The sequence below is a fragment of the Melospiza georgiana genome, chromosome Z (genome assembly GCF_028018845.1).
Source record: "Melospiza georgiana isolate bMelGeo1 chromosome Z, bMelGeo1.pri, whole genome shotgun sequence".
NCBI lineage: Eukaryota > Metazoa > Chordata > Aves > Passeriformes > Passerellidae > Melospiza > Melospiza georgiana.
The window spans coordinates 82,373,726-82,517,904 of NC_080465.1; the positions used below are offsets into that span (position 1 = coordinate 82,373,726).

Genomic DNA, 144,179 nt, shown 5'->3' on the forward strand with positions numbered 1-144,179 from the left:
CCCCCAATTTTCTCCAATTTTTCTCCATTATTTCCCCATTTTTCCCCCATTTTATTTTCATTTTGTCCCCATTTTTCCCCCCATTTCTTCCCCATTTTATTTCCATTTTTTCCCCAATTTTCCCCATTTTATTTCCATTTTTCCCCAATTTTTTCTCCATTATTTCCCCAATTTTTCCGCTATTTTATTTTCATTTTTTCCCCATTTTATTCCATTGTTTATTTCCATTTTTCATCACCATTTTATTCCAATTTTTCCCCAATTTTTTCCCCATTTATTCCAATTTTATTCCCATTTTCCCCCATTTTATTCCCATTTTATTCCATTTTTTCCCCAATTTTTATTCCAATTTTCCCCCATTTTTCCCCCATTTTTCTCCATTTTTTCCCCATTTTATTTTCATTTATTCCCAATTTTCCCATTTTATTCCCATTTTATTTCTATTTTTCCCCAATTTTTACTCCAATTTTCCCCTCATTTTTCCTCCATTTTTTCCCAATTTTTCCCCAATTTTCTCCAATTTTTCCCCCATTTTATTTCCATTTTATTCCAATTTTCCCCCCATTTTATTCCCAATTTTCCCCCAATTTTCCCCCAATTTTCCCCCCAATTTTTCCCCATTTTTTTCCCCATTTTATTCCCATGTATTTCCCCAATTTTCCCCCATTTTTCCCCATTTTATTGTTAATTTTTTTCCCCATTTTATTTTCAATATTTTCCCCCATTTTATTTTCATTTTTCCCATTTTATTTCATTTTTTTCCCCCATTTTTCCCCATTTTATTTCATTTTTCCCCATTTTATTTCATTTTCCCCTGTTTACCCTGCAGTCCCTTGGGCAGCTCCATGCATTTGATGATTTCCTCGCTCACGTCCGACGCGCTCAGGCCCTGCAGCCGCTTCTCCCAAAAAAGCTGCAAAAAATTCAAAATTTTTCATCAAAAATTCAAAAATTTTTCATCCAAAAAATTCCAATTTTCATCAAAAATACAAAAAAAAGTCAATTTTTTCTTCTCCTTTCCCTCCCCCTTTTTCCCCGTTTTATTCCTATTTTTTTGCAATTTTTTTCCTAATTTTTCCCCATTTTATCCCCAATTTTTCCCAAATTTTCCACCCATTTTTTCCAATTTTTTCCCCATTTTTTCCCCATTTTATTCCCATTTTTTCCCTATTTTTCCCCAATTCAATCCAAATTTTCCCCCAATTTTCCCCCATTTTATTCCCATTTTTTCCCCATTTTTCTCCTCCCATTTTTTCCCCATTTTATTCCAATTTTTATTCCAATTTTTCCCCATTTATCCCCATTTTATTCACAATTTTTTCCCCCATTTTTTCCCTTTTTTTTCCATTTTATTCCAATTTTCCCCATTTATTCCCAACTTTTCTCCATTTTATTCCATTTTTATTCCCATTTTTATTCCAATTTTTCCCCATTTTATTCCCATTTATTCCAATTTTTCTCCATTTTATTCCAATTATTTCCCCATTTATATTCCAATTTTTTCCCCATTTTATCTCCATTTTATTCTAATTTTTTTCCCATTTTTTCACCAAATTTTCCCCAATTTTTCCCCATTTTATTCCCATTTTTCCCAAATTTTATTCCAATTTTTCTCTCCAATTTTCCTCCAATTTTTCCCCATTTTTTTCCCCATTTTTTTCCCATTTTATTCCCATTTTATACCAATTTTTTCCCCAATTTTTCCCCAATTTTCTCCATTTTTATTCCAATTTTTCCCATTTTATTCCCATTTTTCCCCATTTTATTCCATTTTATTCCATTTTTATTCCATTTTTTCCCCATTTTTTCCCCATTTTTTCCCCATTTTATTCCATTTTTTTCCTCATTTTATTCCAATATTTTTCCGATTTTCTTCCCAATTTATTCAATTTTATTCCCATTTTTCCCCCAATTTTCCCCATTTTATTCCCATTTTATTCCAATTTTCCCCATTTTTATTCCAATTTTTTTTCCCCATTTTTCCCCATTTTATTCCAATTTTTTCTGCTTTTATTCCAATTTTTATTCCAATTTATTCCAATTTTTCCCCATTTTATTCCAATTATTTCCCATTTTTCCCCATTTTATTCCCATTTCATTCCAAATTTTCCCCAATTTTCCCCCATTTTATTCCAATTTTTATTCCCATTTTTTCCCCATTTTATTCCATTTTTTTCCCCAAATTTTCCCCCATTTTATCCAATTTTCCCATTTTATTCCCATTTTTTCCTCATTTATTCCCATTTTATTCCATTTTATTCCCATTTTCCCCAATTTTTCCCCATTTTCCCCCATTTTATTCCCATTTTATTCCATTTTATTCCCAATTTTTCCCCAATTTTTATTCCAATTTTATTCCCATTTTTTCCCAATTTCCCCCATTTTCCCATTTTATTCCCAATTTTTCCTCATTTTATTCCAATTTTTCCCATTTTTTCCCCATTTTTTCCCCATTTTATTCCAATTTTTCCCCATTTTCTCCCAATTTATTCCCAATTTTCCCCCATTTTATTCTCATTTTTTCCCACATTTTTCCCCATTTTATTCCAATTTTTCCCCATTTTTTTCTTATTATTTTTAAAATTTTTTCCCTCATTTTTTTCCATTTTATTCCAAATTTTCCCATTTTATTCCAATGTTTTCCAATTTAATCCAATTTTTCCCCAATTTAACCCATTTCTTCCCCCATTTTTTCCCATTTATTCCCCATTTTTCCTCATTTTATCCCCATTTTATTCCCATTTTTCCCCATTTTATTCCATTTTTTCCCCCATTTTCCCCCATTTTATTCTCATTTTTTCCTCATTTTATTCCCATTTTATTCCAATTTTCCCCCATTTATTCCAAATTTTTCCCCATTTTATTCCCATTTTTTTCCCCATTTTATTCCATTTTTTTCCCCATTTTCCCCCATTTTATTCCAATTTTATTCCAATTATTTTCCATTTATTCCAATTTTTTCCCTATTTTCCTCCCTCATTTTTTCCCAATTTTCTCCATTATATTCCAATTTTTTCCCCATTTTCCCCCATTTTATTCTCATTTTTTCCCCATTTTATTCCAATTTTTTCCCCTTTTATTCCCAATTTTTATTCCAATTTAATTCCAAATTTTTCCCCATTTTTTCCCCATTTATCCCCATTTTTTCCAATTTTTATTCCCATTTTTCCCCATTTTATTCCATTTATTCCAATTATTTCCCCTATTCCAATTTTATCCCCATTTTATTCCATTTTTTTCCCCAATTTTTCCCCATTTTATTCCCATTTTATTCCCCAATTTATTCCCATTTTTATTCCAATTTTATTCCCATTTTCCCCATTTTATTCCCATTTTATTCCAATTATTTCCCCATTTTATTCCAATTTATTCCCATTTTATTCCATTTTTATTCCCATTTTTCCCCCATTTTATTCAAATTTTTTCCCCATTTTATTCCCATTTTTTTCCCCATTTTATTCCAATTTTCCCCCATTTTATTCCCATTTTATTCCATTTTTATTCCCATTTTTTCTCCCCCATTTATCCCCATTTTTAATTCCAATTTTTCCCCTTTATTCCAATTTTTATTCCCAATTTTATTCCAAATTTTTCCCCATTTTATTCCAATATTTCCCCATTTTTCCCCCAATTTATTCCATTTTATTCCAATATTTTTCCCATTTTATTCCCAATTTTCCCCCAATTCTCCCCAATTTTTTCCCCATTTTTTCTCCATTTTATTCCCATTTATTCCAATTTTTCCCCATTTTATTGCAATTTTTCCCCATTTTTTCCCCATTTTATTCCAAATTCTTCCGCATTTTCTCCCAATTTTTCCCCATTTTATTCCATTTTTTCCCCAATTTTCCCCAATTTTCCCCAATTTTATTCCCATTTTTCCCCAGTTTTCCCCATTTTTCCCTTTTTTTTCCAATTTCATTCCGATTTTTTCCCCATTTTTTCCACAATTTTCCCCCATTTTATTCCATTTTTTTCCCCATTTTTCCCCATTTATTCCAATTTTTTCCCATTTTATTCCCATTTTATTCCCATTTTTATTCCAAATTTTTCCCCCATTTTATTCCTTTTTTTTTCCATTTTTTTCCCCATTTTTTCCCCATTTTATTCCAATTTTTTCCATTTTTATTCCCATTTTTATTCCCATTTTATCAATTTATCCCCATTTTTATTCCAATTTTTTCCCCATTTTTTCCATTTTTATTCCAATTTTATTCCAATTTTTCCCCATTTTATTCCATTTTTATCCCCATTTTATTCCCATTTTTTCCCCATTTTATTCCCATTTTTATTCCAATTTTATTCCAATTTTATTCCAAATTTTTCCCCAATTTTTCCCCAATTTTATTCCATTTTTTCTCCAGTTTTCCCCATTTTATTCCCATTTTTTTCCCATTTTATTCCAATTTTTATTCCAATTTTTCCCCATTTTATTCCCATTTTATTTCCATTTTATTCCCATTTTATCCCATTTTATTCCAATTTTATTCCCATTTTATTCCCAATTTTTTCCCATTTTATTCCCCTTTTTTCCCCATTTTATTCCATTTTTATTCCCATTTTATTCTCATTTTTCCCCATTTTTTCCCAATTTTTCCCCAATTTTTCCCCATTTTATTCCAATTTTTTCCCATTTTATTCCAATTTTTTCCACATTTTTTCCCTTTTATTCCAATTTTTATTCCAATTTTATTCCAAATTTTTCCCCCATTTTTTCTCCATTTTATTCCAATTTTTTTCCCCATTTTATTCCAATTTTATTCCCATTTTATTCCAATTTTCCCCCATTTATTCCCATTTTATTCCCATTTTTATTCCAATTTTATTCCCATTTTATTTCCAATTTTCTCCCATTTTATTCCAATTTTTTCCCCATTTTATTCCATTTTTTTCCAATTTTTCCTCATTTTATTCCCATTTTTCCCCCCATTTTTCCCCATTTTATTCCCATTTTTATTCCAATTTTTCCCCATTTTATTCCCATTTTATTCCCATTTTATTCCCATTTTATTCCCATTTTTATTCCAATTTAATTCCAATTTTATTCCCATTTTTTCCCCAATTTTATTCCCATTTTATTCCCATTTTTTCCCCCATTTTTCCCCATTTCCCCCCATATCTTCCCCATCTTTCGCCCGATTTTCTTCATTTTTTTTTTCTTTTTCTCCCCAAAGTCTCCCCTAATTAACCAACCCATTAATTAACCTCATTAATTAACCTGTTTGGGCTGATCACTCATTCTTTGAGGGTCACTCCTGACTTTGTTGCCCGGGTGATTCGTCACCTTGGTCACCGGCTGCTTGAAAATGGAGGCGGTTTGGCGGATGGGGAGGGTGGTGTTCAGGTCGGGTTTGCCCTGAAATTAATTAATTTTTCATTAATTAATCAGTTAATTAATTAAGGAGGAGTGAAGGGGGAAAATTGAAAAAAAAAATGGAGAAAATCGGGGAAAAAACGGGGAAAAAATGGGGAAAAAATGAGGAAAATGGGGGGAAAAATGGGGGAAAATTGGAATAAAATTGGGGAAAAATGGAAAAAATTGGGGAAAAAATTGGAATAAAATGGAAAAAAATTGAGGAAAAAATTGGAATAAAATGGAAAAATATTGGAATAAAAATGGAGAAAATTGGGGGAAAAATGGGGAAAAATTGCGAATAAAATGGGGAAAAAATGGAATAAAATGGGGGAAAAATGGGGGAAAAATAGGAATTAAATGGGGGGAAATTGGGGAAAAAATTGGAATAAAATGGGGAAAAAATGGGAATAAAATGGGGAAACGTTGGAATAAAATAGGAAAAATATTGGGAAAAAAATGGAGAAAATTGGGGCAAAAATGGGAATAAATGGGAAAAAATTGGGGGAAAATTGGAATAAAATTGGAATAAAATGGGGAAAAAATTGGGGGAAAATTGGGGAAAAAATGGGGAAAAATTTGGAATAAAATGGGGAAAATTGGGGAAAAATTTGGAATAAAATGGGAAAAATTGGAATAAAAATGGGGAATAAAATGGGGAAAAATTGGAATAAAAATGGGGAATAAAATGGGGAAAATATTGGAATAAAATGGGAAAAATTGGGGGAAAAATGGGAATAAATGGGAAAAAATTGGGAAAAATTGAGAAAAATTGGAATAAAATGGGGAAAATATTGGAATAAAATGGGGAAATACTGGAATAAAAATGGGGAAAATTGGAGAAAAAATTGGAATAAAAATGGGGGAAAATTGGGGGGAAAATGGGGAAAAATTGGGAATAAAATGGGGGAAAAATTGGGAATAAATGGGGAAAATTGGGGAAAATTTGGAATAAAAATGGGCGAAAATTGGGGGAAAAATTGGGGAAAAATTGGAATAAAATGGAGAAAAATTGGGAATAAATGGGGAAAATTAAGGAAAAATTGGAATAAAAATGGGGAAAAATTGAGGGAAAAATTGGGGGAAAATTGGAATGAAATGGGAAAAATTGGAATATAAATGGAATAAAAATGGGGAAAAATTTGGAATAAAAATGGGGAAAAATTGGAGAGAAAATGGGGAAAATTGGGGAAAAATTTGGAATAAAATTGGGAAAAAGTTGGGAAAAATTGGGGAAAAATAGAAAGATTAGGAGCGATGCAGAATGAATAAAATCATGAATAAAATATTAAAAATTAAATTTTTTTACTCACTTTGTTGGGGTTGAGAGCATCGTTCCTGAGCTTCTGCTTGTTCTTCTGCAGCTTGCTGGGCATCATCTTCCCCGTGCGGAAATCGAAGGAGCTCAGGTCCACGGCGTTGCCCAGGTAGCGCGCCAGCTGCGGCTTGCTGCGAAATTTCTTCCCGCTGGGGCTGAAAAATTAATTAATTTCATTAATTAGGTTAATTAGGAGGAGATTGGGCAAAAAATTTGGGGAATTTTGGTGAAAAAATGGCGATTCTAGGTGAAAAAAATGGTGATTTTACGGCGGTTTTTGAGGGGAAAATTCTGATTTTTTTGGGGTTTTTGGAGGGGTTTTTAATTTTTTGGAGGGGTTTTTTAATGGGAATTTAGGGAAAAAAATTGGGGGATTTTTTGGGGATTTTTAGGGATTTTTGGGATTTTTTTGGGGATTTTATGGGATTTTTTGGGAATTTTTAGGGATTTTTTGGGAATTTTTAGGGATTTTTTTAGGGAATTTTTTGGGGATTTTTTGGAAATTTTTAGGGATTTTTGGGAATTTTTAGGGATTTTTTGAGAATTTTTTGGGGATTTTTTGAGGATTTTTTGGGATTTTTTTTGAAAATTTTTAGGGATTTTTCGAGGATTTTTTGAGAATTTTTTGGGGATTTTTGGGGGATTTTTTGGGATTTTATTTGAGGATTTGAAGGGAATTTCTTGGAATTTTTTGAGAATTTTTTGAGGATTTTTTGAGGATTTTTTGAGGATTTTTAGGGATTTTTTAAGAGAATTTTTAGGGATTTTTTAGGGAATTTTTTGAGAATTTTAGGGGATTTTTTAGGGATTTTTTTTGAGATTTTTGGGGATTTTTTGGAATTTTTAGAAAATTTTTAGGGATTTTTTGAGGATTTTTTGAGAATTTTTTGGGGATTTTTTGAGGATTTTTTGGGATTTTTTGAGAATTTTTTAGGGAATTTTTGGGAATTTTTAGAGAATTTTTAGGGATTTTTAGGGAATTTTTTGGGGATTTTTGAGGGATTTTTAGGGATTTTTTAGAGAATTTTTTAGGGATTTTTAGGGAATTTTGAGGATTTTTTGGGGATTTTAGGGAATTTTTTGAGAATTTTTAGGGATTTTTTGGGGATTTTTTTTGAGATTTTTGGGGATTTTTAGGGATTTTTAGGGAATTTTTAGGGAATTTTTTGAGAAGTTTTTGAGAATTTTTGAGGTTTTTTGGGGATTTTTTGAGGAATTTTTGGGGATTTTTTAGGGATTTTTTGAGGAATTTTTAGAGTTTTTTTGAGATTTTTTAGAGAGTTTTAGGGATTTTGTTAGGGATTTTTGGGATTGGGATTTTTTGAGGTGGAATTTTTTGGGGTGTGAGGATTTTTTGGATTGGTGAATTTTTTGGGTTTTTTGGGGAATTTTTGAGATTTTTGGGTTTGTTGAGATTTTGAGGGGGATTTTTTAGGGAATTTTTAGAGAATTTTTAGGGATTTTTTAGGGAATTTTTGAGGATTTTTAGGGATTTTTTAGGGATTTTTAGGGAATTTTTAGGGATTTTTAGTGAATTTTTTAGGGATTTTTTGAGGAGTTTTTGAGAATTTTTCGGGGATTTTTTGAGAATTTTTTGAGGATTTTTGAGGATTTTTGGGGATTTTTTTTGGAAATTTTTAGGGATTTTTTAGAGAATTTTTAGGGATTTTTTAGGGATTTTTTGAGGATTTTAGGGATTTTTTAGGGAATTTTTTGGGGATTTTTTGAGGATTTTTTGGGTATTTTTTGGGTATTTTTGGAGAATTTTTGGGGAACTTTTAGAGATTTTTGGGGCGGATTTTTTAGGGCATTTTTGGGAGAAATTTTTCAGAATATTTTGGAATTTTTGGAGATTTTTAGAGAATTTTTGGGGATTTTTTAGAGATTTTTTTAGAGCCCGGTTCGCCCTCATGGAACCGGAACCGCCCCGTGAGGGGAGCCCGGTTTCCCCTCATGGAACCGGAACCGCCCCGTGAGGGGAGCCCGGTTCGCCCTCATGGAACCGGAACCGGTTCGCCCTCATGGAACCGGAACCGCCCCGTGAGGGGAGCCCCGGTTCCCCCTCATGGAACCGGAACCGGTTCGCCCTCATGGAACCGGAACCGCCCCGTGAAGGGAGGCCCGGTTCGCCCTCATGGAACCGGAACCGGTTCGCCCTCATGGGAACCGGAACCGTCCCGGACAAACTCCAAGCTCCCCCCGTGACAAGAGCCCGGTTCTCCCTCAGAAAGTGAACCGGAATTCCCCCTGCCATGACAGCTCCCCCTCACACCGGCAACCGGAACCGCCCCGTGAGGGGAGGCCCGGTTCGCCCTCATGGAACCGGAACCGCCCCGTGAGGGGAGGCCCGGTTCCCCCTCATGGAACCGGAACCGTCCCGAGACAAAACTCCGAGCTCCCCCCGTGACAAGAGCCCGGTTCTCCCTCACAAAGTGAACCGGAATTCCCCCTGCCATGACAGCTCCCCCTCACACCGGCAACCGGAATCGCTCCGTGACAGGACAGCCCTGGCAGAGCCATGGCGGAAGCGAGCGAGCTCTGACAGCCGGCACCGACCCCAACCGCGCCACCGGGAGCTCCCCAAACCTCGGCAGCCCTACCGGGCCCGTACCTGAAGTAGTACACATCGCTTTTCCCGGCGCTCAGGCCCGACTTGCGGATCACCTCTTCCTTCTTCCAACCGGGAGGCAGCGCGGGACAGTCCATCCTGCCGGCTTCTCCATTGGCCGGCCCGGTGGGACGGGGCCGTTCGGGCCCGGGTTTGGCGGCCCGACTCGGCCGTTGCTTGTTACCGGAGCCGTTCGCTGTTGCCGGCCCGGTTGGGCCCGGGGCCGGGACCCCGCGGCGATGGCGGAACGGGCGCGCGGCGCCAGGAGCGCGGGCTGCGCGCGCAGCCGCCGGGGCGAGCCCGGCCCGGCCCGAGCGCGGCCTCCGAGCGGGGCAGAGCGGCCTCGCCGCACCATAGAGAGAGAAGCAGCGGGGGCGGGACCGGGCCACGGCCGGGCTCGGAGCGGGAACCGTGAGGGGAAAGCATGGCGGGAGAGCCGGGACGGGAACGGGAAGGGGGAAAAGGAGCGGGAGCTATGGCGGGACGTCAGTGTGAGAGGCCTGAGGCGGAACCATGGCGGGACCCCTGAGGGGAAATCATGGCGGCACCCCTGAGGGGAAACCACGGCGGGACCCCTGAGGGGAAACCGGAGAGGGGTCGGAATCATGGCGGCACCCCTGAGGGGAAACCACGGCGGGACCCCTGAGGGGAAACCGGAGAGGGATCCCTGAGGAGAAATCATGGCGGCACCCCTGAGGGGAAACCGGATCGGGATTTCTGAGGGGGAATCATGGCGAGACCCCTGAGGGGAAACCGGAGAGGGATCCCTGAGGAGGAAACCATGGCGGAACCCCCCTGAGGGGAAACCGGAGAGGGACCAATGGCGGCACCTGTGAGGGGAAACCATGGCGGCCTTCCTGAGGGGGGAATCATGGCGGGACCCCTGAGGGGAAACCGGAGAGGGATTCCTGAGGGGAAAACCATGGCGGAATTCCTGAGGGGAAACCGGAGAAGAAGCCCTGAGGGGGAATCATGGCGGGATCCCTGAAGGGGAACCGGAGCCAGCGGCCTGACCGGGATCCATGAGGGAGAATCATGGCGGGACCCCACAGGGACCCTAAAAAAGCCGAATTCGCCGTTTCCCTTCCCGCTTTTTTCCATCCCGGCGCTACGACCGAGCCCGAGGGCGGCCATACCACGTCCGGTGTCCTTCCCATTTCCGTTGCCGGTAAAATTACCGGGAGCGGCTGCCGGGATAACGGCGGGATCCGTGCGGGAGCCATTGCTGTGAGGGGCGAGCGCGGGAAAAGGGGAGGGGGAGCCAAGATGGCGGCGGTCGTGAGGGGAAGCGGCGGCTCGGAGGGGAAGCGGCTTTTTGGTTGAGAAATAAAATTGAAATAAGAAATCGAAATAAAAAGTTTTTGGGGGTGGGGTGTGAATTCTGGGAAAAAAAGCTTAAAAAAACCCCTAAAAATTCCCTTAAAAACAAAAAAAATTCCATGAAAAATCCCCTAAAAATTCCCTTTAAACCCCCCTAAAAATTCCATTAAAACCCCCAAAAATTCTATTAAGAATTCCATTGAAACCCCTAATAATCCCATTCAAAATTCAATTTAAAAGCCCCAAAATTCCATTTAAAATAAAAAAATTCCATTAAAAACCCCAAAAATCCCATTAAAATTCCATGAAAATCCCTCAAAATACCCCAGAATTTTAATTAAAAATCTTTTAAAAACTCCAAAATTTCATTAAAATCCCCCCAAAAATTCAATTTAAATATCCCCAAACTTTTTTGGGATTTTTTTGGTTTTTTTTTTCCTTCAATTCCCAATTTTTCTCCGAGCCTGAGGGGACCCGGAGCCTGAGGGGGGCGGAGCCTGACGGGACCGGGGAAAAAAAACCCGAGAAATTTTTGGAATTTCTGGGTTTTTTTAGGGATTTCTGGATTTGATTTGGGATTTCAGGACTTTTTTGTGGGTTTTTTTTAGGATTTTGGGGTTTTTTTCTGGCTTAAATTCCGATTTTTCCTTGAATCTGAGGGGACCCCGACCCTGAGGGAAAAGGCGGGAAAACCTGAGGGGGCTCCGATTCTGAGGGAAAACAGAAAAAAACCCCGATAAATTTTATAATTTATGTATTTTAACTTTAATTTCAGGTATTTTTATTTCTTTTTTTTCCTTTTTAGGAACTTTTTTTGCCACTTTTTCCCAATCTCGAGCCCCGTTGGAAGTTCCGGAGCTTCTCCCTCACGGATCCGCCGCCATCTTGGAGCTCGTGTGGAGATTAAATCATTTCCGCTTTTTTTTTTGTGTGTTTTTATTCCGGGTCTTGTTGATATTTATTGTAAATATTTGTGTTGATAAAATATTTATGTTTTTCTCCTTTTTATTCCTTTTTTCTGGGTTATTTTCTTCTTTTTTTTCTGAGTTTTCTTAAATTTTTTAGTCAATTTTTCCCCAATTCCCCCCCGTCCCCCCCCCCTCGATTTTATCCAATTTCCCCATTTTTTTTTCCTTATTTTTATCCCATTTTCCCCCTGATTTTTCCCGATTTTTCTGATATTTTATCCCACTTCCCCCCCACATTTTTCCTGATTTTTTCCTGATTTTCCCCCCTCATTTTCCCTCAAATTTTTCCTGATTTTATCCCTTTTTTCCTGATTTTCCCCCCATTTCCCCCTCAGAATTTCCTGATTTTTTCCACATTTTATCCCAATTTTTCTCCAATTTCCCCCCCAAATTTTCCCAATCTTCCCCCTTTTTTTTTCCCCATTATTTCCCCCAATTTTTTACCAATTTTTTCCTTTTTCTCCCCTAATTTCCCTCCGTTTTTTCCCATTTTATTCCCAATTTTCCCCAGCCCGGCCGGACAATTCCACAACTCAGGGAAACACCAAAAATCCATGGAAAAATCGAGGCACTGGTACATTTTTATTTCTTTTTTTTTTCTTTTTTTTTCGTTTTTTCCTCTTTTTTTCATCATTTTTATTTTTCCCATTTTTTCTGATTTTTCCCCCAATTTTTCCCATTTTCCCTCCCTTTTTTCCCCCAATTTTCCTGATTTTTTTCCCATTTTTTTCTTCATTTTTCCTCCCATTTTCCCCAATATTTTCCTCTATTATTTTCTCCATTTTTACCCCATTTTTTCCTTATTTTTCCCAATTTTTCCCCAATTTTTCTCCCATTTTTTCCCTTATTTTTTGCCATTTTTTCTCCATTTTTCCCTCATTTTCCCCCCTTTGTTTTCTCTTTTTTTCCCAATTTTTCCTCCATTTTCCCCCCATTTTTATTCCCATTTTCCCCCCAATTTTCCCCCATTTTATTCCAATTTTCCCCCCAAATTTCTCCCAATTTCCCATTTTTATTCTCAATTTTCCCCAATATTTTTCCTGTTTTTATTCCAATTTTTCCACAATTTTTCCCCATTTTTTCCCCAAATTTTTCCCCTTTTCTCCTTACTTTTATTCCCATTTTCCCCCAATTTTCCCCCCTTTTATCCCAATTTTTTTCCCTTTTTCCCCCTTTCCCCGCCCCAAAAAATTCTCATTTTCCCCCATTTTTTGTCCCATTTTTCACTTTATTTCTCCAAAAAAAAAAAAAAAAAAAAACCAAAAAGAAAAAACCAAAATTCAACATTTTTTTAGGCACAAAATCCACAGTGTGGAAGCGAAAAATTCCCAAATTTTCCAGGATTTTTGGGGGAATTTTTGGGAATTTTTTGGGGAATTTTGGGGGATTTTTTTAGGGATTTTTTAGGGATTTTTTTGGGGTTTTTTAGGGAATTTTCAGGCGTCTGTGCCCATGGAATGACTCAGACTTGTCGAGATTTTTGTACAAAATTTTCTCCATTTCTCGGCCCAAGGCTACAAAAGACAAAAAAAGAAAAAAAATTTACATTTTTATATAAAAAAATTGTGAACTTTTAGATGAAAAATTTGTAATTTTTTAGCATTTTTTACAGATTTTTCCCCATTTTTTATTCCTTTTTATTCCCATTTTTTCCCAATTTTTCACCATTTTTTCCCAATTTTTTTCCCATTTTTATCCCCAAATTTTCCCTTTTTTTTCCCCAAATTTCCTCCAATTTCATTCCAATTTTTCTCCAACTTTTCCCCAATATTTCCTAAATTTTCCCTCAATTTTCCCCAAAATTTCAGAAATTTCCTCCAAATTTTTTCCCACTTTTTCTCTATTTTTTCCCCAATTTTCTCCATTTTCCCCCATTTGTTCCCCATTTTCCGCCATTTTGTGCCAAATTTCCCCCCAAAATTTTCCCAAATTTTTTGAAAAATTTTCCCCAAATTTCCTCCAATTTTATTCCAATTTTTCTCCAATTTTTCTCACATTTTTTCCCATTTTTTCCCCACTGTTCCCCAAATTTTCAGAAATTTCCCCCAAATTTTTTCCCACTTTTTCCCCAATTTTCTCCCCATTTGCCCCCATTTGTTCCCCATTTTCCGCCATTTTGTGACAAATTTCCCCCCAAAATTTCCCAAATTTTTTGAAAAATTTTCCCCAAATTTTCTCCAATTTTTGTCCAATTTTTCTCCAACTTTTCCCCAATATTTCCTAAATTTTCCCTCAATTTTCCCCAAATTTTCCAAAATTTCCTCCAAATTTTTTTCCCACTTTTTCTCTATTTTTTCCTCATTTTCCCCCCATTTGTTCCCCATTTGTCGCCATTTTGTTCCCCATTTTCCGCCATTTTGTGCCAAATTTCCCCCCAAAATTTTCCCAAATTTTTTGAAAAATTTTCCCCAAATTTCCTCCAATTTTATTCCAATTTTTCTCCAATTTTTCTCACTTTTTTTCCCATTTTCCCCCCCACTTTTCCCCAAATTTTCAGAAATTTCCCCCAAATTTTTTCCCACTTTTTTCCATTTTTTCCCCATTTTTTCCCCATTTGTTCCCATTTGCTCCCCATTTTCCGCCATTTTGTGCCAAATTTTCCCCCAAAATTTTCCCAAATTTTTTGAAAAATTTCTACCAAATTTTCTCCAATTTTATTCCAATTTTTCTCCAATTTTTCTCACATTTTTTCCCATTTTTCCCCCGCTGTTCCCCAAATTTTCAGAAATTTCCCCCAAATTTTTTCCCACTTTTTCTCCAATTTTCTCCCCATTTTTCCCCCATTTATTCCCCCATTTGCCGCCATTTTGTGTCGCATTTTTCCGCCATTTTGTGCCAAATTTTCCCCAAAATTTTCCCCCAAAATTTCCCAAATTTCCCCCAAAATTTTCCCCAAATTTCCCCAAATTTCCCCCAAATTTCCCCCAAATTTCCCCAAAATTTTCAAATTTTCAAATTTTCATTTTCTCCGTCCCCACCTGTCACATCTGCCCCATGTGATTGGCTCCGTCGCCCATGGCCGGGTGAGCTCCGGCCAAGGCCAGCGGCGGCGGCTCCGACGTCACCTTCTCCTCCTCGCGCCGCTTCAGGCACGCCGCCTTCGGGTTCAGGTTGCGCTCTGCGGGACAGACGGACGGACGGACGGACAGACGGACGTCAGGTGCGTGGTGGACATCCCAAAAAAATTCCATGGAAAAATCCCCCAAAATTTCATTGAAAAATGGAGAAATTCCATGGAGAAATTCCATGGGGAACTTCCATGGAGAACATCCATGAAGTTCTACCTTGAAGGACCTCCAAGAACCTTCTAGAAGAAGGGCATGGAGACCTTCCATGGAGACCTCCATGGAGGAGCTGGTAGAGCTTCCACCGAGGACTCCATAGAGACCTTCCAGAAGTTTCTACGATGTTCCTCCATGGAGAAACACCATGAGGAACATGGTGAGAAGAACCATCCATAACTCCTCTTAGGAATGTGCTAGAAACTTGCTGAAGGTCATTATGGAGTCCTGGCGTGAAGCTCTTCCATGAGGAACCTTGAAGGACCTCCAAGAACCTTCTAGAAGAAGGGCATGGAGACCTTCCATGGAGACCTCCATGGAGGAGCTGGTAGAGCTTCCCTCGAGGACTCCATAGCGACCTTCCAGAAGTTTCTAGGAGGTTCCTCCATGGAGAAGCACCATGAGGAACATGGTGAGAAGAACCATCCATAACTCCTCTTAGGAACGTGCTAGAAACTTGCTGAAGGTCATTATGGAGTCCTGGCATGAAGCTCTTCCATGAGGAACCTTGAAGGACCTCCAAGAACCTTCTAGAAGAAGGGCATGGAGACCTTCCATGGAGACCTCCATGGAGGAGCTGGTAGAGCTTCCATCGAGGACTCCATAGAGACCTTCCAGAAGTTTCTAGGATGTTCCTCCATGGAGAAAATCCATGAGGAACCTTCTAGAAAAACCCACCCATAGCTTCTTTTAGGGACATACTAGGAAGTTGCTGAAGGTCATTATGGAGTCCTGGCATGAAGCTCTACCAGGAGGAACCTTGAAGGACCTCCAAGAACCTTCTAGAAGAAGGGCATGGAGACCTTCCATGGAGACCTCCATGGAGGAGCTGGTAGATCTTCCATCGAGGACTCCATAGAGACCTTCCAGAAGTTTCTATGATGTTCCACCATGGAGTAAATCCACGAGGAACATGGTGAGAAGAACCATCCATAACTCCTCTTAGGAACGTGCTAGAAACTTGCTGAAGGTCATTATGGAGTCCTGGCATCAAGCTCTTCCATCAGGAACCTTGAAGGACCTCCAAGAACCTTCTAGAAGAAGCGCATGGAGACCTTCCATGGAGACCTCCATGGAGGAGCTGCTAGAGCTTCCATCGAGGATTCCATAGAGACCTTCTAGAAGTTTCTACGAGGTTCCACCATGGAGAAACACCATGAGGAACCTTCTAGAAGAATCTGGCCATAACTTCTTTTAGGAACATGGTAGAAACTCGCTGAAGGTCATTATGGAGTCCTGGCATGAAGCTCTTCCACGAGGAACCTTGAAGGACCTCCAAGAACCTTCTAGAAGAAGCGCATGGAGACCTTCCATGGAGACCTCCATGGAGGAGCTGGTAGAGCTTCCCTCGAGGATTCCATAGAGACCTTCCAGAAGTTTCTACGATGTTCCTCCATGGAGAAACACCATGAGGAACCTTCTAGAAAAACCCACCCATAGCTTCTCTTAGGAATGTGCTAGAAACTTGCTGAAGGTCATTTGGCATGAAGCTCTTCCACGAGGAACCTTGAAGGACCTCCAAGAACCTTCTAGAAGAAGGGCATGGAGACCTTCCATGGAGACCTCCATAGAGGAGCTGGTAGAGCTTCCATCGAGGACTCCACAGAGACCTTCCAGAAGTTTCTACGAGGTTCCTCCATGGAGAAGCACCACGAGGAACATGGTGAGAAGAACCATCCATAACTTCTCTTAGGAAGGTGTTAGGGAGTTGCTGAAGGTCATTATGGAGTCCTGGCGTGAAGCTCTACCAGGAGAAACCTTGAAGGACCTCCAAGAACCTTCTAGAAGAAGCTCATGGAGACCTTCCATGGAGACCTCCATGGAGGAGCTGGTAGATCTTCCATCGAGGACTCCATAGAGACCTTCCAGAAGTTTCTACGAGGTTCCACCATGGAGAAACACCATGAAGAACATGGTGAGAAGAATCACCCATAACTTCTTTTAGGAAGGTGGTAGAAACTTGCTGAAGGTCATTATGGAGTCCTGGCGTGAAGCTCTACCAGGAGAACCCACTAAAAAACCAATCCATGAAGTCCCACCACGAAGAACCTTGAAGGAACCTTGAAGAACCTTCTCCAAACCTCCACCAAACCTCCTCCGTCCCCACATTGACCAACCTCGGACCTGCTGCTCCAAGCTGAGGATGACGGCCACGGCCTGGTGCAGGATCAGCAGCTTGGTCTGGGGTTTGTCGCTCTTCAGGTGCAGCTGCACCATCCTGCCCAGCTCCTTGAAGGCCTCGTTGATGTCGCGCACGCGCAGCCGCTCCCGGGCGTTGTTGGCCATGCGCCGCTCCTTCTCCCGCTCGGCTTTCTGCTCGGGGGTCAGGTCCTCGTCGTCGTTATTGCTGCCAGCAGAAGACAAGGCAAGTTTCAATTTTAGTCCCAAATTTTTGTCCATTTTATTCCATTTTATTCCCAATTTTTTTCCCATTTTTTCCCCATTTTATTCCCAATTTTCCCCCATTTATTCCCATTTTTTCCCCAAATTTTCCCCATTTTATTCCCAATTTGTTTCCAATTTTTCCCATTTTATTCCCATTTTTTCCCATTTTATTCCCATTTTATTCCCAATTTTTCCCCATTTATTCCCATTTTATTCCCAATTTTCCCCCCATTTATTCCCAATTTGTTTCCAAGTTTTCTCATTTTATTCTCAATTTTTTCCCAATTTTTCCCCATTTTTTTCCCATTTTTTCACCATTTTATTCCCATTTTATTCCCAATTTTTTCCCCATTTTTCTCCATTTTATTCCAATTTTTTCCCATTTTATTCCCATTTCTTTCCAATTTTTTCCCAATTTTTTCCCCAATTTTTCTCATTTTATTCCCATTTTTTCCCATTTATTCCAATTTTTCCCATTTTATTCCCAATTTTTCCCCCAATTTTTCCCCATTTATTCCCAATTTTTCCCATTTTTTCTCCCATTTTTTCCCCAATTTTTCCCCATTTTATTCCCATTTTTTGTCCATTTTTTCCTCAATTTATTCCCAATTTTCCCCAATTTTCCCCCATTTTATTCCAATATTTTTCCCAATTTTTCTCCATTTTTCCCCATTTTATTCCCATTTTTTCCCCATTTTATTCCCAATTTTTCCCATTTTTTCCCATATTATTCTTAATTTTCCCCCATTTATTCCCATTTTATTCCCAATTTTTCTCCATTTTATTCCATTTTATTCCCAATTTTTCCCCATTTGATTCCCAATTTTCCCCATTTTTTTCCCATTTTATTCCCATTTTTTTCCAATTTTTCCCAATTTTTCTCCATTTTTTCCCATTTTTTTCCAATTTTTCCCCATTTTTTCCCCATTTTATTCCCATTTTATTCCCATTTTATTCCCAATTTTTTTCCCATTTATTCCCAATTTTTTCCCATTTGATTCCCAATTTTTCCCCTTTTATTCCCAATTTTCCCCCAATTTTTCTCCATTTTTTCACAATTTTTCCCCAATTTTCCCCCCATTTTATTCCCATTTTATTCCCAATTTTTCTCCATTTTATTCCCATTCTTTCCCATTTTTCTCCATTTTATTCCCAATTTTTCTCCATTTTATTCCCATTTTTCCCCATTTTATTCCCAATTTCCCCCATTTTATTCCAAGTTTTTTCCCATTTTTTCTCCATTTTTTTCCCAATTTTTCCCCATTTTTTCCCCATTTTTTTCCCATTTATTCCCAATTTCCCCCCATTTTTCTCCATTTATTCCCCATTTTATTCCCATTTTTTTCTTGATTTTCCCCCCATTTTTTCCCATTTTATTCCCAATTTTTCCCCTCTTTTAATCCCAATTTTTCCCTATTTTATTCCCAATTGTCCCCCAATTTTTTCCCCATTTTATTCCCAATTATTTCCCAATTTTCCCCAATTTTTCCCCATTTTTTCCCCAATTTTTCCCCCATTTTTCTCCATTTTATTCCAAATTTTTCTCCATTTATTCCCAATTTTTCCCCCAATTTTTCCCCATTTTATTCCCATTTTTTTCCAATTTTTCCCCATTTTTTCTCCATTTTATTCCCATTTTTTGTCCATTTTTACCCCCATTTTATTCCCATTTTAATCCCAATTTTTGCCCAATTTTTCCCTTTTTATTCCCTTTTTTTTCCAATTTTTTCCCATTTTATTCCCCATTTTTCCCCATTTTATTCCCAATTTGTTTCCAATTTTTCTCATTTTATTCCCAATTTTTTCCCCATTTTTTCCCATTTTTCCCCAATTTTTTCCCCATTTTTTTCCCATTTATTCCCAATTATTCCCCAATTTTTCCCATTTTATTCCCATTTTCCCCCCAATTTCCCCCCTTTTATTCCAAATTTTTTTCCCATTTATTCCCAATTTATTCCCAATTTTTTCCTGATTTTTCCCATTTTATTCCCAATTTTTCTCCATTTTTCCCCCAATTTTTTCCCCATTTATTCCCAATTTTTCCCATTTTATTCCCACTTTTTTCCCATTTTTTCTCCTATTTTTCCCAATTTTTTCCCATTTTCCCCCCAATTTTTTCCCCATTTTATTCCCAATTATTTCCCAATTTTCCCCAATTTTTTCCCATTTTTTCCAATTTTATTCCCAATTTTCCCCATTTATTCCCATTTTATTCCAATTTTTTCCCATTTTATTCCCAATTTCTCCCCATTTTTTCCCCAATTTTTCCCCATTTTTTCCAATTTTTCCCAATTTATTCCCATTTTTTCCCCCATTTTTTCACCAATTTTTCTCCATTTATTCCCAATTTTTCCCCATTTTTTCCCATTTTATTCCCAATTTTCCCCAATTTTATTCCAATTTTTTCCCCAATTTTTCTCCAATTTTCCCCCATTTTATTCCCAATTTTCCCCATTTTCCCCCTCTTTTAATCCCAATTTTCCCCCATTTTAATCCCAATTTTCTCCATTTTATTCCCAATTTTTTCCCAATTTTTCCCCAATTTTTCCCCATTTTATTCCCATTTTTCCCCATTTTAATCCCAATTTTTTCCCTTTTTCCCCATATCTTCCCCATTTCTCCACCGATTTTCTTCATTTTTTTTTTAATTTTTCCCATTTTTTCTCCTCTTCCTTTCTCCCCCCCGTTCCCGTTACCTAGACCTTGACCTAGTAATGGATTTCAGCTCCTTCTTCTCCTCCTCCAGCTTCTTCTCCTCGGCCCCTTTGGCCTCCTGCAGGTTCTCGTCGGCCTCGTCGTCCGATTTGATCTCCGAGCTGCCCGACGACGCGCTCCTGGCCCTGCAGGGCCCCAGAAATTCCTAAAAAAAATCAAAATTAAAGGTAAAAAATCCATAATTTTTTAATTTCTAGTTTTTCCCATTTTTTTCCCATTTTTTTCCGCTTTTTTCCGCCGTTTTTTTCACATTTTTAGCCCATTTTTTGCCCATTTTATACCAATTTTTCCCCAATTTTTGCCCAATCTTTTCTCAATTTTTCCCCAATTTTTTCCCATTTTCCCCCCTATTTTTCTCCATTTTTTTCCTATTTTTTCCCCAATTTTCACCCTTTTTCTCCCATTTTTTCCCCATTTTTCTCCTTTTTTTTGGCAATTTTTTCTCCAATTTTTCCCCAATTTTTCTCAATTTTTCCCCAATTTTTCCCCAATTTTTCCCCAATTTTTCTCCATTTTTTCCAATTTCTTCACCCATTTTATATCAATTTTATTCCCAATTTTATTCCCAATTTTTCCCAATTTTTTCCAATTTTTCTCCAATTTTTCCCCAATTTTTCTCAATTTTTCCCCAATTTTTTCCCATTTTTCCCCCAATTTTTCTCCATTTTTTTCCTATTTTTTCCCCAATTTTCTCCCATTTTTTCCCCATTTTTCTCCTTTTTTTGCAATTTTTTCCCCATTTTTTCCCCTTTTTTTTGCCGTTGTTTTCACGTTTTTAGCCCATTTTTCACCCATTTTATACCAATTTTTCCCCAATTTTTCCCCAATTTTTTCCCATTTTCCCCCCTATTTTTCTCCATTTTTTTCCAATTTTTTCCCCAATTTTCACCCATTTTATTCCAATTTTTTCCCAAATTTTTCCCCATTTTTCTCCTTTTTATTTACAATTTTTTCTCAATTTTTTCTCTATTTCTTCCTTAATTTCCCCCCATTTCCCCCCTTTTTTTTCGCAATTTTTTCCTCTATTTTCCTCATTTTCCCCCACTTTTTTCCCCTTTTTTTTGCATTTTTTTCTCATTTTTTCCTCAGTTTTCCCCATTTTTTCCCTAATTTTTTCCCCATTTTTCTCCTTTTTTTTTGCATTTTTCCCCAATTTTCTCCCAATAATTTCCCCATTTTCCCCCAATTTTTTGCCAATTTTTTTCCAATTTTTCCCCATTTTTCATGGTTTTTTTGCAATTTTTTTGCTCTTTTTTCCTTAATTTTTTCCCCATTTTTCTCCTTTTTTTTTGCATTTTTTTTCTCAATTTTTTCTCAATTTTCCTCTTTTTTTTCCCCAATTTTTTCCCCATTTTTCTCCTTTTTATTGCATTTTTTCCTCTATTTTTTCCCAATTTTTCCCCCATTTTTCTCCTTTTTTTTGCTTTTTTTCTCAATTTTTTTTCCTCAATTTTCAGAATCTTTTTTCCATTCCTCACCCCTGTAGTGCTCCTGAGAATTTTTGGGGAATTTTTTAACCAATATTTTTTTTTCTTTTGGGAATTTTTTTGGCAATTTTTCTGAATTTTTTGTGGATTTTTGGGCTTTTTTTTGGAATTTTGGGGGGATTTTTTGTGGATTTTTTTCGAATTTTTGGGGAATTTTTTAACTAATATTTTTTTTCTTTTGGGAATTTTTTGGGCATTTTTTTGGAATTTTTTGTGGATTTTTGGGCGATTTTTTTGGAATTTTTTGGGGGATTTTTTTGTGATTTTTGGGGGATTTTTTTCGAAGTTTTGGTGGATTTTCTAACCAAAATTTTTTTTTTTTGGGAATTTTTTTGGGCATTTTTTCTGAATTTTTTGTGGATTTTTGGGTGATTTTTCTGGAATTTTTTGGGGATTTTTTTGTGATTTTTGGGGGATTTTTTGCGAAGTTTTGGTGGATTTTCTAACCAAATTTTTTTTTTTTTTGGGAATTTTTTTGGCATTTTTTCCAAATTTTTTGTGGATTTTTGGGTGATTTTTTTGGAATTTTTTGGGATTTTTTTTTGTGATTTTTGGGGGATTTTTCCTGAATTTTTGTGGGATTTTTTAACCAATTTTTTTTTCTTTTTTGGAATTTTTTTGGATTTTTTGGGATAATTTTTGGATTTTTTTTTCCGTTCCTCACCCCTGTAGTGCTCCTGGCTGGGGTTGATGTCGGGCGACGTCGCCGAGGGCACCGGCAGCGTTGGCACGGGCACCGCGTTGGGCACCAAGGAGTGGCTGCCGCGGATGCCCACGCCGTCCTCCCGGTGAGCTCCCACCTGAAACACCAAAAATTCCGAATTTTTTAACCCCAAAAATCCCAAAATTCCAACCCCCAAAATGCCAAAAAAACCCAAAATTCGAACCCCCCAAAATCCCAAAAATTCAAATCCCCAAAATTCCAAAAATCTGAAATTTTAAAGTCCCAAAAATCCCAATAATTCAAACTCCAAAACCCCAAAAAATCCCAAATTTTAAAATTCCAAAATATAAAAAATTGGAAATTTTAAACTCCCCAAAATCCCAAAAATCTGAATTTTTAAAGTCCCAAAAATCCCAAAAATTCAATCTCCAAAAATCCCCAAAATCTGAAATTTTGTGCCCCATTTTCCGCCATTTTGTGCCCAATTTTATGCCCATTTTGTGCCATATTCTGCCCCATTTTGTGCCCAATTTCTGCCACCTTGTGCCCAATTTTATGCCCATTTTGTGCCCCATTTCCGCCATTTTGGTGCCCATTTTGTGCCCATTTTCTGCCCCATTTCCGCCACCTTGTGCCCAATTTTATGCCCATTTTGTGCCCCATTTCCGCCATTTGGTGCCCATTTTGTGCCCCACTTCTGCCATTTGATGCCCAATTTTATGCCCATTTTGTGCCCATTTAGTGCCCCATTTCCGCCGTTTTGTGCCCATTTTGTGCCCATTTTCCACCCAAATTTCCGCCATTTTGTGCCCCATTTTGTGCCCAATTTCTGCCATTTTGTGCCCAATTTTATGCCCATTTTGTGCCCAATTTGTGCCATTTTATGCCCCATTTTCCACCCAAATTTCCAACATTTTGTGCCCATTTTATGCCCCATTTCCGCCATTTTGTGCCCATTTTGTGCCCATTTTGTGCCCCATTTTGTGCCCCATTTTCCGCCATTTTATGCCCAATTTTATGCCCATTTTGGGCTATTTTGTGCCCCATTTTGTGCCCATTTTGTGCCCCCTTTCCGCCATTTTGTGCCCCATTTTGTGCCCCTTTTGTGCCCTATTTCCGTCATTTTGTGCCCAAATATCCGCCATTTTGTGCCCATTTTTTGCCCATTTTGTGCCCACTTTGTGCCCCATTTCCACCATTTTATGCCCCATTTCCACCACTTTGTGCCCATTTTGTGCCCCATTTTGTGCCCATTTTCCACCCAAATTTCCGCCATTTTGTGCCCAATTTCCCCCATTTTGTGCCCATTTTGTGCCCGATTTTCCCCCAATTTTCGCCGTTTTTTCCGGAACTTTCTCTCACCATGATGGAGTGGCGGTTGCCCAGGATGCCCGCGCCGTAGGCTGGCACGTGGGTGCCCGGCAGCAGGCCGTGCATGTCGCCCGTGCCCACGGCGGTGCCCGGCCCCACGGCGTGGTTCCGCAGCACGTGGATGGCGTCGTCCAAGCGCTCCAGCCGGTCCTCGATGCGGCTCTGGCAAATTAAAATAATTAATTTTTTAATTGGGTTTTTAATTAGGTTGGATTAAAATTTTAATTGGGTTTTAATTAAGATGGAATGGGAATTTATTGGGATTTTTTTGGGAATTTTTTGGGGGTTTTTTGGGGAATTTTTGGGATTTTTTTGGGGGATTTTTTGGGGATTTTTTGGGAATTTTAATGGGATTTTAATGGGATTTTTAATGGGATTTTAATGGGGTTTTAATGGGATTTTTAATGGGGTTTTAATGGGGTTTTAATGGGATTTTTTGGGGATTTTTGGGAATTTTAATGGGGTTTTTAATGGGATTTTTAATGGGGTTTAATAGGATTTTTAATGGGATTTTAATGGGGTTTTTAATGGGATTTTAATGGGATTTTAATGGGGGTTTAATGGGATTTTTAATGGGATTTTAATTAGATTTTAATGGGGTTTTAATGGGATTTTTAATGGGGTTTAATTGGGATTTTTAATGGGATTTAATGGGATTTTAACAGGATTTTAACAGGATTTTTAATGGGGTTTTAATGGGATTTTAATGGGATTTTAATGGGATTTTTAATGGGGTTTTAATGGGATTTTTAATGGGATTTTTGGGGATTTTTAATGGGATTTTAATGGGATTTTAATGGGATTTTTAATGGGATTTTTAATGGGGATTTTAATGGGATTTTTAATGGGGTTTTAATGGGGTTTTAATGGATTTTGAATGGGATTTTAATGGGGTTTTAATGGGATTTTTAATGGAATTTTAATGGGATTTTTAATGGGATTTTTAATGGGATTTTAATGGGATTTTAAATCGGATTTTTGGGGATTTTTAATGGGGTTTTTAATGGGATTTTTAATGGGATTTTTAATGGGATTTTTAATGGGATTTTAATGGGATTTTGCGGGGATTTTAATGGATTTTGTGCCACTAATTAACAAATTAATTAACAGATTAATTAACCCATCCCAACCCAACAAATCCCCTTTATTTCCACCAACAAACGAATAATTAATGAGGCTACGAATGCATAATTAATGAGGCGCTCAACAAGTCATTAATGAGGAATGATTAATTAATTAATGAGCGATGAATTAATTAATTAACGGGGTTAATGAACCTACCAAGGAGTGCAAGGGCCCCTCATAATTGGGAGACGACGACGCCTGACCTCCATTGCGGGCCCAAGCCGCCGTGCCTGCTGGTTAAGAAAGGCTTCATTAGCATAAATTTGCATAAATTAGCATGTGGGGGAAATTTGGGGAAATTTGGGGAAAAAATTGGGAAAAAATTGGGGAAAAATTGGAAAAAATCCTGAAAAATTGGGGGAAATTTTGGGGAAAAATTGGGGAAAAATTCAAATTATTTTGGGAAAAAAATCTTGAAAAATTAGGGGGAAAATTGAGGAAAAAAATCCTAAAAAGTGGGGAAAATTTTAAATTATTTTGGGAAAAAAATGGGGGAAATTTGGGGGAAAATCGGGAAAAATTTGGAGAGAATTTCTTTAAAAATGGGGAAAAAATTGGGGGAAAAAAAGAGAAAAAAATCCTAAAAAAATTGAGAGAAATTTGGGAAAAAATCCGAAAAACAATTGGGGAAAATTGGGATTATTTTGGGGAAATTGATTAAAAAAATTTGGAAAAATTTGGGGCAAAATTGAGAAAAAATCCCCAAAAAATGGGGAAAAAAATCCTCAAAAATTTGGAAAATTTAGGGCGAAAATGGGACAAAAATGAATAAAAAATTAGAAGAAATTAGGAAAAAATCCTAAAAAAATCGGAAAAAATTCAAAATATATTTGGGAAAACATTTTAATAAATTAAGGAAAATTTTCATTTTATTCTTAGCAAAAAAAATTGAATTTTGGGGGAAAAATTTGATGGATTTTGGGGCAAAAAATTCGAATTTTTGTGTTAAAAAAGGCCAATTTTTTTAGGGAAAAAAAACAAATTTTTTCAGGATTTTTTGGGCAATAAAAATGAAATATTTTGATGATTAAAATATTAAAAAAAAATTAAATTTTTAATTAAAAAAAATTGCACCAACCTGCGAGCGAAGGGGGCGAGCCGACGGGCGTGGAGGGGTTGGAGGGGAAGCTGCTGTTGGTGTGGTCAGGAGAGTAAATCTGCATAAAAGTCATTAACATGCAAATTTATGCAAATTTATACAAGATTATGCAAATTTATGCATTTATGCAAATTTATGTAAATGAGAAATTTGGGGTTTTTTAAGGGATTTTTGGGGGTTTTTTGGGAGAATTTTTTGGGATTTTTTGGGGAATTTTTTGGAATTTTTGGGGATTTTTTGATGAATTTTTTGGGGATTTTTTGAGGATTTTTTGGGAATATTTTGAGGATTTTTTTCGGGATTTTTTCTTGGTTTTTTGGGGAATTTTTTGGAATTTTTGGGGATTTTTTCAAAGAATTTTTTTGGGATTTAATTGGGATTTTTTGAGGATTTTTGGGGAATTTTTTTGAATTTTTGGGGATTTTTTTAGGACTTTTTTTTGGGGGGATTTAATTGGGATTTTTTGGGGATTTTTTCATGAATTTTTGGGGGATTTTTTGTGGATTTTTTGGGGAATTTTTGGAATTTTTTTGGATTTTTTTGAGGATTTTTTTTGGGGATTTAATTGGGATTTTTTCAGGGTTTTTGGGCAGAATTTTTGGGGAATTTTTTTGAATTTTTGAGGATTTTTTGGGGGGGGATTTTTTTGGGATTTTTTGAGGATTTTTAATGAATTTTTTTTGGGATTTAATTGGGGGATTTTTTGGGGATTTTTTGGGAATTTTTGGGGGATTTTTTCTTGAATTATTTGGGATTTTTTGAGCATTTTTTGAGCATTTTTTGATGAATTTGTTGAGGATTTTGTGGGGATTTTTGGATGAATTTTTCTGGTTTTTTGTGGATTTTTTTGGGAATTTTTTTTTTTAATTTTTGGGGTTTTTTGATGATTTTTTGGGGATTTTTTTATGATTTTATTGAGGATTTTTTGGGATTTTTGGGGAATTTTTTGAGGATTTTTGGTGGATATTTTTGGGAATTTTTGGAGAATTTTTTAGGAGTTTTTGAGGATTTTTTGGGGGATTTTTTCCAGATTTTTTGGAGATTTTTTTGGGGAATATTTTTGGATTTTTTGGGAATTTTTTCCCCGGATTTTCCCATCCCCACCCATTTTATCCCCATAAATCAAAATAAAAATTGGCAATTTTCCTTACTGAGGCCAAAGCTTTGCCCAGAGCGTCGCCGGTCTGGGAACTCCCCCCTGCACGAGCTGCAAAACACAAAAAAAAAAATCAAATTTTCATTAAAAATTCATTCAAAATTCCAATTTTACATGAAATTCTAAAATTCCTGGAAAAAACTGGAATTTGGGGAAAAAAATTTGGAATTTTTACCCAAAAATTTGGGAATTTTGGGGTTTTTTGGATTCAAAATTCCAATTTTTGGGTAGGGGAAAATCAGAATTTTTGGGGGATTTTTAAGGGAATTTTTGGGAATTTTGGGGATTTTTTGGGAATTTTTTGGGGAATTTTTTGGGGAAATTTTTTGGGATTTTTAAAAATTTTTTTGAGAATTTTTTTGGGATTTTTTGGCGAATTTTTTTTTATTTTTTAGGAATTTTTGGGATTTTTTTGGGGATTTTTTAGGGATTTTTTGGGGAAATTTTTTGGGATTTTTTTAAATTTTTTGGGGAATTTTTCTGGAATTTTTTTTTATTTTTTAGGAATTTTTGGGATTTTTTTGGGGATTTTTTAGGGATTTTTTTGGGGAATTTTGGGGGAATTTTTTACGATTTTTTGGGATTTTTTTAGGGTTTTTTGGGAATTTTTGGGGGATTTTTTGCGAAATTTTTTGGGGACTTTCTGGGATTTTTTGGGAATTTTTTAGGATTTTTTGGGGAATTTTTGGGGATTTTTGGGGAGTTTTTTAGGGATTTTTGGGGGGAGTTTTTAGGATTTTTTGTGGAATTTTTGGGAATTTTTTTAGGGATTTTTTTGGGGAGATTTTCTGGGATTTTGGGAAATTTTTTGGGGAATTTTTTCGGGAATTTTTTAGGGATTTTCTGGGAATTTTTGGGGAATTTTTTTAGGGATTTTGTGGGATTTTTGTGGGATTTTTTGAGGATTTTTGGGGGATTTTTTGGGGAATTTTTTAGGGATTTTAGGGGTTTTTTTGAAGATATTTTGGGAATTTTTGGGGGGATTTTTTAGGAATTTTTGGGGATTTTTTTTGGATTTTTTGGGGATTTTTTGGGGGGATTTTTTAGGAATTTTTTTTGATTTTTTGGGGGGATTTTTGGGGTTCCCACTCACCCAGCAGGGGGCTCGGCGCCGTTGGCCGGGGGGGGTGCAGGAGGAGCTGAAGGGGTTGGAGGCGCCGCGGTGGAACGACGACATCGGGGGCAGAGAGGAGCTCAGCTCGGCCGAGGAGTGCGCTGGGTAACTCTGGGAGAAAGTCACAGAAATGAAATTAAAATTGGGGGAAAAGTGGGAAAAAATTTGGAGAAAATCGGAGAAAAAACGGGGAAAATATGGGGAAAAAATGGGGAAAATTTGGGAGAAAATTTGGAGGAAATCGGAGAAAAAATGGGGAAAAAATGGGGAAAAATGCAGAGAAAATTGGGAAAAAATTGGGGAAAAAATGGGAAATAATTGGGGAAATTGGGAAGAAAACGGAGAAAATTTGGGGAAAAAATGGGAAAAAATCGAAGAAGAATTGGGAAAAACTGGGGAAAAATTGGGCAAAATTGGAGGAAAAATGGGAGAAATTTGGTGGAATATTTGAAGAAAAATTGGGAAAAATTTGGAGAAAATTTGAGAAAAGTGGGGAAAAATTGGGGGAAAATTAGGGGAAAATCAGGTAAAAAATTGGGGAGAAATTGAGAAAAATTTTGAATTTTTGGGGAAAAAGTCAGGAAAAATGGGGGGGGAAATGGGGGAAAAATAGAGAAAAATTTGGAGAAAATTTAGAGGAAAATAGGGAAAAAATGGGAAAAAAAATTGGGAAAAAATTGAGGAAAAATTGGGAACAAAATGGGAAGAATTGGGGAAAAATTGGGAAAAAATTGGGAATAGAATGGGAATAAAATGGGGAAAAATTGGGAAAAAATTGGGAAAAATTTCGGAAATAATGAGAATAAAATGGGGAAAATTGGGGGAAAATTTGGAATAAAATGGGGAAAAATTGGGGGAAAATTGGGAATAAAATGGGCAAAAAAATGGGAATAAAATGAGAAAAATTGGGGAAAAATTGGGGAAAAATGGGAATAAAATGGGAAAAATTTGGGGAAAAATGGGGAAAAATTGGGAAATAATTTGGAGAAAATTGGAGAAGAAATGAGGAAAATATGGAGGAAAAATGGGGAAAAAATTGGAATTTTGGGGGAGTTTTTTTGGATTTTTTGTGGGAATTTTTGGGGGAATTTTTGGGAATTTTTTAGGGAATTTTTGGGGCATTTTTTTGGGAATTTTTGGGGGATTTTTTGAAATTTTTTTACCAGTCTCTCGTGGGGGTGGAGGCTGCAATACCCCCCCGGCTGGGCCAGGTGGGAGTGGCCGGAATTCCCCAACATCCCTGAGAACCCGGCCTGGCCCATTCCACTGGAGGAGCCCCAGGGGTCGCTGCTGTGGTGCCCATCTGCGACAAAAAAAACCCAAAATAATTAAATTTATTACCAAAATCCACATTAAAAGCTTGAAATTTATTTAATATTAAAATTTAGGGGGATTTGGGGAAAAAAACCCGGACGTTTTAGAGCAAAATTTGAGATTTTAGGGCAAAAAACCTGAATTTTTCTGGCGAAAAAATTGAATTTTTTTGGGGATTTTTGGGGAAAAAAATTTGAATTTTTGGGGGGAAAAATGGAATTTTTTAGGGATTTTTTTCAGGCCAAATTGGCGATTTTTTAATGGCAAATTTGGGGATTTTAAGAGATTTTGGGGGGGGGCAAAATTTGGGATTTTTGAGGTGTTTCCAATGAAAATTTGTTTTTTTTTTTTTTGTGAGGAAATTCTGAATGTTGCGGGTGAAAATTGGGGATTTGATTGAGGCAAAATTTGGATTTTTTTTCGAGGCAAAATTTGGGAATTTTTTGTCAATAATTTGGAATTTGGAATTCAGAATTTTTCCAGTGAAATTCGCTCCAAAATTGAGATTTTTTGGAGGAAAATTGGCCTAAAAATTCCAATTTTTGGGCGATTTTTCGCCCGATTTTTTGCAGTTTTTTGGGGGAAAATTTGGGAATTATGGATTTTTAGGGATTTTGGGGGGAATTTTTTTGGAATTTTGGGAATTTCTGACCTTGCATGAAGAAGGAGGAGGGGAAGGTGCTGGAGGCGCCCTTGGAGCTGGGGAATCCCCCGGGGGAATCGCGGCTGAACTCGGCCGTGCTGGCGGACGGAGCGTAAACCTAAAAAAAAAATGGGAAAAAAATTGAATTTATTTGGGGAAAAAAAAGGAATTTATTTGGGGAAAAAATTGGGGAAAATTGGGGAAAAAATTGGGGAAAATTGGGGGGGAAAATTGTCACAAAATGGCGGCAAAACCGGACACCAAATGCGGAACAGAAAGGGGGAAAATTGAGGAAAAATGGAGGAGAAAATGGGGGGAAATTGCAGGAAATTGAGGGGAAATTGGGAAAAATTGGGAAAAATGGGAAAAAATTGGGAAAAATTAGGAAAAATTGGGGAAAAATTGGAGAAAAAAGGGAGAAAATGAGGGCGCAGGGACAGCGGAGCCTTCGGCAAAGATCGGAAACTTTCGGAAGTATTCGGGGCAGGGGCGAGCGGAGCCGCTCGGGCTCGGAGCCGAACGGGGCTGGAACCGCGAGGGTTCGGAGCCAATCAGATTCGAGTTCGGAACCGCGAGGGTTCGGAGCCAATCAGGTTCGAGCTCGGGTTCGGAACCGCTCGGGTTTGAGTTCGGAACCGCGAGGGTTCGGAGCCAATGAGGTTCCAGTTCGGAACCGCGAGGGTTCGGAGCCAATCAGCTTCGAGTTCGGCTTCGGAACCGCTCGGGTTTGAGTTCGGAACCGCGAGGGTTCGGAGCCAATCAGGTTCGAGTTTGGAACCGCGAGCGTTCGGACCAATCAGGTTCGAGTTCGGGTTCGGAACCGTTAGGCTTCGGTTTCGGAGCCGCTCGAGTTTGGAGCGGTTCGGAGCCAATCAGGTTCGAGTTCGGAACCGCGAGCGTTCGGACCAATCAGGTTCGAGTTCGGGTTCGGAACCGCTCGGGTTCGGCCTCGGAACCGCTCGGGTTCGGCGCGGTTCGGAACCAATCAGGTTCGAGTTCCGAACCGCGAGCGTTCGGACCAATCAGGTTCGAGTTCGGCTTCGGAACCGTTAGGCTTCGGTTTCGGAGCCGCTCGGGTTTGGAGCGGTTCGGAACCAATCAGGTTCGAGTTCGCAACCGCGAGCGTTCGGACCAATCAGGTTCGAGTTCGGCTTCGGAACCGTTAGGCTTCGGTTTCGGAGCCGCTCGGGTTCGGAGCGGTTCGGAACCAATCAGATTCGAGTTCGGAACCGCGAGCGTTCGGACCAATCAGGTTCGAGTTCGGCTTCGGAACCGCTCGGGTTCGGCCTCGGAACCGCTCGGGTTCGGCGCGGTTCGGAGCCAATCAGGTTCGAGTTCCGAACCGCGAGCGTTCGGACCAATCAGGTTCGAGTTCGGGTTCTGAACCGTTAGGCTTCGGCTTCGGAACCGCGAGGGTTCGGAGCCAATCGGAGCCAATCAGATTCGAGTTCGGAACCGCGAGCGTTCGGACCAATCAGATTCGAGTTTGGCTTCGCCCTCACGGATCGGCGAAAAAACCGCCGCGAACTCCGGGCAAAAAACGGCGAAAAACGGGCAAAAAAGGTAAAAAAAAGATTTAAAACCAACTTAAAACACGTCTAAATGTTCATATTTTTAACCCCACGCCTAAAATAGCACGAAAATAGCCCCAAAAATTGAAATTTTTAACCGCAGAGACTGAGGTAAACCGGACCTAAAATGGCCCCACAATCCGGATTTTAACCTGGTTTTAATTCCGAAATTTAAATCCCAAAACTTCCTAAAAATTGGGATTGGAATCCTAAAATGGTCCCGAAAATTGGGAGGGGGTTGGAATCTTAAAATGGTTCCAAAAATTACACAAAAAGCCCTCAAAATTCCCCAGAACGTCCCTCAAAAAAACCCCAAAAATCCCCCAAAATTGGAATTAAAGCCTCCAAATTTTTCCTTTTTTAGCACAATTTCCCCCAGATATTTTGCCCAATAATTTTTGGGGTTATTTTTGAATAATTCCCTATTTTTTGGGGGATTTTTTTAGGGTTTTTTTGGGGGGGATTTTTTTCCACCTCCATCCATCAAAGGCGGCGAGGGGTTCATTATGTATGCATGATTTCCTCTGCAACTCATTAATATGCAAATGTATGCAGCTGTTAGTTGCTAAATTAAAAATGCAAAGCAGCCCTTCTGCTGGGGCTGCAAATTGGAGCCTTCGGAACGGTTGGGAAGGGGAAAAATGGGGGAAAAAAACCAAAAAAATCCCAAAAAAATCCCGAAAACATCCCCCCAAATTCACATAAATATCCCATTAAAGTCCCATTAAAGTCCCAAAAATCCCCCAAAAAATCCCATAAAATTCCCATTAAAAACCCATTAAAGTCCCATAAAAATCAGACAAAAATCCCCCAAAATTCCCATAAAAATCCAGTGAAATTCCTATAAGAATCCCAATAAATTCCCATTAAAATCCCAGAAAAATCCCACAAAATTCCCGTTCAAATCCCCAAAAAATCCCATTAAAATTCCCATAAAAATCTCATTAAAATTCCAAAAAATCCCCATTAAAATCCCATAAAAATCCCCATTAAAATCCAAAAAAAGTCTCAAATAAATCCCCCAATAATTCCATGAAATTCCCCAAAAAATCCCAATAAATTCCCATTAAAATCCCATTACAATCTGATTAAAATCCCAAAAAATTCCCCATAAAAATCCCATAAAAATCCAATTAAAATCCCATTAAAATACCCTATATCCCCATTATAATCCCATATTTTTTTTTAATTTTTCCCCATTTTTTCCCCAATTTTTCCCAATTTTTGGGGCCGTCGCTCCTGGAATTCCCTCGGTGTCCACAAGAGGGCGCCCTGGCCCAGTTAAACCCCAAAAATCCCAAAAAATTCCCCAAAAATCCCAAAAAAATCCCCAAAAATCCCAAAAAAATCCCAAAAAATTCCCTAAAAAATACCAAAAAAATCCCGAAAAAATAAAAAAAAATTCCCAAAAAATTCCCCAAAAAATCCCAAAAAAATCCCAAAATTTCCCCCAAAAATCCCAAAAAATTCCCCCAATTTTCCCCTCCTGAATATTCTAATTATATGCAAATGAGGCGGTATTGATATCGGAATGAGCTGCGAACAAGGTGCTGTCGATATCAGATTGATATGCAAATTGATATAACGATTGTATGCAAATTAGGGGGTATCAATGTTCTGATGGTATGCAAATGTGCTGGTACTGATATCAGAATTGTATGCAAATGAGGCGGGATCAATATTTAAGCTATATGCAAATGAGGCCATGTGGAATCGGAATTAGATGCAAATTATGCACAATCGATTTCAGAATGATATGCAAATGAGGCTGTATTTGTATCAGTGTTAAATGCAAATTGTTGTTGATATCTGCTTCATATGCAAATGAGGTGGTGAAACGACATGCGACTAATGATTGGTCGATATTCGATCGATATGCAAATGAGACTACCAATACCAGATTCATATGCAAATGATGCAACATTGTTATCAGATTGATATGCAAATGAGGCACGGTCAAGATCAGAAAATCTGCATATGCAAATGAGGGAATATCAATATTATCAATAATATCAGTGTTGTGTTCAAGTGCGGGGATATCAATATCACATTGATATGCAAATGAGACTCTTGATATCCCAATGATATGCAAATGAGACTGTTGATGCCAGAATTATATGCAAATGAGCTGCTCTCAATATCAGGGTGTGCAAATGAGGCGGGATCGAAATCAGAGCAATATGCAAATGTGGTGGTGTTGACATCACATTATATGCAAATGAGGATGTAATGATATCGATATTATATTGAAATGAGGTGCGGTCAATATCAGATGGATATGCAAATAAGGTTCTACTGATATCAGGTTGATATGCAAATTAGACATGATATCAGAATGATGATTAGTGGTGTTGGTGATATTTAAATGATATGCTAATGCGGTATTGTGGGATTGATATGCAAACGAGACTGTATTGATAACAATGTGATATGCAAATGAGGTGGCGTCGATATATGGAAATGGTTTGGGATATTGAAATGATATGCTAATGAGGTATTGCATCATATGATTGATATGCAAACGAGACTGTATTGATAACAATGTGGTATGCAAATGAGGTGGTATCGATATATGGAAATGGTTTGCATTGATCGATTAGTTATATGCAAATGATGCTGTGTTGATCACAATGCCATGCAAATGAGGCTGTATTGATATCAGAATGATATGCAAATGAGGTGATATTGATCTCTGGAAATGGTTTGCATTTATCGATTAGTTATATGCAAATGAGGCAGTGTTGATCACAGTGGTATGCAAATGAGGCTGTATTGATATCAGAGTGATATGCAAATGAGGTGGTATCGATTACAATGTTATGCAAATGAGACTGTATTGATACCAATGTGATATGCAAATGAGGTCGTATCGAGTTATCGAAATGGTTTGCATTGATTGATCACAATGGTATGCAAATGAGGCTGTAATGATCACAATGTTATGCAAATGAGACTGTATTGATCCAATGTGATATGCAAAAGAGGTGGTGTCGATATATGGAAATGGTTTGCATTGATTGATTTGTTATATGCAAATGAGACTGTGTCGATCACAGTGCTATGCAAATGAGGCTGTATTGATACGAGTGATATGCAAATGAGGACATAACTATACCAAATGAGGCGTGGTCAATATCAGCTTGTTATGCAAATTAGACATGATATCAGAATTATATTCTAGTGGTGTTGGTGATATTTAAATGATATGCTAATGCGGTATTGTCGTTATATACATATGTCGATATGTAAACGAGACTGTATTGATAGCAATATGCAAATGAGGTGGTATCGATATATGGAAATGGTTGGAATTGATTGATCAGTTATATGCAAATGAGGCTCTGTCGGTCACAATGGTATTGTTGTTATCGGATTGATATGCAAACGGGACTGTATTGGTAGCAATGTGATATGCAAATGAGATGGTATCGATATATGGAAATGGTTTGCATAGATTGATTAGTTGTATGTAAATGAGGCAGTGGTGATCACAATGGTATGCAAATGAGGCTGTATTGATATCAGAATTATATGCAAATGAGGTAATATCGATCTATGGAAATGGTTTGCATTGATTGATTAGTTATATGCAAATGAGGCTGTGTCGATCACAGTGCAATGCAAATGATGCTGTAATGATATCAGAATGATATTCAAGTGGTGTTGGTGATATTTAAATGATATGCTAATGAGGTATTGCATCATAGGATTGATATGCAAACGAGATTACATTGATATCAGAATGATATGCAAATGAGCTGGTATCAATATATGGAAATGGTTTCCATTGATCGATCAGTTATATGCAAATGAGGCTGTGTCGGTCACAATGGTATGCAAATGAGGCTGTATTGATATCGGAATGATATGCAAATGAGGCTGTATCGATATCGGCATCTATATAAACGAGGGTGTGTTGATATCTGAATGATATGCAAATAAGGTGGTATTGATGGAATCATATGCAAATGAGGTATTAGATAACAGCATGAAAATGCAAATGAGGTTGTGTTGATATCATGGTGATATGCAAATGAGGGTGTGTCCATATGAAATTCCCATTGAAATCCCCCATTGAAATCCCATTGAAATCCCCCATAGAAATCCCCCATTACAATCCCATAGAAATTCCCCATTGAAATTTCCCATTGAAATTCCCCATTAAATTCCCATTAAAATTCCCCATTTAAATCCCATAGAAATCCCCCATTGAAATCCCTTTGGAATCCCCCATTAAAATCCCATAGAAATTCCCTATTGAAATTCCCCATTAAATTCCCCCATTAAAACCCCATTGAAATTCCCCATTAAAATCCCCCATTAAAACCCCATTGAAATTCCCCATTTAAATCCCCCATTAAAATCCCTTTGAAATTCCCCATTAAATTCCCCCATTAAAACCCCATTGAAATTTCATATTAAAATCCCATAGAAACCCAATAAAGCCCTATAAAATCCTATAAAAACTCTAAGAAACATCTTATAAATCTTATCAAACCCTGTAAAATCCCATAAAAACCCCATCAAATTCCCCATTAAAATCCCCTTGAAATTCCCCATTAAAATCCCCCATTTAAATCCCATTGAAATTTCCTATTGAAATTTCCCATTGAAATTCCCCATTAAATTTCCATTGTAATTCCGCATTAAAATTTCCCATTAAAATTCCCCATTAAAATCCCTTTGAAATCCCTCATTAAAATCCCACTGTAATTCCCCATTAAAATTTCCCATCAAAATCCCCCATTAAGATCCCATTGAAATTCCCCATTAAAATCCCCCAATAAAATCTCCCTTTGAAATTCCCCATTAAAATCCCATTGAAATTCCCCATTAAAATCCCATTAAAATCCCATTGAAATTCCCCATTAAATTCCCCCATTAAAACCCCATTGAAATTCCACATTAAAATCCCATAACAACCCTATAAAGCTCTATAAAGTCCTATAAAAATTCTATAAACATCTTATAAATCTTATCAAACCCTGTAAAATCCCATAAAAATCCCATCAAATTCCCCATTAAAATCCCCTTGAAATTCCCCATTGAAATCCCCCATTAAAATTCCCCATTAAAATCCCTAGGAAATTTCCCATTAAAATCCCCTTGAAATCCCATTGAAATTCCCCACCTAAATCCCCCATTAAAATCCTATTGAAATTCCCCATTGAAATCCTATTGAAATTCCCCATTAAAATACCATTGAAATTCCCCATTAAAATCCCCCATTAAAATCCCCATTGACATCCCCCATTAAAATCCCCATTGAAATCCCCCATTAAAATCCCATTGAAGTTCCCCATTAAAATCCCATTGAAATTCCCCATTGAAATCCCCCATTAAAATCACATTGAAATTAGCCTTTAAAATCCCTTTGAAATCCCTCATTAAAATCCCACTGGAATTCCCCATTAAAATTCCTATTAAAATTCCCCATTTAAATCCCATAGAAATCCCCCATTGAAATCCCATTGAAATTCCCCATTAAAATCCCTTTGGAATCCTCCATTAAAATTCCCCATTGAAATTCCCCACTAAAATCCCCCATTAAAATCCCCATTAAAATCCCATTGAAATTCCCCATTAAAATCCCCCATTTAAAATCCCATTGAAATTCCCCTTTGAAATTCCCCATTAAATTCCCAGGGAGATTCCCCATTAAAATCCCATTGAAATTCCCGATTAAAATCCCAATGAAACGCCATTAAAATTCCCCTTTAAAATTGCATTGAAATTCCCCATTAAAATTCCCCCATTAAAACCCCATTGAAATCCCCCATTAAAATCCCATTAAACTCCCCCATTAAAATTCCCCATTAAAATCCCCTTGAAATTCCCCACTAAAATCCCCCGTTAAAATTCCCCATTTAAATCCCATTGAAATTCCCCATTAAAATTCCCCATTTACACCCATTGAAATTCCCCAATAAAATCCCATTGAAATTCCCCATTAAAATTCCCCATTAAAATCCCATTAAAATTCCCCATTAAAATCCCATTGAAATTCCCCATTAAAATCCCCCATTAAATTCCCATTAAAATTCCCCATTAAAATCCCATTGAAATTCCCCATTAAATTCCCCCATTAAAACCCCATGGAAATTCCACGTTAAATGTATAAAAACTCTATAAAGCCCTATAAAATCCTATAAAAACTGTATAAACAACTTATAAATCTTATCAAACCGTATAAAATCCCATTAAAATCCCACTGAAATTCCCCACTAAAATTCCCCTTTAAAATCCCCATTAAAATCCCATTGAAATTCCCCATTAAAATTCCCCATTAAAATCCCATTGAAATCCCCCACTAAAATCCCCCATTAAAATCCCATTGAATTTCCCATTGAAATTCCCCATTAAAATCCCCTTGAAATTCCCTATTGAAATTCCCCATTAAAATCCCATTAAAATTCCCCATAGAAATTCCCCATTGAAATTCCCCATTAAAATCCCATCAAATTCCCCATTAAAATCCCCTTGAAATTCCGCATTGAAATTCCCCATTAAAATCCCCCATTAAAATCCCATTGAAATTCCCCATTAAAATCCCCCATTTAAATCCCATGGAAATTCCCCATTAAAATCCCATTGAAGTCCCATTGAAATTCCCCATTAAATTCCCATTGAAATTCCCCATTAAAATCCCCCATTAAAATTCCCCACTGAAATTCCCATTAAATTCCCCCATTAAAACGCCATTGAAATTCCACATAAAATCCTATAAAAACCCTATATAGCCCTATAAAATCCTGTAAAAACTCTATAAACATCTTATACATCTTATCAAACCCTATAAAATCCCATAAAAATCCCATCAAATTCCCCATTGAAATTCCCCATTAAAATCCTTTTGAAATTCCCCATTAAAATCCCATAGAAATTCCCCATTCAAATCCCATTGAAATTCCCCATTCAAATCCCCTTGAAATTCCCCATTAAATTCCCTATATTAAAACCCCATTGAAATTCCACATTAAAATCCCATAAAAACCATACAAAGCCCTATACAATCCTATAAAAAGTCTATAAACATCTTATAAATCTTATCAAACCCTGTAAAATCCCATAAAAACCCCATCAAATTTCCCATTAAAATCCCACTGAATTCCCCATTAAAATCCCATTAAAATCCCATTGAAATTCCCCATTAAAATCCCATTGAAATTCCCCATTAAAATCCCATTAAAATCACACTGAAATTCCCCATTAAAATCCCATTAAAATTCCCCATTAAAATCCCATTGAAATTCCCCATTAAAATCCCCATTAAAATCACACTGAAATTCCCCATTAAAATCCCATTAAAATTCCCCGTTAAAATTCCATTGAAATTCCCCATTAAAATCCCCATTTAAATCCCATTGAAATTCCCCATTAAAATCCCACTGAAATCCCCCACTAAAATCCACCATTAAAATCCCCCATTGAAACCCCATTGAAATTCCACATTAAAATCCAATAAAAACCCTATAAAGGCGTATAAAAACCTATAAAAGCTCTATAAACATCTTATAAGTCTTATCAAACCCTGTAAAATCCCATAACAATCCCATCAAATTCCCCATTGAAATTCCCCATTAAAATACCCATTAAAATCCCATTGCAATTGCCATTGAAATTCCCCATTGAATTCCCCCATTAAACCCCATTGAAATTCCACATTACAATCCCATAAAAACCCTATAAATCCTATACAATCCTATAGAAAGTCTATAAAAATATTATAGATCTTTTCAAACCCTATAAAATCCCCTTGAAATTCCGCATTGAAATTCCCCATTAAAATCCCCTTGAAATTCCCTATTGAAATTCCCCATTAAAATCCCATTAAAATTCCCCACTAAAATCCCATTGGAATTTCCCATTGAAACTTCCCATTAAAATCCCATTGCAATTGCCATTGAAATTCCCCATTGAATTCCCCCATTAAATCCCCATTGAAATTCCACATTAAAATCCCATAAAAACCCTATAAACCCTATACAATCCTATAGAAAGTCTATAAAAATCTTATAGATCTTATCAAACCCTGTAAAATTCCCTTGAAATTCTGCATTGAAATTCCCCTTTAAAATCCCATTGAAATTCCCCATTAAAATTTCCCATTAAAATTCCCCATTAAAATACCCATTAAAATCCCATTGCAATTGCCATTGAAATTCCCCATTGAATTCCTCCATTAAATCCCCATTGAAATTCCACATTAAAGTCCCATAAAAACCCTATAAACCCTATACAATCCTATAGGAAGTCTATAAAAATATTATAGATCTTATCAAACCCTGTAAAATCCCCTTGAAATTCCACATTGAAATTCCCCATTAAAATCCCCTTGAAATTCCCTATTGAAATTCCCCATTAAAATCCCATTAAAATTCCCCACTAAAATCCCATTGGAATTTCCCATTGAAATTTCCCATTGAAATTCCCCATTAAAATCCTATTGAAATGTCCCATTGAAATTCCCCATTAAATTCTCCCATTAAAACCCCATTGAAATTCCACATTAAAATCCCCTTGAAATCCCTTTGAAATTCCCCACCTAAATCCCCCATTAAAATCCCATTGAAATTCCCCATTAAAATCCCTTTGAAATCCCCCATTAAAATACCATAGAAATCCCCCATTAAAATTCCCCATTAAAATCCCATAGAAATTCCCCATTAAAATCCCCCATTAAAATCCCATTGAAATTCCCCACTAAAATCCCCCATTAAAATCCCATTAAAATCCCCCATTGAAATTCCCATTAAAATTCCCCATTAAAATCCCATTAAAACCCCATTGAAATTCCCCACTAAAATCCCCCATTAGAATCCCATTAAAATCCCCCATTGAAATTCCCATTAAAATCCCATTAAAATCCCCCGTTGAAATTCCCATTAAAATTCCCCATTAAAATCCCATTAAAACCCCATTGAAATTCCCTATTAAAATCCCATTAAAATCCCATTGAAATTCCCCATTAAAATCCCATTGAAATCCCCATGTAAATTCTCCATTAAAATCCCATTGAAATTCCCCATTAAAATCCCATGGAAATCCCCCATTAAAATCCCATTACAACCCCATAGAAACCCTATAAAACCTTATCAAACCCCAATCAAACCCTATAAAAATCCCCTAAAAACCCCAAACTTACGGAGGACGGCAAACCCGGGGGCACCTTGCGAACTTTCTTTGTCTGAACTTCTGGAAAAAAGGGACATTTGTGGGGTTTGGATAGGATTTGGATGGGCTTTTTATAGGATTTTAATGGGGTTTTTATAGGGTTTATAATGGAGATTTGATAGGGCTTTTGTGGGGTTTTGATAGGATTTTAATGTGTTTTTTATAGGGTTTCTAATGGAGATTTTATAGGGTTTTGGTGGGATTTTTATAGTGTTTTTCATAGGATTTATGTGGGATTATTATAGGATTGTAATGGGATTTGAATGGCATTTCTATAGGATTTTAATGGGGTTTTGAATGGGGTTTGAATGGGATTGTAATGGGGTTTTGAATGAATGGGATTTTTAAGGGGTTGTGAATGAGATTTTAATGGGGTTTGAATGGGATTGTAATGGGGTTTGAATGGGGTTTTAATGGGGTTTTGAATGGGATTTTAATGTGGTTTTGAATGAATGGGATTTTTAAGGGGTTTTGAATGGGGTTTTGAATGGGATTTTAATGGGGTTTTAATGGGATTTTTAAGGGGTTTTGAATGGGGTTTTGAATGGGATTTTAATGGGGTTTTAATGGGATTTTTAAGGGGTTTTGAATGGGATTTTAATGGGGTTTTTGAATGGGATTTTTAAGGGGTTTTGAATGGGATTTTAATGGGGTTTTAATGGGGTTTTTAATGGGATTTTGAATGGGATTTTAATGGGGTTTTGAATGGGATTTGTAAGGGATTTTAATGGGATTTTCAATGGGGTTTTGAATGGGATTTGTAAGGGGTTTTGAATGGGATTTGTAAGGGATTTTAATGGGATTTTGGAGGGATTTTTAGAGGATTTTTAATGGGATTTTAATTGGGTTTTTAATGGGGATTTTTAATGGAGTTTTTAATGGGGATTTTTATAGGATTTTTAATGGGGATTGTTATAGGATTTTGAATGGGATTTTAATGGGTTTTGTATAGGATTTTTAGTGAGATTTTTGGGGGCATTTTTATAGGATTTTTTATGGGGATTTTATAGGATTTTTAGTGGGATTTTATTGGGATTTCTATAGGATATTAATGGGGTTTTAATGGGATTTTTAAGGGGTTTTTAATGGGATTTTAATGGGTTTTTAATGGGATTTTAAGGGGTTTTTAATGGGATTTTTATAGGATTTTTAAAGGGGTTTTAATGGGTTTTTATAGGGATTTTTACAAGATTTTAATTGGGATTTTTAATGGGATTTTAATGGGATTTTGGGGGGATTTTTATAGGATTTTAATGGGAATTTTGGGGGGTTTCTAATGGGATTTTAATGGGATTTTGGGGGGGATTTTTAAGGGATTTTTTGGGGATTTTTGGAGGATATTTTTTAGGATTTTTTGGGGATTTTTGGCCGACTTTTGGGGGATATTTAGAGGATATTTTTGAGGATATTTTGGTGATTTTTTGGTGATTTTTGGGGGATGTTTGGGGGATATTTTGGTGATATTTTGAGGATATTTTGGTGATGTTTTTGGGGTGTTTTTAGGGATATTTGGGGGTGACTCACCCATGGAGGCGCCGTGCAGGGCTCTCCGGCGCCCGCTGCCCCCGTACTGGTAGAACTGGGATCCGCCTTTGCTGGGGGACAGCGGCCCGGGCGGGGGCAGCTCCAGCTCCGCTGCCACCAGGCCCTGCTGGGGAGGGGAAATGCACCAAAAATACCCAAAAGATTCACAGAATATTCACAAAAAATCGCCCCAAAAATCCCCCCCAAAATCCCCAAAATATTCACAAAAAATCCCCCCAAAAATCCCCAAAATATTCCCAAAATATTCCCAAAAAATGCCCCCAAGATTCATCAAAAATCCCCCCTGAAAATCCCAAAAAATTCCCAAAAAATCCCCAAAATAATCCCAAAAAATCCACCCCAAAATCCCCCCAAAAATTTCCCCCAAAATCCCCAAAATCCCCAAAATATTCCCAAAATATTCCCAAAATATTCACAAAATATTCACAAAATATTCACAAAAATCCCCCCCGAAAATCCCAAAAAATTCCCAAAATATTCCCAAAACATCCCCAAAATAGTCCCAAAAAATTCCCCAATAATTCACAAAAAATCCCCAAAATATTCCCAAGAAATCCCCCCAAAATTCACAAAAAATCCTCCCCGAAAATCCCAAAATATTCACAAAATATTCACAAAATATTCACAAAAAATCCCCCCCAAAATCCCCAAAATATTCCCAAAAAATCCCCAAAATATTCCCAAAAAATTCCCCAATAATGCACAAAAAATCCCCCCAAAAAATTCCCCAAAATATTTCCTAATAATTCACAAAAAATCCCCCCAAAAAATCCCCAAAACTTCCCCCAAAATCCCCCCAAAAAATCCCCAGAAAAATCCCCCAAAATTCCCAAAAAATTCCGCAAAAAAATTCCCAAAAAAACCCTAAAAAATCCCTAAAAAAATCGCCCTAAAATCCCAAAAAATCCCCCCCGAAAATCCCAAAAAAATCCACAAAAAATCCCAAAAAATCTCCCTAAAATCCCAAAAAATCCCCCCCCGAAAATCCCCAAAATATTCCCAAAAAATCCCCAAAAATTCCCCAAAATATTCCCCAAAAAATCCCCCCAAAAATCCCAAAAAATCCTAAAAAAATACCCTAAAAGTCCCAATAAAATCCGAAAAAAATCTCCCAAAAAAATCCCAAAAAATTCCCCAAAAATTCCAAAAAATCCCAAAAATATCCCAAAAAAATCCCAAAAAATCCCCCAAGAAATCCCCCAAAATGTCCAAAAAATCCCCAAAAAATCCCCCCAAAAATCCCAAAAAAAATTCCCCAAAAAATCCCAAAATTTCCCCCAAAATTCCCCTCAAAAATCCCCCAGAAATCCCCCCCAAAAAACCCCAAAAAATCCCCCTAAAATCCCAAAAAATCCCCCCCAAAAATCCCAAAATATTCCCAAAAAATCCCATAAAAATCCCAAAAAATCAAAAAAAATTCCCCAAAAAATCCCCCCAAAATCCCCCTAAAATCCCAAAAAATCCCAAAAAAATCCCAAAAAATTCTCAAAAAAATCCCCAAAAAATCCCTAAAAAATCCCAAAAAATCCACAAAAAATCCCAAAAAATCCCCCCAAAAAAACCCAAAAAAATTCCAAAAAATCCCAAAGTTCAAAACCCCAAATCCCAAATCTTTGGGATTTTTGGGGTTTTTTTGGGATTTTTGGGGAATATTTTGGGATTTTTTTGGGATTTTTTGGGATTGTTTGGGGATTTTTTGGGGAGTTTTGGGGATTTTTTTGGGAATATTTTTGGATTTTTGGGGGGATTTTTTGGGATTTTTTGGGATTTTTTTGGGATTTTTTGGGATTTTTTTGGGATTTTTTGGGAATATTTTTGGATTTTTTTGGGATTTTTTGGGATTTTTTGGGAATTTTTGGGGAATATTTTGGGATTTTTTTGAGAATTTTTTGGGGATTTTTTGGGGATTTTTTGGGGGTTTTTGTGGGACTTTTTGGGATTTTTTTGGGATTTTTTGGGAATATTTGGGGATTTTTGGGGGAATATTTTTGGATTTTTTGGGGATTTTTTTGGGATTTTTTGGGGAATTTTTTGAGATATTTGGGAGATTTTTTGGGGATTTTCTGGGGGGTTTTTAATGGGGTTTTTTGAGGATTTTTTGGGATGTTTTGGGAAATATTTTGGGGATTTTTGGGGGATATTTTGAGGATTTTTTGGGGAATATTTTGGGGTTTTTTTTTAATTTTTGGGAAATATTTTTGGGGGAATAATTGGGGGATTTTTAGGGATTTTCTGGGGGGTTTTAATGGGATTTTTTGAGGATTTTTTGGGATTTTTTGTGGGACTTTTTGGGATTTTTTGAGGAATATTTTTGGGATTTTTGGGGGGAATAATTTGGGGATTTTTTGGGGAATATTTTTAGGATTTTTGGGGGGATTTTTTTTATTTTTTGGGGCGATTTTTTGGGATTTTTGGGGAATTTTTTGGGAGTTTTTGGAGGAATAATTTGGAGATTTTTTGGGGAATTTTTGGGGAATATTTTGGGGATTTTTTGGGGAATATTTTTGGGATTTTCTGGGGAATATTTTTTGGGGAATTTTTGGGTTTTTTTAGGGAATTTCTTTGGGGTTATTGTTGAGATATTTGGGGAATATTTTGTGGATTTTCTTGAAATATTTTTGGGATTTTTGGGGAGATTTTTTGGGGGAATTTTTTGGGAATATTTTGGGAATTTTGGGGGAACGTTTTTGGGATTTTTTTGGGAATTTTTGGGGGAATATTTTGGGAACTTTTGGGGATTTTGGGGGGATTTTTTGGGGAATATTTTGGGATTATTTGGGATATTTTGTGGGGATTTTTTGGGGAATCTTTTTGGAAATTTTGGGGATTTTTTTGGGAACATTTTTGGGATTTTTTGGGGGATTTTTGGGGGGATTTTTTGGGGAATATTTTGGGATTTTTTGGGGGGAGTTTTTGAGATTTATTTGGGATTTTTGGGGAATATTTGTGGGAGTTTTTTGGGGAATTTTTTGGGGAATATTTTTAGGATTTTGGGGGGAACATTTGGGATTTTTGGGGAATTTTTTGGGAATATTTGGGAGGATTTTTTTGGAAATTTTGGGGAATATTTTGGGGATTTTCTTGAAATATTTTTGGGATTTTTTGGGGAATATTTTTGGGGATTTTTAGGGAATATTTTGGGATTTTTTGGGATTTTTTGTGAATTTTTTGGGATTTTGTCCCTGACCTGGTGGCAGCCCTGCAGGTTGGAGTCCCGGCCGTAGGAGGAGTAGGAGCCGCGCTCGGCCTTGCCTGGGAAGGTAAATTAATTAATTAATTACCAATTAATTAATCATTCATGCTAATAGCCTCATTAATTCATGCTAATAATCCCATTAATGCATAAAAATAATCCAATTAATGGTTGGAAATAGGAACAGTGCTCGCTTGTACCTGGAAAAGGGAAAAAAGCAATTAATTAATGAGAAAAAATCAATTAATTAATGCAAATAATTTAATTAATTAATGGAAATAATGCAATTAATATAGGGAATAATCCAATTAATAGATGGAAATAGGAACTGTGCTCGCTCTTAGCTGGAAAAGGAAAAAATCAATTAATTAATTAATGCAAATAACGCCATTAATTAATGGAAATAGTCTAATTAATGCATGGAAATAATGTAATTAATACGTGGGAATAATCGCAATTAATTAATGGAAATAATCTAATTAATAGATGGGAATAATCTGAATAATCCAATGGAAATCTAATTAATCTAATTAATCTAATTAAGACAATGAAATGGAACCAATTAAAAATCCCAATTAATCAATGGAAATAATCTAATTAATCAATGGAAATAATCTAATTAATAGATGGAAATAATCGAAATAATCCAATGGAAATCTAATTAATCTAATGAATGTAATTAATGTAATTAATCTAATTAATGGAATGGAAATAAATCCAATTAAAAATCCCAATTAATAAATGGAAAAATCCTAATTAATCCATGGAAATAATCTAATTAATAAATGGGAATAATCGAAATAATCCAATGGAAATCTAATTAATCTAAATAATCTAATTAATCTAATTAATCTAATTAATGGAATGGAAATAAACCCAATTAAAAATCCCAATTAATAAATGGAAAAATCCTAATTAATACATGGGAATAATCTAATTAATACATGGGAATAATCTGAATAATCCAATGGAAATGTAATTAATCTAATTAATCTCTGTAATCTAATTAATGGAATGGAAATAAACTCAATTAAAAATCCCAATTAATAAGTGGAAAAAATGTAATTAATAAATGGGAATAATCGAATTAATAAATGGGAATAATCGAAATAATCCAATGGAAATCTAATTAATCTTAATAATCTAATTAATCTAATTAATGGAATGGAAAGAAACCCAATTAATAATCCCAATTAATAAATGGAAGAAATCCCAATTAATCCATGGAAATAATCTAATTAATACATGGGATTAATCCTAATTAATCAGTGGGAAAAAATCCCAATTAATAAATGGGAATAATCGCAATTAATTGATAGAAATAATCCTGTTAATTAATGGAAATAATGGCAATTAATAAATGGAAAGAATCTAATTAATGATTGGAAATAATGGCAATTAATAAATGGAAATAATCTAATTAATGCAAATGATGGCAATTAATGAATGGGAAAAATCCCAATTAATAAATGGGAAATAATTCCGATTAAAAATCCAATTAATAAATGGGAAAGCCCTAATTAATAAATGGACATAATGTAATTAATAAGTGGAAATAATGACAATTAAAAACCCAATTAATAAATGGGAATAATCCCAATTAATTAATGGGAAAAAATCGCAATTAATGAATGGAAATAGTCCCAATTAATAACTAGAAATAATTCAAATTAATAAATGGAAAAATCCCAATTAATAAATGGGAAATAATCCCAATTAAAAATCTAATTAATAAATGTAAAAACCCTAATTAATAAATGGAAATAATAAATTATTTATTTATTTATTGAATTATTTTTAAAGAATTAATTAATTAATTATTTCTAATTAATACGTGGGAATAGTGGCAATTAAAAACCCAATTAATAAATGGGAAATATCTCAATTAATGAGTGGAAATGGTCCATTAATAAATGGGAAAAATCTCAATTAATTAATGGAAATAATGCAAATTAATGAATTCTAATTAATAAATGGGAATAATGTCATTAATTGATGGGAATAATCCCAATTAATAAATGGAAATAATCCTAATTAATCAATGGGGAAAAGCCCCAATTAATAAATGGGAGAAGTCTCAATTAATTAATGGAAATAATCCAAATTAATTAATGGAAATAATCCCAATTTAGAGTTGGAAATAATCAAATTAATTAATGGAAATGATATAATTAATTTTAATGCATGGAAATAATCCTAAATAATTAATGGAAAAATCCTAATTAATAAATGGAAATAATAGAAATTAAGACATGGAAATAATCCCAATTAATCAGTGGAAATAATCGTAATTAATAAATGGAAAAAATCTGAAGTAATTAATGGAAATAATCCTATTAATGAGCGGTAATAATCCCAATTTAGAAATGGAAATAATCCAATTAATTGATGAAAATAATTAATTAGTTGTAATGTGTGAAAATAATCGTAAATAATTAATGGAAAAATCCTAATTAATAAATGGAAATAATCCGAATTAATAAATGGAAATTATCCCAATTAATACATGGAAATAATTGAAATATGAAATGGGGAAATCCCAATTAATAAATGGGAAAAACTGCAATTAATAAATGGAAATAATTCATTAATAAATGGGTAGGATTCTAATTAATGCATGGAAATAATTCAAAGTAATTAATGTAAATCATGAGAAAGAAATGGAAATAATTGTAATTAATCAATGTAAATAATTAAAAAGAAATGGAAATCATTCTGTGAAGAAGTGGAGAAAATGAAAAAAGCAATGGTAATAATCCTAATTAATGAGTGGATAGAATCCTAATTAGTTAATGTGGGAAGTCCTAATTAATTAGTGGAAATAATCCCATTAATAAATGGAAATAATCCCAATTAATCAATGTAAATAATCCAAAAGCAATGGAAATAAGTCTAATTAATGAGTGGATAGAATCGCAATTAATCAATGCGAAAAATCCCAATTAATAAATGGAAATAATTTGATTAATTAGTGGAAATAATCCCAATTAATAAATGGAAATAATCCCAATTAATAAATGGGCATAATCTGACTTTAAAATCTAATTAGTAAATGGAAAACTGCTTATTAATGAATGGAAATAGTCTAATGAATCGATGGAAATCACCCCAGATGATAAATAGAACTAATTGCAATTAATAATTGATAATAATCCCATTAATTAATGGCACTGATCGCCTTGGAGTTGCTGCTCTGCTTGTGCGCGTTGCTGCTCTGCTTTGGCTGCTGATGAGATGGTACTGCTACTGAGGGGTGACAGTGTGTGCCAGGAGGGGTACTGCTGTGCTGCTCTCGGATCTGGTCACAGTGGGGGGTCCTGCCCTGAGGGGGGGGCGGTGTGGGAACTGAGGGACTGACTGTGCTGTGCGGCCTGCTGCTGCCACAAAACTGCCACAAAACTTGCTGCTTAGTGCTGAGTAGTGTTCGTGCTCGTGTTGTTGTTGGTTTTGTTATTATTATTAAAAATAATACTTATAATTATTATTATTATTAATGTTGGGAGCAATAACAGTACTACTAATAGTACTACGACTAATAATGCTAGTAATAATAAATATTTTGACGGGGTTGCGGTGAAGAAGTGTAAGCGTCATTAGAACTATTAATGGCAATAATTAATGCAAGAAAAAAAGAAGAACCTCGTTCCTCGGTTCTTCTTTTTTTCTTGCATTAATTATTGCCATTAATAGTTCTAATGACGCTTACACTTCTTCACCGCAACCCCGTCAAAATATTTATTATTACTAGCATTATTAGTCGTAGTACTATTAGTAGTACTGTTATTGCTATTATTACTATTGTTATCAATATTATTATTAATCTATTATTTTCTGCAGCATCAGATTATTGACTTCATAAAAATATTTATTCCTATTATTATTAGGATTAATGTTTTCAATTACTGCTGCTATTCATAACTTTCCTATTGTTACTATTATTATTATTATTTTATCGACTCAGATTAGTACTTATTGCTTCCATTTATTAAGTTCTATTAATATTTCTAAAAATTAATGAATAGTTAAATACATAAATAAATCAATAAATAAATAGATACACGGTTGCATAGATGAATAAATAGATGGTTACCTAAATAAATAAATAAATAAATAAATGCCTAGATAACTGAATAAATGGTTACATAAATAACTGAACAATTCAATGGTTCGTGAGATAAATAAATAAAATAAATAAATAAATAAACAGTAAATAAATACATGGTTCAATAAATAAATAAATAACAGAAATAAATCGCTAGATAAGTAAATATGGCTAGATAGATAGATAAATAAATAAATAAATACATAGTTCAATAAATAAAGAAATAAATAGTTACACAAGTAAATAAATCAATAGGTAAATCAATAAGTCCAGAAAGAACTCAATAAATGAATAAATAAATCAATTCATAATTGTTTAGATAAAAAACTAAATAAATAAAATAATAAATGGTTAGAGAAAGAAAGAAAGAAAGAAAGAAAGAAAGAAAGAAAGAAAGAAAGAAAGAAAGAAAGAAAGAAAGAAAGAAAGAAAGAAAGAAAGAAAGAAAGAAAGAAAGAAAGAAAGAAAGAAAGAAATAGATAAGTAAATAAATGGTTACATAAATAACTAAATAATTAAATGCTTACATAAATACATAAATGAATACATAAATAAATGGTTAGTAAATAAATAAATGGTTAGATAAAGAAAATAAATAAATGCCTAGGTAAAGAAATAAATAAATCGTTAAATAAATAAAGAAATAAATGGCTAAATAAATCAATAAATAAAAAAATAAATCGTTCAATAAATAAAGCAATAAATGGTTAGATAAGTAGATAAATAAATCGATCGATAGGTAAACAAATAAATAAATCAATGAATAAATCAATACAATAATAAATGGTTACATAAAAACCTCAATAAAGGAATAAATAAATAAACTAATAATTCCTTAGAGAAATAACTAACTAAATAAATAAATTAATAAATGGTTAGATAAATAAATAAATGAATAATTGGTTAGATAACTAAATAAATAAATAAGTTAATAAATGGTTAGATAAATAACTAAATAAATAAGGAAATAAATAAATGAATAATTGATTACATAACTAAATAAATAAATAAATTTTTAAATAAATAACTAAATAAATAAATGGTTCGATAAAAAAATAAATAACTCAATAAATGTTAGATAAGGAAATACATCCATAAATGGTTAGATAAATAAACTAATAATTAAATAGTTACATATATAAATAAATAAATAAATAAATAAATGGTTAGATAATTAATAAATAAATAGATGGCTAGATAAATAAATCAATCAGTAAATACATGAATAAATAATCAAATAAATACATAGTTAGATAAATAAATAACTAAACAAATAAAGAGAGAAATAAATAAGTAAATAATTCAATAAATAAATGGTTTGATAGATAAATAAATAACTAAATAAATAAATGGTTAGATAATTAATAAATGAATAGATGGCTAGATAAATAACTCAATCAGTAAATAAATTAATAAAAAATCAAATAAATAAATAAATAAATGGTTGGATAGATAAATAAATAACCAAATAAATCAATGGTTAGATAATTAATAAATACATCAATAGATGCCTAGATAAATAAATAAATCAGTAAATAAATGAATAAATAAATAAATAGATAAATAAATAAATAAATGACTGGATAAATAAGTCAATAAATAAATCAACGGCTTAATAAATAAATACATCAGAAAATAAATAAATTATTCGATAAATAAATAACTAAATAATCAATAAATTGTTTGATAAATAAATACAAAAAATCAATTGTTGGAAACATCAATCAATGGTTCGATAAATCAATCCATTAATAAATCTATTAATAAATGGTTTGATAGATAATAAATAAATCAATCAATGGTTCGATCAATAAATCCATTAATAAATCTATTCATAAATTATTAGATAGATAATAGATAAATAAATCAATCAATGGTTGGATCAATCAATCCATTAATAAATCTATTAATAAATGGTTAGATAGATAATAAACAAATCAATCAATCAATGGTTCAATCAATCAATCCATTAATAAATCTATTAATAAATGGTTAGATAGATAATAAATAAAGAAATCAATCAATCAATGGTTCGATCAATCAATCCATTAATCAATCTATTAATTAATGGTCACATCAATGAATAAGTAAATCAATGGTTGGAAAAATCAATCAATCAATCAATCAATCAATGAATCAATCAATCAATCACTATTAATAAAATATTCCCATTATTAATTAGGCAATGGCCCCACACCGTGTTCTATTCATTACCTGTCTTCATTTCTATTATTAATTATTAATTTCTATTAATATTCATATTTCTGGAATTTATTTGGATTTATTGTTTCCTTTTATTGATTATCGATTATCGATTATTGATTATTAATTATGTTTATTTATTATTGCTTTATCTTTACTATTTACAATCGTCATCATTAATATTTATTATTGGTATTTATTATTAATAATAATGATCTTTATTTATATTAAGTATTTCTAATGTTATTAATTATTTATATTTGTTATTAATAAATACACTAATTATATTTATATTAAGTATTTAGATCTTATTATCATTAATAATTATTGATTATTAATTCTCTTACCAATGCCAACCTCTGCAATGCCCAAATATTCTCGATTATTGATTATTAATTATCGATTATTAATTATTTCCCCAAAGCCAATCTCTGCAATTCCCAAATATTATCGGTTATTGATAATTAATTATCGATTGATATTTATTTTACCAATGGCAATCTCTGCAATTCCCAAATATTATCGATTATTGATTAGAAATTATCCATTACTGATTATTAATTATCAAATATTAATTATCTTACCAATGCCAATCTCTTCAATTCCCAAATGTTATCGATTATCGATTATTAATTATTGATTATTTCATTCCATTTATTTGATTCCCAGTCTTCATCCCTGCAATTCCCAAAGATTAGTTGTTATCAATTATTAATTATCGATTATCAATCATTATTTATTGGTTATTGATTACTGATAAGTTATTTTTATTATTAATTATTTCATTCCATTCCCCAAATCCCGATGTTTACCTCTGTACTTTATTTGTTATCAATTTTTAATTATCGATTATTGATTATTATTTATTTATTAACGATTATTATTTATTATTTATTATTACTGATTATTGATCATTTATTAGTTATTATTTATTTTGGTTATTAATTATTTCATTCTATTCCCCACATCCCAATGTTTATCTCTGCCATTCCTAAACATTATTAATTATAAATATTAATTATTTTTAATATATTTTAATTTATTATTGATTATTTATTATTTCTTTCTCATTTATTTATTTTTAATTATTTTATTTTATTTCCCATATCCCAGTGTTTATTTCTGCAATTCCTAAATGTGATTATCGATTAATGATGATTGGAATTAATTTTTCATTTCTTTTTTATTGATTATTGATTATTAATTATCTATTTCCTATTCATTTATTAATTATCTATTTCCTATTCATTTATTATTAATTATTTTCTTCTCTTCCCCATATCCCAATGTTTACCTCTGCAGTTCTCAAATGTTATTATTGGTTATTGATTACTGATTATTAATGATTGATTATTGATTTTTTTGCCATCTGCAAATCCCCCAAAAATCTCAAAAAAATCCCCCTAAAAATTAATTAAAAAAATCCTCAGAAAATCCCCCCAACAATTCCCAAAAGTCCCCAAAAAAATCCCCACAAAAATAAAAAAAAAATCCCCCAAAAATCCCAAAAAAATCCTCCCAAAAAATCCCAAAAAAAACCCCAAAAAATTCCCCAAAAATCCCCCCCAAAAAATCTCCAAAAATCCCCTAAAAAATCCCCAAACAATAAAAAAAAAATCCCCCTAAGAATCCCAAAAAAATCCCCACAAAATCCCCTAAAAAATCCCCAAAAAGTAAAAAAAATCCCCCAAAAAATCCCACCAAAAAATCCCCTACATATCCCCCAAAATATCCCAAAAAAAATCCCCAAAAAATCCCCCAAAATATCCCAAAAAAAAATCCCCACAAATCCCCTAAAAAATCCCCAAAAAATAAAAAAAAACCCCCAAAAATCCCCAAAAAATCCCCTAAAAAATCCCCAAAAAATAAAAAAAATCCCCCAAAAAATCCCACCAAAAAATCTCCAAAAAATCCCCCAAAAAATCCCCCAAAAAATCCAAAAAAAAATCCCCTAAAAAATCCCCAAAAAATCCCCAAAAAATAAAAAAAAATCCCCCAAAAAATCCCCCAAAATATCCCCAAAAATGCCCAAAAAATCCCCAAAAAATCCCCAAAACATTCCCAAAATCCCCCAAAAAAGACCCCAAAAATCCCCAAAAAATCCCAAAGAAATTTTTAAAAATCCCCCAAAAATCTAAACTTTTTAGGGGATTTTATTGGGATTTTTTGGGGATTTTTTTGGGATTTTTTTTTTGGAAATTTTTTGGGATTTTTTTGAGGGACTTTTTGGGGATTTTTTGGAGAATTTTTAGGGATTTTTTGGGATTTTTTGGGAGGATTTTTGGGGATTTTTTGGGAGATTTTTAAAGTATTTTTTGGAGGTTTTTGGGGATTTGTTTTTTTTATTTTTGGGGGGATTTTTTCAGCGGATTTCTTTGGGATTTTTTGGGGAATTTTTTGTGGATTTTTGGGGATTTTTAGGGGGATTTTTCTGCCATTTTTGGGGGGATTTTTTGGGATTTTTTGGGGATTATTTGGGGATTTTTTTTAGGGACTTTTTGGGAATTTTTGGGGCATTTTTGGGTGGATTTTTTAGGGGTTTTTTCCGGAGATTTTTAAGGGACTTTTTGGGGATTATTTGGGAATTTTTGGGGGATTTTTCGGGGCATTTTTCTGATATTTTTGGAGGAATTTGGGGGCTCTTTTGGGTGGATTTTTTAGGGACTTTTTGGGGATTTTTTAGGAATTTTTGGGGCATTTTTAGGAGGATTTTTCTGATATTTTTGGGGGGGATTTTTTGGAGATTTTTTAGGGATTTTTTGGGGATTTGGGGGAGATTTTTTGGAGATTTTTTAGGCATTTTTTAAGGACTTCTTGCTGATTTTTTTAGACATTTTGGGGGGATTTTTTTTTTTTTTTTTTCATTTTTTTGGGGGGATTTTTCCATGCATTTCTTTGGGGATTTTTTGGGAATTTTTTTATTTTTGGATTTTTAATTTTTTTTTTAATTTCTTCTCAATTTCGTCCCCCAAGGAGTTCACCCCCCTGCCCTAGGTTGGCATCTGGTGCCCGCCACATTGATTTGGGCATTTTGGGGTGGATTTTTTAGGGGGATATTTTGTGATTTTTATTTTTATTTTTATTTTATTAATTTTTTCCCATTTTTTCCCATTTCAGCCCCCAAGGAGTTAACCCCCCTGCGCTCCCCTCCCCTGGTTGGCATCTGGTGCCCGCCGCGCTGATTTGGCCATTTCGGGGTGGATTTTTTAGGAGGATTTTTTGGCATTTTTTTATTTAATTTTAATTTTTTCCCATTTTTTCCCATTTCAGCCCCCAAGGAGTTAACCCCCCTGCGCTCCCCTCCCCTGGTTGGCATCTGGTGCCCGCCGCGCTGATTCGGTGCCCGCGTTGGCAGCGGCTCCCGCGCCGGGGAATCGCGAGCGCCTCGCCGCCGATGCCATCTCCTCCTGCGCCGCGCATTTCCATTAATTACAACCTTGTCAGCAAAAGCATTATCAAAGGCGAAGCTGCAAATGCTAATGAGCGCTCATTTGCATCCTTTGCTTTGTTGGAATGTCATTAATTATTACATTTTATGATGATGAATGCAGCTGTCGAAGCTGCGCCGCGCATAATTAGCCGCAGCCACCAAAAAAAAAATAAAACAACCCCAAAAAAATTCCAAATCTTCCCCCAAATTTCCACCCGCAACTTTTCCCGTTCCTTTCTGTCGGCCGCGAGTTGGGAATTATTTCTGATCATTTTTTAATTTTTTTTCGTTTTTTGGAATGGTTCTTGCGGCTTAATTAATGCCACGCTTAATTATAACGCCATGATGTCAGCGGTTTTAATTAAGGATTGGCTCGGGTACAAGAGAACTCCTCGCCGCAGTAAAAGTCGCTCCCAAAGTGCGGAAAATTGCCCGGCTTCTGTTGCAAATCTCCAAATCGATCGAGATTTTTAGAGTTATGATGTGATTGTGTGATATTCCATTGGATATTTGCAAAATATAGATGGATATTGTGTTTATATATCAAATATAATCAAATATATAGATCAAATATATAATAATAATATATCATATATATTGTATACTTGCAAAAATACATTTATCCTATCAATAGATTGTGTTTAAATATTATATATATTATGTATTATTATGTGGTTTTATATATATTAGGTGTTTACATGATATTAAATTAAATATTTGCAAAAAGGTGCATGTTATATATGTATGTTGTATTTATATATCATATGTATAATATATTATATTATATTATATTATATTATATTATATTATATTATATTATATTATATTATATTATATTATATTATATTATATTATATTATATTGTATTATATTATATTACATTACATTATATTACATTATATTACATTACATTATATTACATTATATTACATTACATTATATTATATTATATTACATTACATTACATTACATTACATTACATTACATTATATTATATTATATTACATTATATTACATTATATTATATTATATTTTAGCAGAAATACATGTATCACATAAATATATTGTATTTATATATTATATTTATTATATATTATATGTTATTTGCATATGTATTATGTATATTGTATGTTTATATGTAATATATTCTATATTTCCAATAATATTTTATATATATATATATAATGTGTTTAGTGTGTACATCTAATATATATTTATTATATTACATATTTGCAAAAATGCTTGTATTATATAAATATATTATGTGTTTAAATATTATAGATATTATATGTTTCTATGGTTAGATGTGTATTTTATATGCTTCTATACATACTTCATATGGTTCTATATGGATTTTCTATGGTTCTATGCATACTTTCCATGGTTCTATATTTATTTTATAAGGTTCTATATTTATTTTATATGGTTCTATATTTATTTTATATGATTATATTTGTATTTTCTATGTATGCATGCACATAGACAAATTTGTATATATGGTTCTGTATGTCATTTATATGGTTCTACATGTAATTTATATGGTTCTACATGTAATTTATATGGTTCTATATGTCATTTATATGGTTCTGTTTGTATTTTATAGGCTTATATTTCCATTTTCCATGCTCCTCTATGTGTTTTCTATGGTTCTATACATACTTTAAGTGGTTCTATAAGATTTTATATGGGTATATTTGTGGTTTTTATATTTGCATACATATATCCACATTTAGTGATAAACGTAATTTACATATATTGATTTTATATGGTTATATTTGTATGTATGGTTATATATGAATTTTATATGGTTCAATATGTATTTCATGTGGTTACATGTGTATTTTATATGGTTCTGTACGTACTTTATATGGTTCTAGATTTATTTTATATGGCTGTATTTGTATTTTCTATTTGTGTATCCATGTCTACATATTGATATGACCATCATTGATATGGTCATATATTGATTTTATATGGTCACATTGATTCTATATGGTTATATTTGTATATATGGTTATATATGAATTTTATATGATTAAATATGTATTTCATGTGGTTACATGTGTATTTTATAAGGTTCTATACATCTTTTATATGGTTCTAGATTGATTTTATATGGCTGTATTTGTATTTTCTATTTATGTAGCCATGTCTACATATTGATATGACCATCATTGATATGGTCATATATTGATTTTATATGGTCACATATTGATTTTATACGGTTCTATTTCTATGTATGGTTATATATGAATTTTATATGATTACATATGTATTTCATATGGTTATATGTGTATTTTATATGGTTCTGTACGTACTTTATATGGTTCTAGATTTATTTAATATGGCTGTATTTGTATTTTATATGTATGTATACATATGTACATTTTTGGTTATATATGTCATTGATATGGTCATACATTGATTTCATATGGTTATATTGATTTTATATGGTTATATTTGTATATATGGTTATATATTAATTTGATATGGTTCAATATGTATTTCATAGGGTTACATGTGTATTTTATATGGTTCTATACACACTTTATATGGTTCTAGATTTATTTTATATGGCTGTATTTGTATTTTCTATTTATGTATCCATGTCTACATATTTGGTTATATATGTCATTGATATGGTCATACATTGATTTTATATGGTTATATTGATTTTATATGGTTACATTTGTATATATGGTTATATATGAATTTTATATGGTTAAGTATGTATTTCACATGGTTACATGTGTATTTCATATGGTTCTATACACACTTTATATGGTTCTAGATTTATTTTATATGGCTGTATTTGTATTTTCTATTTATGTAGCCATGTCTACATATTGATATGACCATCATTGATATGGTCATATATTGATTTTATATGGTCACATATTGATTTTATACGGTTCTATTTGTATGTATGGTTATATATGAATTTGATATGGTTCAATATGTATTTCATAGGGTTACATGTGTATTTTATATGGTTCTATACACACTTTATATGGTTCTAGATTTATTTTATATGGCTGTATTTGTATTTTATTTGTATGTATACATATGTACATTTTTGGTTATATATGCCATTGATATGGTCATACATTGATTTTATATGGTCACATATTGATTTTATACGGTTCTATTTGTAGATATGGTTATATATGAATTTTATACGGTTATATTTGCATTTTTGGTTGTTACATTTGTATTTGATATGGTTCCATACATATTTGATATGGTTCTATATTTATTTTATATGGTTAGATTTGCATTTCCTATGGATGTGTGCATATATCCATATTTGGTTATATATGTCATTTATATGGTCACATATTGGTTTGATACTCTTATATTTGTATTTATGGTTATATATGAATTTTATATGGTTAAATATGTATTTTGTATGGCTCTATACATACTTTATATGCTTCTATATTTATTTTCTATGGCTGTATTTGTATTTTCTATGGTTCTATGTGTATTTTCTATGGTTCTATACATACTTCATATTTTTGTATATTTATTTTAATTTCTATTTGCATTTTCCACATATATATCCATATATCCATGTTTGGTGATATATATATTAATTTATATGGTCATATATTGATTTTATATGGTCATATTTGTATATATGGTTCTATATGAATTTTATACAGCTATATTTGTATTTTCTATGGTCCTATATGTATTTTATATGGTTCTATGCATACTTTATATGATTCTATATTTATTTTATATGGCTATATATCTATTTTCTATGTGTGTATACATATATATATATTTGGTGATACATGGTCATTTATATGGTCACATATTGATTTTATATGCTTATATTTGTATATATAGTTATATATGAATTTTATACAGTTATATTTATATTTTTGGTTGTTATATTTGTATTTTATATGGTTCTATATGTATTTTATATGGTTCTATGTGTATTTTATATGGTTGTATTTATGTTTGTGTGTGTATATATATATACATATATATACATATTTGTACATATGGTTATATATGGATTTTCTATGGTTATATTTGTCTTACAATGTTATACATTGATTTTCTGTGGTTACTTTTGTATTTTATATGGTTCTATATGGATTTTACATGGTTATAATTCTATTTTATATGGTTATATTTGTAATTTCCGTATACATATCCATATATCCATATTTGTATATATGACTATATATGTACTTTCTATGGTTATATTTGTATTTTATAAATTTCTTTTCTTTGTTTATATTTGTATTTTCCATATACATATTCATATATCCATATTTCTACATATGGTTATATATGGATTTTCTATGGTTCTATTTGTATTTTGCATAAATGTATAAACATATAAATACTTATATATGATTCTGTTTGTATTTTATATATGTATATTTGTTTATATGGTTGTATTTGTATTTTATATTGCTATGTATGTATTTTATATGGTTATATATGTATTTTATATGCTTATATTAGTATTTTGATATATATATCCATATATCCATATTTGTATATATGGCTACATATGTACTTTCTATGGTTATATTTGCATTTTATAAGGTTATAAATTTATTTTCTATGGTTCTATTTATATTTCCCATAGACGTATCCACATATCCATATTTGCATATATGGTTATATATGTATTATCCATGGTTTTATTTGTATTTTGCTTATATGTATAAACATATAAATACTTATATATAGTTATGTTTGTATTTATATATGTATGTTTGTATATATGGTTATATTTGTATTTTATATGGTTACATATGTATTTTATATGGTTATATATGTATTTTACATGGTTATATTAGTGTTTTTATATATTTATCCATATATCCATATTTGTATATATGGCTATATATGTACTTTCTATGGTTATATTTGTATTTTATAAGGTTATTATATTTATTTGTACATATGGTTATGTACGTATTGTCTATGGTTCTACTTGTATTTTGCATATATGTATAAACATAGAAATACTTGTATATATGCTTCTAGTTGTATTTTATATCTGTATATTTGTATATATGCTTCTATTTGTATTTTATATGGTTAGATACATATTTTACATGGTTGTATTTTATATGGTTATATATGTATTTTATATGGTTATATTTCCAATTTCTGTATATGTATCCATGTAGACATATTTGTATATATGGCTGTATTTGTATATATGTACCATCTATCCATATTTGTATGTGTGTTTATATTGGAATTTATTATTAATGTGTCCATCTAGACAACTTTGTATATATGCTTCTATTTTTACATGGTTATATTTGTATTTTATATGGTTCTATATGTATTTTATATTATTATATATGTATTTTATATGGTTATATCTCCAGTTTCTATCTATGTATCCATGTAGACATATTTGTATATATGGCTGTATTTGTATATATGTATCCATCTCTCCATATTTGTATGTGTGCTTATATTTGAATTTTTTATATATGTCTCCATCTAGACATCTTTGTATATATGCTTATATTTTTATATGGTTACATATGTATTTTATATGGTTATATATGTATTTTATATGGTTCTATATGTATTTTATATGGTTATATCTCCAGTTTCTATATGTGTATCCATGTACACATATTTGTATATATGGCTGTATTTGTATATATGTACCATCTATCCATATTTGTATGTGTGTTTATATTGGAATTTATTATTAATGTGTCCATCTAGACAACTTTGTATATATGCTTATATTTTTATATGGTTACATATGTATTTTATATGGTTATATATGTATTTTACATGGTTATATATGTATTTTATATGGTTATATTTCCAGTTTCTATCTATGTATCCATGTACACATATTTGTATATATGGCTGTATTTGTGTATATGTATCCATCTATCAATATTTGGCTATATTTGTATATATGTATCATCTATCCATATTTGTATGTGTGCTTATATTTGAATTTTTTATTAATGTGTCCATCTAGACAACTTTGTATATATGCTTATATTTTTACATGGTTATATTTGTATTTCATATGGTTATATATGTATTTTATATGGGTCTATATGTATTTTATATGGTTATATCTCCAGTTTCTATCTATGTATCCATGTACACATATTTGTATATATGGCTGTATTTGTATATATGTATCCATCTATCAATATTTGCCTATATTTGTATATATGTATCATCTATCCATATTTGTATGTGTGCTTATATTTGAATTTTTTATTAATGTGTCCATCTAGACAACTTTGTATATATGCTTATATTTTTACATGGTTATATTTGTATTTTATATGGTTATATATGTATTTTATATGGTTCTATATGTATTTTATATGGTTATATCTCCAGTTTCTGTCTATGTATCCATGTAGACATATTTGTATATATGGCTATATTTTTATATATGTATCCATCTATCCATATTTGGCTGTATTTGTATATATGTACCATCCATCCATATTTGTATGTGTGCTTATATTTGAATTCTTTATTAATGTGTCCATCTAGACATCTTAGTATATATGCTTATATTCATATTTTGTTTCTTTTTATTCTAATTTCGATTCTTTCTCTTTACCGTTCCAGAACCACTTGATCCTTCCGCTTGATACCTTCCGTATTTCCATTCCAAAAAATGAAAACTTTTATCTGAAAACATTGCAACTCAAAGGGAATAGAAAGGAAGATTTAAAATAAAAAAGACGAAATGGAAAATTAAAAAGGAGTCAGATGAAACGCAGGTACTGGGCCGGCGAGGAGCGGACGGAAGTGGCGGGCGCGGCGCGAGTTTGCGATGCTTTGCGGTGGCTGCCAGGCGAGCGGCGGCGCCAGATGGGCCCATTCCACATGAGCAGGCCAATCAATCACAGCTGAAGGGCCCAGGTGCGGCGCAGCCGCTGCCATCGTCCCCATTTCACAGTCTGTCACACACGGGGGTGCCGCCAGCGCCGACCCGCTGCCAGCGCGGACCCATGGCACGGAGATCCCCACAGACCCGCCCTGTGATCCTACAGACCCACCCTGTGATCCTATAAACCCACCCTGTGATCCTACAGACCCACCCTGTGATCCTACAGCCCCACCCTGTGATCCTATAAACCCACCCTGTGATCCTACAGACCCACCCTGTGATCCTATACACATCCTACAGACCCACCCTGTGATCCTATAAACCCACCCTGTGATCCTACACACCCACCCTGTGATCCTGCACACCCACCCTGTGATCCTGCACACCCACCCTGTGATCCTATACACATCCTACAGACCCGCCCTGTGATCCTACAGACCCACCCTATGATCCTACAGCCCCACCCTGTGATCCTACAGACCCACCCTGTGATCCTATAAACCCACCTACAGACCCACCTTGTGATCCTACAGACATCCTACAACCCCACCCTGTGATCCTACACACCCACCCTGTGATCCTATAAACCCACCCTGTGATCCTATACACATCCTACAGACCCACCCTGTGATCCTATAAACCCACCCTGTGATCCTGCACACCCACCCTGTGATCCTATAAACCCACCTGTGATCCTACAGACCCACCCTGTGATCCTACAGACCCGCCCTGTGATCCTACAGACCCACCTGTGATCCTATAAACCCACCCTGTGATCCTATACACATCCTACAGACCCACCCTGTGATCCTATAAACCCACCTGTGATCCTACAGACCCACCCTGTGATCCTACAGACCCACCCTGTGATCCTATAAACCCACCTGTGATCCTACAGCCCCACCCTGTGATCCTGCCCACCCACCCTGTGATCCTACAGACCCACCCTGTGATCCTACACACCCACCCTGTGATCCTACAGACCCACCCTGTGATCCTACAGACCCACCTGTGATCCTATACACATCCTACAGACCCACCCTGTGATCCTACAGACCCACCCTGTGATCCTATACACATCCTACAGACCCACCCTGTGATCCTATACACATCCTACAGACCCACCCTGTGATCCTACAGACCCACCCTGTGATCCTATACACATCCTACAGACCCACCCTGTGATCCTATACACATCCTACAGACCCACCCTGTGATCCTACAGACCCACCCTGTGATCCTACACACATCCTACAGACCCACCCTGTGATCCCACAAACTGTCCCTGTGACCCCACAAACCCTTCCTGCGATCCCATATTTATATAAATATTAATATCTACATTATATACCTGTAAATACATTAAATTATAAAAATATATAATGATTACATTGAATTATATATGCATATTTATAAATGAATTACATATTAATTTCTATTAATAGCAGCATGTATGTTATGTATACAAGAGTATATTATTTTATAAATATACACAATAAAGAAATTTTATATTCATTTATGAAAATATTAGTGTGTGTATTATATATTTATAAATTTATATAAATATTAATATGATAAATAATGTGAATATTATTTAATTAAACCCTGACCTGCGGACAATTCCACAAGGTTGGGGACAATCCCTGTGTCCCACTGGGGACAGTCCCTGTGTGCCATTGGGGACAGTCCCTGTGTGCCACTGGGGACAGTCCCTGTGTGCCATTGGGGACAGTCCCTGTGTCCCACTGGGGACAGTCCCTGTGTGCCATTGGGGACAGTCCCTGTGTGCCACTGGGGACAGTCCCTGTGTGCCATTGGGGACAGTCCCTGTGTGCCACTGGGGACAGTCCCTGTGTGCCATTGGGGACAGTCCCTGTGTGCCACTGGGGACAGTCCCTGTGTGCCATTGGGGACAATGCCTGTGTCCCATTGGGGACAATCCCTGTGTGCCACTGGGGACAGTCCATGTGTCCCATCCTGGGGACAGTCCCTGTGTGCCATTGGGGACAGTCCCTGTGTGCCACTGGGGACAGTCCCTGTGTGCCATTGGGGACAGTCCCTGTGTGCCATCCTGGGGACAGTCCCTGTGTGCCATCCTGGGGACTGTCCCTGTGTGCCATTGGGGACAATCCCTGTGTGCCACTGGGGACAGTCCCTGTGTGCCATCCTGGGGACAGTCCCTGTGTGCCATTGGGGACAGTCCCTGTGTGCCACTGGGGACAGTCCCTGTGTGCCATCCTGGGGACAGTCCCTGTGTGCCACTGGGGACAGTCCCTGTGTGCCATCCTGGGGACAATCCCTGTGTGCCATTGGGGACAGTCCCTGTGTGCCACTGGGGACAGTCCCTGTGTGCCACTGGGGACAGTGCCTGTGTGCCACTGGGGACAGTCCCTGTGTGCCATCCTGGGGACAGTCCCTGTGTGCCATTGGGGACAATCCCTGTGTGCCATCCTGGGGACAGTCCCTGTGTGCCATTGGGGACAGTCCCTGTGTCCCATCCTGGGGACAATCCCTGTGTGCCATTGGGGACAGTCCCTGTGTGCCATTGGGGACAGTCCCTGTGTGCCACTGGGGACAGTCCCTGTGTGCCATTGGGGACAATCCCTGTGTGCCATTGGGGACAGTCCCTGTGTCCCATCCTGGGGACAGTCCCTGTGTCCCATCCTGGGGACAATCCCTGTGTCCCATTGGGGACAGTCCCTGTGTGCCATCCTGGGGACAGTCCCTGTGTGCCACTGGGGACAGTCCCTGTGTGCCACTGGGGACAGTCCCTGTGTCCCATTGGGGACGATCCCTGTGTGCCATTGGGGACAGTCCCTGTGTGCCACTGGGGACAGTCCCTGTGTGACATTGGGGACAATCCCTGTGTGCCATCCTGGGGACAGTCCCTGTGTGCCATCCTGGGGACAGTCCCTGTGTGCCACTGGGGACAGTCCCTGTGTGCCATTGGGGACAATCCCTGTGTGCCATCCTGGGGACAGTCCCTGTGTGCCATTGGGGACAGTCCCTGTGTGCCATTGGGGACAGTCCCTGTGTCCCATTGGGGACGATCCCTGTGTGCCATTGGGGACAGTCCCTGTGTGCCATTGGGGACAGTCCCTGTGTGCCACTGGGGACAGTCCCTGTGTGCCACTGGGGACAATCCCTGTGTGCCCTCACTGGGGACAATCCCTGTGTGCCATTGGGGACAATCCCTGTGTCCCATTGGGGACAGTCCCTGTGTGCCACTGGGGACAATCCCTGTGTACCATTGGGGACAGTCCCTGTGTACCATTGGGGACAGTCCCTGTGTGCCACTGGGGACAATCCCTGTGTGCCATTGGGGACAATCCCTGTGTGCCATTGGGGACAGTCCCTGTGTGCCACTGGGGACAATCCCTGTGTGCCATTGGGGACAGTCCCTGTGTCCCATCCTGGGGACAGTCCCTGTGTGCCATTGGGGACAGTCCCTGTGTGCCATCCTGGGGACAGTCCCTGTGTGCCACTGGGGACAGTCCTGTGTCCCACTGGGGACAGTCCCTGTGTGCCATTGGGGACAGTCCCTGTGTGCCCCTGGGGACAATGCCTGTGTGCCATTGGGGACAGTCCCTGTGTGCCACTGGGGACAGTCCCTGTGTGCCACTGGGGACAGTCCCTGTGTGCCATTGGGGACAATCCCTGTGTGCCACTGGGGACAGTCCCTGTGTGCCATTGGGGACAGTCCCTGTGTGCCATTGGGGACAATCCCTGTGTGCCATTGGGGACAGTCCCTGTGTGCCCCTGGGGACAGTCCCTGTGTGCCATCCTGGGGACAGTCCCTGTGTGCCATTGGGGACAGTCCCTGTGTCCCATCCTGGGGACAGTCCCTGTGTCCCATCCTGGGGACAATCCCTGTGTGCCATTGGGGACAATCCCTGTGTGCCCTCACTGGGGACAGTCCCTGTGTCCCACTGGGGACAGTCCCTGTGTGCCATTGGGGACAGTCCCTGTGTCCCATTGGGGACAGTCCCTGTGTCCCACTGGGGACAGTCCTTGTGTGCCATTGGGGACAATCCCTGTGTGCCATCCTGGGGACAGTCCCTGTGTGCCACTGGGGACAGTCCCTGTGTCCCATCCTGGGGACAGTCCCTGTGTCCCACTGGGGACAGTCCCTGTGTCCCATTGGGGACAGTCCCTGTGTGCCACTGGGGACAGTCCCTGTGTCCCACTGGGGACAGTCCTTGTGTGCCACTGGGGACAGTCCCTGTGTGCCATTGGGGACAATCCCTGTGTGCCACTGGGGACAGTCCCTGTGTGCCATTGGGGACAGTCCCTGTGTGCCACTGGGGACAATCCCTGTGTCCCATTGGGGACAGTCCCTGTGTGCCACTGGGGACAGTCCCTGTGTCCCATCCTGGGGACAGTCCCCGTGTCCCATCCTAGGGACAATCCCCATGTCCCATCCTGCCATCCCACAACCCCAACTCCTCCATCCCCACTTCCATTCCCTGCCCCCAAATCTCCGAATGATTTCTGCATTTTCCCTTTCCATCCTTCCCATTTTTGTCTCCCGCTGCCAACCCCGACTCTGATCCACCCCCAGCCCCTCCTCCCTGCCCAGCTTCATTTCCACATCCAACCTCCCTCAAAAGTTGATTTTATTTATCCAAACTCCTCCTTTAACTCCACGCCGGCAAGTTCAGAATCACGGCCGGCCTGCGAATTCTGCTTCATTAAATTCCCTTTTTGTGGGCCCTTAACGAGGAGCACAACAAACCCTTTGTTTCTGGTGCCCGGCGGAGCGTGAGTGCCCGTGGAAATGCCCCCCTCGTTCCCAATTTGGGTTTTGTTCCCTGCATTTTCCCACATGTCCATTTTCCAGCTGCCATGCAAATCGCCGCCGCCGCTCGTGCGCCCCGCCACAGCTTTGGGGTGATGCATCCTGAGAGATCTCCATCCAAAAAAACCCCAAACCACGAAGTTCTTAATTTAATTTCCATTTCTTTGTGCTGCTTTTTTAATAATTATTTTCAATCCCTTTGTATTGGAAGGAATTTTAAAATTAATTTGATTCACTGAATATTTTCAGCAGGTTTCTCTAAAGTTCAAAATTCCTTCTGCAACCAAAGTTTCTTGGAAAGTCAAACTTCAAGAATCCATGGAGGGGAAGGAGTTTTTAAATGGATTGTAGTGGGAAAACTGGTTGGCTGTGCTGGAGGTGGAAACTGGAGGATGGAAATTATGGGCAGGAGTTTGGGGTTGTGGGCAGGATCCCAAAATTATGGGCAGGAGTTTGGGATTGTGGGCAGGAGCCCAAAATTATGGGCAGGAGTTTGGGATTGTGGGCAGGAGCCCAAAATTATGGGCAGGAGTTTGGGGTTAGGGACAGGATCCCAAAATTATGGGCAGGAGTTTGGGATTGGTGGCAGGAGTTTGGGGTTGTGGGCAGGATCCCAAAATTATGGGCAGGAGTTTGGGGTTGTGGGCAGGATCCCAAAATTATGGGCAGGAGTTTGGGATTATGGGCAGGATCCCAAAATTATGGGTAAGAGTTTGGGGTTGTGGGCAGGATCCCAAAATTATGGGCAGGAGTTTGGGGTTAGGGACAGGATCCCAAAATTATGGGTAAGAGTTTGGGGTTAGGGACAGGATCCCAAAATTATGGGCAGGAGTTTGGGATTGTGGGCAGGATCCCAAAATTATGGGCAGGAGTTTGGGATTGTGGGCAGGATCCCAAAATTATGGGCAGGAGTTTGGGGTTAGGGACAGGATCCCAAAATTATGGGCAGGAGTTTGGGATTGTGGGCAGGATCCCAAAATTATGGGTAAGAGTTTGGGGTTGTGGGCAGGAGCCCAAAATTATGGGCAGGAGTTTGGGATTGTGGGCAGGATCCCAAAATTATGGGCAGGACTTTGGGATCATGGAAAGGAGTTTGAGGTTATGGGCAGGAGATTGGGATTGTGGCAGGAGCCCAAAATTATGGGCAGGAGTTTGGGGTTAGGGACAGGATCCCAAAATTATGGGCAGGAGTTTGGGGTTAGGGACAGGATCCCAAAATTATGGGGAAGAGTTTGGGGTTAGGGACAGGATCCCAAAATTATGGGCAGGAGTTTGGGGTTATGGGCAGGAGTTTGGGATTGGTGGGAGGAGTTTGGGATTGTGGACAGGAGTTTGGGATTGGTGGCAGAGTTTGGGACTGTGGGCAGGAGTCCAGAATTATGGACATGAGTCTGGTTTTATGGACAGGAGCCCAGAATTAAGGGCAGGACCCCAAATTTTTGGACAGGACTCTGGGATTAGGGACAGGAGTCTGGGAATTATGGACAGGAGCCCAGAATCAGGGACAGGACTCTGGGATTAGGGACAGGAGTCTGGGAATTATGGACAGGACTCTGGGATTAGGGACAGGACTCTGGGATTAGGGACAGGAGCCTGGGAATTATGGACAGGAGCCCAGAATCAGGGACAGGACTCTGGGATTAGGGACAGGAATCTGGGAATTATGGACAGGAGCCCAGAATTAAGGACAGGAGCCTGGGATTAGGGCCAGGAGTCTGGGATTGGGGACAGGACTCTGGAATTCTGAACAGGACTCTGGGATTAGGGACAGGAACCCAGAATTAAGAACAGGACCCCGGGATTAGGGACAGGAGGTGCCTCTGTGCCTCCAGAGATGCCCCACAAAACAACTCCCTCAAACACCGGGATCTGTTGAAATGCAAAGCCCAGGAATGTAAACTGGCTGCAAAGCGGGGAGGACAAACTCATATTTCAAGGCTCCTCTGCTGCCCACGAATTGCCCGAGTCGACAGTTTCTATTTATACATTCCCAGAGAAATGGAGACGTCCTTGTCATTTTGGCGTTTCTTTTTGTGGGGCTGCGTCGAGCGCTGAGCTCAGAATCCTGACTTGGCAGCGCTTACAAATCCATTAACTCCGCACCGGGAATGGGAATTTTGACATCATTAAAAAAGCAGCACAAAGTTGCTCCAAACCCCATCCCTACAATTCCTGGGCAGTTTTGGCCATTCCTCCCCAATTTCCCATTTCTCTTTTTGCAGCTGCCATAACAGAGGTGGCGTGAAAAGGAATTAATGTTGCCGCCGTGGCAGACACTAAAGGGAGAAAATCCCGAATCTGCCAGGCTGCCATGTAATCCCATTTGAGGAAATGTTGAAATCGTCGCTGCAGAAGGTTACAAAAATACGGAGCGGGCTGAGTCACATCCACAGCACGGAAAATTTTATCCTAAATGTTTACGGTTTAGCAATTGAAACCTTTTAATGCTGTGTTGGGTAAACTTCGCTAATCTGCAAAAAATTCCAGCTCTGCTCGTAATAACGGGAAGGGAATCAAAGCAGCGGGGATGAAATGGGAAAATCCCATTAAACATTGAAAAAAGGGTTTGTGAAATATTCCTGCTCAGCAAAGCCAGCGAGGCGTGGAATTGGGAAAAGCAGAATTTTCCCACTGCCATTTCCCCAGAATTCTCCCATTGCCATTCCCGTTGCTGTTGCCATTGCCACTCCCACTGTCATTGCCATTGCCATTATCATTACCAGTGCCATTACCAGTGCCATTGCCATTCCCATGCCCATTGCCATTGCCTTTGCAATTTCCATTCCCATTGTCACTGCCATTGCCATTGCAATTTCACTGTCATTGCCATTGCCATTATCATTACCAGTGCCATTACCAGTGCCATTGCCATTCCCATGCCCATTGCCATTGCCTTTGCAATTTCCATTCCCATTGTCACTGCCATTGCCATTGCAATTTCAATTTCCATTCCCATTGTCACTGCCATTGCCATTGTCATTGCCACTGCCATTGCCATTGCTGTTCCCATTCCAGTTCCCATTGCCACCACCATTGTCATTGCCATTGTCATTGCCTTGCCCACTGCCATTGTCAGTGCCACTGCCATTGCAATTGCCATTGCCATTCCCATTCCCATTTCCATTCCCATGTCGATGCACATTGCCATTGCCATTGTCAGTGCCACTGCCATTGCCATTGCCATTCCTATTTCCATGGCCACTGCCATTGCCATTGTGACTGCCATAACCACTGCCATTGCCATTGTCACTGCCATTGCCATTGTCATTGTCACCGCCATTGTCATTTCAATTGCCATTGCCATTCCCATGCCCACTGCCATTGTCATTGCCATTGTCATAATCACTGCCATTGCCACTGTCACTGTCATTGACATTAACATTCCATTGCCACTGCCATTGCCATTCCCATGCCCATTGCCATAATCACTGCCATTGTCATTGTCATTTTAATTACCATTGCCATTGCCATGCCCATGCCCACTCCCATTTAAATTCCCACTGCCATTCCCATTGCAATTCCTGTTCCCATTGCCATTGCTATTGCCATTGTCACTGCCACAACCATTACCATTGCCATTTCCCACTGTCATTGCCATTGCCTCTGTCACTGCCATTGCCATTTCAATTCCCATTGCCATTGTCACTGCCGTTGCCATTTCAATTGCCATTGCCATTCCCATGCCCAGTGTCACTGTCATTGCCATTGTCACTGCCATTGCCATTGTCATTACTATTGCCATTGCCATTGTCATTGACATTCCCATTGCCATTGCCATTGTCACTGCCATTGCCATTTCAATTGCATTGTCATTATCACCACCATTGCCATTCCAACTGCCATTGCCATTCCCATTCTCATTTCCATTGCCATTCCCAGTGCCACTGCCATTGCCATTGCCATTGCCATTGCCATTATCACCACCATTGCCATGCCCATTGCCATTGCCATTGCCATGCCCATTGCCATTGTCACTGCCATTACCATTGCCATTGTCACTGCCATTGCCACGACCATTGCCAGTGCCGACCATTGCCATTGCCACTGCCATTGCCATTGCCATTGCCATTCCCAAGCCCATTGCTATTCCCACTGTCATTGTCACCACCATTGCCATTCCCAAGCCCATTCCCATTTCCATTGTCACTGCCATTGCCATTTCAATTGCCATTGCCATTGCCACAACCATTACCATTGTCATTGTCACTGCCATCGGCATTGCCATTCCCATTGCCATTGTCACTGCCATTGCCATTGCCATTGCCATTACCATTGCCATTGCCATTGCCACTGCCATTACCATTGCCACCACCATTACCATTGCCACCACCATTGCCACTGCCATTGCCACTGCCACTGCCATTGTCATTGTCATTGCCATTCTCATTTCCATTGCCATTGCCACATCCATGCCCATTGCCATTCCATTGCCATTCCATTGCCATTGCCATTGCCACACAGCCCCATGATGTCCCAGCCCAGGCCCCCACCCCACACCCATGAATCTTTATGGATTTTCTGGAGTCCAGCTGTGTTTTATGGATTTTCTGGAGTCCAGCTGGGTTTTTATGGATTTCCTGCAGTGCAGGGAGGCACAGCAGGGAGAGTTGGAATTTCTTTGCTTTCTTTGGCTTCTCCCGGCCTTTCTCAAACCGCCACAAGCTCCAACAGCGTCCCACAAGTGCCAGGGATGAGCGGTGTGCATTGGAGCTGTGCAATCACGTGTGGCAGCCACAGCTTCGTGTTTTCCTTGGAAGCTTTAAAGGGAAGCGCTCGTTTCGCTCCTGGGTGGAGCATGACCACTATTCTGACATCATTTATTGACTTTGTCAAACTCATTAACCAACCTTAATTAAAGAACCTCTAGCACAGAATCCCGGGATCGTTCCAGTTGGGAAAGGTCTGAGTTCCTTGGACACCTCCCTTCCACTCCAAACAACATTCCCAATGTTCTCTCACCTTCTATTTCTCTGCTCCTTTTGGGATTTATTGATTAGGATTTCAAAACCCATTCCAAGTGTGTCCAAACTGATTTTGCATCACGAATCCACAGTTAGAGATCCAAAATATCAATCAAATATAAGGAAAATGGATCTAAAATGCTAAATATCACAGCATGGAAAATTGAAACCAATCCCTGTTTCCACCCTCAAGAAATGAAAATAAGGAATTGAAGGCCCCGGGATTTTATTCCTAATCCACTGCTCCCGATTGCCCCACCCCAGTGAGGGAGGAAATTCCATGTTCTTACTTTGTATTCTGGAATTGGCAAAGGGAGGAGAGAGATTGTCATGTGAGCCGAGGTCTCTGCTCGCCATGTGGTCATAGTGAGTCCCGTCTCCATAGTTCTGGCAAGAAACGGGGAAAAAACACAATTTTACACCTCAGTTGGAAGGCTGCTCTAAAAAACATCATTTTTCCCTGCTGATTGGCTGGAATGACACATTTTTAGTGCCATTTCCAAGTTCTGTTCATTAGGAAAAAAAAGAGAATCCTGACTGGAGGCCTGGGTGATGTTCCTGAAATCCTGTGTGGGGCAAATCAGCAAAACAACGCTGTGGGAAGGGTCCTGGTGCTTAAAGCGTGGCAAAAAGGCTCTGGAGGGAGGAGGTCTCCCGCTGGGGGAATTGCATTCCAGCAGGAAAAAGCGAGGTCAGGTTGTTTGTGGAATAATTCCTCGCCTTAATGCCCGGCCTCGATTGAAAATTCCCCGATCCTTCTGCGGCTCGTGCTCCTTTTCTTTCCATCTCCCCACTTGCATTCAGGGCTTTGCAGGCAGAAATAATCGGTGTGTGCCAATTGCCCGATTTCCTTTTCAAAACATTTTTCCCTCGGAAGCAATACAAGTGTCAAGGGGAAAAAAAAAAAAGGGCAGGGAAATCAAACTGACAGATGGGAGCTGGCATGACGTCAGGGATGCAAAGCAGGAAAGAAGAAAAGGTGCTGGGATTCCTTCCTCGGAGGCAGCACGGGGAAAGCAGAGCTCCGAGGAGGGTGAGGAGGGGATGAAGATCCTCGTTATCCTTTAATTGGGGAAGGATTCAAATGAATTTAAGGAGGGCGCTTTGGCTCTGTGTGTTTCAGGAGTAAAGTGGAGGGCAGAGCTGGGCTGCTCCAGTTGGGATCCAGCTGTGCTGCTGCAAAATCTGCTCTTGCCACCAAGGCACCGCCAGCCCCAAGTGTCAGAAAAATGTGGATCGCTGTCCACAGGCACAATTGAACTGACTGAGCCCAGCTGGCTCCTAAATCCCAGAGAACGCCGGGCCAGAGGGAGCCCACGGGGAATTGTGTTGGTGAGCAGGGATCATGGATGTGGCCGTGCCCAATTCTGGCCCGGAGCACTCGGGGATGTCCCAAATCCCAGAGGGAGCCCACGGGGAATTCTGCTGCTGAGCAGGGATTGTGGATGTGGCCGTGCCCAGTTCCAGCACTCAGGGATGTCCCAAATCCCAGAGAATTCCAAGCAGAGAAAGCCCACAGGGAATTCTGCTGCTGAGCAAGGACTGGGATGTGGCCGTGCCCAATTCCAGCACTCGGGGATGTCCCAAATCCCAGAGAATTCCGAGCAGAGAAAGCCCACAGGGAATTCTGCTGCTGAGCAAGGACTGGGATGTGGCCGTGCCCAATTCCAGCACTCGGGGATGTCCCAAATCCCAGAGAATTCCAAGCAGAGAAAGCCCACAGGGAATTCTGCTGCTGAGCAAGGACTGGGATGTGGCCGTGCCCAATTCCAGCACTCAGGGATGTCCCAAATCCCAGAGAAAGCCCACAGGGAATTCTGCTGCTGAGCAAGGACTGGGATGTGGTTGTGCCCAATTCCAGCACTCAGGGATGTCCCATATCCCAGAGAATTCCAAGCAGAGAAAGCCCACAGGGAATTCTGCTGCTGAGCAGGGACTGGGATGTGGCTGTGCCCAGTTCCAGCACTCGGGGATGTCCCAAATCCCAGAGAAAGCCCACAGGGAATTCTGCTGCTGAGCAGGGATTGTGGATGTGGCTGTGCCCAGTTCCAGCACTCAGGGATGTCCCAAATCCCAGAGAATTCCGAGCAGAGAAAGCCCACAGGGAATTCTGCTGCTGAGCAGGGACTGGGATGTGGCTGTGCCCAATTCCAGGACTCGGGGATGTCCCAAATCCCAGAGAAAGCCCACAGGGAATTCTGCTGCTGAGCAAGGACTGGGATGTGGCCGTGCCCAATTCCCGCACTCAGGGATGTCCCAAATCCCAGAGAAAGCCCACAGGGAATTCTGCTGCTGAGCAGGGACTGGGATGTGGCCGTGCCCAGTTCCAGCACTCAGGGATATCCCAAATCCCAGAGAATTCCAAGCAGAGAAAGCCCACAGGGAATTCTGCTGCTGAGCAGGGACTGGGATGTGGCTGTGCCCAGTTCCAGCACTCGGGGATGTCCCAAATCCCAGAGAAAGCCCACAGGGAATTCTGCTGCTGAGCAGGGACTGGGATGTGGCTGTGCCCAATTCCAGCACTCGGGGATGTGCCAAAATCGCCCAAATTTACCACGGAGAGAGAGAGAAGGGTTTGAGCTGCTCTGGTGACAATCTTGGGCATGGAATGAAAGCCCCAGCACCTCCAATCCTAAAACTCCCTACAATTCCAACTGTGCTTTGGGTTGGGGGCTGCCAGACCCCATCAGTAATTGCCTCATGAATATGCACAGAAATCATGGAATGGGACCTTCTGGAGCCTCCCAAGGCCAGGGGTTGGGAATGGAAACGTTCAGAGGAGCCAGTTTAATGAGAATCCGAGTTCCTGAGGGCCCGGGACTGCGCATTTCCATCTGCAGGGGATAGAGATGAGATTCACTTACCCTGGATGGACTCGGATGTCCTGCATTCCCCCAGGACCCTGAGCTAGTTCTGTCTTCTACATCTGGGGACAAAAAAGTTCTTTAGGCTTCGTGGCAAATCATTCCCGCCTTTTGGTGAGAAATTAATGCTTCAAATTAATCTCCTGGTGCCTTTAATTAAGGAAGCGGCTCCTGACCCCGGGGCTGCGATGAACTCATTGAAATTCACGGCGGGGATGGAGCCGGACCCTCAGCAAGGCTGAGATTTCAGCGGCAGCGTGACTCCTGCCTGCCTGCAAAGGGACGAAATTCGGCAATTTGGGGGTCCCATCCTTGCCCGAGCGTCCGGCAGAAAGCAGGGACTGACAGACACGTCGGGCAGGACAGAATTCCTGAGGTTTTACCAGAATTCCTCCTCCAGTTTCCATGGTGTGGAAGGGATTTTAGGGATCAGCTGTCCCAGGCCTGAAACACTTCCCTGCTTAAATCTTTTAGGTGAAACCCATCCAGGTTTAGGATCAGCTGGACAATGTGCTGAGACAAAATCCAGGGGATTTCCAAGATTCCAAACCTGACACTTCCATTCTTCCCCCAGTTAGGATTTCCAAACCCATCCAGGTTTAGGATCAGCTGGGGAAGGCGCTGAGCCACAATCCAGGGAATTTCCAAGATTCCAAACCTGACACTTCCATTCTTCCCCCAATTAGGATTTCCAAACCCATCCAGGTTTAGGATCAGCTGGACAATGTGCTGAGACAAGATCCAGGGGATTTCCAAGATTCCAAACCTGACACTTCCATTCTTCCCCCAGTTAGGATTTCCAAACCCATCCAGGTTTAGGATCAGCTGGGGAAGGCGCTGAGCCACAATCCAGGGAATTTCCAAGATTCCAAACCTGACACTTCCATTCTTCCCCCAATTAGGATTTCCAAACCCATCCAGGTTTAGGATCAGCTGGAGAAGGTGCTGACACAAAATCCAGGGGATTGCCAAGATTCCAAACCTGACACTTCCATTCTTCCCCCAGTTAGGATTTCCAAACCCATCCAGGTTTAGGATCAGTTGGGGAAGGCGCTGACACAAAATCCAGGGAATTTCCAAGATTCCAAACCTGACACTTCCATTCTTCCCCCAGTTAGGATTTCCAAACCCATCCAGGTTTAGGATCAGCTGGAGAAGGTGCTGACACAAAATCCAGGGGATTTCCAAGATTCCAAACCTGACACTTCCATTCTTCCCCCAATTAAGATTTATATTCTCTGCCATAATAGATGAGCACGTTAATAGCACGAGACACTCGGAGGTAAATATTTAATTAAGCTCCAGGAAAAAAAAAAAAGGGGAATGAAACTGTGGATCATTTACCTGACAGATCCGATCAAGCATGCCATTAGGTTAATTAGGCAGATTTTTTCAAAATCACTCGTGTTATGTAACACACAATTAACTCTGGGGAGCCCCGGCTCACAGTGATGGGATGGGGATTTTTTCAATCAATAATCCACGGGTTTGGATGGGGAGAGGAGATCCCAAAGCCAGCAGGGAGCAGAAGGGTTTGGAGTGATTGTGGAGTTGAAGGGATTTTTGGGATTGTCCAGAGCGGGGTGCTCCAAGTGGGGACACCCCAAAAATCCCCGGCTCCTTCAGAAGGATTTGATTTCCAGCAGTTCCGTGCCAATTTTCCTGGGATTTCACCCCAAAAGCGGCGCGCCCCTCTGCGCAGCATCACCGAGGAGCCCTAATGAAGTAACCCTGACGGATAAATCCATTTCCGTGTCCCTAATCAAATCCCAGCAGGTTGACATAAGCCAGGAACCGAACGCAGTTATTCCCTGCTAATTGGAAAAAGGCCTTTGGTTCTCATTAAAACAATCTTGGGGCATGGCAGGAGAAGGAGGATCTGCATTTCGTGGTGCCCAGGAAAAGCCCCACAATGCAGCTCTGAAGTAACCTGGGTTCTCCAATCCCTGCTCCCAACTGCTCCTCCTGCAGAGGGAAAGGAGGAGACAACGTGGATCTCCTGGAGGAAAAAGCAGAATTTCCAGCTGGGATATGGAAAACTTCACAAGGTCAAGGTTGGGAGAGATCTTCTCCTGGGCAGATTTGGGAATTGTCCTCAGGAAATCTGGGACAAAGAATTTGGGATTTAAAGGATCACCAGGGATGGGTGAGGAGGAACCCAAGGATCATCTCATGGGTTAGGAGGAACCCAAGGATCATCTCATTGCCCTGTCCCAGGTTTTCCAAGCCCCATCCAGCCCAGAACATTCCCAGCTTTGTGGGGCCACCTGGAGTGAGATGATCCCTAAGTCCCCCCCAGGATCTGCAGGAATTTTGTGTCCAGCCAAGGAAGGTGAGGCTGCTGATTCTGATCCTCCTGCACTTTGGGGTTGCTGCTTCCCAAAGCCCCTAAACCGGGCCTGCTAATCCCAATTAATTTCAGCACGCCCGGTTGGTGGGTTGAGACCTTTCCTGCTGTTTTGCTCTTCAAAAGAACTTGGACTGATCCGAGTATTAGCTTGAAAAACGACATGAAAAAACCCAGCTCGACAAAATACAGCGGGAGGATTAAAGAGGAAGATCAAGGGAAGAAGAAACCTGGATATTTGATAAGCTAAAGGAGTGGAAAATTTCAAATGCACATCCATTGATCCCATCTTTTTTTGAAGGTCTGGCTCTAAATATCATTGGCACATGAGAAGAAAAGCCCAAAACAACAGGCAGGGAGGTGATGTGGAAGAAGGACGGCATGAAGGCCTCCAACACTTGAGAAATTCACTTCTGCAATTAAACGGGCATTTCATTTTCTGCCTGAATTTCCACCAATATCCACGGAGAGCTGGAGACCGAGGCGGCGGCAGCGTAAACAAACCTGAACCGTTCCCAACAAAGAATGCATTGTGCTGCTGGGGCTGAGCTCATCGCTGCCCACATCGTCCCAGCAGCCCAACGCCGTTTATTTATCCAGGCCTGGACCCAGCTCTGTCTCAGTGCTGCTGCACCCCAGAGCTCCAGCAGCTCCATGGGATTCCAGCCGGAGCACCGGGAGCTGGCCCTGCTCCTTCCAGCCCAAAGACTGGTGCTACTGACCCCAAAAGTCAGAGGGGATTTTCTTATTTCAGCCTTTGCTCTGTTCCCCAAGCTGGAGAACAAATAAACCCCCAAATTTCTGCTGTTTGGGGAGAAAAGAAACCAGGAGCTGGATAGGAACATTCAATTGTGCTTTGAACAGAAGGCTGAAAGGAGGATAGAAATCCCTGACGTGTGTGTGAAAGCCAAATGAACTCATCACGGGGATGAACTCATCACCGTGGGACACACAAAGCACGGCCAGGACACTGGGATTGCTGAGCTGGGGACACAGGTAGGGCTGGCAATGGTGAAATCCCAGAATGGTTTGTTCTAAACATCAGGAACCTCCAGGAACCTCCTCCCAGCCTCAGGAGCTCACTGGGATTGCACAGACAATGGTGGAAACCCAAAATCACCAGTCCCACAATGGTTAGTTCTAAACATCAGGAACCTCTTGCCAGCCTGAGGAGCTCACTGGGATTGCACAGACAATGGTGGATTCCCAACAATCACCAGTCCCACAATGGTTTGTTCTAAACACCAGGAACCTCCTCCCAGCCTCAGGAGCTCACTGGGATTGCACAGACAATGGTGGAAACCCAAAATCACCAGTCCCAGAATGGTTTGTTCTAAACATCAGTAACCTCTTGCCAGCCTGAGGAGCTCACTGGGATTGCACAGACAGTGGTGGATTCCCAACAATCACCAGTCCCACAATGGTTTGTTCTAAACATCAGGAACCTCCAGGAACCTCCCAGCCTGAGCTCATTGGGGTTTCACAGACAATGGTGGAAACCCAAAATCACCAGTCCCACAATGGTTTGCTCTCAATATCAGCCCAAAGGAATCACCAGGAACCTCCTCCCAGCCTGAGGAGCTCCCTGGGATTGCACAGACAGTGGTGGATTCCCAACAATCACCAGTCGCAGTAGGCTCCTGGCTGAGGGAACTCATTAAACCTGGAGATCCTAAAGTGCAAACGCACCCGTGGCTGCCCACAGGAGAGGTTTGGCCACTGGATCATGTCCTCACCAGAGAACACCTCTGGAATCCCGGCTGGGAGAGAGGCGCCGGCTTTCTCCGAGCTGTTTGCAGCACATTCTGTACTTTTTCAGCCGACGGGTCATTAGCAACTAAATTATCCTTACGAGCGTCTCCTGAAAGGAATAAATGACGTTCCCGCACCGCGGAAGGATAAATCCAGCCCCATCTCCCAGCAATATTCATCCCTGTCGGCATTGCGAGCCCGGCAGGTGCGAACAGAGGCGGGAGCGCTCCGCTCACCCTGGCTGGAGGCAAATCCTCCTCAGCCTCAGGGAAGAGCAAGGGGGGAATCCCGCAGGGCCTGGGGAAGGTCGCAGCGAGCTGAGGGGGCCGTGGAGCCCCGAGCAGGGCTGCGAGGGCAGCTGGGCTCGGATTTGTCCCTCGGTGCCCTCAGGGAGCTGCTCCAGCCCAAGGCAGGGCTGTGAGGGCGGCTGGGCTCGGAGGAGCCCGGAATTTGTCCCTCAGGGCTGTGAGGGCAGCCGGATTCGGATTTGTCCCCTCGGTGCCCTCAGGGAGCTGCTCCAGCCAGCTCCAAGCCCAGGATTTGTCCCTCGGCGCCCTGAGGGAGCTGCACCGAGCCCCGAGCAGGGCTGTGAGGGAAGCCGGGCTCGGATTTGTCCCTCGGTGCCCTCAGGGAGCTGCCGAGCCCAGGGCAGGGCTGTGAGGGAAGCCGGGCTCGGAGGAGTCGGGATTTGTCCCTTGGAGGAGCCCGGGATTTGTCATTCGGTCCCCTGAGGGAGCTGCTCCATCCCCGAGCCCGGGATTTGTCCCTCATGCCCTGAGGGAGCTGCACCGAGCCCCGAGCCCAGGATTCGTCCCTGGAGCCCAGGATTTGTCCCTCAGCCCAGAATTTGTCCCTCCAGCCCGGGATTTGTCCCTGTAGCCCAGGATTTGTCCCTCTAGCCCGGAATCTGTCCCTGGAGCCCAGAATTTGTCCCTCTAGCCCAGAATTTGTCCCTGGAGCCCGGGATCCGTCCCCGCCGAGCTCCCCCCGTGCCTGGGGCCCGGCACATCCTGTTTACAGCCTGAGCTGCTGCTCCTTCCCAAGGCATCCGAGCGTGCCGATTGTTGTCCTTTGGAATATGGTAATTGGGATATTTTTACCCAGCTCCAGAACATATTTCCAGCCCACAGCAGACTTTCGACAACAATGCAACTTGGAAAGCTGTAAATATGGGCCGATCATCCCCAAACACCCAGCTAGCCTTCAACACGTCTTGGCATTTGGGACAGCAGCTCCACTCCAAACATATGGCAGGGAAAGCTTTGCCTTTGCTCCCTCCTCATTTCGTTTTTGGGGTGTTTGGAGGGTTCTGTTCCCCATTTCCACCCGTCCAGCTGGGACAGGAATGTGAGGAGGCAGCGCTGGGGTGGGCATGGACACCACAACATTCATTTCCCTCCAGAAAATCCTAAATCCCTGCCGCAGTTCCCATCCAGGGGCTGCTCCCGCTACTCCAACATTGATTTCCCTCCAGAAAATCCTAAATTCCTGCCGCAGTTCCCATCCAGGGGCTGCTCCAAGCCCTGTCCTGGGACACTCCAGGATGCACAGAGGGAGCAATTCCTGCCCAGATCCCTGCAGATTCCTGCAGAGGCCCAAGGATTTCATGAGCTTTGTTTAGAAAGCAGTAAACAAAGAGGGATGGCTTTAATGAAAAGGGACAAACAGCGTGGAAGCAGCTGGAAGGGGTTTGGGGTTTTTTTTCTATCCCAACTGTATTTTATTCCGGTCTTGAGTCACTTCCACCCCCAAATGAAGCAATTTTAATTCAGGCCAGACATCTAAGACTGCGTTTATTCACATGGGCAGCTAAAGCTTGGAGCAACCTGGGCCGGTGAAGGTGTCCCTGCCCTTGGAACGGGATTTTCTTTAGGGGCCTTCCATCCAAACCAGCCCAGAACCCTCCAGCATTCATTGGGAATTATTACAAATCCCATCGTTTGGTCGAGGTTTGTCTTTAAAAACCAAACTCCGATACATTTGTGCCTCTCGTGGTTTTGTTGTGTTCATGTAAGGTTTTTTTATCACCCTGTGCTTGTTCCTCAGAGAAGCAAAGGGACCTGAAAGAGCAAATCCCAGCAGAGCCAGAGAAAAGCAGCAAAGTTTCCTTGGAGGAAAACCCAGGAATTCCCTTGGAAAAAAACCCAGGAATTCCCTTGGAGGGAAAGGCAGGAATTTCCTAGATGGAAAACTGAGAAAAGGCAGGAATTTCCTTGGAGGAAAACCCAGGATTTACCTTGGAGGGAACTGAGGAAAGGGAGAATTTTCCTTGGAGGAAAACCCAGGATTTTCCTTGGAGGAAAACCCAGGAAAGGCCCAGGAATTTCCTTGGAGGAAAACCCAGGAATTTCCTTGGAGGAAAACCCAGGATTTTCCTTGGAGGAAAACTGAGGAAAGGCAGGAATTTCCTTGGAGGAAAACCCAGGAAAGGCCCAGGAATTTCCTTGGAGGAAAACCCAGGATTTACCTTGGAGGGAACTGAGGAAAGGGAGAATTTTCCTTGGAGGAAAACCCAGGATTTTCCTTGGAGGAAAACTGAGGAAAGGCAGGAATTTCCTTGGAGGAAAACCCAGGAAAGGCAGAAATTTCCTTGGAGGAAAACCCAGGATTTTCCTTGGAGGAATCTCCCAGAGCCAGGGAATTCTTGGGGTCTGAAGTGCCCTCAGCTCCTGCCTTCACCTGTCAGCAGCTCCAGAATCTGCGATTGCACAGGAATTGCTCTGCATGGGCACACAAACCCCAAATCCCCTTGAAGGAAGTTCCCACGCAGCCCCAACAAAAGGCATTGTCTGCAGAGCTGAATTAACACCAATTAATATGGTTTTATGGGATTAATTGGTGAAACACAGCGTGGCAGAACTTGTGGGATTTGGATAAAAACCCCAAATTTCCTGGCAAATTCAGTGGGGAGCATCAGCTGAGGTTCAGGAAGCCCATCCCAAATGTGAGGAATGATATTTTTGAAGCCGCTCCCGATGAATTCCCGTGGAAATCAATGTTGGTTTGCGGCCCCAAGCTGCCGTATATTCATTTTTTATAGGAAATCTGGCGGGTGGAAAGCACGTCTTGGGTTTCCCTATAAATATCTCGGCAGTCCCAGATGTCGGAGCACGACATAAATCCTCTCTGCTTGCAGGAAATTGTCACTGACTCCTGTCACAAAGCCCGACCGTCCCTGTCCTTCTCCAGCGTGTTCGCTTCCCAAGGAGGCCCAACTTTGTCCCCAGAATGAAATCCCAATTCTCATTTTCCCCAGAAATAAACCCAGAAAATCTCTTCCTCATACTTGGAATCATGGAAATCCACATGGGAAAATCAAATTTGGGAATTTGACCGCTCGGGTTCTGGAGCCATGGAAATAAAGAGATTTATTCCCGCTTCCAGGGAGATAAAATGATATCAAATTCAGATTATGGGTCCAATTCCCTGCATTTATCTTTCATGGATGATATCAAATCATATCATATCATCATATTGAATGATATCAAAATGATATGAAATCCAGAGGATGGAAATTCAGAGATCCATTTCCCTGCATTTATCTTCCAAGGAGATAAAATGATATCAAATCATATCATGTCATATGATCATATCATAGCAAATGATATCAAATCCAGAATATGGAAATTCAGGGATCCAATTCCCTGCATTTATCTTCCATGGAGATATAAAATGATATCAAATCATATCATATGATCATATCCTATCAAATGATATCAAATCCAGAATATGGAAATGCAAGGATCCAATTCCCTGCATTTATAAATGTAGGGAAGATAAAATGATAGGGAGATAAAATGTAGGGAGATAAAATGATATCAAATCCAGATTATGGATCCAATTCCCTGCATTTATCTTCCATGGAGATATCAAATTATATCAAATCCAGATTATGGAAATTCAGGGATCCAATTCCCTGCATTTATCTTCCATGGAGATATAAAATGATATCAAATGCAGATGATGGATCCAATTCCCTGCATTTATCTTCCACGGAGATATCAAATGATATCAAATCCAGAGTAAGGAAATGCAGGGGTGCAATTCCCGGTTAATTAGCCCTGGAACATAATTGGGTGCCAGATCTGGGCACGCCGCTCCCTTTGGCAGCCCATGAGAGGTTTCTGCAGAAAGCGCTGAGGAAATGAAGCCAATTTTGGAGCAAATTGATCAGAGTGCAGATATCGATCCTTTTGGAGCTCATCAAGGAGGGATTCTCCCTCTTTAGGAAGCCAGTGTTGCTTGTGTTAATGACTCCTTTGGTCCGGAATTCCCGCAGCAGAGGCTGCAGAAATGCATGCAGCAAATAATGCAAGGGGCTCGGGAGCAGCCGCAGCTTCTCCTGCTGGCCGCGGGAAGTTTCCAGCCCGGGTTCCGTTCCGATGGCCGCGCATCTCATTAGCATATTGAAATCATTCATCTCATTAGCATATTGAAATCGGCCGCTCCCCAAATTAAAGTGCGGGCGGCTCCAGCACGCTCTGGGCTCCGTGGCTCCTTCGGAAGCGGAACTCAGCCTTCCCCAAGGCGGTTTTTAGTTCGGCTTCCCACAAACAGGGGAGCTTTGCAGGGAAAACAACCCAGGCAACATTGAGGTACTCGGTGTTTACTACTGAGATACTCCTGACCGCATTTACCAGGGGAGAAAAGGAATTGGAATTCTGGGCAGAGTTTAGGTAAAATCGTGGGCCAGGATGGTTTTCAGTAAGAATTCTCCTTGCTGCTGCATTTTCTTGGTGGGGATCCCTCAGAGAATTTCTGGCCTTTGCAACAACCTGGGGGACTCTTCAAACCCTTTCCACCTTCAAATCCTTCCACCTCCAAATCCTTCCACCTTCAAACCCTTTCCACCTTCAAATCTTTCCACTTTCAAACGCTTTCCACCTCCAAATCCTTCCACCTCCAAATCTCTTCCACCTCCAAATCCCTTCCACCTTCAACTCCTTCCACTTTCAAACCCCTTCCACCCAAACCATTCCATGGTTGCCTCAAAGTGCCAGGAAAGCTGCTACCTCCTTCTTAAATATATTTTTAATATATTTTGACAATATTCTGCTGTATGTATTGCACTTTTGGCTCTCTCTCTCCACTCTCCAGCCCGTTCTGGAGTCAGAAACCACAGCCTGGGTCTCCATCCCCACACGATGCAAAGCAGGAACTGCTCCTCTTTTCTCCCCTTTCATTTCTCCTCGCCCATTTCTCCTCTTTCTTTTCTCCTCTTTTCCTGCTCAACGGCGGCACGAAAGCAAAAGGAAACGCATTCTCCTAGTCCAGCAGAAATATTCAAGGGGGTGAGTCAGGAGTTCCAAAAATACATTTCCTGAGCTGCAAAACAAGAGCTGGATGTTGCCATGGCACTTTGGGAAAATTCCCAAGTCTCCGGCTCGTTTCACAGATGAATCCGACGCAGCCAGCCCAGATCTCGGTCACTGTTACCGCTGATTTCATTTGTTGTTTTTGCCCTGCCTTCCAGGTCCAAAGGCAAAGCTCTGAGAGGGATTTAAAGGAGCGGGGTGGCTACGAGTGCGTTCCCGATAACGGCACGATCCCGACGCCTCCCACTATTCCAGAACGTTCCAGACACCACCCAGCAACCGTCCAACATCCAACAACACGAGTTCCGCGCTTCCCAAAATCCCGTGGGATTTTCCCAATAAAAACCTCGATTAAATCAGTTCTTGCGTTCCCAACACGGAAAAAGCAAAACCACGTCGCCAGTGCATGCTCTAATTCACATCTGTTGGAGTTTGCGGTGTCACCTCACCCCGGGTCCATCCCCACCCCATTCTACAGAGAAAAAAACCTGAACAGATCCTGGCTCTTCCCAAATTGTCACTGGAAATGGAACCCTTAAAAGCCCCTTTGCAAAGGAAAGCAGCAGGGATGGGTTTGATTTTATTGCGAAATCTCCGGTTCCTGTGAGACGCAAATCAGCTCTCAGCCATTCGCTGGTGGCGCCAGAAATCAAACTTAGGGGAGAAAATCAATAAATTAGCAATTGCCTGGGATTTCCCAATCCTACCTCAACCGTTCCCTGCAGCAGATCAACGCTGCGTTTACATTTCCAGTTTCCCGTCAAAAATAGATTTAACACCGTTCTGACATCTCAGGGTTTTTCAAGCAACAACTCCCAGGGAGCAATTCCATCCATCGGAGGAAGAGGAGGAGGGAAAGAGCCGAGGAAAAGGGATACCAAAGTGTCCAAGAGCAGAGGGGATGGGGTTTGTCCGTGGTTTGTGCAGGGATTGCATGGGGTCACCATCAAACCCCTCCATCCCAATCCATTGGGATTGCAATGGGGTCACCATCAAACCATTGGGATTGCAATGGGGTCACCATCAAACCTGGGATTGCAATGGGGTCACCATCAAACCCCTCCATCCCAACCCATTGGGATTGCAATGGGGTCACCATCAAACCTGGGATTGCAATGGGGTCACCATTAAACCCCTCCATCCCAAACCATTGGGATTGCAATGGGGTCACCATTAAACCCCTCCATCCCAAACCATTGGGATTGCAATGGGGTCACCATCAAACCCCTCCATCCCAACCCATTGGGATTGCAATGGGGTCACCATTAAACCTGGGATTGCAATGGGGTCACCATCAAACCCCTTCCATCCCAACCCATTGGGATTGCAATGGGGTCACCATCAAACCTGGGATTGCAATGGGGTCACCATCAAACCCCTCCATCCCAACCCATGGGGATTGCAATGGGGTCACCATCAAACCTGGGATTGCAATGGGGTCACCATCAAACCCCTTCCATCCCAACCCATTGGGATTGCAATGGGGTCACCATCAAACCCCTCCATCCCAACCCATTGGGATTTTCTCTCCAATGGGGTCACCATCAAACCCCTCCATCCCAAACCTTTGGGATTGCAATGGGGTCACCATCAAACCTGGGATTGCAATGGGGTCACCATCAAACCCCCCATCCCAACCCATTGGGATTGCAATGGGGTCACCATCAAACCTGGGATTGCAATGGGGTCACCATCAAACCCCTCCATCCCAAACCATTGGGATTGCAATGGGGTCACCATTAAACCATTGGGATTGCAATGGGGTCACCATCAAACCTGGGATTGCAATGGGGTCACCATCAAACCCCTCCATCCCAACCCATTGGGATTGCAATGGGGTCACCATCAAACCCCTCCATCCCAACCCATTGGGATTGCAATGGGGTCACCATCAAACCCCTCCATCCCAACCCATTGGGATTTTCTCTCCAATGGGGTCACCATCAAACCCACGTTCTCATGTCCTGGTGCCACCTCTGCCCAAATGCAGCGTCTGCAGAGCCAGTGGGAACGCTGGTGCCCACACTCCCTGCCTGTGTGCCAGTGTCCCAGAGCCGTGGGCACTGCCAGCCCCACTCTGGCTGATCTGTGCCCACTCCCAGTGCCAGTGTGGGTCGAGTGAGTTGTGCCCATGTCCCAGCCCCACTCTGGCTGATCTGTGCCCGCTGCCATGCCAGCCCGGTGGGTGAGCTGCGGGATGAGCTGTGCCCGTGTCCCATACCCGCTCTGGCTGCTCAGTGCCCGTGTCCCATACCCGCTCTGGGTGCCAGCCCGGTGGGTTTGCTGCGGATGAGCGGAACAGAGCCGGCCGTGGCTGCCCGGCAATCGCGGCTCTTTGTCTGCCCGGGCTCCCCGCTCTGCGCGTCCATCTGTTCTGCCTGGCTTTAAGTTCCCCTTTGAAGCTCCTGGGCGAGGATTCTCCTCTTTGTTTCGCCTCCGCTCCCTCACGAGCGGCTCGGAGTTCAGAGCCGGCCCACCCTGGCACCGAATTGCCAAGGAAATGAATAAATAAATTCAACCCCTCTTTTACTGGCATCCGGTTTGTTCCTTTCTCAATTTACGGTGGAAAATGTTCCTGCAGATTCCCGGGAAATGGTTAAGAAGGGAAGCGAGCGAGATGGCTTTTCTTGGGCAGAGATGGAGAAACAATTTCAATTCCTGGACTCCCAAACTTTGGGAAACGAAACACCTTTTTGTGAAAAACCAGGATTTCCTGTTTGCTCCTTGCCCCACTCCTCTGGACTGGAGCATGGAAATCACAGATTTCCTTTGCCCTGCTGCACACTGGGAATATCCCCAAATCCATCCTGAGGCTCACAAACAAACCCATTCCTTGATTTCCTCTTGGAAAAAATAAAAATAAATCTCTCTATTTGTTTCGTTGGGTTTTTTTCCCAGTCTGTTTTCCTTCCTTTGCCTCATCGAGCCAGCGATAAAACACAAAAATTGATATGGTGAAGGCGTCAAATATGGCAAGGGTTAATTAATAGTTCATTAATTTTCCCAATGGAACAGGAAATTTTGGGGGCCTGAAAGGAAGTCAGTGTCTCAGGTTTGGTGGCCCCACAGATTTGGGTTTTTCCTGTACACTAAAAACTCCTGCATGAGGAAAATATTTCTTACCCCAATATTTTGTGCAGGAAACACAGAATAAGCAGGCCCTACCAAACCCAGATTTTATCCTAAAACAAATCAGATCGCACAAAGTTGAAACACCAAACCTTTCTGAAATGCAGCTTCTAAATGAATCCCAAATGCCTGGTTTGCTCTGGGGAGGTTCAGAGCAGGGAAAAGGCAAGAGAACTCTGCCTGATTCATGATTGCCATGAATTGCACGGAGAAGGCAAAAGCCAAAGGCAGCACCGTGGCCCAGAGATGGTTTAATTGCTGCTATAAAGCCGTGACAGGGACAGCAACATTTTCCTTTCTTTGAAGGAAGTCTTGGCCTTGATAGGATCTCATTAAACCTTGCTGGCAAAGAAAAACATCCCATTTACAGGATAACATCTCCTCCTCGTGCTTCGGGTCCTTCCAGGCTTGAAACATGAGGCAGTGCCCAAGAAAAAGTGGATATTTCTCTCCTGCCTGCCAGAAAACTCCTGCAAAGAGCAGGGAACTTCCACGGAGTGGGATTTGCAGCCTGGAACGGGGAAATCCTCCTGCTGGGGATCATCTCCCTCTCTGGAATTTTTTCCTGCTGGACAATCGCTCCCAGGTTGGACTCGGTGACCTTGGAGGCCTTTGCCAACCTCAGCCATTCTGGGATTCTGTGATTCTCCAGAGCAGGTCCCACAGCGTTAAATGAAAATGGAATTTAATCTCCTCCGTGGATATGAGAAAAGAGCAGAGGAAAAAACCCTCCTGGTGCTTTTAGTCCCTTTTCAAGAAGTTCTATCCAATAAATGTCTTTGGCCAACTCCATTAGGGAGCAATTAGACCTTAATGGCCGTCTAAATCCATTATCAGTGGCCATTTAACCTTGCAATATTTAAAGATAATATTTAATTGGAGCAAATTAATGGGCTGCCTGTGAGACCAAAGAGATCAGCTCAGGCTCTCTGCTTTTCCATCGGGGATATTTCCCTTTGGGGAGCGTGGCAAGAAGCTGGGAAAGTTGCTCCTCACCTTTGGAGTTCAATAAATGAGTTAAAACCAGAGCAAAATCTCAAACAAACACCTGATTCACCCTTCTTGCTGCTGCCATTATTTCCATATTTATCCATCCACAGTTATTTTTGATCCAGGTTTCCACCATTCCAGCTTGCTCCAAGCCCTGATCTTGGACACTTCCAGGGATTCTGGGGCAAAAATTCCTCTCCAACCCTCTCAGATGTCTCCAGACCAGGGAAAATGTGAATTGCACACAGATCTAGAGATTCCAGTTTAGGAGGACATTTCCCACTCCATTCCCCAGATCTAGAGATTCCAGTTGAGGAGGACATTTCCCACCTCATTCCCAAAGAACAGGAATGAAGGCAGGGAGAACCCTCAATGCCGCGATGCTCTAAGATGTCATCGCCGGCGTCTCTCTGAAGCCAAGTGACAACATCCAACGTCTGCACTATTTCAGTGCCTGGAGAACTTCCCTGCTGGAAAAGCCTGGAGAAGCTCCAGAAGCAGGTTGCCATCTCCTCGGCACGTTGGAAGAAGGTTAGAGGTGTTTCCTCAGCGAACCGAGCGCTTTAAATAGCGCTGACTTTGCACGGCGGAGCTGGAGCTGGCGCCCGTCCACGGAATTTCCCAGAGTCACAGCCAGCCCCGGCGCCGAACACGCGTGGAACGCAGCGTGGCAGGAGGGCAGGAGAAGAGGAGAAGATCCCTCCTGCGGCACAGCCTCTGGAACTCGGCTCTGGTGGGAATCGTGGAAGGGCTTGGGTTGGAAGGACCTTCAAGCCCATCCAGTGGGAGTCATGGAATGGGTTGGATCTTCAAGCCCAGCCAGTGGGAGTCATGGAATGGATCGGACCTCAAAGCCTTTGGAAGATCAGTTTCCACCAAGAAAGCACCAGAATGCAGGATGGTGGAAGGAAGCAATGGATGGACACTAAACCTTTATTCCATCAAGGAACCACCAAAATGCAGGATGGTGGAAGGGAGTGATGGATGGACACCAAACCTTTGGAAGATCAGTTTCCATCAAGAATTGCCCTCACAAAGCTAATTAATCCCAGGACTTCCAGCCGTGGAAAGCAGCAATTAGGGAAGGTGCCTGGCCTTTGGCTCCCTCAGAGGAGCTCCATGCTGGGAGAAGACACTGGGGCCGTTCCCTGGACGTGTCCCCACCACCCTCACGAGTGTCCCCCCGGGTTTGGGGTCAGCCCATCGTGCCCCACGCGGGGAAGCGGGCTGTAATTACACGCGCTCCCGTCAGAGTGGGATCTGTAGTACATCGTTAATGTGTAAATGACTAAATAACTTAATTAGGTGAAATGAAGTGCACTTACAAGCACAGATGCTTACGTCGCATCGGGATAATGCGCTGTGTGGGAATATATCCCTGGTTTTTTTAAAGATGTTTATATTTAACACTAGGCCAAGGAAATGAGGAACACGCACTGGTGAGAAGGATGGCAAGGAATTTTTTTTTGAAAGGGAAAAATGTTTACCACATCCTTACAAACCAACGGAGGAAACCATTTTTAAATCACTTCAAAATGCTGGAAGGAACCAACTTTTTCATCCCTGCAAACGTCCCAGCGCAATCCTGAGGGGAAAAGGACAAAAAGCGGTTCTTTGGGCAAGCTCCAGCTTTCCATGGAGCCCACAAACGGAACGGGAGAAGCGCTTCCACTCATCCATATTCATCCTTCCCTCTTCCCAAGCCCTGCAACACGGGCGCTGAATGAGCCAAATGACGGCATGTGCGCTTCAAGGAGGCTTCAGGCAGGAAATGAGAGATCTCAGGCGCCATTGATGGGTGAAAGGGAAGGAGATGAGGAAGCTGTGGAGCTGGAGCACAGCTTATTGCCAGAAAACATCCTGGCCTAGTGGTCAAGTCCCTCCCAACCTAAACCAGAACTCAAGGAGAGGAAATCAATTGCCAGAAAACATCCTGGCCTAGTGGTCAAGTCCCTCCCAACCTAAACCAGAACTCGAGGAGAGGAAATCAATTGCCAGAAAACATCCTGGCCTAGTGGTCAAGTCCCTCCCAACCTAAACCAGAACTCGAGGAGAGGAAATCAATTGCCAGAAAACATCCTGGCCTAGTGGTCAAGTCCCTGCCAACCTAAACCAGAACTCGAGGAGAGGAAATCAAAATTCCCAAGCCGCAGTGCCCACATAGCATTTTTCATTATATCTTCCCCTATTTATTAATTAGCTGCCTCTAATGACAAAGAGAAGGAGCTGTTTGTGAGATGGACACCAAAAAATCCCTAAATGCACAATCAGCTGCCCAAACTTTTGGTGATTCCATCCAAAAGCTCCACAAAATTCCATTCAGATACGAGGAAGTGCCTGCACAAGTAGAAAACAACCTGGGCTAGTGGTCAAGCCTCTCCCAACCCAAACCATTCCAGATCTCAAGGAAAGGAACTCAAAGTTCCCAAGCTGCAGTGCCCACATAGCATTTTCCATGTTATTTATTAATTAGCTGCCTCTAATGACAAAGAGAAGCAGCTCTTTGTCAAAATTTCAAAAAATTCCTAAACGCAGGATTTAGGAATCTGTACAAATTTTTGATGATTCTGTACAGAACCACTGTGAAAGGAGAAGTTTTGCCTGCAAAAATGAGAAGTTTTCCCTGCAAGTCCTCTCCAGATCCCTTTTGAAGCTGGAGAAAGAAGTTGTCACAATGATTTTGGGAGAGCAGAATTTGGGACTGAGTCAAAAGTGTCGGAATAACGAGTTGGAATCTGTCGCTATTAGTCACCGCCTTGGAAGCACAGCCAAAGCCGTTCGTGCTGGGGATGTTGGAAGGAATTTTCTAGGCTGAGATGAAACGGTGAGGTGGCAAATATTGCCTTCCTCTAGGTGCAAAGGAGAATTGTACCTGGCAGGAAGGGCAGAGGAGGTGTTTGCCTCTCTCCTGGGAAATGTCACCCTCGGAGGAGCCTCCGTTTCACATCTCCTCCTTGGGAGCCAAGCGAAATCAATTAATTCTGCAACTGGAACCAATTAACCCTCGCAAAAGCACAACGCCGAGCGCGGCGGCGGTCTCTGATAAATGGGATAAACGGAGGAAATCCATAAATAAGAGCAGAAATCACCACAACCTGGGCTCTATCAGGTGGGCTCCTCATTCTTCAGAGACAGCTCGAGAGTTTGAGGGTCTGAAAACCAACAGGGACTCCCACAAAATGGGGATTTCATTGGGAGGGTGTAAAAACCAACAGGGACTCCCACAAAATGGGGATTTCAGCGGGATGGGTGTAAAATCCAGCAGGGACTCCCACAAAATGGGGATTTCAGCAGGAGGGTCTGAAAACCAACAGGGACTCCCACAAAATGGGGATTTCATCGAGGGGGTCTGAAAACCAACAGGGACTCCCACAAAATGGGGATTTCAGCAGGAGGTTCTGAAAACCAACAGGGATTTCCACAAAATGGGGATTTCAGCTGGATGGGTGTAAAATCCAACAGGGACTCCCACAAAATGGGGATTTCATTGGGAGAGTGTAAAATCCAACAGGGACTCCCACAAAATGAGGATTTCAGCGGGACGGGATGGGATTGATCCCATTTAACTGCAGCACCTCAAAGCAGGGCCGTGCTCCCCGAGCCGGCTGTACAAGGGGGATGAAGAGAGATCCCTTGAAAGAGACACCTTAAACTCTTATCTTCAAGGGAGATAAAGCTGCCTTATCTCATTCAGACGCTGTTTGAGGGAGATGGGTGCCATCTGTGACACGAGCCAGCAGCTCGGCCTCCCTTTCCTTCCTTGCCTTCCTTCCCTTCCCTGCTCCCAGCACAGGAACAATGCTGTGCCTCCAATCCCTGCCTGAATCCGTCCCTGGCCTTATTCAGCTTTTTTTTTGCCCTTTTCCAAGCAAATTCTGAGCCTGCTCGACAGATTATCGCAATTCTCTCCCGAGCCAGGTCTCGCCGACAGCAAGGGGCTTAAAGCAGCAAAACATCCTTGTAAATATTATTGATAATATTCTTGTCAATATTATTCATCACATTCTTGTAAATATTATTCATCTCCTGGTAAATATTGGCAATAAAATTCCAAAGTGGTCCCAGTGAACACAGAGCTCCATCCCACCCCTCTGGACACCAGCACGGGTTGATTTTTCCGGCGCTGAGCTGAATAACAGGAAACAAGTTTCTCTTCTAAAAAATCAGAAAGAAATAAATCTGCTTCTTTTCTAATCCTGCACTTTCTATTTAAGCTCCTGCTCTTTTGGATTAAGGAAAGAACAACTCGCCATTAGGGCCTGCCCTGTTTATCAACATCGCAATTGTGCCCGAGAGCCGCAGGAATTATTTTACACTTCAAAAGATGCTAGAAACCAGTTTTATCTCTATTTAAAGTTTCAATATAATGTTTAATAAAACTCATCCTCCCCTTCTAGTCAGACACTGTGGTTTGATGGCTGCGAGCCTTTGCAGGGAGGGGGATTCCGGGAGCGGAAAAATGCAAATAAAAATGACTTGACCTGCTCAGTTTTGGCTTACAGGGGTTTCGCTTCCTTCCTCCCCTCGCATTAAAAAGAAGTTTTTAACAGGCAGGAGAAGGTTGAAATGACAGGGCTGAAGCCGCTGCCTCAGTCCCATCCGTGGACGCAGGAGCATCCTTGGTTTGGAATGTGTGTCACCAGTGCCCCACAGCACACTCACAAAGCAGTGGCACAGCTTTCAATTGTGCCTTTGTGCTGCCAAAAAACTCCATTTTGTGCCCAGTTCTGCCCCAGATAACGAAGGGCTTTTCCCGTCCTAAAGGAGCCACTCTGTGTCCATGATCTAGAAACTGATTCTCAGTTTGAGAAATTCTGGTGCTGCAGCTGAACTGGGCGTGTGGCTGAAAGGAGAGGACAATTTAATGCCAAGAATTCTGTGGTTAGAGCCGGTGCCAGGGCAGCGGCACCTGCGCGAGGCGCGGCGCGCGACGGGGACGGATAAAATCCAAGCTCCGTCCGTCTGTCCTGACCCTGGGTGTCCTTCCAGGTGAAATTCCTGTCTGCAATTCCTATTTGAGCAGCACGTTCCCAGGGTTTGCTGTGCATTTCAGCCATGGGCAGCATCGCTGCTCCACACTGACCAAAGCTTTGCACGAGCACCGAGCGAGCGCCGGCGCCGCTGCTAATTACCATGGCCTCCATAAGGCACAGATTCCAGCCTGGAAACACGGATCCGGGCAGGGAAATGGGCAATGGGTGGAAAAGGACAAAAAATTTACAGTATATGGATAAAACAAAAAAATTATGGACTATAAATGAGAACTTTGGGAGAGGGAAAAGCCCGACGTCCAATGTCCTCCATGAGAGAGAGTTTTCAGTATGGAAAAATAAATCCATGCAGGGAAAATGGGGAAAATAAATGGAATGAAACCAACAAATATGTGGTAGTAATAAGATTAAAAATAAGATTGTAATAAATAAAAAATTAATTAAAAATAAGTAAGATAAATAATTTATATATAAATGTAATTGAGAACCTTAGGAGAGGAAAAAGCCCAATGTCCAATCTCTTCCATAAGGCAGAGATTCCAGCATGGAAAAAGGAATCTATGGGGGAAATATATGGAATAAAACCAACAAATATATGATATATAAATAAGATTTAAAAATTATATTGATAATTTTGTAATTTATATAAAAAATTATATATATATATATTATAAATATAATTGAGGACCTTAGGGGAGGGAAAAGCCCGATGTCCAATCTCTTCCATAAGGCAGAGATTCCAGTGTGGAAACATGAATCCATGCAGGAAAAATGGGGGAAATATATGGAATAAAACCAACAAATATATGATCTATAAATAAGATTAAAAATGTATATATAAATAATTTATATATAAATATAATTGAAGACCTTAGGGGAGGGAAAAGCCTGATGTCCAATGTCTTCCATAACACAGAGATCCCGGCATGGAAAAATGAATCCATGCAGGAAAAATGGGGGAAATATATGGAATAAAACCAAAACATATGTGGTAGTAATAAGATTAAAAATAAGATTATAATAAACAAAAAAATTAATTAAAAATAAATAAGATAAATAATTTATATATAAATGTAATTGAGGACCTTAGGAGAGGGAAAAGCCCGATGGCCAATGTCCTCCATAAGGCAGAGATTCCAGCATGGAAAAATGAATCCATGCAGGAAAAATGGGGGAAATATATGGAATAAAACCAAAACATGTGTGATATATAAATAAGATTTAAAATCTATATTGATAATTTTATAATTTATATAAAAAATTATATATATATATTATAAATATAATTGAGGACCTTAGGAGAGGGAGAAGCCCGATGTCCAATGTCTTCCATAAGAGAGAGATTTCAGTATGGAAAAATGAATCCATGCAGGAAAAATGGGGGAAATATATGGAATAGAACCAACAAATATATGAGATATAAATAATATTGAAATTTATATTATATACCAATTTATATTATATTTATATTAAATATATAAATTAAAAAATCATGGAGTATAAATGTGGACCTTAGGGGAGGGAGAAGTCTGATGTCCAATCTCTTCCATAAGGCAGAGATTCCAGCATGGAAAAATGAATCCATGCCGGAAAAATGGGGGAAATATATGGAAAAGAAACAAAAAAAAATGCAGTATATAAGTAAGAGAAAATAATTTCTGAAACACAAATGAGAACTTTAGGAGAGGGAAATGCCCGATGTCCATTCGCTAATGCAGCGGTTCATAAATGAATCCTCTGCTTTGTGGTGTTTACAAAAGAGCTAATTTTAGGAAAGGGAATTTTGCTCTGTTTATCCAACAAGACCCAGGATTTCCTAAGTAAGTGGATGTTTCCTTAGAGTATAAAATCAACAAAGGGATTAGGGACAGCAAGCCCAAGTGAGGCGACGCTTGCTGACAACTCGGAGCCCGCCGAATAAAGAATGGTCCGGGCTCAGCTCGGCCCTCACACATCATTTTGTGCACAGTCCAAGGGAAACAGCTCATCTGGGAAAAGCAGGGAAACTGCACAAACCCACGGCGTGCTGCTGCTGTCAGGCTCTCAGGCCACCTCCATCTCTGACGGGGCCTCTCCCAAAGTGCCTGCTGTCACTTGTCCCTTAAAAACACGATTAAAGCTGGGTTGTGCCCTATGGAGGTCTCAGCAGAGACAGACTGCGCTCCCAGCCATCCCCAAATCCACCCAAACAGCCCCGTGCCACCGGAATTACAGCGCTTGGCTCTGTCCCAACCTCTTCCCTGGCTCTCTTTGTTCCTGAAATCCCAGAGAAACGAGTCTGCTCCGGGTAATTTCATTAATCCCAAATATTTCAGCCTCTCCTCCGTCAGGCAGGCTGGAAGTTTGTATTCCAGCCACAAACTTCCCGCCGAGGTTTGTCCTGGAAATGCTGCCGGACTCTTCAGAGCAGGTGCTCCTGCAGTCCAAGGCCATAATTCAATCAAGCCTTGGGCTGACGTCAGGAACAAAAAACAACTCAAAGGCTGTTTGTGAACGGGCCCAGAACCCCTGAGATTCAATTAGAGCCTTGATATTCCATGGGGAATCTTATTTAGCTGGATTTCATATCACCGAAGCTTGGGAGCGGTTATTTATCAAACGGGGCGAGCGCATTTAAATGTACAGGCAGCGGAACGGCGCGTTAGCCCCAGCATCCCAAATTTTCAGCAGCAACACGGGCAGGAAAACAGGCTGAATTCTACATACAACAGCACAAACAGAACCCAATCCCCATTTTTAGGGATTATGGCTAGGAATGAACCCGGGCACTTCTGTGTTTTGTCATTTGTGGACAGGCAGAAATGCACAGTGATGTCCCAGAGGGTTTTGGTTTGGGGTTTTAACATAACTTGGCTGGGATGACGGATCACACACATATAGGGTGCAGGATACACACACATGTACAGGGTGGAGGATACACACACACATGTAGGGTGGAGGATGCACACACATGTAGGGTGCACAAAAAGAACCCAATCCCTGTTTTTTAGAGATTGAACCCAGGGATTTCTGTGCTTTGCCATTTGTGGACCGACAGAAATTCTGATTTCTGTGTCCGTGATGTCTCACAGGGTTTTGGGTTGGGTTTTTAGCATCACTTGGCTGGGATCGTGGATCACACACATATAGGGTGGAGGATACACACACACACACATAGGATGGAGGACACACACACGCACATAGAGGGTGGTGGACACACACATGTATAGGGTGGAGGATACACACATAGCATGGACGACACATATAGGGTGGAGGATACACACACAGCATGAAGGATACACATAGCATTGAGGATACACACATGCACATATAGGGTGGAGGATACACATGTGTAGGGTGGAGGATACACAGATGTATAGAGTGGAGGATACACGTACACATATAGGATGGAGGATACACACAAAGCATGGAGGATACACACATACATAGCATGGAGGATACACACATACATAGCATGGAGGATACACACATATAGGGTGGAGGATACACACACAGCATGGAGGATACACACAAAGCATGGAGGATGCACACATACATAGCATGGACGATACACACGTAGGGTGGAAGATACACACACATATAGGGTAGAGGATACACACACACATAGCATGGAGGACACACACACGCACATATGGCATGGAGGATACACACATGTGTAGGGTGGAGGATACACACACACATATAGGGTGGAGGTTACACACACAGCATGGAGGATACACATACAGCATGTAGGATACACATATAGCATGGAGGATACACACCCAGCATGCAGGATACACACACATGTATAGGGTGGAGGATACACACAAAGCATGGAGGATACACACACAGCATGAAAGATACACACACACATAGGGTGGAGGATACACACACACATACATAGCATGGAGGATACACACAGCATGGAGGATACACATATAGCATGTAGGATACACACACATGTATAGGCTGGAGGATACACACATAGCATGGAGGATACACCCAGCATGGAGGATACACACACAGCATGCAGGATACACACACGTGTATAGGGTGGAGGATACACACACAGCATGCAGGATACACACACGTGTATAGGGTGGAGGATACACACACAGCATGCAGGATACACACACATGTATAGGGTGGAGGATACACACAAAGCATGGAGGATACACACACACATAGGGTGGAGGATACACACACACATACATAGCATGGAGGATACACACAGCATGGAGGATACACACACCCATACATAGCACGGAGGATACACACAGCATGGAGGATACACATACACACAGGATGGAGCGGGTAACACGCACATGACAGAGAGACGCCCATCCATGACAAAAGGACGCACACGTGTGACAAAGCAGATGTCTGTACACACACATCCATGTGCCTAAAGGGACCCTGCACGCACACATGACAAAGCAGCAGACAAAACCGCCACGCACACAGAGGATAAAGCAGACGCCACGCACACGTGTGGCAGGGCAGAGTGCCACACATGACAGAGCGGGTGTCACGCACACGCATGACAAAGAGGGAGCCTGTCCATTCCCACCCACACACAGGCAGCCAGCAGTGCCCAGCCCTGCCATTGGGAAGCTGGGCACAGGGCAGGAAGGCCGGGAATGCTGCCAGCAATGGCGCCTGCATCCTGCGTGGCACCTGCCGCCGCCGCTTCCCCTCTCCCGGGAGCCTGGCTCCTGCTCCTGCTGTGCCAGGGTCACTGCTGTGCCACAGAGCTGCAGCAAAGCTGGAGTAAACCCCGAGTAAAGGGCACGGAGAGAAGCCGGCCGTGCCCAATCCCTCAGAGCATTGGCCAGACCCCGCAGTCCGGCGGCGCCGGCTCCAAACTGGACACACACCCGCACACACAACAATGGCACGCAGCTACTACTGCCATTACTAGCAGGAGTAGGCTTGAAGGATGTGGTGATTGCCACAAAGCTCTCACGCCAACAGTGCACCCAGAATGATCCCATTTTTCCATCCCCCTGGCTGGATGAAGTGCCACTGCCTCACGTTTACCATGGAGGAAGGAATCGACACCCCAGCCTCTCTCCAGGCTTTTCCTGATGGAATTTGCTAGCAAAAGAAATTCCACAGCAACATTAAAATAAATCTAAAATTCATTAAGAATTTGGGCATAAATTAAGAATTTATTTCGGCATTCCGGCCCTCTGCTTTGCCAGGGAATTTTCCCTGCAAGCGGCTCTGAGATGGAAATTTGTGCCCGATTTCAATGGCGCCTGCATCCTGCGTGGCACCTGCCATCGCTGCCTCCCCTCTCCCGGGAGCCCGGCTCCCGCTCCTGCTGTGCCAGGGTCACTGCTGTGCCACAAATAAAGCTGGAGTAAACCCTGAGTAAAGCACACAGGACAGAACCCAATCCCTCAGAGCATTGGCCAGACCCCGCAGTCCGGCGGCGCCGGCTCCAAACTGGACGCACGCCCGCACACACAACAATGGCACGCAGCTACTACTGCCATTACTAGCAGGAGTAGGCTTGAAGGATGTGGTGATTGCCACAAAGCTCTCACGCCAACAGAGCACCCAGAATCCACCCAAACAATCCCATTTTTCCATCTGGATGAAGCTCCGCTGCCTCACGTTTACCATGGAGGAAGGAATCGACACCCCAACCTCTCTCCAGGCTGTTCCTAATGGAGTTTGCTAGCAAAAGAAATTCCACAGCGGCCTTTAAAAAAAGATTTAAAATTCATTAAGAATTTGGGCATTAATTAAGAATTTGGGGCACTCCTCTGCTTTGCCAGGGAGTTTTCCCTGCAAGCAGCTCTGAGATGGGAATTTGTGCCTGAATTTCCAGGCTGGAAAGCTCGGAAGGACACAGAGGTGAATTTTGGGCCAGGACACCTCCCAGAGACCCCAGAATCAGTGCAGGCCCCTCCATGTGTGGATGGCACCGACCGAGGGGCAGCATCAGCTGCGGGAGGGAATTTGGCACCGACTTTTGCCCATAAATAAGGGCAAATTCAATTATTGCAGGGAGCGGGATGGAGCCGGTGCAGCAGCAACTCCTCGGAGTAGCCCCTGGCAGATGGCACATCCTATGCCATGTATATTCATTTTCTGTGCTCCATCATCTGAAACATTCCCAGGTTAGCCCAGCTTTTCTCCCTCGTGTCCACCACCCTGCTATCTGGGAATATTTTGGGAAAGGACCTTTAAGCCATAACTGCTCCTTAGAAAATTGCAGAGCTGTTGTTGTATTTAAATCCCAGCGTGCAAACCTCAGATCACCGGGCCCTCCCTTTTTCCTGCCATTTGCAGAGCCCCGCATTTCCAGCTACAACAAGTTTACCACGAGGAGTAAATGTTTGAGCTGTGAAGCTTCCAAAATGACTTTGTTTATCAGAGCAGATGAAGGAAAAAAAAAGCTGAAGGAATCATTTGAAGCTCAAAGCAAAACTGTTTATAGGACAGCTTTTAGTGCTCCAAGATTCCAGAGAGATTTCAGCAATTAGCAGCATAAACTTCCATAACTTAATTCCCTTCTATATGTGCATTATTTATTCCCTGTTACAATTCCACAAAGAGATTCCCTGATCCTATAAAAAAACCTCAAAACAGATTCTTCACAACATTCCTGAGATCCCAAAGCAGGGCCTTGAATCCTTTGACTTAGCAGACTTAAATCCTGCTAATAAGGAAAATATAATGCTCAAATTCTCTTTAAATAATGGGAGGGAGATTAAAAAATTCAATCAATTGATTTTTGCAGTAGCAAAAAAATCAATAGTGAAAGATGAAAATTTTGTGTTCCCGGGATTATTTGTGCCTATTTCGTGTTCTTTGGGAATTCAGGCCACAATTTGTTCCCTCAGATCCAGGGAATATTGGGAGCCATCATTCCTGCTCCTGCTAAACTTAAGAAAAATTAAATCACTTGATTTTTGCAAAAATCAGCAGTGAAAGATGAAAATTTGGTGTTCCCGTGATTATTTGTGCCTATTTCGCTTTCCTTGGGAATTCAGGCCACAATTTGTTCCCAGATCCCTGAGATCCAGGGAATAATGGGAGCCATCATTCCCATTCCTGCTGAACTTGAGAAAAATTTAATCACTTTATTTTTGCAGTAGCAAAAAAATAAATTAAAGATGAAAATTTGGTGTTCCCAGGATTATTTGTGCCTATTTCGCTTTCCTTGGGAATTCAGGCCACAATTTGTTCCCAGATCCCTGAGATCCAGGGAATAATGGGAGCCATCATTCCCATTCCTGCTGAACTTGAGAAAAATTTAATCACTTTATTTTTGCAGTAGCAAAAAAAATAAATTAAAGATGAAAATTTGGTGTTCCCAGGATTATTTGTGCCTATTTCGCTTTCCTTGGGAATTCAGGCCACGGAATTCCAGAAGAATTCTGACAAAAACCCACATGAATCTGGGAGTGGCACGAATACAAATCCAATAGGAAAAAGCCAAATTGTACCTCACATATTTTTGTTTCCCTGAACTCGGAGCCAGGCCTAAGTTCCCTGGTTTAATTTGGTTCCCAGATCCCTGAGATCCAAGGAATAATGGGAGCCATCATTCCTGCTCCTGCTAACCTCCAAAAAAAATTCAATCACTTTATTTTTGCAAAAATCAGCAGTGAAAGGTGGGAATTTGGTCCTGTCCCTGCTGAACTTGGCAAGGACAGCGCAGCATCCCCACACCGAGTGACATTTGGCTGCAGTGGCTCCGACGGGCAATTCTGAATTATGAAATATATTTAAGGTAGCGTGGAAAGAGGGTGAGAACAGCACCTAAAAATCTCCATCTCCCTTATCCAAGGGGAATGAGTGAGCTGGGTTTGTGGGGTTAATTACCACCACGGCTCCCAGACTGAGATATCTGAAATATCAGCCTTGGAAAACGGGGAATAGAATTCCAGAGCCCTGGAATTCTGCCTGGCAAAGGTGGCAATGTGAGGAGACGCAGACAGAGCCAACACCCAAACTCCAGCATCCCTCTCCCTCTTTTCTGGAACATCCCGTGCAAAACGGGAGCCGCCCATGGAACCGCAGCAGCTGCCTTTTCAAAAGCAAGTTTTTACACAGAAATCTCCATTATAGGGTTTTTTCTCTCTTTCTTATTCTTTTGAATGGCATTTCTGCACCAAACTCAGCCCTGGTTTCCCAAACCCTGCCTGGCACGCTCGCTGTTCCCACTGAGAGCAGCGGGATCCCAGGTGGGCCTCACCTGAGCAGCCCCAAAACATCTTCCTAATTCCATTTTTGTGATGATCAAACAACAGCCACAAAATCCTGCAGCTTTGCCACACTCCAAACCCAGACTGTACCTACAAAAACCCCGCAATATTCGTCAGAATTTCCGCACCGCATCAAAAACCCCAGGAACTGAAACTGTGCTGGATTTGTGATTCCCTCGTTAGGGATGTATTAATTTGTTGCTCTAATGCAGGCCAAGCCCTAATCAAACTAATGGCAAAATGAAAAGCGAGGATTTAAATCCTTTCGAGGGACTTTGCTGGGTTTGCTCAGGCAAAGATTGGAGATTTTTCCCTTTTTCTGGGCAATGATAAAAATTCCGCTTTCCTCTGATTCTGCTGCCACCCACACGCTATTCAAACAGCTACAGAGTGGGCAATCCAGAACAGATGCTCCCAAACGGAGGTAAAATTCCAGCCTTTAAATAGAAGGAGCAGAAACTGAAGGCAATCAGGAAGATGTGGGCTTTGATGAACAGATAAAAAACCGAAATATGTCAAATGTGACAGACCCGGGGAATTCTTGGGGGAAAAGCTCCTTCAAAATCCGATCCCCAGCGATCATCTCTTCATTTTATAGCGCCTCGCGCTCAAACGGGGATCAATTTCAGATAAATTTACTATGGAAGCCATTGCAAACTCCTCCCAAAATTTTAGTCGATGCGAGAAAATGAAATTTTTTTTTGGCAACCGTCCTAAAAAAAGGGCAAACAAAGCAGGAAAAATAAAAAGCAACGCCCCACTTCAGCCCCACTGAATGTGCATTGTTCACGCGAAGTAACAGCTATTAAATCACTTTCCAAATAGGATCTAAATTGGAGGCGGCTCCGGGGGAGCTCGCTGCCCAGCGCCTCCGCTGTCCCCCAGTTCTCCCAGCGCGGGTCAGAGGCTGCAGCCTTGCTCCAGTGCCCCGCGCCGAACACCTGCGAACATCAAACGCCAGCTCCTGCTCCTTTCCTGGCCTGACAAAAGCCTTTCATGTGAAAAATGCTCCCTGGGAATGTCACGGCTGGAGCTCAGGTTACATTCCTTTCTCCCTGCGGCCCTCCCCGCTTCGGAACATGGGGAGAAGCCATGTTTGTGGAATTCGACATTCAAAGGGAGCGGGGCTTTACTTTCTTTTCCCTCGCGCGTCGCAAATCACAACACGGCATCACGGATTAGCCGAGCAAAAAGCCACGGGGATGACTTTAAGCAGGAATTATTCCCACACTTCCTAAAGTCCACTTAGTTTCACTTCCCTGCTTGGGATTACTTTGAGGCGCCTGCTTTTTATTTTAATCTCCCTTTTCCTCCCCTCTGGAGCAGAACTTTGGGCTTAGTGCAGACAATCTCCTGCAATCCGGTTTGAAAGAGGAATATTTAAAGGTCAGCTCAAACTTCAGAGGGACAACTTGCAGAAGGAAAAGCAGGATGCAATTCCCCGTTAGCAATCTGCATAATTACAAAAACAGCCTCTGTCCGCTGTTGCTCACGGCCAGGTATTCATTCCCAGATCCATCCCAATTTCCCAGCCCTGGACAAACAACGGCCACCAAGTCCATCCTCAAGGCCACAAATGCACCCTTTAGCCAGGAGCAGCGGGGGGAATTCACCCCCAGGTTTTGGTGCAAATTCCCCGTTTAATGAGCCAGCAATAACAGTGCAAGTGGGAAACTGGCTCGATTTTCCCTCCCAGAACCACCCTGTGCTGCCATTGTGCGCCAACCGCCGCCGCTCCGCCGAGCCTCTCCCTCATCCTCCTCCTGCCACGGCTGTGCCAGGGAATTCTCTGGCAATTCTGGCCAGGTGCTGCTTTAAGTGGCTTTTATCTCCTTATTCCTAACTTCCTGCAGCTCATTAAATCATCCTCCTGCCTACCAAAATTCCTCCGATTCTTTCAATTCTTAAACCCAATTTGATCGCTCGCTGCTCCGATTTGTGCTCCTGATCCCGATGACTCCAGAGGTGAGCTTTAGAAGGAATTGTTAAATATAACTCTGGAGTCATTTGCTGTCAGCCCAAGTGGTGCTTGCTGCATGGACTGGGCTCTGAGCATGACAAATTGATTCGTCTGGCACAACCACTCCAGTGAAAACAAATAGAGTGGAGATTCTAGATCCGGCCTCATCACTTCCAAAATTGTGGCAGAAAAGGACAAAAACCGGGATTCAAACCTATAGCTCATGGTTGGAAAGTTAGCCCAGCCCAACAGCAAAATTCTCCAAGTTGCTAGCTCTCAATATAAGCAAGTTGCTCTCTCTCAATATAAGCAAGTTTGGGAAGATAAACCAAACCCAGGTTGTCACTTAGAGCCAAAATAGAATAAATAGAGCCTAAATAGAATAAAAGGCACCAAATGAGAGTTTAGGTGGAGATTGATCTGAAGAAAACCAGACCAAACCTCCAAGCCGAAATCCCGCTCAGGAAATAAAAACCTAAACGACGCCCCAGTGCATTGAATAAAGCAGTGAATAACGAGGAGTCCTGAAAAGAGCAAAGCTGCAAATTCCAGGTGTGAAACTCCCTGCAAGGAGGGGTTTCTCTGTGAATTTCAGAGGAGCCTTGCCCGAATTCCCCACACAGTGTGCTGGCATGTGGAATAGTCTGGGAATTCAAGCCCCGCTGCTCCCTACCTGTGCACGGAGGCACGGAAAGGCAGCTGCATCCCAGGGCAGGGAAATGTGCACAGGGATCTTTGGGAGCTCTCGTTTGTCGGGCACAGAAAAGCCCCTCCAGAAACTTGGGTTGCCAGACAATCCCTGTCCACACACGGTGCGCGCAGAGAGCCCCGGGAGCGCTTTTGTCATCCCAGGGCTGCTGGCAGGGAGCGCGGGAGATGCCCAGCAGCCCTGCCACAGCCACCTCCATCTCAGCAAAGTCTTCCCAAACACCCTCGTGTCTGAAACCAAAACAGCCTGCCTGAAAGCAGCCAGAGAAAGTCACCGGAATGATTTCATTCCCAAAAATTATTCCATCAGCACACAGCCCTCTCTAATCCTAAAGACTTTTTTCCTGCTGGTTATTCTGGGATACTTGTTTTATTTATTGAACTGCTACAGCCTTCAATTCTGCTTCAATTCTAATGCACAAAATTAATTTGCACACAAGAGGTTTTGACTATCGTCCCCGACAGACAAAGACAGGCTTTGGAATTGGAAATAAAAAATTCTCCAGGGCTCAAATCACTAAAAGAAAAAGATAAATCTACTGTAAAACTAGAACAATTTTAAGCAATGATTAAACAGAGGCGAAGTCCAGGGATTTTTAAAAAATCACAAATGTGTGGCGACGCTTTAAAAACCTCCCAGGCTCGTGGAAATAACAATAATAATAATAATAAAAATCAGAATGAGAATAAGCGGCGCTTAGGAATAATTCCGCTGCAATCCGAAGGGATCTGCTCCCCACGAGAGATTAAAGCACCACAACAAAGGTAATGCCTATGGAGAAATAAATCCCAACGCTTTCGCAACGCACGGAACAAAAAACGGTACATACTTGAGCCACTAAAATGTCCACTTGCCAAGGAAGTTGGTCCATTTTTCCCGCTGCTCACAGGAGGAGAAAACATCTAAAATAAAAACAAACAAAGAGGCATTTACTAGTGCGAAAGCTGCAATTGGCGAGGCCGGCGGCGGTCCGAAGTTGCTGGCGCATTCCTTAGGAGTTTGTCTCCCCGAACCGACCGTGAGCCCCCACAGCCCTGCGAAGGCAGAGTCCGGGTTGCTCGCATCCCCCGGCGCCCCTCGGCACCAGCATCCCGCTTTTCTCAGGCTCATTAGCTTCCCAAACAATCTGCCCTCGCCGGAGCCTCTGAGCCCAGCAGCGTTCTCCTCCGACCAAATTTGGGATGCGAAAGCGCCAAAAAAGTTGGGATGGGTCGCGACCTTGGTCATCAACGTAGCAACGTCCATTTCCATCCCGCTCCAGGATTTGCCTGGCATGTGGGAACCCAAATAATAATAATGCAAAGTGCCACCTGCCCTAAATTCTCATTCCGTCTCTCCCACCGAGCAATTGGAAGCCAGGCTCGCTCCTCGCCCCCTCTCCCTCCCTCTCGCACTCCTCTCTCTCTCTTCCCAGCATTTATTTCGACCCTAATTGGTTTCTCCCTTCTCCGACGTGTCTAGTGGATAATACGCACCTTCCCTGAGTCAGAGCCTGCAAAAAGCCAAGGAACAAATGGGAAAAGTGCACCAACAAGCAGAGAGGGGGCTGCGAGGCTGCCGCAGGCTACGATTGCTGGCCAAACTTCCCCGAGCCATCCCTCAGAAGCCGAGGCTGGAGCAGCAGCACCAGCCTGGAGCACGCAGGGGAAAGGGGGGGGCCGCGGGAGCAGAGCTGCCTCTCGCAGCACAGGCTCCTGCCCAAAATACAGAACTAAGTGGATAGAGAGATATTCCTGACATATTGGGGGGAAGGGAGGGGATGGGGAGAGAGAGGAAGGAAGGGGCTGGAGGGGGAGGGGGAGCCTGACAAAACTAGACAAGTGCACGCGTCCGGCGCAACGTTCGGCCTCCAAAGCAGCCCAGGGGGACAAAAATCCCTCTTTGCCTCCAAAATCGCTCCCAAATCCTGCCCGGGGCGGGGACGAGAAGCTCGGAGCGCTTTTAATGCCAGCAGAAGCCATAGGAGGTTTCAGGGAAAACTTTAAACTGAGACGGTCGTGGATTTCTTTGCACTTTCCATGTGCCAAAATCGAAACAAGGGAAGAACCGAAAGGAGAATATCAGCGAGTCATTAGCAATTAATTAGTTGATGTGCCAACGACGCTCGAAAATCGAAAGCACAATAAAAGTGCAATATCGGTACGATGGAATGATGAGAAATGGTCAGTTTTCGGGGCGTTTCTTTTGGCAGGAATGATTTGAGCCGTCCGAGACATGAAACCAAGCTGCGAACGCGCCTGCATCTCCCATCACACACAATCAGAAAGACTAAAAATACTCAGTTTGGATTTTTTTTTTTTTAAGCGAAAAAAATATTTACCATGCTTCTAGCTGCTGATTAAAAATTGCCCAATGCACTTAGAGCACAGTTTGGGGTTGGTTTTGTTGCTTTAGGGTTTTTTTTGGCTGGATTTTCTTTTTGTTACCAGAGCAGCTAGAAATTTTTTTTATTTTTTTTTACAGCTGTTGCTAATTTCCACCGTTGTTTCTTACCGCACTGAAATCCAGTAAATCACTCAGTTCTTTGTCCGTCCCTAAGGCAGCCATTCGCTGTTGGTGATGCATTTTAGCAAAATCACACAAACCTAGAAACATGGAAATAACCGCAATCAGAAATCCCGAGCCTTGCAGGAAACACAGTCGGATTTTGCTTTTTCAAGGGGGGTCGGGGAGTGGGTGGTTGAGAAGAAGAAGGGAGGGGAAAAAAAGATGGAGGGGCAGCAAAAAAAAAAAACACCCAAAAACACAACAACGAGAGGAAAAAAAAAAAGCGATATTGTATTTCCAAAGAGGCGAGCCAAACCCGGCAACATCCACTCTTAAACCCAAATCCGGAGGAGAAAAAAAAAGGCAAAGCCTCGCTCCCGGAGCATCATTTATGCAACAGGAGGTTCAGCGAGGAATGAATGAGGATCCCAGAGAAGAAACTACAGCCATCCGCTCCCAACTTTTTCCCTTCTCCTTCTTCCACGCAAAGTAGCGTTCGGAGGCACAAACGGCAAAGAGCGAGGAGCAAAAAAAAGCCACGGCGAGATGCGAAGTGCAGGTTCCGGGGGCGGGGGGGGCAGCGGGGGACAATTAGCCCCGATTCCTAATTTGCGGAGAGCGGGGGGGGATGAGGCCGACAGCGAGCCGGCGGCTCGGGCCTGTGCGAGGCAGCCGGGGGGAGGGGAGCGCGGCGAGGCAGGGAGGGAGAGGGAAGGGGCCGGAGCTCGGCCCGAGCCCGGCCGGCCCCGCCGTACCCGCGGCCGCCGCTCATGGAGCTCCGCGGCCGGCTGCCGCCCGCTGCCGCCGCACTTTAACGAGGGTTCCACCTTGGATTCGCCCGGCTCGCGCACACATGGCCAAGCGCGTTTATACGGGGCCGCGGACGCACGTGACGCGGGCGCTTGGCCGAAAGGAACAATATTTTTTTCCCCTTTGGATTCCCCGTTCCCTTCGCCTTTTTGTTTTTTAGATTTTTTTTAGCTAAAACCCTGCTTTGTTTTGGTCGCCTTACTCGCAACGCCCAGCTTTGCCATTTTCCCGGAGCATCGGTGCAAAGTTTGCGAAGCAGCCCCTTGGATTTAGGCGCAAGTTTTTGGGGATGCTGCCAGCCCCCCCTCCTCCCCTGTCCCCTCGCCCTTCCTGCTTCCCTCGCCCTTCCTGCTTCCCCCATCCCCTCCGCCACTTCTATTCCGCCCTTTCCCCCCGCAGGCCGGACACCGCTAGAGAGAACTCCTGGGAGTTCATTTTCCGGCAGGAAATAAAGCGGCGAGTCCCCGCGTCTGCACCTTGGTGTATTTCCCACACGTGTAGTTACAGCTATGCAATGTATATACAATGTAGCGATTCACACAGCCCAGAACTTGCACTTTCTTTTCTTTTCTTTCCTTTTTTTTTTTTTTTAAATAACACATCGGGATCGACAATTTCAATCAAAAAATAAAAATGAAAGGAAAAAAAAAAAAAAAAAAACACAGACAAGTTAGTCTAACAGCAAATTGGAACTTTACCTTAAATGGCCACAAATATGTTCACAATATTCCAAGGGGGGAAAAAAAAAGGAATAAAAAAATAATCAAAATAAAAAAGAGAGGAATCTTCTGCCAAAGTGCTTTATTGTCTCACACGTATGTGACCCTCCAAAACCACCAAAAAGTAGGGAAAGTGTCAGTCCTGCTCCGGGTTATTCCACAGCTTTACAGGCACACTACACCTGGCTTTGTTGGGATTTGGGGGGCCCGGCCACCGGCCACAAAAATCATATAAATTAGATTTCAAAAATTTCAAAATTCAAAACCAAAGAAGAAAAAAAAAAGAAAAAGGAAAAAAAGAAGGTCCGACAACTTTTGCCCTATTGTTTTTACAGACACATGGTGACGGGCTCGCAGCGCCGCGGCTCTCGGGGACTTGCCCCCTCCTTGTCCTTCCTTTAAAAAAAAACCAAAACCAAAAAAACCCAAATCCCGAAAAAAACCCAGGCGACTCCCCCCTCGGGGGAGCGCGGGGCCGCCCGTTCCCCAACTTGGTCCAAGTTTAGAGCAGCGCCCGCCGCCTCCTCCGGCTCAGCAGCGCGGCCTCCCCCGCCGAGCCGCGGCCGATCGCATCCCGCCCGGGCAGCCGCATCGCCCGCCGCTCACATCCGGGCAATGCCCGCCGCCTTATAAGCGCCGCCGCCGCCGCTCGCAGACAATGACGAGGAGGAGGAGGAGGAGGAGGAGGAGGGCGGGAGGAAGCGGGCGGGACGGCGCGGCGGGGCTCACAAGATGGAGGGGCCCCGCCGCCCCTCGCCCCTCACGTGTTCCCGCGCAAGCCCCGCGGATCGGGGCCCGCCGGGGCCGGGCCCGCGGCAATGCCCGGGGGGCTCCGGCTGCGCTCGGCCATGGGCGGGCCGGAGAGCTTCGTGCCGCAGCCTCGGCACGCCCGGGAGAGAGGGGCTCCGGCGCCCTCAGCACACCCGGGAGGGGCTCCGGCACCCTCAGCACAGCCATGAGGGGCTCCGGCACCGTCAGCACACCCGGGAGGGGCTCCAGCACACCCGGGAGGGGCTCCGGCACCCTCAGCACACCCAGGAGGGGCTCCAGCACCCTCAGCACACCCGGGAGGGGCTCCGGCACCCTCAGCACACCCGGGAGGGGCCCCGGCACCCTCAGCACACCCATGAGGGGCTCCGGCACCCTCAGCAAACCCGGGAGGGGCTTCCAGCACACCCGTGAGGGGCTCCAGAACCCTCGGCACACCCATGAGGGGCTCCAGCACATCCGGGAGGGGCTCCAGCACCCTCAGCACACACATGAGGGGCTCCAGCACACCCGGGAGGGGCTCCGGCACCCTCAGCACACCCATGAGGGGCTCCAGCACAGCCATAAGGTGTTTCAGCACCCTCAGCACACCCGGGAGGGGTTCCAGCACACCCATAAGGTGTTTCAGCACCTTTAGCACACTCATGAGGGGTTTCAGAATACTCAGCACACCCTTCAGGGGTTTTAGCACAGCCATGAGGGGTTCCAGCCCACCCATGAAGGGTTTCAGCACCCTCAGCACACCCATGAGGGGTTTCAGAACCCTCAGCACACTCCTGAGAGGTTCCAGCACCCTCAGCACACTCATGAGGGGCTCCAGCACACCCATAAGGTGTTTCTGCACCTTTAGCACACACATGAGAGGTTCCAGCACCCTCAGCACACCCGTAAGGGGTTCCAGCACCCTCAGCACACCCATGAGGGGCTCCAGCACACCCATAAGGTGTTTCAGCACCTTTAGCACACTCATGAGGGGTTTCAGAACCCTCAGCACACCCATGAGGGGTTCCAGCACACCCATGAGAGGTTCCAGCACCCTCAGCACACCCATGAGGGGCTCCAGCAAACCCATAAGGTGTTTCAGCACCTTTAGCACACTCATGAGAGATTCCAGCACCCTCAGCACACCCATGAGGGGCTCCAGCACACCCATGAGGGGTTTCAGCACCTTTAGCACACTCATGAGAGGTTTCAGAACCCTCAGCACACCCATGAGGGGTTCCAGCACACCCATAAGGTATTTCAGCACCTTTAGCACACTCATGAGAGGTTCCAGCACCCTCAGCACACCCATGAGGGGCTCCAGCAAACCCATAAGGTGTTTCAGCACCTTTAGCACACCCATGAGGGGTTCCAGCACCCTCAGCACACCCATGAGAGGTTTCAGCACCCTCAGCACACCCATGAGGGGTTCCAGCACCCTCAGCACACCCATGAGGGGCTCCAGCACACCCATGAGGGGCTCCAGCACCCTCAGCACAGCCATGAGGGGCTCCAGCACAGCCATAAGTTGTTTCAGCACCTTTAGCACACTCATGAGGGGTTTCACAACCCTCAGTACACCCATGAATGGTTTCAGCACCTTTAGCAGACTCATGAGAGGTTCCAGCACCCTCAGCACACCCATGAGGGGCTCCAGCACACCCATGAGAGGTTCCAGCACCCTCAGCACACTCATGAGGGGCTCCAGCACAGCCATAAGGTGTTCCAGCACCTTTAGCACACTCATGAGAGGTTCCTGCACCCTCAGCACACTCATGAGGGGCTCCAGCACCCTCAGCACAGCCATGAGGGGCTCCAGCACACCCATAAGGTGTTTCAGCACCTTTAGTACACTCATGAGGGGTTTCAGGACCCTCAGCACACCCATGAGAGGTTTCAGCACCCTCAGCACACCCATAAGGTGTTTCAGCACCCTCAGAACAGCCATGAGGGGCTCCAGCACAGCCATAATGTGTTTCAGCACCTTTAGTACACTCATGAGGGGTTTCAGAACCCTCAGCACACCCATGAAGGGTTCCAGCACACCCATGAAGGGTTTCAGCACCTTTAGCAGACTCATGAGAGGTTCCAGCACCCTCAGCACACCCATGAAGGATTTCAGCACCCTCAGCACACCCATGAGGGGCTCCAGCACACCCATAAGGTGTTTCAGCACCTTTAGCACACTCATGAGAGGTTCCAGCACCCTCAACACACCCATGAGGGGCTCCAGCACACCCATAAGGTGTTTCAGCACCTTTAGCACACTCATGAGGGGTTCCAGCACCCTCAGCACACCCATGAGGGGTTCCAGCACCCTCAGCACACCCATGAAGGGTTTCAGCACCTTTAGCACACTCATGAGGGGTTCCAGCACCCTCAGCACACACATGACAGGTTCCAGCACCCTCAGCACACCCATGAGAGGTTCCAGCACCCTCAGCACACCCATGAGGGATTTCAGAACCCTCAGCACACCCATGAGGGGTTTCAGAACCCTCAGCACACCCATGAGGGGCTCCAGCACCCTCAGCACACCCATGAGGGGCTCCAGCACCCTCAGCACACCCATGAGGGGCTCCAGCACACCCATAAGGTGTTTCCGCACCCTCAGTACACCCATGAAGGGTTTCAGCACCCTCAGCACACTCATGAGAGGTTCCAGCACCCTCAGCACACCCATGAGGGGCTCCAGCAAACCCATAAGGTGTTTCAGCACCTTTAGCACACTCATGAGGGGTTTCAGAACCCTCAGCACACCCATGAGGGGCTCCAGTACCCTCATCACAGCCATGAGGGGCTCCAGCACCCTCAGCACACCCATGAGGGGTTCCAGCACACCCATGAAGGGTTTCAGCACCTTTAGCACACCCATGAGGGGTTCCAGCACACCCTAAGGTGTTTCAGCACCCTCAGCACACCCATGAAGGGTTTCAGCACCCTCAGCACAGCCATGAGGGGCTCCAACACAGCCATAAGGTGTTTCAGCACCTTTGGCACGCTCATGAGGGATTTCAGCACCCTCTGCACACCCGTAAGGGGTTTCAGTACCCTCAGCACACCCATGAAGGGTTTCAGCACCCTCAGCACACCCATGAAGGGTTCCAGCACCCTCAGCACACCCATGAGGGGTTCCAGCACACCCATGATGGGTTTCAGCACCCTTAGCACACCCGTAAGGGGTTTCAGCACCCTCAGCAAGACCTAGGATGGCTTCCATCCTCAACAGACCCAGAAGGGCTTCAGAACCCTCAGCAAGCCTTGAAGGCTTTCAGACCCCTTAGACAACCCTCAAAGGGTTTAGAGCCCTCAGGAAACCCCGTGAGAGGTTTCAGACCCCTCACCAGAACCATGAGGGCTTTCAGGGCCTCTCATCCCACCCAGAACTCAGCAAACCCTGTGAAGGGTTTCACGTGCCCTCAAACCACAACTTATGACAGCTGCCTCAGTAGTACCTGCACGGCCTCAGGTCCCGCAGACTCCCGATGGGTTTTGCTCCCCTCTGCCATGATCAGACTCCGTTTGGGCGTTTCGGCTTCCATAGATCCTCCAAGGGTTTCCCCTGCTCCCGGCCCTCAGCCCATGCCATGGGGGGCCTGGGAGAGCTCGCTCCTCGTCGCCATGAATGGGGCTTACGTCATTCCGCCCTGGCGTGAGGGGGGGCCCTGGCGTGAGGGGGCGCCATCGTGCCACTCCGCCGTGAGGGGGCTCGAGCCTCTCGTCCTGAGATAGTTCGTGCCATTCCACCATGAGGGAGCTCCCACCACTCCGCCGTGAGGGGGCTCGAGCCTCTCGTCCTGAGGTAGTTCGTGCCATTCCTCCATGAGGGAGCTCCCGCCACTCCGCCGTGAGGGAGCTCGCGCCACTCGTCCTGAGGGGGCTCGCGCCCTTCCATCGTGAGGGGACTCGTGCCACTCCATCGTGAGGGAGCTCGCGTCAGGCTGCCATGAGGGAGTGCCCGCCGCTCCATCGTGAGGGAGCTCCCGCCGCTCCGCCTTGAGGGAGCTCGCGTCAGGCTGCCGTGAGGGAGTACCCGCCACTCCATCGTGAGGGAGCTCGCGTCAGGCTGCCATGAGGGAGTGCCCGCCACTCCATCGTGAGGGAGCTCGCGTCAGGCTGCCATGAGGGAGTGCCCGCCACTCCATCGTGAGGGGGCTCCCGCCGCTCCGCCTTGAGGGAGCTCGCGTCAGGCTGCCATGAGGGAGTACCCGCCACTCCATCGTGAGGGAGCTCGCGTCAGGCTGCCGTGAGGGAGTACCCGCCACTCCATCGTGAGGGAGCTCGTGCCAGGCTGCCGTGAGGGGGCACGCGCCCGGCGGTTGTGAGGGGGCACGCGCCCGACCGTTGTGAGGGGGCACGCGCCCGACCGTTGTGAGGGGGCTCGCGCCCGACCGTTGTGAGGGGGCTCGCGCCCAACCGTTGTGAGGGGGCTCGCGCCCGACCGTTGTGAGGGGGCTCGCGCCCAACCGTTGTGAGGGGGCTCGCGCCGCTCGTCCTGAGGGAGCTCGCGCCGCTCCATCGTGAGGGGGCTCGCGCCAGGCTGCCCTGAGGGGGCTCGCGCCGCTCCATCGTGAGGGAGCTCGCGCCAGGCTGCCGCGAGGGAGTTCCCGCCACTCCGGCCGTGAAGGAGCTCGCGCCACTCCGCCCCGAGGGAGCTCGAGCCAGGCCGCCGTAAGGGACGCTCGCGCCGCTCCACCCTGAGGGAGTTCCCGCCACTCCGCCCTGTGGGAGCTCGCGCCGCGCCATTGTGAGGAGGCCCGCGCCGCTCCATTGTGAGGAGGCCCGCGCCGCTCCATCGTGAGGAGGCCCGCGCCGCTCCATCGTGAGAGGGCCCGCGCCGCTCCATCGTGAGGAGGCCCGCGCCGCTCCATCGTGAGGGAGCTCCGCCTTGAGGGAGCTCGCACCAGGCTGCCATTCCGCCGTGAGGAGGTTCCCGCTGGGAAGGAGCTCACACCAATCCGCCATAATGGAGCTCACATCACTCCGCCCTGATGGAGCTCACACCACTCCACCGTGAGGGAGCTCACACCACTCCGCCCTGATGGAGCTTACACCACTCGGCCCTGAGGGGCTCACGCCATTCCGCCCTGAGGGGTGGAAGCCTCGGGCAGGCCTCGCTGGGGCTCTGGCCCAGCCCCGGCCCCTCAGAGGCCCCGCGAAGTTTCCCGCCTTCGCCTTGGCTCCATTGCTGAGGCGCCTGAGGGGCTCCAGCCCCCTCAGCTCCATCAGCATCCGCAGACTCTATGAGGATTTCAGCGCCTCAGCCGTGATCAGAGCCTCGAAGATTTTCAGCCCGCTCAGCCCTCCGGATCCCGCGAAAAAAGGTAGGTTTGAATTATTCATTTTTTCAATGTCTTTTTGGGATGCTGAGCCCCCAACGGGGCTGGTGCACGAGCAGGTGGTGGAAATGAAAATAAAGAAGGGAATGGGGAAAAGCAAAGGGAGGGGAAATGTTATAAAATCATGGAATGGTTTGGGGTGGAAGGGTCTATCGCTGGACCAGAATGCTCCAAGCCCCATCCAGCCTAGCTTTGGACACTTCCAGGGATGCTGCCTTCAAATTAATGATGGATTTGATTAATAACGGGCTGTGCGGTTTTATTTGGAAATTAAGTAGGAAAAGGGCTAACCCAACTGCCGCCCTGGCCCCGGTATTATTCATTTTCCAGTTTTAATCCTCTGGATTTTATACTGTCCCCACATGTCCTGTTTTCAGCAGGCCCCAGGAATTCCATGTGGACAATTGGCTGAGCAGGGGGGCCTTTGGCCGCCTCAGAATTCACAGACCCGGGAAATTTTATCAGACCCCTCTTCCTTGGAAGTGTCCAGGGCCAGTTAGGATAGGGCGTGGACAAGTGGTCAAGGGGGATGGAACTGGACAGTCCTTAAAAATCCCAAACCTTTCCCTGATTCTGTCATGGTGATAGTGAAAATAAGTTGATGGATGTTATGGAGCTGCAGTAGCTGATGCCATGAATGAGTCCATGTGATCCAGAGCTGCCACACTGGGTTTTGTGATAAAACCGAAGTGGAACATAGCTGAACTTAGTAAATTTTATAGGGTAAACCCCCCAGTCACCAGTGTTTGTTTCTTTGCTTCCCGAAAAGAAACAAGTGGGAAAATGGAGCAAGAAAAACCTTGTAATTTTCATGCAGTTTCTCTCTTTGTGCTTCCTTGTTATGGTGTCAACATGAGGCTAGTTTGGCTTAGAGGGGAATGTAAACTGGTTAATTTCAGTACAGCTTTGCAAAGAGTGCATTTCATTCACGGCCTCAGAAATACTGCAAATTTCCATGGAAAGGTACTCCTGGAGGAGGGAAAATATTCTTCTGTATTTGCCTGAATTCCGATTAAAATTTGGTTTGTTTTCTAATTCCCTAATGAAATGGGGTGTTTGATTTCAATTAAAGTGAAATGTCATCATTTTCGGTTGTACTAATGGATGTGGAATACTGCAGTCCATTAGGGAGAAAACAGTGGATTTGGGAAAAGGCCAAGAGGTGCAGGGGATGGAAAGAGATTTTCCATGTATTTTCAATTTTTGTAATGGGCATATGTAGGTCATTATGGAAATCCATGGCTTGTGATGACAGGAATACAGAAAACACAATAAGGCAATCTCTTATGGAGATTTCAGCAGGAATTGCTGATGTTTGGGAAATCTGGAGAAGTGTTTGGAGTAACCTGGGCTGGTGGAAGGTGAGGCTGGGGATGATCCTTTAAATCTTTTGCTCCTGCAAAGGTCCGAGTTTGGTCTTCCAGCCCAGCCTGAGCAATTCCAGGGCAGGGCCATCCCCAGCTTCTCTGGGAATTCCATTTGGAGCCACCCTCTGGGAGACTTGATGAGATTTACCAGTTTATTCCCCTGTTTGGTATTCTTTGCATTACTGAGTGTTCTTTGAAGGCTCTCCACTGCTGGCTAAAATGTGTTGTTGTTGTTATAAATGTTTTTATATCTGATTTCACATCTTATTGCTGTTATTGCTGTTTGCTATTGAGCCTGGACCCGTCGGTGGCAGGGGACCCTGGGGCTGAGTCCCGTCGCTTGTCCTTCTAATTGAATTAAAAGCTGCTGTAAAAAATACATGGGAATAAGAATAGCAGAGGGATGAAGAAGGAAATAATTGGGGGAGTACGTGGCTGGATTAGTTATTGTCCCAATTAGCTGCCTGAATTAGCTCCTTGACAAGGAACACTGAGGGAAGGATAAAGGGCTATCGGTGACAAGGCCAGTTTTTAGGGAAGCTGCTCCTCTAAGTGCATTAGGATTGCAACAGAAAGAGCTGCAGGTTTCACTTAAATGGATTTTGGTTCTGCTCATTTTTCTAACAGTAGATTTGTTTCACTTCCATATTAATCTCCTTTTATTAAACCATAGAAATGCCGACCTTTGTTTTCCTGGGAGCAGCCTAGGACATAATCTAACTTTACAAAAAAAAAAAAATACAAGCATTTGTGCTTAGAGAGGAGGTTGAGGCTGGATTGAAATCCCGTGAACTGGTCACACAATCATGTCATTTCCAGGTCTAGAAGTTGATGATTTGCAGTGAACTCCAGGGGACACATCTGATAATCCTGAGCTCCATTCAGTCCATCCACAGCCAAGCTGCCTCGAGGCTGCTTCTGGTTGCACTGAGAAAGCCTCTCCCTTCCAACCCAAACCCTTCCTGGCTTCTGAGGTTGGAATTTCATCACCGGGAAGGTGAGGTCAGGGGAAGAGGAGCGAGGCAGGGAAAGGCAGGGAAAGGAAAATAAAGCATGTTTTGCACACGGATAACTCCCCAGCAATGCGCCGGAGGAGGGATTTGGTCCTGTGCTCAAACCCCAGAGCAGCCGCGCTCGGATGTGCCAAGCACCTGTGAAAGAATGCAGCTGCAAGGCCCTGGGAAACAATGGGAACTGTGACAGTTCATTAATACGAGGCAGCCCCGAGATTTATTTGGGAAAGCGTGGATCCAGGATTCCACCGGAGGGCTCCGCGCCGTTCCCGAGCTGTGCCCGGGGCGGTGGAGGTGTGCAACCCCGGTTGGGGGACTGGGACACCTTACTGGGGCTGGCAACGACACAAATTCTTTTCCATTCCATAATCATTTGATAGGTTGAGATTTGAGATTTTCCCTTGTTTTCTATTTTTTAATTTTTTTTTTCTAGTTTGCTCTGGCTATTTTTTTCTGGTGAAGCAAGGGTTTGCAAAGTGCAGGCAGCATTTCAAACTGTGATCTGCACAGATGGGAATGAAGGAACATTCTCCAGGCGAAAATTGTTCTAAGAGACATTTGGATTGAGCAGGATTTGTCTGTGCGCGGGGTGGAACATCCTGGTTTCCAACAGGAGATGCTCGGGCAGCGCCGGGCCCAGCCCGAGGGATCCAACCCCTTCTCCCACGGCAGAGGGGCAGGAGCCCACGGGAAGGGCCGGCCCACGGCAAAGCCTCGGGTGCTGTGTCCTCACCGACCCGGCTGCCTTTAATGAGTCTGAGGTGTGTGTGTGCGCAGCCCCGCGCTTGATGGAGAGTTTCTGTCAGCGCAGGCAGCAGTTACAAATGACAGGGTGGGCAGGGATGGGCCGGGCGAATCCAAAACAATTTGCTTGGCATAGATTAGCAACTCCTAAAGAGATCCCACATTCAGCTGGGAGAGGTTTGCAGGGTGCAGTGGCACGGAGAGGCTTTGCTGCCCACGTCTTGTGTTTTTCCCCACTTCCCTCCTCGCTTCCCTCCTCCCCCTTTTGGTTTCCAAAGCGAATTTCCCGATTTCCAGATGCAACTGCAATATAACGTGGAAATAAAAGCAGGCGCTTAAATTATCGGAGCCCATAAGAAAAAGGGGGGATCGTCCAACTCCATTTTCCTGCCGATGGGTCCCTGTTGCTGCACTGGTGCTAAATACACCGGGAGCTGGGCTCATCAAAATTTTAAGCGCAGGATGCACAAAGGAAGCTCCAGAGTGTCTGGAAAAGCTCGTGGCATCGGTCAGAGGCAGCTCTTGGGGCTGAGGCGCTGCCAGCTCCCCGTTCATCAGCGCTTCCCTTCCATGCCCGCGTTCCTTTTGTTCTCCAAACCCGAAATTTGCGTGGTTTCATTTTCCTCCTCTCCCGGAATGGCTTCGCAAATGCTTAGCCTTAAGTAATAGTCAGTAAAGGCAAATTACCTTAAATCAGGCAAGGGTTATCTAATTTAGAAAATAGGAAATAGAGAGAAAATCAAACTAAATGAAATGTAAACAGGATAATTCATAGCTAATCCGTGGGCTTGCTCAACAGGAGGAGTCTTTTCGTTGTGCCCGGTTCTTAGCACAACTCACAGGTGTTTGAGCCCGAACCAACAACCTCTTTAGGCCCTGCACTCCCAAAAGTGATTCCCAAAGTCCTCAGGGAATGAGATTTCTCATGTCCATTTTTGTTTTTATCGTAGCACCTCCAGCCGAGCTGCTCCTTCCTCAGTTTCCCTCGGCGCTTTTATTGGCCCACACCCACTCACAAGCACATGGGGATGGGACAGCACCAGGGCAGACCTTGCTGTGACATTTAGGCAAGAGACTCCATAGAATCCCAGCCTGCCTTGGGTTGGGGGGACTTAGAGATCACCCCTTCCACCGGCCCAGGGTGCACAGGCTGGCCTTGGGCACTGCCAGGGATGCCGCAGCTGTGCCGGGCCCTCCCCGCCCTCCAGGGCAGAATTCCCTCCCAGTATCCACCCCAGCTCCCCAGTTTCCCCAGGCTCCGCTTCCCTCGCTGCCTTTTTATTAATATTCAGCTCAGTGCCGTCCCGCGGCCTAATGAAGCTTATTACAGGATCCTGGCAGAAAGCTTTCCAACTTCCTTCCAATTAGCACTCGGTGCTTCAGAGGAATCCTCGCCGTACCGGGGAGCCGGTTGGCAATGCACAGCACCTTTCTTTCAGCAACTTCACTTAAGATGTCCTTGTTAGATTAAAGGCTCCTCAGATGCTGATTACCCCCTCCGGGTGGGTTCTGCATTGTTCTCCACGCTCAGGAGTTCTTTTGTATGTTTTATTTAGGCTACAGCTCGCAGGGATCGTCCTGGATTATTAAGGAATGGTTTGGGTTGGAGGGGATTTTCAGGACCATCCTATTGCACCCCCTGGGACGCTTCCGGGGAAGGGGAGCCCACTCAGATAAGGGAATTGGAGATTGGCACTGGGAGGTGCAGGATGGATCCTGGTTCCAAAATAAAGAACATTCCCAGCGCTGCTGCTGAGCCGCTCCCGTGTGAGCTTTCCCTGCCGCTTCCAGTGGGAAATAAATGTAGAAATGCATCCCTGTGTTTGCTGTGCCTCATTCCTGTGAGTGGTCCAAGGCCAGCTTGGAGCAACCTGGCATGGTGGAAGGTGTCCCTGCCCGTGGTAGGGGGTTCAATCCTCAACATCCCTTCCAACCCAAGCCGTTGCAGAGTTCATTCCAGAACCTTCTGTGCCCCAAAGCCTGCAGCCGGGATTCCTGCTCCTGTTTCCATGCCAGTGATTCCCAAGTGAGATTTTGTCTCTGGTGGTACAATGAGGACGGCGCTGGGGTTTGCTTTCCATCCCCAGGAGGGAAACCTGCTCCCCCCCTTTCTCCCAGTTCTCCCTCGGATTGTGACGAATTCCCAGCGATTGCTTTTCCAGTGAAACCCTAACAATGAGAATTTCCACAATTTGGGCAAAGGAGCAAACTCGATTGCGGTGTGGCAATTAAGGCAAAGGAATATCAGCAGGTCACATCTTGCTTCCGGTGCAGCATGGGGAATTGTTCTGCCGCGAGTTTGGAGGAAGCAGCGCCGGGGCCGTGCTTGGTATTTAAAGCAAACAAACCCCTCTGTTAAATGACACTGTGGAACGGGGCACGAAAGTAAAACCGAGAGCGTTAAATTACAGATAACGGGGGAAGAGTCCAAATTTCCCCAAATGTTCTCGCTTTTCGCCTTTTTCCTAACGACCGTCGTTATATTTTGATGCGGTTAATAATACAGCAGAGGTTAAATGAAACATGAAAAAGGGCTGTACATTAAAATTGAGATAACTCTTCCTTCAGTGAAGTGGAACCCAGCAGATGTAGCTGCACACTGTAATTGCTGCCTGTTTCCTGTCACTCTGATTAAGTTGCATTGTCCCTGCTCCAAGTGTAGGAATCAGTGGCTTCCCATAGGGCACAGCATGGGACAACAGGCAAATGACTCCGTGCACCTCCTGCCTGTCCTGGTAATGCTATAGGCACACAATATCCACTGATGGCTCCTAAAATCAATAGGCTGTGCGCCGGGAGAGGCACTCCACTCGAGGCCTGGCGTTTGGGGACAGCTCTGTTCTCCAGCTGGGATTGTGGGAACGGCTCCACTCCAGTTCAGGAGGGCAGATAAACCCAGGGCCTGTTTATTCAGGAGTCACTCTGCACCTTGCAGGGCTGCTCTCCGTGTTCCAAAGCCATGGGATCCCAGAACCATGGATATTGATTAATTGTACCTGTCTCAGGAGTCACTCTGCACCTTGCAGGGCTGCTCTCCGTGTTCCAAAGCCATGGGATCCCAAAACCATGGATATTGATTAATTATACCTGGGATCCCAGAACCATGGATATTAATGAATTGTACCTGGGATCCCAGAACCATGAATATTAATGAACTGTACCTGGGATCCCAGAAGCACGGATATTAATTAACTGTACCTTGGATCCCAGAACCATGGATATTAATGAACTGTACCTGTCTCACTCTGCACCTTGCAGTGTTGTACTCCACATTCCAAGGCCATGGGATCCCACAGTCATGGAATGGGGTGGCTTGGAAAGGAACATTCACCTCTGCACAGCTTTAAGGTCCCTCCCAGCCCAAGCCATGCTGGAAAACCAGGAGTCTATAAAATCCCCTTTTGGCTGCTTAATCCCCAGTAGGATCTGGGGCCTGGCTTTCTAAAAATGGAAATTAATATTAAAAGTCATTCCTTAACACATGTTTATTTTCTAATTTCTAGAATGTACCTATTACACTCTCCAGACACATGTGCTTGATTATAATGATTATCATATGTATTTTCCAAGGCACTCATCACCATAATATCAAATGTCATTAGAGAAATTAGGGAAGAGCAGCAGCATTCCTCCCAAGGAAGAACCAGTTTCCTCCTTTCCCACCACAGCACAGCAGCGAGAGCACAGAAGCTCAGCTGATTTTCTGCCACTTTTGTTTCAGCTCCACACAAAACAAGCAAATCCCCGGGGAAATGTGCAGCGTGCACCTGAAGCCAAAAGCTCTGTGAAAATCCCATTACAAATGGCCTGGAACCCAAAACCCCCAAAACTGGGGCTGGCCACCCAGCCCTGCTTCTCCTCCAGGCGCTCCCAGCTGAGGAGCAGGAAACACAGGGACCTGGGGACACAAACCCTGACTGGAATCCTGATTGCCTGATGAAAATTCCCATTTTTGGAGCAAAAGCGTGGCAGGAGATAAGCAAAGTGCCAGGGGATTTACAGGATGCTCCACGTGCCTTCCCAGAGGTGGGACAAACGGGTCTGGATTGGTTTAGGAGAGCCCAGGGGGTTTTATTTCAATATTTACTTCTTGAGGCTCCAGCAGAGGAGGGAAACAGCTGGAGATGACACAGCCATCCCACAGCTCCAGAGCCGGCTGCTCTGTCTGGAGAACACGTGTTGCTTTTCGGGGCTGTGCGTGTCCAGGAGAGAGCAGAGCGCGGATGGGGGAAGGTGCGGTTGGAGGTGGCAGTGCCCTCACAGCTACACCATCCCTCTCTTTATCCTAATTAATTAAAGTAAGCCTTGTTCTTCTCAGCAGCGTCACCTTCCCACACCCAGGCTTTCCAAGGCAGGGATTGAGCTCTTGGCTTTGGCTGCTGCTCTGCACAAGGGCCCCTTCCATCCAGGCTGTGTCGTGGGGGTGAGGCAGCAGCAGCAGGGAGCTGCCTTTGGATTGCTGACTCCGACTAAATCCTTGGGTTTTTTCTTCCTTTGCGTCATTTCTGTGATTATTTTTGTGCTTCATATGCTCAAAAATCCCTGGGGAATAGGAAAAAAAAATCTCTCTTTTTTTTTTCTTCATATTTTTGCTTTGCAAGTCACTTTGTAGAGAAGCACTTTGGTGTCTTCAGAAGGTTTGAAACCCACCTGTTTCCTGAGCCCGGTGGGAACTTTAGGGAAATGAAATAAATATATCGGCCCTACACCTGGGAACCGGGGATTTGGAGCAGGATTTTCGGTCTCCAAGCAGAGATTTCTTTGCCTTGTGCAAAGAGAGCTGGGAGAACAGAGTGTTCCTCCTGCTCTGGCAGGGATTCCTCTCTGCCTCCGTGCGGCCCGGGAGTGCCAGCAGCGCTCCGGGGAAGGGCTTCCCTTGGGAAAAGGGGCCAAGGGGCTGGTGGGGCTCGGGAGGACACTCGCAAGCACTCCTAAGGTCACTGGGATAATCTAATCCCGCTCAGGATGATATCTAGCTCCGGCAGGAACTCTTGGAAGCCTTTAAACAACATCCATCTTCATTATTTCCCACCCTCGCGTCTGTATGATTGATTCCTGCTAAATTTGGTTTAATTGCTCAGAAGGTCTTAAGGAATGACATTTGGAGAGAGCCAAATGGGATGTCTGAGCTCCCCCTGCTGCCACCAAGCACCCGTGCAGTCCCAGCCTGGTTTGGCTCCGAAGGGACCTTCGAGCGTCTCCTTCCACCCCCTGCCACCTCCTGCCGTCCCAAGGTGCTCCAAAGCCCGTCCACGCCAGCCAGGGATCCCCACCCAAAATTCCCTCCCCAAATCCCACCTGACCCCGTTGTCCTGGACGGGACAGGGAAGGTAAAACTGGAAACAAATCCACATTTGTGCCCAAAAAATCAATAAGCGGGGAGAAAGCCCCGTCAGGCAGAGGACGGTGGAGCAAATCCGACATTAACTACTCATTATTTACACTCTGCCGTCGCCACGAGCCGGTGCGTGGCCACAAAAGCGGCGGCAAGATCCCCATTTCCGAGCAGAGTTTTAATTATTTGTAAAAGCTCTCAATTGTTCACCAGCTAATGTCATGGATTGGTCCTCCCAGTGTGAAGTGCAACCGTCCAGAACCCCCACAGTATTATAAATAGGCTTCGGAGCCGGGATTGATTGATGTTTGGCATAAAATCTATTCCTCGGAGCATGTGTATTCCTTCTGTTCACCAGTTTCATACAAATATACTTGGGCTGATTTTTTATTCAAATCTCCAATTTATGTCGGGTTTCGACTGTTAAATATTTAAAGGCTTTTTCATCTTTTTTTGCCTTCCGTGCGAGGTAGGGGAATCTCGCGCCCGACGCAAACAAGGCGCGGAGATTTAGCGCGTTCCTGGGGGGGAGAGAAAAGCTTTATTAATTATATCGAGACTCAAATAATAGTCTTGCCTGACACTAATGTTCCATCAGCTCCAAGCACGAGGATCCTGTGGGATAGCTTTAGAGCCCTTAGCTGGATCCGTTTATGGCTCCACAGGAGGAGGAGGGATTGAATGAACGGCGCTCGGAGTTTGGAGAGCGGGTCGGGGCCGGGCCGGTAGCGGGGAGTTATTCCAGGGGAGTCCCGGCCCTCTGGCAGGAGACATCAAATAAAACTGAGACTTCTTTATTCTGGAGGGCTTTTCCAGCCATCCCCACACGTGTTCCTCCTTGCCCCACCTCTGACAGCCAGCTCTCCCAGGAGCCGTGTCTCTCTGCCCAAGCCTTATTTAAGTTTTCACTTATCAAATCAATACTCCCGAATAACTTCATTGTGGAATTTTTCTGACATCGGGACTTTCATTCCGTCCGCCCTTTTTCCCCCGTGGATTTCGCTCTCCTCACCCTGGTGGCTGTGATTAATTCATTTATTCATGCCTTTGCAAGAGTGGGAGTCAGGAGGCCAGACCCAATTATGTCTTATTTATTAGTTGGTGTAGTGGAGGAAAATCTGGAGTCACAGATGAAACAATGGACGTGTTTTCCTGCTCCCACTGGAAATTCTAATTGCTGGTAAAAACACCGTGGCTTACCTGTTGCTGAGCGCCCAAATGGCCCTAAATTGATGTGGGGGTGCCTGTGGGCTTGGGGAGGGAATAAAGAGATCACAGGGCAGGAATGAGCAGGAACGTTGTGGGGGAATTCAGGCTGCAGGATCTCAGCACTCAGATAATTCACCTGTGTTTTAGGAGCACTGTGAATTCCAGCAGAGCTAGAAAATGTTCCCTTTTGGTGGATATCAGATTTCTGGCTCCCAGGTTGTTGCCCTGCCTAAACTGGTGCCCCATTGGGAAGGGAATAAAGAGGTCCCAGGGCAGCAATGTTGGGGAGGAGATCAGGCTGCAGGATCCCAAAGTCTCACCCAAAAGCTACTTTAGCATTCAGATAATTCACCTGTGTCTTAGAGACACTGTGAATTCCAACGGAGGTAGAAAAGGTTCCCTTTTGATGGATATCAGATTTCTGGCTCCCAGTTTGTTACCCTGGCTAAACTGGTGCCTTGTTCAGTGCCCCAATCCCTGTGATTGTACCTGTTGTTATTTCCCTGTCTGGGTGTGAAACCCGCCCAAGGTCAGGCACCAAAAGCAGGGAAGGGATGTCCCAGTGCTCAGTGGAAGCTTAAACTAGGAATTAATTTATCTCTGGTAGCACTTGACAAAGCTCAGCTCCTGATGCCTCAGCCTTTATAGTCACATCTGTTAGTTTAGAGCATTTATTGGAGGAGCCTTGACAAAGACAAAAACAGATGATGGAAATCTCATCTGTCAAAACTGTTATTAAAGCTGGGAACAGTGTGAGGTTGGGTTTCAATGGAAAGCATCATTTATATTTTATCCAGCGTTTTGCAAACAATAACACTGGGGAAGGGTTGGGGGGCCCCGAGTGCAGCCCAGCTCCTGCTCTGGGACCCTCTGATTTTCCACCCTGTGCCCCCAGGAGCAGCTTGGAGCACCTGCAGGGACGTGTTTCACCTGGATTTGGGGTGCCAGCCAGGTGAGGCAGCAGCATTCCCACATTCCCTCTGAGCTGCTCCCGTGCCTGCAGGGAGATCAGTGCTGCAGCAGGCCCAGGAATAAATAGAAATATCATATAATATAATATGCACAACATATAAATATAACAAATAATATATAAATATATCATGAAAATGTAGATATATCGTGTAGCATATAATATATAATTATAAATAATATCAACATACATATACATATACACATACACATACATATATACATATACATGTACATATACATATACATATACACATCAATGTGTTTTATATATCACATATTTAAAATGTGTATGTTTATACAATATAATACATAATATATAAATATATCATGAAAATGTAGACATAATATACATATACATATACATATACATATACATATACATATACATATACATATACACATCAATGTATTTTATATATCACATATTTAAAATGTGTATGTTTATACATCATATATAAATATATAAACAAAAGGAAAATGTAATATAAAATTATACATAATGTAACTGTAAATACAATATGTATTATACATAGAATATGTATAATTATATGTGTCAATATGAATCTATAAAGACAATATAGCATACATATTATATTCTATATAATACATAACTGTATATAATATAAATATGAACACAATACACATAATACATTTTTATGTATATTTATACAATTTAATCTATAAATATAGAATATAGATACAGTATGTGATATATTATATATAATTACACATTTTATCAATATCAATATATAAATATACATTAGAAATAACCTGGCTGGTTATATATAACATAATACATAATGACACATCATGTCAATATCAGTATATAAATACACATTAAAATAACCCAGATAACCCCACTGGCTGAGGGCAGCCAGGCCTTTCCCTGCCGCTCCCTGGCCAGGAAATGCCTATTTTGGGAGCAGGCTATCAGATCCCAGCAGCACATCCCTGCCTGCCAGGCACTACCTTGCCTCTCCCCAGATCCCATCCAACCCGCAGCGCTCAGCTCCGGGTACTTGGGATGGGCTCCGGCTGCCTCCTACTCGTGCCTTGCTATCCTTAGCAGGATTCACAGGCTTTCAGCTCCCTCACACTTCTCGCTCTCTAATCTTAGTGCTGCTGCCAGCTTTGGAGAGGATTGGAGCTCCAGGGTCTCTCACTTGTGTGCAGGCTCTTTCTGGGCCGCAGCCAAGTAGGTGAAAAACTCGGCAAGGGGGAAGGGGAGAGCTGGCGCTGCTCTCACGTGTGCGGGCTGGAGCTCGGCCCGCCTCGGGGTCCTGTGGGGCTTTCCTGAGGTGTTCAAGGGCTCCGGGCAGGAGGAGGTGGCGGCTCCGGGGCACCGTGACCTGGTTCTGGGGGCATTTGCAGCACCCGGGATACAGATCCATTCCCCGGCTTTGGAGCTGGCTCACTGCTCCCAGCTTGGCTCATTCCGTGAGCACAAGCTGCTTCTCTGTCAAGCGTCTCCTGCTTTGTCTCTATTTGCTCCCAAGGGTGTCTGTGGAGGTTGGATCAACTTCCCAGAACTCCCCCAAACCAAACCAAACCTTCCTAGGTGGCTGCTCTGCCACATGTTCCACTGAGGGGGAAGCCGTTCCTGCATCTCTCCTGGGGCTGCTCCAGCCCTGGAATTGCTCAAGGCCAGTTGGGATGGTGGAAAGGTGCCAGGGGATGGAGTGAGAGGTTCCTTGAGGTCCCTGCCAGCCCAGCAGCTCTGCAGTTGGGAATCCCACCTGGAACTGGGTGCAGGAAGCATCAAATTCCAGGATAAACCTCCCAGGATTTGGCAGGGCTGCTGTTCCTCACCCTGTGCCTGCAGTTGGGTGCAGGAAGCACCAAATTCCAGGATAAAGCTCCCAGGATTTGGCAGAGCTGCTGTTCCTCACCCTGTGCCTGCAGTTGGGTGCAGGAAGCACCAAAGGCCAGGATAAAGCTCCCAGGATTTGGCAGGGCTGCTGTTCCTCACTGAGCTGTTCTGAATTCCCACATATCCCTGTTCCCATGGCTGGGATGACGTTTGCCATGATTCATGCTGTCAGTTCCTGCCTGGAGCTGCACCCAGGAGTTTATTTTGGGCTACCTAGCCGGAGGATGGGGATGCAGCAGGGAAACGCTCCTGTGCCAACTGCAGAGGCAGGAGCACTTTGGCTTTCCCCGATTCAGCCTGGGACAGCTGGAATTCCTGCTCAGGCCAGAGGAGGCTGGAAGTTGTAACTCTGACCAAATCAGTGCTGTAAGAGCTCTGTGTCTCCCAAATAAACTCTCCCGTGGTGGAGAGTCAGAGCCAGCTCAGGAGCTTCCTGTGGGGCAGGCAAACATTATCCTGCTTTTGCAGAGAGGAAAACCAGGACGTGGTCCCAGTGCTGAAATCCTTTCAGTCTTGAACTGAAATGTTCAAATATGGGATGATCCATTGGGATGGCAGCTCTGCTCCCTGCTGAAAATCGGGGTACATGCAGGGACAGCAGACACTCAGGGAGCAGTGGGCACTGGTTTATAATCATATTGCAAAGGATAAATTAAATATTGCATTGCTCATTTCCCCATCTCAGTAAAAGGTGGGAATGAAATGAAAATAACAAGTTAACTTGGTTGTGTCTGTGCAGGAGCTCAGCTGCTCCTAAACTCCATGGCCTGGGAGGAAATGCCTTGCTCAGCCTCATTCCGGGGGTATGTGACTCATGAAAACTCCATCTAACCTTGGGTTTGGAATCACAAAATGCCCCTGGAATATTTCCTCATGTGAAATGCGCAGCTGAAAGAGCCATTGCGGGCCGGGGCTTTGCAAGTGCAATGTTTGCAAGTGGAATATCTGTAAAGAATCAGGGGGTGCAGTTTGATTCCTGCTTTTCCTGTGGCACACGGCCCTCGTGGGCTGTTTGCTCTGGGCTGGATCCCTCTGTTATCTCGTGGTTCCTTGGCTAATGAGGCACCAAGGCCAGCCTGCAGCTACCAGGGAGGAACGGGGTGATGGAAACGAGGGAGCAGAGCCTGGACCTGGATTTTTGCCCTCAGGTGAGCACAGGAGTGTTGCTGTTTATTAGGCACCTCCATGCCATAATTACCTGGCAAATGGGATCATTATATCTGGAGTTACGGAGCACTTCAAACATTAATTGCCACCTAACTTGCAGATTTCAGCTCTGATACACAAACCTAATCATCACTCATTAAGTATTAAAGAAGAGAGCACTGCAAATATATTAAATTACTGCAGATCACTGATTAAACCAAATCCTTGGGAATTCCTAAAAGCCTCCTGAGGCACTGGGATTCTTTCCCAAGTGACCATGGGGAATTTAGGCTCTGAACACAACTGAATGGTTTGGTGGAGCTGTGGAATCCCTGAATGATTTGGGATTAAGGGTGTGAACAATGCCAATCACTAAAATTTGAAAAGTTTCACAGTAATCAAATGGGTGTAAAGATAGGAATACAATGAGAGTAATAATAATTTGGACAATTTGAATATTTGCCAAAAGCCAGTCATCAAATACATGCATTTTCCACAAGAGACCTTCAATCCCATCCTGGGAGAGCCTCCACAGCTACAGCTCACTGGGTTTGGTGCTCTGCAGCTCTCTGAGAGTGGATTTGGGGATGGGCAGACACAGAAGGGAAATGGGGAAAGAGAAAGGATGTGTCCAACCACCTCCCCTGGTGCTCTGCAATCACCTTCCCAAAGTTTCTGCCCAAAAACAGCCTGGAAGGACTTGGAGATGTCCCAGCTCCACACTGGGTCATGTCCTATGGCACACATGGACAGTGAGCGCCATTTCAGGGAGAGCTAATCGTTTCCTGGCTTCACCTGGAATATGTAGAGGGAATTCCAGATTTCCATCCTGTTTCAGCCTGGCTTTGAACAGTTTCTCTGGGCAAGCTGGGCCAGCGCCTCAGAAATCTTTGTGTTGGAGTTTTCTGGTGATTCTTCACCGTTTCCTTCCCCAAAATGCCCCCCCAGACCCTGCAGCAGCTGATTCCTTTGCAGCCAGCAGCTCCAGGTGCTCTGCCTTGCTGGGGCTCTGCTCAGACATTTCCAGCCTTGACAAACGGCCCAAACTCCACGGATGTTACATTTCCAAAATCACTTTGGGCAGGCCAGCATTCCATGAAAAACAGCCTCCACATGCATCCATCCATCCATCCATCCATCCATCCCACCCTTCTCTTTTACGGCCTTCACTCCATTTGCTGCCGTGCCCAGGCCGGGGATGGAGCCATCCCACCTGTCCAAGTGCTTCTGTCGCTTTTCCAGGCATTTTACAGCAGCCTGCAGATGGCTGCATCCTGCACGTGCCATTCCAGAGGGCTGCGAGCAGATTCCATGGTTCCATGGATCCTGCTGGGCCAGGGAAAGTGCCCAGTGACAGCAGCACAGGGAGCTGAGCGTGCAGGGAATGATAGAATGTCCTGGGAATGATGGAATGTCCAGGGCTGGGAGCAGATTGCATGGTTCTGGGCGCTCAGGAACCTCCCATCATCCCAAACACGGCTGCAAACCACGGCCATGTTCTGCCAGCCCAGCTCCTGAATATTTCATGGAGCAGCACAGGCTGCACTGCTCCATCCTCAGAGCTCCAGAGCCCAGGAAGGATCCTGGATTGTTGTGGTTCTGGGGAGCAGAGCACGAATCCCTTTGAGTGCCCAGGGGGTTTCCTTTGGGTTTCTGTGTGTTTGGGGTTCTCCTTCCCCATGGATTGCAGAGATCCGGATACCCTGAGGCTCCCGGCGAGCGCTCCCGGCCCAGACGAGCTGATCCCTACCAATATTTACAGTAGGAACAGCATTTCAGTGAGATTAACAGACTGCTTGGCAGCTTTGGAGCTTGGGAACCAGGGGAAAGGCTTGGGGAAATGGAGTTGGGAGAATTTATCCTCTTCATTCAAAGGCACTAAGACCTTCATCTTGGTATTTAATGTACCAAATTCAATATTCTCCACTGAGCTTGCATGTAAAAAACAGCAATATCATCTTTTGAAAGGAGGAGGCGAAGTTTGAGCTGAGCCACACACATGAATGCCTTCCCCCCTTCCCAAATCAACCTCTGGGAAATATTTACCAGGGAACAACAAACTCAAGAGCTGAAGGATTTTCTCCCCGTGTAAGTTGTGCTTTGTTTCCACACAAAATCACAGATTTATTTGGGTTGGAAGGGCCATAAAGATCTTCTCATTGCAACACCTGGATCAGGATTTCCAGGAAGGAAAAATTCCCAATCCTTTGGAAAAGCTGACAGTTTTGCAAACCTCGGGGCCATAAATGAAGGGAAAACTTGAATAATAAAACCCACAGCAGCTAAAATCAAATTAACCTGAGCGGGTCAATACTTTTGTGCTGCTGGATGCTGGAAACGAGGGGTGAAAGGGAACAAGGGAGGAAAGGAAAAGAGATTTGGGGTGGTTTTGTCCTTCTCATTCAAAAGTCTGGAAAAAGCCCCATTAAATAAAAAATAAAATTTCTTGGGATTTGCCTCCAAAGTGCCCCTACCGCAGGAAATGTCAGGAATGGCAGGGGTTGTGCAAAGCAGCTGATGGAGCAAGGGCAACCTCCTGCCCTGGGCCCAGGCTGGGCCGCCCTGCATGCCTGGGAGTGCCATCCGCACGAGGGTGTCCCCAGTGAGGGTGTCCCCAACGAGGGTGACATCCCATAGGAGGATGCCATCCCATAGGAGGGTGACATCCCAGAGGAGGGTGTTCCCAACAAGGGTGCCATCCCAGAGGAAGGTGCCATCCCATAGGAGAGTGCCCCCAAGCAGGGCGCCATCCATGACAAGGGTGCCACGCAGAGGAGAATGCTATCCCAGAGGAAGGTGCCATCCCAGAGGAAGGTGCCCCAGAGGAGGGTGCCATCCCATAGGAGGGTACCCATTAGGACAGTGCAATCCAGAGGAAGGTGTCCCAAGCAGGGTGCCATCCCTGACAAGGATGCCATCCTAGAGAAGGGTGTCCCCAATGAGGGTATCCCAATGAGAGTGTCCCCAATGAGGGTGTCCCAATGAGAGTGTCCCCAATGAGGGTGTCCCCAATGAGGGTGTCCCAATGAGAGTGTCCCCAATGAGGGTGTCCCCAATGAGGGTGTCCCAATGAGAGTGTCCCCAATGAGGGTGTCCCCAATGAGAGTGTCCCAATGAGGGTGTCCCCAATGAGGGTGTCCCCAATGAGGGTGTCCCAATGAGGGCGTCCCAGTGAGAGCACCCCAGTGTAGGTGTCCCAAGCAGGGTGCCATCCCTGCCAAGGGTGCCATCCTAGAGAAGCTGTCCCCAGGCAGGCCGTCCCCAGGCAGGCTGTCCCCAAGCAGGGTGCCATGCTGGCCCATCCCTGCCAAGGATGCCACCCTAGAGAAGCTGTCCCCAGGCAGGCTGTCCCCAGGCAAGGTGCCGCGCTGGCCCATCCCCATCCCCGGCTCGGGAGCGGAACGCTAACCAAGACATCCTCGGGATGTCAGAGCCTGGCTGCACATCTCAGCCAATCGCTCCCAAATAAATTAACCGTGGCACTGCCTAATAGGATCCACCTGCCTGGCTGCCAGCCCCTACCTGAGCCCCCCTTTGATTAAATGTCAAAAGCCTGCCTCGCGCCTGCAGATTGCACTGAAGGCGGATAACAGAAAGGTTCCTCCTGTGACTCCATAAAACCGAAATAAATTCCACTGGCATCTTGTAAATTTTTATTTTCTACAATGACTGCGGGCCCCATCTGCGACCCAGCTGTTATTAGAAGGGAAAGCGTTGGCCCTTCTGCATTACAAAACAGCGTAGAACAGTAATTGCCAGTGGAAGAGATTAAGTGTAGACACTAAAAATGTTTACTCGCAATGAATATGCATAACGATGGGTAGGAAACAGCCCTGGAAGATTAAAAAGAGAGAAGGGTTTGTTTACAAGGCTGGGAAAAAAAAAAGAGGGGAATGTCAGTTGGCCCCAAGCCTGAAATAGGAACGAAAAACCTTTGGGCAAGGCATTAGGGAGAAAAACAGATGGTTTGTGAACCTTTTATTAGATAGAAAAATCATTAATCAAGCCCAGGCTGGAAATGGCAGGGTTTTGGGTAGTTCAGAGCCGAGTTTATTTTTTCTTAAAGCGACAGCGCGGCGCTCCCGGCAGCCCTGGGAGCACATCCCGCTCCAGCTCCGCGCTCCCACCGAGGAAATCCCTCAGTAGGGTTTCACATTTCAGCACCTGTTCCGCCCCGCTCGCGAAAACACCGAGAGCAGCGGCAGCAGCAGGAGGAGGGAGGGGGGGAAGCGCAGCCTGGGCTCTTTTTTCACCGTTCTTCCGACTCGCGGCTGGGAGGGGGAGAAATTTAGGGAATACAAAAGCGTTCACAGCCTCCAGCAGCTCCTGCTCCCCCGATTCTGGGGCTAAAACACCGCAGAGAATTCATTTCATTGCACAAAAAACACTGAGGTGCTGAAGCATCCCGGTGTCCTCACTGCCTCCTTCAGCATGGGAGAAATTCCAGATTTGGGGGGCTTGATGCATTTTAGAAGTGACAGGAGGTGAATGAAAAACCTTTCTATTTTCTATTTTGTCCAGTTGGCAGCTGGCTTTGAACAGCTCCGATCGGGAGCGGTGATTGTGTTTGTGCTGTTATAAATGGGGATAAACACACAGATTTACCTACAATTTGTATTTCCTGATCTCTCCGTTCGGGCTGGGAGCGGTCGAGAAATGCAAAGCTGCAAAGCTGGAAACATCTCCCAAAACATGGAAGTCAATAAGACAACACGAAGAAGGAGCCACAACATTTTTACCAGCAAAGTCAGAGCCCGAAATGAAGCCAAAAACGCTTTCTTTGGGGAATAAAAGGGAACAGCTTCTTCCTCCAGCGCCTTTTGTAGCACAGAGGAGCTGCCCACACATTTCCTAATAGCTGGGAGATGAACTTCCTAAAACATATGAGCTCCATCAGAGGCGAGGGAGGGAGGGAGAAGGGAGAGGGGGAAGTACAAACTGATCTTTGTAAGAAAGAGTAGCTGGGATTGCAAGGCTTGCATATGTTACAGCACATCATTAATAACTGTGATCAAAAGCACGGCAACATCTCGGCAGCTGCAGCGAATTATTGGAGAAATTGGAGTTTTCAAATGAGCTCACACTTCTGGGGAAAAAAAGGGGGGAAAAACCCCCAAGGGCGCCGGGGTCAGGTCACTGTGCAGAGCCTCGGGGGGCTGGGGGGAGAAATTGGGAAAAACGGGGTGAAAACACACGGAGCGGTGGGATGGAGCAGGGTGGGGATGGATGGATGGGAGCCCTGCAGCTCCCCCATCTCTCCGGGATAACAATTCCCAATTTTGGGGTTTGTAGAGCCTCAGTGGGGCTGGAGAAGAACAAATTGGGGAAAACGGGGTGAAAACCCCAGATGTGCTCAGAGCACTGGGATGGAGCAGGGTGGGGATGGATGGATGGGAGCCCTGCAGCTCCCCCATCTCTCCGGGATAACAATTCCCAATTTTGGGGTTTGGATCCCCTCTAATGTGGATGGGAGGAATGCGGTGCTCGGCCCTGGGGCCGGAAAAATTCCATTTAGGATGAGATAAAACCTTCCTGGGAAGGGAGGAAAAGAAACCCCCAAGGGCACCGGGGTCAGGTCACTGTGCAGAGCCTCAGGGGGCTGGGGGGAGAAATTGGGAAAAACAGGGTGAAAACACACGGAGGGATGTGATGGATGTGTGGGGATGGATGGATGGGAGCCCTGCAGCTCCCCCATCTGTCTGGGATAACAATTCCCAGTTTTGGGGTTTGTAGAGCCTCAGTGGGGCTGGGGGAACAACAAACTGGGAAAAACGGGGTGAAAGCCCCAGATGTGCTGAGAGCACTGGGATGGAGCAGGGTGGGGATGGATGGATGGGAGCCCTGCAGCTCCCCCATCTCTCCGGGATAACGATTCCCAATTTTGGGGTTTGAATCCCCTCTAATGCGGATGGGAGGGATGCGGCGCTCGGGGCTGCTTTGACAAAGGCCGAACCGGACCGGGGCTGGAACAATTCCATTTAGGAGGAGACGAAGCTGGCTGGGAAGGCTGGAGCAGCCCGTCCCCACCTGTGGCAGGGCAGACCCCGCTGCCCATCGCCAGGCTCCGGGCCCCGATGGGATTAATTGGCTGCGGAGCGAGCAGCGCGCAGCGGGAGCCGAAGGTGACGCGAGGAAAGTCTTTAAAGAGCGAGGTTTGATCTGGAAATGAAAGGCTGGGCGAGCCCCCTCCCTCCTTTGCAGGCACGTTTTGTCATTCCGAGCAGCTCCGCCGGCTCGCTCGCACATCTGCGTGCCGCGTGCGGAGCCGCGGCGCTGGAAGCCCAGGTGTTGGCGCTTTTTAAAGGAGCCGGCTCCGGCAGAGCCGCTCCGCCCCGGCACGGCGAGGGTTAAACGGCAGAGAAGGGCCGCTCGTGACTTCCGTGCTCTCCCATCTGCCGGCAACCCTGCAACCCATTTGGAAATGAATTTTTCAGCCGGAATTTTTCAGACAGCTTGAGCTGCGCTCGCACATGTCTCCAGCGACGGGCTGATTGCAAAGGCATTAAGTATGTATGGCCATCCTGGCCGCCGTGAGCTCTTGCCGCACTTTATTCCGTAATTATCATCACATTAGGTTGGTAAATAATGTTGACACATGCTTCCCGAACAGCTGGAGAGTGTCCGTGTGACACCGGGAAAAGCGGGACGGGCTCCGCTCCCTCCCCGGGCGGGCAGGGAAACCTCTCCGGCCGAGAGAGCTCCGATCGGCGAGATGGGCGCGTTAATTGAATTAAAACTCATTTGTCTGGGGTGGCACCGCGCTGCTGTCCCGGGCCGTCCGTGACGGGGCACGTTCCCATGAGAAACTGCAGCGCCGCCCGAAGGGATGTGCTGAACACCGGGATCACTCCTGGCATCAACCCGGAGCTCTAAGGAAAGGCTTTGTCTCGGGAATTTGGGGGAATTCATCTCTAGAATGAAAATTTGCAGCGGGTGCAAAAGGTAAAATGCCCAATTCCTGCCAGGGAATGGCTCCGTGCTCCCCAAAATGGGAATTTGCTGCCCCTTCCCACATCCCCGGGGATTGCAGCCCAGGCCTCAGGAAATTCCATTGCCCAGACTTTGATTGATTCCAGGAGTAAAGGAGCTAAAGGAGACGATGCTTGGCAGTGAATAAATTCTATTTTTAGCTGGTTTGCAGTGGGTGCAGAAAGCAAAATGCCCAATTGCTGCCGCGGGGCCCTGGGGCTGCTCCTCTGTGTCCAGGCTCCCCAAAATGGGAATTTGCTGCCCCTTCCCACATCCCCGGGGACTGCAGCCCGGGCCTCAGGAAATTCCATTGCCCAGACTTTGATTCATTCCAGAGGCAGGAGAAGAAAGGGGAAAAGGAGATGATGCTTGCAGTTGTGTTTTTCTAAGTTCTATTTTTAGGCAGAAATTGCCCTTTTGGTCCAACAGCTGGATCCTCTGGAGCAGGCAGCAGATTAAAGGACAAACCTGAGCATTTAACTGACAAGGCAAAAAATGTTAATCCTGCTGGTGGGATAGGGAGGGAAATAAAACCCTCCTTCCGTTTTCCCTCAGATCCAGGGAAGGGGAATATTGCAAGGCCCATAATCTTATTTACATTCGGAGCATGACTCCAGCTCCCAGAACATTGCAGACATCTGTCAGACAAACAGACACGACTCTGCAAAGATATTTCAAATGCTCTTCCCCTAAAAGCTCGGGAGCTGCTCGGGATTTTGGCAGGATGGCTGGGATCTGACATGTCTTTTTTTCCCCATTTGTTCTTTTTTTTTTTTCCCCCTTGAAACAGATGATTTCTTTGGCTTCCTCCAGCAAGCTGTAGGAATTGAAGTATTTGTTATGAGAATGGAAGTGCTAACTCCTGGCCTGAGCTAATTTGTGGGGAATTTTCCCTCGGAAGGCTTCAGGTGTATTTTAAGGAATGAAAACAACCTGGCTGGGGTCACCCACTTTAGATGCTCCTGGTCCATCGGAGAAATGCAAAATCTCAGGGCGGAACCCCCATGAGAACCAGCAGCATTCCCCAAGGGCCATCCTCACAGATAATCAGCGCTTCCTGAGGATGATCAGCATTTGGAGCTCAGTTCCCTGCCTGTTTTCAGCTGCTCCACACAATATTGCTGCATAATTTGGAGTGTCTCCTCTGCCGGTTTTTTGGATGCTGCGAGACTTAGCAACAGGGAAAGGTGCTAAAGAGAGACAAAACTTGTGTGGGTGGCTGGAGATTAGCCATTTGGAATTCTCTCCTTTGCTTTGTGCCACAAGCTGCTCGCCTGTTCCCGTTCCCCGTGTCTGGTCCCCCTGGGACACGGCCCCGCAGTTACCGAGGCTGGAAAGGAGCTCGGGAGCATCAGTCACCCCATCAGTGCCACATCCCGGTGCTTTCTGAGTGACTCCGGGGACAGAAACCCTCCCCGTGGTGGAGTTGGCCTAAATTCCAGCGCTGTCCGTCCCTCCTTCGGCTCCCAAATCCCTTCTGTCCATCCTGAGCTGCTCACAGTGAGCACCGAGAAATATTCCCAAAGGCAGGGAGGGATGGAAATCATTGATTCCGTACTGGGTATTGAAATTCACCTTCGATACTGAAATTCCCATGCGATATTGTGATTCCCATTCAATACTGAAATTCACATATTGAATACTGAAATTCCCATTCGATATTGAAATACACATATTGGATATTGAGATTCCCAATCAATATTGAAATACACATATTGGATATTGAGATTCCCATTCAATATTGAAATTCCCATTCAACTTTGAAATTCCCATTCAATTTTGAAATTCACATTCAATACTGAAATTCACATTCAATATTGAAATTCCCATATTGAATATTCAAATTCACATTCAATGTTGAAATTCCATTCAATATTGAAATTCCCATTCAATATTGAAATTCACATCTTGAATATTGAAATTCCACTCAATACTGAAATTCCCATTTGATATTGAAATTCACATCTTGAATATTGAAATTCCCATTCAACTTTGAAATTCCTATTCAATTTTGAAATTCACATTCAATACTGAAATTCACATTCAATATTGAAAATCCCATATTGAATATTGAAATTCACATTCAATATTGAAATTCCCATTCAATATTGAAATTCCCATTCAATATTGAAAATCAGTTCTTGAATATTGAGATTCCCATTCAATACTGAAATTCCCATTCTATATTGAAATTCCCATTCTCTATTGAAATTCCCATTCTATATTGAAATTCCCCCATGGAATATTGAAATTCACATATTGAATATTGAAATTCCCATTCGATATTGAAATTCACATATGGAATATTGAAATTCCCATTCAATACTGAAATTCCCATATTGAATATTGAAATTCCCATTCAGTATTGAAATTCCCATATTGAATATTGAAATTCCCATTCTCTATTGAAATTCCCATTCTATATTGAAATTCCCCCATGGAATATTGAAATTCACATATTGAATATTGAAATTCCCATTCGATATTGAAATTCACATATGGAATATTAAAATTCCCATTCGATATTGAAATTCCAGCTTCCCTCCACTTAGCCAACCTCCCAATATTTGACCAGAACAGCACTGAATGCAGCTCCAAGCCCATTGGAATTCTGGGCATAATTAGCTCCCTATTAAAGTATTTATGGAGGCCTTTTTCCATCCCAAACAGCCGAAGCCGGAGCATTTTATTCCTTACTGTTACAATAAATAACTATGCAAGGAGAACAGCATATTAATAGAGCATAATTTGTTTACATTGAAAAGAAAATTGTGCTAGATTAGCATAGCAAAAGACTCTTTCCATACCCAGGCAGGAATGTGCAGGCCTAATAGCAATTTTCAGTGTCGTTAAGGAATATTATTAATAAAGTAATCCAGTGTAATTCCCTTTGCCCCTGCCATATTTCACAATGTCCTTAATTACGGCTAATTCCGCCGGGACTCATTTGGGGGTGATTAACCAGAGACACGGGAATCTTAAATAAAACCCTGGGTAATGAGGAGGCTGCAGAGTTCCTGGGAGGGGGAAATCCAGGAAGGGACAATCCTGGAAAACTGTCCTGGGCACGGCAGTGCCAAAAAGGAACGGGATTGCCGAGAGGGTTCTTCATTCCTGCCGTGAAAATCAATGTTTGGGTGCACAGGGACAGCAGGAATTGGTCAGCTCAGAACCTGAAGTTCTGCAGGTTCCATCAGCCAGGGGTGGGTTAACTGATAATGGACTGTGAAAAACACCGATAATTTATTTTTAACATTTGAAAAGTTTCATAGTAATCAAACGGTTATAAAAATAAGAATACAATGAGAGTAATAATAATTTGGATAATTTCAATTAGGACAATATGAGACTATAAAAACCAAGAGTCTTCCCGCACCCAGTTCCAGAGTTTTGGGCATTGCATTCCCAAAAATAAACAGAATATATTTTCCAATCCTTTTATTCCCAAAACCAGGCAGAATTAGCAATCCACAATAAAATTCAGGCTGGAATTATCAATCCCAGCCTGGACATTTTTTATTCCCCAAAACCAGGCAGAATTATCAATCCCAGCCTGGACATTTTTATATTCCCCAAAACCAGGCAGAATTACCAATCCTAGCCCAGAGATTTTTATATTCCCAAACCAGGCAGAATTATCAATCCCAGCCTGGACATTTTTTTATTCCCCAAAACCAGGCAGAATTACCAATCCTAGCCCAAAGATTTTTATATTCCCAAACCAGGCAGAATTATCAATGCACAATAAAATTCAGGCTGGAATCACTCATCCCAAATCCCAGCCTGGAAAATTTCGATTCCCAAAACCAGGCAGAATTATCAATCTATAATAAATTTCCGACTGCAATTATCAATCCCAGCCTGGAAATTTTTTGTTCCCCAAACCAGGCAGAATTCTCAATGCACAATAAATAAATTCAGGCTGGATTCACTCATCCCAAATCCCCCCAAGCAGCAACAATAAAGGCTCTGTTTTCTTGCAGGATGTTTTTGTCATCTTTTGATCCGGTGCCAGCAGAGCACAGAATTGTGGGAGAGCAAACCTCCCAAACTGATCCCTGCTCTTCACAGCCAGTGAATTCCAGAAAAATCCACGCTCCCAAAAAGGACAGGGCAGGAAGCTCAGCTCTGTTTATTCAGGTAAATAAATTTCAAACTGCAGCAGCCCAGGAATTCCCTTCTTGCAGGGATTTAGGGTAACATGAGAGCTGTAAAATTGGGCTGAAATGGAAAATATAATGTAAAATCAGTGTTGAGAAACTGCATTGTGTTGCAGGGGTTTTATGGGGGGATCTGCCCCATCGTTTGCAAAGAATGATTTCCATGCCGGGCAGAAATAGGGAATTGTGCTGTGCAAAATGGGGAATTGTGCCAGAATTCCCTGGGGGGTGCCAGCCGCTCCTGGCACAGCCTTAATCCTGGAAAAATCCCATTGCCGGTGTCTGGGAATCACAGAGCACACACTCCCTGCAGCTGCACCCCAAACAGCCCAGACTGCACCCCAAATCCTGGACAAATCCCCAAAAATCCCATTGCTGGTGCCTGGGAACCACAGAGCACACACTCCCTGCACTGTACCCCAAAATATCCCAGATGAGGGAGTTCCAACATGATCTGCAATAATTTCATATGGGCAGCCCCAAATATTTGGGGTTTTCACCTCCTTCTGTCCACAAACCTGGAAAAGTCAGGAGTTTTTACACAAATATTTCTGTTTGTACATTCCTTATCCTCTCTGGAAATACACACAGGCTGCGGATGAACAAACCCCATGGGAGAGGATGTGATTCCAAAAGAAAACCAGGATATAATGCTTGAAAAGAGGAGAATTTAATAAAATCAGATCAAATCCCAAATTCCTGGATACTGCCACACGGAGCAAGGACTCGGGAGCACGAAATGTTTGCAGGACAAACCCGAGCAGGGAATTAGGCTGAGCTTTGCCAGGACAAACCCGAGCAGGGAATTTGGGACTTGGGAAAAGAATCCAAGGATGTCTGAGGGCAGCCAGGGGGGTTGTGGCAGAATTTCCTTTGTGTTTCCATAAAACCGTTCCAGATGGTGCTGCAGAGGAATTCGCACCCGGACCAGGTGCGGGATAGGCTGCAGTTGTTTTGTGGGACAGAGAAAAAGTCGGTGCAGGAAAAAAATCAGCTCCAAATGAAGGGTTTTGTGGCAAAAAGTGAAATGGTGAAGGTGCTGGAAAAGGGGATTAAAGTTTATTTACAGTGCAAAAAGGAGGAATTAGCACAGTTCAATGGCTGTGCCAGGCCAGGAGTGAGGGATGAGGGGAAATAGAGACAAGAGGGATTTATTATTAAATTAAAATCACTTAATTACTGCAAATGTTAAATAAGCACTTTTCTGGCATTTCAGGGATGTTTTCCCCTCAAATTGCAATGAATTGTCCACTTGGAATTCCCCCTCCTGCAGCAGCGGGTAAATGTCAGCCCTAAATTAAAGCGAACTGGGATCTGCTCCCCCTCAGCACAAAAAGCTTTAATTGGAACCAATAAAGCAGCTTTTATTGGAGCTCTGCAAAGGCAGGGCACCTGAACCTGGGGCTGTTCACAGCCCGGGGTCAGAGGGGAGCACCTGGCTGGGGGCAGCCCCTGATGCGGCCCAGATGGGGACTCTGCCCCTCCTCGGGTCCTGGTGGGGCTGGAAACCAATGCCAGGCCAGCCCAGATGGGGACTCTGCCCCTCCCCGGGTCCTGAGGGGGCTGGAAACCAATCCCAGTCCAGCCCCATTCGGGATTCCATGGCTCCAGGGCTCTGGGACTCCTGTTCCCATTCCCAATCCCATTTCCAGCCCATTTTCCATCCCATCCCACTCTCTTTTCCAGAGGGATACAAACTCATTCCACACCCCCAGTCCTTAAACAGGCACAAAAAAGCTCCGCAGTGTCAGGCTGTGGGAATTAGCTGTAATTTCATTAGCAACCTCCCAGCACACAGAGATCAGCAGAATTAATGCCCCCACCGATCCCACAGGGAATGGGATTTTCTGGGAGTTCTCCCCTTAATCCTCTTGTTCTCTGCTCCTCAGGAGGAGGCACAAAAGCTCCTCAGTCAGGACAAGGAGATATTCAAATATTGAAATCCCACTGTGGGTGCCGGAGACATCGGGGGGAATCTCCTGCAGCAGATCCCAAATTCCTCCTCACAGCTCCCCTGCTCCCACTCCATTGTCTGCCTCATCCCTCTGGGATTCCGGATTATTTGGAGTCAAATTCAATTAATTTTCTATGTTTGACTCAGAATTTTTTATATTTTCAAATGAAATCCCATATCCACAAACTCACAACATTTCCCAGTGGCTGGGAGTCCAGGAGGGCCACAAGTCTGGATCATCCCAAATCCCACCAGGGATTGGAACAACTGGGAAAAGGGGATCAGTTTGAACCCCCTTTCCATGTGAATTCCATCATCCCAAATCCACCCAGGGACTGGAACAACTGGGAAAAGGGATTTAATTTGAACCCCCCCTTTTCCATGAGGAATTCCATCAGCAGCTCTTGCAGGAAATGCTGGGATTTCCACCGGGATTTCCGCTGGGATTTCCACCGGGATTTCCACTGGGATTTCCACTGGGCAGGAGGGGTCTGGGATTTATGGGATTCCTGGAATTCACTCCCCACCCAAGCTAAAAAGGCACCACAAGGTGGGAATTGTCTGCGTTGTCCTACACGGAAAGTCCATCAATAATTCATGGCCCCCATTTATTATTCCGTGAGTAATTCCGAGGCAGCCCCGAGGAATTTCCCTCCCAGCCACTACACGTGTCAGGCTGGCAGCCCAGGGATGAATATTTTAAGGACAACAACTTCTTTTTCCCATTTTTTACCCCTCCAGGACTGAAGTGAGGCACTGCCATGCTCGCTCCCAGCTGGAGAAACCAGCCCCAATATGTTTAAAATCCCACAGGAAATGGGATTTCCCCTAAATGTTCCTATTTTTAGATGCTCTGCTTTGCTTTTCAAGATTCCCTCTTTGATATTTTCTATTTCCTGAGCTGCTATCCCACATTATCAATCCCAGGATGGAATTGGGATTGGGACCCCAGAGGTGTCTCCAACTCACTCTTGGGGGGTTCAGGAGGAATTTCTCCACGGAAAGGATTCCCTGGAGGTGTCCCAGGCTCTGTGACCCCAAAGTGTCTCCAAGCTGATGATGAGGATGAGGAGGAGGAAGGCTGGGGCACACCTGGAGCCCCCCAGCCCTTCCCCAGGTGATCCCCAGCCCCGCTCTGTGTCCCTCAGCTGACGCCGAGCGTGTCGAGGCATTTCCAGCAGGAAATTGCATTTGCATCTTGTGTGGCACAAGCATGTTGTGAATATCATAAAAACACATATGGTCACCGAGGCTGGGAGAGAAGGCGATAAAAGTGACATTTAGGGAACAGCTTTGGGAGAGGAAAACATGTGCAGGGAAGCAGCTCCTCCCTCAGAAAGAGTCTGGGCTCTCACTCGACAAGATTTTACAGCAAACTTCTTCATTTTGGGACAAACTTCCTCATTTTCCCTGCAAAATTCCTTTGGTGCAAATTCCTTTTTTCCCAAATTCGTTGGTGCAAACTTCCTCACTGTCATTCTACAAACTTTCTAATTCTTTTTATACAATGTAAAATACTAATTTCAAACTTGAGACATGTGAGCTTGAACCTCCTGGGTTATCCTGGAAGGAACTCCAGGTGTGGGACAGACTCCATGGCAGGTTTAAATTGAATTTTGAGCAGCTTGGAACAATACTTTGGGATTTCAGCACTTGGGCTTTGATCAGGGGGTTCCTGGCTTGGATGGGAATATCCCCAGGATATTCCTTGGGAATTCCTTGGGAATTTTCATGTCTGGGTTTATACTGGAATTCTGGATAGCACGAGTCTGTGGACATGGCGAAATAGGAAGTTTCAACAAGGAAAAGGAAATAACTTTGGATGGAAAAGCAGGAAGTGATTCCCACAGACCAAACCCCCACCAAACCATTCCCAGTTTCTCTGCGAGCATCACCCCAGAGGATGGCTCAGCTTTTGCAGCCCATCCTGCTCCACGGGCAGGATCCCCGCGAGTCCCAGCAGGGAACGGATTCCAATTCTCCAGAGCTGCAAACTGCAGCCCTTCACGGCGTGCCAGCAGATCCGACGGCAGCGTGCTCTGCCATAAATCCTCCCAAAATGTTCCTCGCTCACAAATGCTGCGGCTGATTCACGCTCCAAAGGCGGATCTGCGGCTCCTGCCAAGTCACCGCGGCTCCCTTCTGCTTGCGGCCAGGAGGAGGAGGAGGAGGAGGAGGAAGGCAGCTCCCATGGCCCTGCTCGCAGCTGCTGGCGGCCCTGCTTGCATCACCGCAGGGATTCCTGCTGCTGGGGCGGGGAGGGACCCTCAGAGCCCTCCCTGAGCCTCCAGGAGGGGCTCGGAACCATCCGGGGGCCCTGCTGCCAGGACAAGCTCCACAGCAATCAATTGGTGTAAAAATAGCAATGCAAACACAGTCATAATAATAACTTGGGCAAGATGGGACAATGGGGATGTCCGGGTACCTTTTCTGGGCAGAAATAGGAGCCACATTAACAGAGGATTAACCCTTAACAGCAACAGCCTGTTGCATACTCACACACATCATCCATGATGCATAAATTCCATTTAAATTCAAAATTCCGTCTGGTCATCGCCAACTTCTTCTTTTAATCCTAACAGGAAGGAGTTCATTTCTTCTGATATTGGGCAATAATTTTTTTTCTCTGAAAGATTTAGGTATTTCTCCTTTCTTTAAAAAAAGTACCTTACATAGCATAGTTCCTATTTTAACATTTTTGATAACCTAAAACTATATTTAAAAGAATTCATACAGCATTACTTTCTAACACAACACAAATAATATTCATTTGAATATTTGCCAAAAGCCAATCATCAAACACACGCACTTTTCACAACTCCCAGGACAAGGTGAATCCCGGCGAGGATGCGGAGGAAATTCAGGCTGTGAATTCCCACAGGCTCAGGCAATTCCCAGCCTGCTGCCACAGCTGTGGCTCGCAGGGAACGGGGGAAGCTGCCGCTCTTGCCGGCAGGGAAATTCTTCCCCCTAGTTTCCAGCCGGGGAATAGTTGAGCTGCCTCGGGAAAGGGCTGGCGGGAGAGGAGGAAGGCTGCAGGAGGAGGAGGAGGATGAGATGGCACGGATGTCCCCGAGCTACAACAATTGTTGCTTCTCCTGAAAGGGAAAAAACTGGGAAAAAAGCCTCTCCCTGCTCCGCGGGGGCTCCGGCCCTGCGGGGGGACCAGGAAGGGGAAGATGCTCCACTGGAAGGAGAAGCTCCACTGGAAAGAGAAGCTCCACTGAAAGGAGATGTTCCACTGGAAGAAGCTCCACTGGAAGGAGAAGGTCCACAGGAAGGAGCAGCTCCACTGGAAGGTGTTTG

At 43.2% G+C, this 144,179-nt stretch overlaps 2 protein-coding genes across 2 annotated transcripts in view; both read right to left on the reverse strand.

The window, feature by feature from the left end:
- Positions 1-9,460, reverse strand: part of LOC131095541 (methyl-CpG-binding domain protein 2-like) — a 205,244-nt gene extending 195,784 nt beyond the window's left edge. The window contains exons 1-4 of the mRNA XM_058043437.1: positions 9,283-9,460; positions 6,667-6,826; positions 5,219-5,356; positions 823-913 (exon numbers count right to left, since the gene is read on the reverse strand). Coding sequence (XP_057899420.1) covers positions 823-913; positions 5,219-5,356; positions 6,667-6,826; positions 9,283-9,377 — 484 coding nt within the window. The 5' untranslated portion in view covers positions 9,378-9,460. The remainder of the gene's footprint in view (positions 1-822; positions 914-5,218; positions 5,357-6,666; positions 6,827-9,282) is intronic.
- A 3,321-nt stretch (positions 9,461-12,781) lies between these two features.
- TCF4 (transcription factor 4) lies at positions 12,782-106,811 on the reverse strand. The gene is given in 20 exon segments (XM_058043438.1): positions 12,782-13,081; positions 14,546-14,685; positions 16,966-17,195; positions 19,930-20,066; positions 20,068-20,093; positions 22,100-22,235; positions 23,462-23,632; positions 24,752-24,825; positions 25,674-25,752; positions 26,846-26,901; positions 27,949-28,075; positions 29,128-29,267; positions 29,931-30,039; positions 40,638-40,687; positions 42,191-42,317; positions 45,399-45,463; positions 72,059-72,155; positions 74,633-74,694; positions 104,859-104,931; positions 106,523-106,811. Coding segments are annotated over 19 exon segments (1,998 nt in total). The 5' UTR covers positions 106,625-106,811; the 3' UTR covers positions 12,782-13,081; positions 14,546-14,548.
- Between the last annotated feature and the right edge of the window lie 37,368 nt (positions 106,812-144,179).